At 46.3% G+C, this 126,996-nt stretch overlaps 4 protein-coding genes and 1 non-coding gene across 13 annotated transcripts in view; 2 read left to right on the forward strand and 3 right to left on the reverse strand.

Annotated features, from left to right (window-relative positions):
• Positions 1-8,747: 8,747 nt before the first annotated feature.
• On the forward strand, positions 8,748-10,249 carry H1-10 (H1.10 linker histone). The gene has a single exon (XM_045812381.2). It carries the CDS (start codon positions 9,123-9,125, stop codon positions 9,762-9,764), a length of 642 nt encoding a protein of 213 aa, XP_045668337.2. The 5' UTR covers positions 8,748-9,122; the 3' UTR covers positions 9,765-10,249.
• Positions 10,250-19,606: 9,357 nt separating this feature from the next.
• Positions 19,607-38,328, reverse strand: HMCES (5-hydroxymethylcytosine binding, ES cell specific). Of its 3 annotated transcripts, none has more exons than XM_045812424.2 (7): positions 38,230-38,328; positions 37,451-37,656; positions 31,519-31,662; positions 30,927-31,052; positions 25,601-25,782; positions 21,751-21,943; positions 19,607-20,263 (listed from the first exon to the last, which is right to left on the reverse strand). In XM_045812424.2, exons 2-7 carry the CDS (start codon positions 37,631-37,633, stop codon positions 20,027-20,029), a joined length of 1,065 nt encoding a protein of 354 aa, XP_045668380.2. In that variant the 5' UTR covers positions 37,634-37,656; positions 38,230-38,328; the 3' UTR covers positions 19,607-20,026. The 3 variants fall into 3 exon arrangements, with proteins under 3 accessions (XP_045668380.2, XP_045668379.2, XP_087722857.1); XM_045812423.2 differs by having other exon boundaries at positions 38,210-38,311; XM_087866731.1 differs by lacking the exon at positions 38,230-38,328 and adding an exon at positions 38,116-38,218.
• A 1,041-nt stretch (positions 38,329-39,369) lies between these two features.
• COPG1 (coat protein complex I subunit gamma 1) lies at positions 39,370-64,743 on the reverse strand. 2 transcript variants are annotated; one of them, XM_087866732.1, is made up of 24 exons: positions 64,587-64,743; positions 63,607-63,659; positions 63,078-63,158; positions 62,749-62,820; positions 62,560-62,639; positions 60,702-60,777; positions 60,339-60,431; positions 59,860-59,946; positions 58,172-58,329; positions 57,951-58,084; positions 56,793-56,860; positions 56,359-56,547; positions 55,367-55,462; positions 52,648-52,891; positions 51,351-51,426; positions 49,847-49,950; positions 49,249-49,374; positions 48,871-48,957; positions 45,754-45,896; positions 45,052-45,223; positions 44,239-44,336; positions 42,261-42,399; positions 41,837-41,935; positions 39,370-39,852 (listed from the first exon to the last, which is right to left on the reverse strand). In XM_087866732.1, the coding sequence occupies exons 1-24, from the start codon at positions 64,621-64,623 to the stop codon at positions 39,722-39,724; spliced, it is 2,643 nt and encodes an 880-aa protein (XP_087722858.1). In that variant the 5' UTR covers positions 64,624-64,743; the 3' UTR covers positions 39,370-39,721. The 2 variants fall into 2 exon arrangements, with proteins under 2 accessions (XP_087722858.1, XP_045668305.2); XM_045812349.2 differs by having other exon boundaries at positions 48,871-48,939; positions 64,587-64,742.
• Positions 61,487-61,590, reverse strand: LOC123802076 (U6 spliceosomal RNA). The gene has a single exon (XR_006782425.1). It is a non-coding gene; the product is annotated as a U6 spliceosomal RNA (small nuclear RNA).
• A 42,328-nt stretch (positions 64,744-107,071) lies between the features above and the next one.
• Positions 107,072-126,996, forward strand: part of CNBP (CCHC-type zinc finger nucleic acid binding protein) — a 24,776-nt gene continuing 4,851 nt past the window's right edge. For 4 of the 6 annotated variants that reach the window (XM_045812369.2, XM_087866735.1, XM_045812371.2 and 1 more), the window contains exon 1: positions 120,278-120,438. The gene's annotated coding sequence lies outside the window, so the exon portion shown is untranslated. Of the gene's footprint in view, positions 107,096-120,277; positions 120,439-126,996 lie in introns of those variants that run through there. The other 2 variants (XM_087866736.1, XM_087866738.1) reach the window with 1 other exon arrangement.

Below are 126,996 nucleotides of genomic sequence, written 5' to 3' on the forward strand. Positions count from 1 at the left end.
TGAGGGGCGGGGTGCAGGGCAGATGGGACTACAAGACGTGGGCTAAGGATCCTCCCGTTCAATCCCTTCACGGTCCCAAAGCATTCCTCAAAAGCCACCTCTTTCAAGAAAGATCACTTGATGAGAGGGGAGTAAACGAAAGGAGCCCATTCTCTAAGAGCTATGTCAGGCTCCAGATCAGGCATTGATTTGGCTGGGCTTTTCTTCCCTTCCCCAAATATATTTCCGAAACTGACTAGGGCCAGGAGTTAGATTCGTTTCCAGATTTTCATCATTCGATGCTACGCAAGACAAGGTCTTGGAGGCAGAGCGACAGATAGGAAGCAAGCAAAAGCTCACGTAGCTGGAGGAACCTTATGAGAAAAGGAATCAGAATGACAGGATTGAGGGAGCTAGTGCGGACAAGAGGGGGGTGGTCTGGAAGGGGGGCCGGGCAGCAGCATGCCTGGCAGGGTGTCCGTGCACAGGGTGTGCCCGGTGGAGAGGGGGCCTGCAGGGAGGGCCGGAGCGCTGGGAGATAAAGTCGAAGAGGTCAGCAGGGCCTGAAAGCTGCAGGGCCTGGCGGGGGCTGCTGGCAGGTCCAAGCAGGACAGCAACAAGCTCGGGTTGAACTTGGGGGAAGAGGAGGCCGTGGCAGAGCCAGGTGGCAGGTGGCTGTTGGAAGTGGCCCGGTGAGCCATAATGTCCCCACTCTTCAGGGCCCCCCTCAGATAATGGCAGTTAGGGAGCAGAGTCTAGGTTGAGGTTGCGCCTCATCTCGGGCAGAAACTTCCAGGGCATCTGTTAATTCATTCTTGACCACTTCAGGATCCCCAAATTGGACAAGCAAATAACTATGAAATAAAACTCTGTGAGCCTTGCAAAGATCACGGTAGGCTTTCCACTAGGGTTTTCAAAGGTGTCACAACCCTGTGGAGTCCCTGCCCGCTCTGCCAGGCGGCCTAGCAGGCCCAGTACACACACACTTTTGAGTTGTGACCCGTGTAGGGTTGCTGCTGTGACAGGAAGCACAAGCCTCCCAGCCGGACCTGGGTTTGAATCCCATCTCATTCATTCAACAAATATTTATTGAGGGCCTACTATGTGCCAGGCCCTATGCAGCAGTGAGTTAGACAGGGTCCCTGCTCTTGTGGGGACAACAGGCACAAGACAGGATAATCTCCGAAAGTGATAAGTGGTATAAAAGCAAAGTATGAGACTGTCTGGAGGTGGCAGAGGGGGGCTACTTGCAATGGGGTAAACGGCAAATTCTTTGCCATCTTTCCCTGGCCGTATATCATCAGGGACATTACCTAACCTCTCCGAAGCCTCAGTTTCCTCATCTGGACAGTGGAGGTGGAAATACACCAGCCAGCCACATGCAACCGCCCGGGGAACGTTCGATTCCTGGCAAGCGTGGGACCCGGGCTCCATCTGTTGAGCAGGGGGCCGCAGGCTGCTCTCAGTTCTTCCCCAGGAAGAAAGTTGGTCCACAAACTGAGACTGCTTGTAGGAAAGGGAGATAAAGCTGAGATTCCCTCGCCTGCACCCCCGCCAACAGGGATCTCGCTGCTGCCGAGGCCAAAGCAGCCCCCCCCCCCCGGGCTAATGGCGCAGTAAGACCTAGAAAGGTGGTTTCTCTGTCAGGTTTTGTCCTGGTGGTCCGGAGCCCCCTCCCAGAACGGGTTTTCCATCCTGTCCCAGCTCCGCGGGCCTCAGACAGAGGATTCTGGAGAAGAGCTGTCAAGCTCTACCACAGGTCTGAGGCCAGGAGACCGTTCTGGCACCAACAGCCTCAGGAAGCCAAGCCCTGCGGGGCAGGCTCCCTTCAGAGCCGGCACTTCCCACAGGGGCAGAGGCAAGGCTGCGGGGTCCCAGAGCCCCAGCCTGGCCAGTGCTCCCCCTCGGAGCCTGTCAGCTGGCCTGGGCCAGGGGGAGCCCTAGGACTGTGCCGGGACACCTCTGCCCCCCAAGGAAAGGAATGCCCCTGAAGGCTTCGGGCTGGGAGCTACCCTCCCCTCACCCCGGCCTCGCCTCCCTGCCGCTGGCAGCCCAGCCCCTCTGAGCCGCTGTCCTAGGTCCCCACCCAAGGGTGAGCCCGGTGGGCACAGCTCCTCAGGGGCGCGGCCTGGAGAAGCCGTTTGCCGGCTTCCGCCGCTCATTCCCTCTTTCCAACCCTCAGCCCGCGTCCGAGCTCGGAGCGCCTGAGGCCCTGTGCCCCACACGGGCTGGAGGGCTGGGCAGAGACCCCACTTCCAAGCCCCGGGACCCTCAGGGAGGAGGAGTCGGGGCTCTGGTGAACCACAGAGCCCAGGGCGGCCAGGCAGACAGGCGGGCGGCTGAGGCCTCTGACAGGGATGAAGAATGGGATACGAAGTTAGAAAAGCTGGCAGAAGGCAGACCGCTAGACTCGGCCACAGCCCATAGCAGGGGGCATCGGGGGTGGCCCTAAGGAGTGATGGCAGCCCCTGAGATGGGGGCCCAGGGGAGAGCACACATACACGAGCTGGGGGTTCCAAAACACGAAAAGAAAGAAAAACGAATCCTGAGGTCTGAGTGCTCCCCCCTTGGTTCATGGAAACAGGCCCCAGGCGGGGAACACTGGGCAGCAGAGGAGGAAATGGGGGGCGCGGGGGGAGGGGCAGGCTCTGAGGACAACCTGGCCACAGGTCACCAAAAGTTAACAATTCTCTTTGACAGAGAAATCCCAATTACAGGATGACTCCGTCGATATTTCTGGGCTAGTGACGAGAGTCATGGAAGCACTGGAAGAGCGGGGCACACCCATCAACGGGGCTGGCTAACTAAAGCCGGGCACACGCTGGGGGCCGCTCCGCAGCTGTTCCGGAGAACACGCTACGGCCGGATGTGCTGACCGGCCCTCCGGCTTAACAGAGCAAGAGGCACCCCTGCGCCCGCCCTGCGGGATCGGGGAGCGGGGCTGAGGGGCTGGGGCTTTGTTTTCACTTCGCATCCTTCTGCACTGTTGGGTTTTGGACCACGAATAATTTTACTGATTAAAAACTAATGGGCTTTTAAAGAAATGGGGGGAAACAAGGCCTGGGGAAAGGCAGGTGACTTACAGCAGGGCCCGGGGCCCCCACCTCCCTTTTCTCCTGCACCTGCTGTCTGCTCGGTCCAGCAGCCTTCAGGGCTCTTGGAAAATGGACAGACGGGAGGTGGCTCAATTCTGCAAACAGGTTCAAATCTCCCATCATCCTCAACTCTTATCACCTCTGTGGGCCTTATCTCTAGGTTGGGGATTCTTACTTGACACCCATGGTCCCCAGGTCCCTGGGGTGGAGCCCTCCCTCGAGGCCCATGCAGACATGTGCACGCGGGCCTCCCATCCCTTCTCCTCTAATGCAATTCGGAATGAACACAGCATTTAACGCTGTGAGAGGTCCCACAAGGTCTGGCTTCTTCCCTAATGAGCACCACTTACCTCCATTCTTAAAACAACGCGTATCCTATCAGAACCCTTTGTGGGGCTCCTGTTTTGCTGGTGCCCTAAGCATGGGCCGTCTGCACTTAGGAACCAGCCTCCTGGCCTGTCCCATTCTCCCTGCAGAGCTGGGGCCCAGCTCCTCCTTTGGGACCCTACCGGGTTGGAGGGGCCAGCAGGCTCCCTCCAAGCGAGGCCTCCGGGAACTCCAAGCTCTCTTGGTCCCCACGTATCGCACCCTTTCAGCCTCAGCATCGACAAGTCCACTCCTTTGATCTCTGGCCGCTTCTCCCGGGATCTTCCGACCCACCGGCCCCTCTGAGCCCACTGCCCAGCCACAGGGGGCGAGGGGCCAGGGCCCCCGAACAACGTCCCCATTCAGGGCTTCACAATACACATTTGCATCTTAAAGGCAACCTTCCCCACAGTCTCGCCTGGAGAATTTCCCTTTGTCTCCCCTTAAATGCTGAAAAGTACTTAATGCCTCTCTATTTATGTTTTAAATTCCAAACTGGGCTCTGCCACCCTCCTTCCCAGTCCAGGCCTAGGATGGAGCCAACCTCTCGGTTTAAAACATGTTTTGGGGAGACAGACTCTTTGGCCCTCAACTGTTACCCTCAGCAGGGAACAGCCAACAGGGCCTTTCCTGGGGAGGGGCCGTCAAGTGGCAGGGCCTCTGAATCCTGTCCCTGAGGCTGGGGACTCCCACCCAGGCCTTCTGAAACCCTCCCAGGTGGAGGTGCCCCCCCCCCGCTTGGGCTCTAGAGGGGATACCCCTTTTACAGATGGTAACACTGAGGCTGACAGAAACACAGGAGCCTTCCCAGAGCCCAGGGTTCGGCATCATAGACTGAGACTTGCCACCTTCTGCCTGACACCAGGCAGGATTTCTTTGTTTTGCTTCTCGTTCTCCAGAAAGGCTGTATCCTTGCCGGTCCTCCCTTCTCCTGAGGACATCTCAGTTCAGAAGTCCAGACTCAGGTTGCCAAAGCTGGAGGGTCCTGCACACAGCCGACCCCCTTTCACAAACTGGGGAACTGAGGGCACAGTAGTGTGGGGGCAGCGGTGGGTCACACGCGAAGTTTGTGGGAGTGCCGGGCTCCAAGCCCAACCAGGAACTCCTGACCCCCAGCCCACCTTCCTGGTGCGGCAGCTGCAGGCAAACCAGTGCTGTCTTCAGGGGGCGGACGGCAGTGAGCAAGGGCAGCAACTGGGCAGGGGGTGTGCCCAGCCCTGGGGTCCGGCTGGGAGCAAGGCAGACCCAACTCTGTTCTTACAGACGCCCAGTACACACGTAAATAGACCAGTTAGGGTCAGATGATGATAAGTGCTATGCAGAAAATCAAGCAGGGTGATGTGATACAGGAATTCTCCAGAGGTATTCGGCCTGGCTGGCTAGGCAGCTACCCTGGAGAGGATCTCGAGGATTGAGATAGGAGTAACTGCTGTCAGCCACACAGCAAGTGCAAAGGCCCTGAGGGCCACCCCCCCCCCCAGCCACGTCTGTGTGAGGAACAAAAGGGCCGGTGTGGCTGAGTGCAGACTCATCCTAAGTCTGATGAGAAGCTGCCCGAGGCCCTTTGGCGGGGGGGGGGGGGGGGGGGGGGGGGGGATACAGGAGATCGGACTTCCGTGTTAGCCGCTCCATCTGCTGCTGCGTGGAGAGGCTTGGAGGACCCAGAGGGGAAGGGTGGAGATCTCGGGGCCTTGGGGAGGACCCCGTTTTGGGAATAGATGTGACCAGAATCGATAGGTTCAATGAGAGGGTAGAGGAGAAAAGAAATTGGGGCCAAGTCTGTGCTTCGGGGCTACAACTGTCTATGAACCCTCGGGGAGGACCAGGTTTGCAAGAGAAGACAGAGTTCTGTTTTAGCTGTCACCCGGAGAGAGACGTGCTTGGACATCCCAGTGGAGCTAGCGGCAGGCGGCTGGCGGCCAGTCTGTCCGTCAAGAGAGACAGGAATGAAGGATGACATAAACGGGGTGTCATCGGTGTGTGGATGGTGTTTGGAGCCCCAGGACTGGAGGAGGAGCTCACCTAAGGAGAGAGGACCCACCTACCCACCCTGATTCTGCCCCCAGCGAAACTCCAAGACTGGCCTGGCCTGGGGCTGATGCGGGAGGGGGTCGTCTCTGCTAGGCCCTGGCCACTTCCAGATGTTTCTTTCTCCAAATTCCATCATTTTTCTTCATTACTTGAGGACTTCCCCACCTACATTTCCTTAGAGAAGTGACGGGGGGTGGGGGGCTGTCTGGGAGTGTGGGGTTTGAGAAGCATCCCTGAAGGCTGGCAGGACTCCAGGCCTAGAATCCTGGCTAACTAGACAAAGCCACTATCCTCCGTCCCCCAAGCCTGTGTCCTTATCGGTAAAACGAGGCCAGTGGGATGAAGCCACTTAGTCTCTGCCAGTTCCCAAGGCCCTAGAATTCGTCTCCTGGAGCCCTGCTTCACAGGTCCACAGGCAGCGACCCCCTCCCCCCAACAAAAGCGCCTGCTCCACCAGCAGGCCAAGGAGCCCACCGGGCTGGTGTGGACTCTGAGCCCTGTCTTCTGCGTCCTCCAGCGGCCTGATCACACTGCCCTGCCTCATGTGTCCACTCCCTCCATTGGTCCCTTCTCCTCTCCAATCACAGCTAGGCCTCCCCCGGGGCTGGAGAACCTTCCATCTGCCCCACAGTGGCCACACTCCCCAAACTGACCAGGTGCTGGGAGTCTGGCCCGTTTAGAGGGGTAACAGTTCCCTCAGGCCCTGTTTCTTCTGCCCCCAACCACGGTGAATCTTCAGATTTTTTTCTTAAAGGAAAGCTGAAATCTGGACACATTTTTATCTGAAATCACCTGATTTTTCAATCCTGGACCTAATTTAGTTGTTTTGTTTTTAAAACACTGGGCAAAACAGGCAGATTCCAGCCAGAGGGTCTCGGAAGCTAGAAGCCTGTCAGTCTCTCCAGCTCTGCTGACCCTGTCCACTCTGCGGACGGATCGATCCACTTTCTGAATGGGCCGCATTGTCACAGACCAGCCCTTCTTTCTTGAAACTCTCTCCTCCTTAGCTTCCATGACAGCAGCCACACCTGGTTCCCTCCTTCCTCTCTGACCGTTCTTCCTCTGTCTCGCATGGAGCACCCCTCCCTTTCCTACCATTTCCACATCCTCCTCTTCCCTGCACAATGACCCTGGGAAGACACCCCTGACCCAGCCTGCTGCTGCAACCAGCTCCAGATTCACATTTCCAGCGACCTTCTCTCCGGGATGGCTGGGCAAATACTAGTCTGAGGGTGCCCTTGCTGCCCATGCTGGGGTGCCACCAGGGGCATCACCCTCTGCTCTTGCTCTGACCTTTCAGAGACCAAGCTCAAGCCCCTCCGGGCCAGTCACCTGGCTGCCTCCCCCTCCAGTTGGTCTCCTGGGGCCAGCTCTCTTCCCGGGGTCCTGTTCCCACCCCAGCTCCGCGCACCCTGGTCCACCATGTTAGGGCCGCCATACCCACCTCCCTGGGGTGCCCTCTACTCCGTCTCAGATGGCTTCTGCTCCTGAATAGAAAGTCCTCGGCGGCTGCAGCGACCCCATCTTACTGCTTCTCTCACCGCACTACATCCTCCGCATCGCCCAGGCTGCACATGCTTCCCATTTCCGGGAACTGTGGTTTTTGCTCAAGCCACGCGGTCTCTGCAACACCTTTCTGCTCCCCAGCTGCCCCCGGGGCTCAGCCAGTGGCACTTTCAGAAACCCACCCCAGTCTCCGCTAGGAGATTGCTGATGGTCTCTCCTCACCTTGGCTGAGGTCTTAGGCCAGCAAGGTTTTCCTGGCTTGACACACAGTTCACTGGGGTGGGGGGAAGGGGTCCTCCTTCCTGGGAGACGGCCAAGAAGGCCAAGCCCGTCTTGGCAGGGACCTGGACTTATCTTCCTTCTCCTATAGGCTGTACTCACTGCCCTGAGGGACGAAGCCCTTCTCTGGCTCAATGCCACTGAGCCCCCCCCCCCCCAAAAATCCACCCCGGTCTCACCATTCCCAGCCTCGATTTCCTCCTCTCCTGGGCCTTATTCACTAGTTTGTCTGAGGGGCAAATGGGGTCTTGTGCCTGCTCTGGGAAAAGGATGCAAGCGGACAGGGGCCTCTTGGGGGTAGAAAGCCTAGAACGCCCCCCCACACCCCCTTCCCGGACTTCACGGCCTCCAGCTCTCTCCACCCTGCAACCCGTCCCATCCACCCCACCATGTTCGAGCCTAAAATCACTTACCCCAAAGGGATCAGCTCTCCTCCCGACGTGTCTCCCCATGGTCTCAGCTTCCCCAAGTAGAGGCTTTTTTGGCTTCGAGAAAGACTGTTCAGCGCCTCCTCGGCACCAGTTATGCTGCACCCCGACTAGCTCAGAGCTGCCAGACTCGCACAGGCCGCCGCGGAGGACTTCGCCTGGTACCAGGAGAGAGGGAGCTGGGAGAGCAGTCTCCAGGACCCGCTTTTCACCCCCCTTCCCGCAGGACAGGGGGAGGGGGAGGGCTGCAGCACCTCCCCTCCCCCATCCCGTCTGAGAACTCCTTCGGGGGTCGCTGCCCGACACTCGCTCCACCAGCTGCACCGTGGAACCGCCATTTGGCTTTGGGGCGGACGGTGGCGGCTACTTGCGCACCACAAAATGGGGCACTTGGAGCATCAGCGCCAGTTGGGGGGTGGTAAGGAAATGTCCGCAGAGAGACACCTGCGGTCGTCCCCCACTTCCTCCCGGGCGGTGCCCAGGCCGGTGAGGCAAAACAAGACCCCGGGCGCGCAGCTGGAGGGCGCCTCCAGCCGCCGTCCCCTTGGACTCGGGCGGAGACCCCCCTCGAAGATGTCCTAGCACACTTCACATTGCCCCAGCCGACCACGTGAGGGCGTGCCCTGTGTTAGTTCGGACAAATTAAAGCTCGTCCCGCGGGCAGGCCAGGGGCCCCCTGACCGCTCTCAGGGCTTGGGTGGCCGTGGCGCACTCTTGGCTGCCGGCCGCAAAGCTCCGGGCCGCTCGGCCTCCCCCGGGGCCCGCGCTATTCGCCCCCAAACCGGGTGCCCCCCTCCTCTCGCGCTCCCGCAGCATAGGGTGCACCCCTCCGTTCCCCTTTACCGAGCCCTTCCCGGGCGCAGGCCGCCTCTCTGCTGCGCCGCAGCCTCGGGCCCTGTCCGGGGCGCTCGGCCGTGGTCTCGGTGGCGCCCGGGAGGCGCGGGCCGGGAAGCCAGCGGCCGAGGAAGGGGCTCCAAGAAGCACAAGTTGGCGCTGGCTCCAGACCAGGCTGTTGTTGTTCTCAACGTGGTCCGCCATGGAGCTATAAAAGCGGAGCGGAGCGCCCTCCTCGCCAGAGCGCAGCGCGCACGCCCAGCGAGCTTCGGCGACGGCAGCGGTAGCGACAGCCGCGGCGCTCACTTGGCCGATTTCCCCGCTTTGGCTGGGTCCCGGCTCCGGCTCCCTCCGCCCCGACACCCCCCTCCGCTCCGGTTCCAGCTTCGGCTCCAGCTCCGGCCCCGGCCCGGGACCCCCCGCTCCGGCCGGCCCGGCCCCCGCCCCAGCCCTGCCGCCCGGCCCCAGGCCCGGCCGCGGCCGCTCCCGCCTGGAGCCGCCGCGCGCCCCCAGTCCCCCGGCGCCCCCTCGGCCCCTCGCCTTCCTCTTCCCGGCGCGGCCCCCGGGCTTTCGCGCCCCGCCCGCCACCAACCCGCTCGCCACCATGTCTGTGGAGCTCGAGGAGGCCCTGCCGCTGACGACCGCCGAGGGGGCGGCCAAGAAGGCGGCCAAGGCTGGCGGCTCGGCGGCGCTGTCCCCGTCTAAGAAGAAAAAGAACAACAAGAAGAAGAACCAGCCGGGCAAGTACAGCCAGCTGGTGGTGGAGACCATCCGCAGGCTGGGCGAGCGCAACGGCTCGTCGCTGGCCAAGATCTACACGGAGGCCAAGAAGGTGGCGTGGTTCGATCAGCAGAACGGGCGCACCTACCTCAAGTATTCCATCAAGGCGCTGGTGCAGAACGACACGCTCCTGCAGGTGAAGGGCACCGGCGCCAACGGCTCGTTCAAGCTCAACCGCAAGAAGCTGGAGGGCGGCGGCGAGCGGCGCGGAGCCACGGCGGCCGCCACCGCCCCGGCGCCCACCGCGCACAAGGCCAAGAAGGCGGCCCCGGGCGCGGCGGGCTCCCGGCGCGCGGACAAGAAGCCGGCCAAGGGCCAGAAGCCCGAGAAGCGCTCGCACAAGAAGGGCGCCGCCTCCAAGAAGGACAAAGGCAGCAAGGCTAAGAAGGCGGCGGCCGCCGGGGGCAAGAAGGTGAAGAAGGCGGCCAAGCCCAGCGTCCCCAAGGTGCCCAAGGGCCGCAAGTGAGCGCGCCGGCCTGCCGGGTGTTCCCGGCGTTCGGTTTTTCTACCCCAAGTGTATGTAGGTTTTGTACGGTTGTCCGGCCGGGCCGCCGCCGCCCCTGCTCTGAGCCGCACGGCGGGCCCCGGGCCCGCTCCATCCCCTCACCGTTTCCCCTCCCCCGCCGCCGTAGCTTTTTTTTGTTGTTTTTGCTTTAGATTTTTGAAACGGCCTGGCGACGCCCCTATTGGCTCTCGCCCTTGGCAACGGCCGTCGCCATGGTTACCGGCCCCTAGGCGCCAATGGCCGCGGCCGCGCCTGCCTGCCCGGGCGGGGGCCTCGGGGTGGCCGGGCCCTGGTGCGCGGGGACCCGGCGGCCGCGCCGCCCTTCCCCACTCTCCACCCTCCGCCTTTGGGTGCGCGACAAACAATCGCTCGGGGCGCGGGCCGCGCGGCCTTCCCTTCATCCCGCCGGCCTTTTGGGGGCACAATAAATTGTTTAAACCTTTGAACCGCTCTCGTTTTCTTCCGAGTGGAGTAGGGATGGGCGCTGTCGGCGCGCGGCTTGGGTTGGATGGGGTCCCAAGGGTCCTGGGCTCCCCGGATGTTAGCGAGGTAGGCCTGGAGCCTGGAGTACTCCGCACGGGGCGGTAACTGTGGGGGAGAGGGAGGGGGCGGCTGGCTGATCCCGGAGGGATCCTCAAGGGACGATCTCCTGTGAGCGGGGGTGGAAAGATGCTGGAGATCGGCTGGTCGGGCCCCCGCTAAGGGTGGGGGGGAGGGGACAGCCCTGGCTTTTCGGGGTTTGCTGGTCAGGGCCCCTCAGCAGGTACAAGGTCACACCAGGCTGGGCCTTTGCAGAGTTAGTCTGAATTCACGGAGACTTTGTGTTGATGCGACGAGGATATTGGAAATGTGGAGGCCTTGGGCTCTGGCTCACTGAGCACAGCCCGAGGTGTGGCCTGAGGAAGGCATTGATCCTCAGCTTGTTGGCTGATCTGGAGTGCACACGGGACCAGAGGGTTACTGGACAAGTTGGGAAGAATTATCTCAGCTCTGATGTCCAGTATATGTGATAGTTGTACTTAAGACCAGTTGAGCCCATGACGGGTTGAAGACAACCCTGCAAAAGGAAGGCTCTGGGGCAGGGGGAAGCTAGGGAATATTCTAGAACAGTGGGTATGTACATGTACCAAGCTGGGTAAGCCTGGGCTAGCGGTGGGCGACAGATGCAGATCATCTCTGTGTTAGAGACTGCAGGTGGTGGGGGGAAGGGCAGTGGGGGAGGGGAGGGGAGGGAGCATCACTGGAGAAGCCCCCTCCCCTGGCTTGCTGGTATCCCTGACCCAGGCCTGGCAGGCACTACCCTCCCCCAGCGCACACAGTGGGGTCACAGGGCAAACCCTTCCCCACAGGGTAAGTGGCCACTCCATGTGCTCTTTCAGTTTTTTAAAATCTTGCTGGGTCTCCCTGCTGCCCGCTGCCTCCTGCCTCTGGGAACTGCGGGCCCCAGTGCCAGCATGAGTCTTCCCTACCTTGTCCTGGGCTGGGCTGTGAGGGAGGACGGAGTGGTGGGCAAAACCAGCACAGGCTCCCGCCCTGCCCAAGCGTCCCTGCCAGTGGAGAAGACCAAGTCACAGCCAGGTCCCTCTGCCCATCCTTGCTGTCTAGGCAGAAGGTTTGAGAACAGGATGAACCGCCCCTCCCCCCCAGTATGGAGCCCTGTGACTGATGGCAGTAGGGGGCCCTGTCATTGGGGCAAAAGAGGAAATGGGATGCTAGCCTTGGCTGCTACTTTTCTGGTTCTGGGCAACCATGTGCATCCAGGAGACAGGGGCTGACATGTCCACCCACCCTGCCAGCCCATGTCCTGGCCACTTGCTGGTTAGTAACAGTTTCCTCCATTCTGCAGCATTGGGGGGGAGGGGTGCCCAGTGCCCTGTTGCAGAGCCATGGTGCCAGCCCAGCTCCTGTCCCACACTGCCTGCAGGCCAGCTAATAGGCCATCAGCAGCTAGAAGCCAGGAGAGGCTTCAGCCTACCCGGGATTCTGGGGGATGGTGCTCCTGACCAGCTGAATGTGATCCCTCAGATTCCATCCCCAGCCCCTACATTAGAAACTCAAGCCCAAATGCCACTTAGGCTCACCCCTCACCCCAGTTGTCCAAATCGCAATCTGAGGTACTCAGGTTGTAAGAGGGTTGAGAAGGGCTGCTACTGGGGCCCTGGGCACATGGACACCACACCTTCTGTGCAAAAATCACACGGAGTGTCATCTCTTCCTCTGAGCCCTCCTAACCAGAGGCCCCCATCCCCGACCATCTGTCCCTTGCGGACATCTCGTGAGCACCGTAACCCCAAAGTGCGCTTCAGGTCCCTTGTATTCCACGCTGCCTTTCCCTATTTCCCACCCAAATCCACCCTTTGTCGCTCATACAGTCTGGAGCTTTGATGCTGCTGCCCCCATCTCTCTCCTGTCCCCCTCTCCATTCCTTGCACACTTGGGGCCCTGGCTGGCTGTCTTCTCCATCTTGAGACCTGCCTGTTCCAGGAGCACTGGCGCTCCTGTGGACCAGCCCTCTATGGGGCAGGCCTCTCACTCTTGTGATAATAAAGAACACGGTCATATTTTTTCTGGGGACCCAAGCCACCCTGCTCTCAAGCCACCTGGCCCTGGAGATCTGACTCTCCATTCCCAGGAATGTTCATGTGACTGAAGACCTGGCCAATGAGTGTTCAGTTGTTCACTTTGCCACAACCATTGGATCAGATATAGGTCTTGACCTCAGTGAGTTCAATGAGAGTCAATCCTGGGACTCTTCCTGGAGCTACTGAGAAAGAGGCACCCTCTCCCCCGGTAGGGACAGGGGGCTAGAGTTGTCAGTAGCCATCTTTGTCAATACACCCGGAGAGCCCATCTGAAAAAGGAGCCAAGACAGAAAGTTGGAACCACGAAACGGAGAGACAGACACCTGAGGACATTAACAGGGCCTCTGGATCCAGCCATGCCTGAAGATAGTTTAGACCTGACTGCCACATTGCTTTTTACGCTGGCTCATTTGAATTGGCTTTTGTCACTTGCAATCTGGTCTCTCATTCCTTTGACTCACTTTACCCTCCCGTGCTCACATCCTGGACCTTGTCATTCCTTTAAATTGTTCTTCTGAAAGGGCTTTCCCAGTGTCCCACTGTCTACCCACAGGCCCCTCCCCTCCTCTCTTCTCAGGGTGCTCACTAGACCCTTCAGCTGAGCTGCACTTCTGCATGGGTCCCACGTCACTGACCTCACCCCAAGTTGAAGAATGGATGGCTGTGACTTGCCCCATGTGAACCCTTGGTGTATGCCAGGCACTCTGAGGAAGGCTGCCCAGGCCACATCTCAGCCTTGTGACAGCCCCAGTGGGGAGGATGTTCAAAAGCTGGGCTTGAGGGTTTGGTGCTGAGACTGGGAAGGCTGTATTTTCTGCCCTGACCCCCTACTCTGCTCCTGCACGGGGCTGGGGAGCCCAGGACCCACTGTCAACCTCTTGTGTCTCTTAGACCTTACCGAGGAGCCTCAATTCCAGGTGAACGCTGGAGGCACAGGATTTTGTGAAGTTCTGGAGGAGGATGTCCTGGGGCAGGCGACCCCGGTGCCAGGAGGAAGCAAAGGACCACGTGTATTGGCTTGTCTGTAAAATAGGGGCTTAACAATGGCACCGGCCTGGGCTCCTCTCCACATCCCCTGATAAGGAGGGGAAGGGGGTTTGAGTGGGACCAGGTCTCCAGAGGCTGAGATCAACGTTCCAGGTCTGGTCCACGGTGTCTTTTGGTCCGGGCAAGATTATTCTCCCCGTGCCTCCTCTTCCTTATCTATAAATGGAGCCAAGAAAGATTTCTTTTACTCACCCATCAGCCAACCAGGGGGTGGGAACACACTGCCTCCAGTCAGTCTCCAGGTTTCCCCACACCCCCCTGCCCCCGGGGTGTAGCGTACTTTCCTCCTGCCTCCCTACCTCCCTCCTCTCATGAGGCTGGGATCTGCCTCCCTGCAAACCTCCTCAGGTTCTCAGGTCTACCTCCTGGGTCCCTAGATCTGACTTCTCCCTGGTCCCAGGACAGCCCTGAAGTCACTGGAAAGGCCCATTTCAGGCTGTGCAAGCCTTAGTGACCCGTATGATGGAGTCTCCACCCACTGGACTCCTGTAGACTTACCTAGCTGAACCTGTCCCTCTGCCGGGGCAAGGCTTAGCACCGAGCACAGAACCTGATGGGGATGGGGGCTCGAGCACTCAGCACAAGGGGTGCTGCCATCCCTCTGTCCCAGGAATGGAACCTTGGCTGATAGAGCCAGAGGGCCCTTTAGCCATTTTGGCAGCTCCATTAGTCAAAAGAGGCAGCGAAGAGTCCCTGGGTCTTTCCACAGCAAGTGCTACTGGGGCCACTTGCACTTGCAAATGGGGGCACAGATCCTTGCAGAGATACTGCGAGAACAGGATGAGGTCTCGTATGACCTAGTCCACAGTCATTCATTCAGCACACGCTGGCTGAACAGAGGCAGGGATGGGGGCCAAATGGACCCGCTTCCTGTTCTTGAGGAGGGTGTGCAGGAGGACAGACAAGCCAGTGGCTTGTCCGGGGACAGTCCAGGCTGGAGCACTAGCACAGCCGCAGGGTGGCAGAAACTCCCGAGGCTGGGGAATGGTGGAAGCGGCAAGCCGACTGAGCAGGCACGAGGCAGGAAGGGTCAGCAGGGCTTCAGGTTCCCCTCTCAGTCGGAGTTCAGTGGAGAAGCAGAACCAGAGGGCTACGAGGCACACACACACCTGTACACACGGATTGGATTGCGGGGCTGAGGAACTAGCCTCCATAGGCTGAATTTCTGCGACCGAGGCTGGAGCCTGCGGTGCCCGGACAGCAGCAGCAGATCACCAGCAGGCCGACATCGCACAAGCTGGAACCCCGGGACAGACTGAAACTTGGGTTGGTTCTTGTTTCCTCTGACGTTGGCGATGAGGGCATCCTGCAGAAGCTGAGACCCTTCCTCACAGACTTAACCATGCACACACCCGAGTCAGCAAAACCGAAGGAGAATCCAGGGCAAGTCGAGTTGACTGGGGCTGCTTCACATCAAGGAGGTAAATCACTTGATCAGCAACCAAATGGTGGCTTCCTTCCAAATCTGGCAAGAACCTTGTGGCCCACCCTGTGGGAAACCTATGAGTATGGGAGTTGTGGGAAATAGAGTTCAGCCTGGCCAAGCTGACACACGACCAAGCCGTCGCAGTTCCGCATTATAAAACAGGCAGGTGTGGAAGGGCGAGGAGGAACTGGACTGTCTCGAACACAGATGTGCACAGGCACCAGGCCAGGCCGGGCAGTCTGGCCAGCTGGAGGACACAGACCCCACCTGAAGAGGGGCAGTGACTACCGGTTCTGCCGACGGCTTCCCAGTTCTCAGACCATGTCAGAAGCACCTCCTGAAAATGCATCTAAGTTCCCCTCCAGAGGCAGGGAGTGGCTTGGGCCATCCAGGGTGCCTCTGCCTGCCAGTGGTCCCACATGGGGCTCAGTCATCAGAAGCACCCTTTGAGAATTTTTTATGTAGAAACCATACGCTTTTTTTGGTGAAACCTCCCACTTGTAAAATGTGGGCTTAAAAAAACAAATACTCCACCTCACTACCATCAGGACAACTACTATTAAAAAAAAGTGGTGGCAAGAACGCAGAGAAATTGGGGCCCTTGTGCAATGTCAGTGGGAATGTGAGACGGTGCAGCCGCTGGGGCAACTGTATGGAGGTGCCTCAAAAAATTAAACAGAATTATCATATCACCCAGCAATTTTACTTCTGGGCACGTGCCCAAAGGAATTGAAAGTATCGACTCGGAGATTTGTACACCCATGTTCATAGCAGCATTATTCACAGTAGCCAAGAGGTGGAAGCACCATAACTGTCCATCGATGGGTGAAGCGATACACAAAATGTGGCGTATCCGTGTGATGGAGGGTTACCCAGCCTTAAAAAGGGAAGAAAGTCCGACACATGCTATAACGTGGATGAAGCTTGAGGACATGTTGCTCAATGCAATAAACCAGTCACGAAAAGACAAATACTATATGATCCCACTTACATGAAATATCTAGAACAGTAATAGTCATCAGAGACAGAAAACAGAATGGTTGCCAGGGCCTCTGGGGTAGGAAGAAATGGGACTTGTTTAACGGGGACAGAATTTTAGTTTTGCAGGATGAAAATGTTCCGGAGATGGTTGCACAACAACGTGGATATATGTAATGCTACTGAAGTGTGCACTTACGAATGGTTAAGATGGCACATTTTATGTCATGTGTATTTTACCACAGTTTAAAACAAATAGTACATGGGCCAAACGAAATCATGTGCGAGCTCAGTGTGGCCTGCAGCTCCCCACCTTTTGAGATCCCTCAACTTGATCTCTATCAGGGCCCTTCTGGCTGCTTCACAAGACAAGAGGCCCTGGATGGTGGTGTCCTGATGGAAAGAAACTAAGACAAAGGAAGCTATTAAGTGGTGAAACCAGAGACCCAGCCTGCCGGTACTGGGGGCCTGCACCAGAGGTAACAAGCTCTCCACAGAGGATTGTCATTAAGACTTTTTTTTTTAAGATTTTATTTATTTATTTGACAGAGAGAGACAGCCAGAGAGAGAGGGAACACAAGCAGGGGGAGTGGGAGAGGAAGAAGCAGGCTCCCAGTGGAGAGCCCGATGTGGGGCTCGATCCCAGAACGCTGGGATCACGCCCTGAGCCGAAGGCAGACGCTTAACCGCTGTGCCACCCAGGCGCCCCTGTCGTTAAGAATTCTGAGCCTTGTGCACTGCACGCTGCAGATCCACGCTTCCAGAGGCCGCTTTCCCCCCCACTCTCCTAGCGCCTTTCTTCTGGCTGCCTCCAGAGGGGCCAGGAGTCTGGCATTGGGGCCCTGACCCAGCCTGACTGCCCTTGAAAACTTTTGTGTGGTGTTCAGCTTGATTGTCCAACTCCTTTCACTGATACCCCCAGCTCCTCCAAATCTTCCTCTAGCTTCTGTGGCCCACGGGAGTGTTGCCGGGGAAGTCTGCAGCATGCCTCTCCTCGCTGGAGTCCTTGAGGGACTCTGTCTCCACATGGGGGGCACTAGCCCAGAGGTGGGTAGGTTCTGGTCTCCCAACAATGAGCATCTGTTTCTCTGGGCTCCTAGGAGTTCAACTGTGGATACCCACTCTCCTAATTCACAGATGGGCAAACCAAGTCTCCGAGGTGCCAAAGGACTCGGTCAAGACCTGAGCCCAAACTCTTTTCCCCAAGGAATGATCTTCCACCCTTCCCACCATTTATTTCTGGCTCTGGCTGAGAAGGCGGAGGGAGTTTGCACAGGCCCAGGTGGGAATCTAGGAGTCCAAGGCACTCATTACTCTCTGGTTTCCACCGCCGATCTACCCTCTGAGTGTTTGCAGTAGCGAACAGGAGCTTGTCCAGACTTTAAGCTTAAACACTACTCCCAGGCTAGGTATGTGTCCTTGGCCAAGCCCCTCCCTTGCCTGAGGTCTGTTAGGCCTCTGTACAGAGCAGGTTGGGCTTTAAGAGCTGGGCTTTGCACAGATGGATCTAGATGGATGCAGACAGTAGCGGCAGGGGGAGTGGGGTGGGGGTGGGTGCAGATACCTGTCTATTAGGACCTGGAGTACCGAGGACCCTCTGCTACCTCTAAGGCTCCAGAGGAGGAAAGAATCCCCTAAGGCCTGGACCCAAACCTGCACAGGTAGAGGGGGGGTGGGGGTGGGGGCTGCCATCTGGGAGTGCAGCCAAGGGGCCAGACAGCCACATTTTAGGGCTATCCCACCTGCTCCAGGAACCAGTTGGTGTCCTGGCCTGACTTGGCCACATTGAATGGCAGGTGAAGGCTGCCCTGTTTGTCTCGGAGATTTGTTCTTTAAAAACAAAGGACAGGGGAAAAAATTAAACTAAAAAAAATAATAAAAATAAAAACAAAGGACAGGAGGCGCTCCACTACTCTAGTAAGCAAGCTGCGTATTGGTGAAAGGTGTGATTCATGTGCCCCTGAAATCCGTGAAAATTTGGAGAGCAATTTGGCAATACTTATTACAGCTCATGACCCAGCTAAGAAAAAAAAATTGCAGGAGACGCAGAAGATACCATTTATGTAAACTTGAAAATCACAAAACATGTTCTCAGGTACAAGAATGTGCCCTCAACATTTATGTGCAAGTAAAACCTGAATGAAAAGGATACATGCCCCTGAGGACATCCGGACCTTTCATGTTAAAAATGAAAAGTTCCCACCACAGTGATCTACAACCCTGACAAATGGTGGAGAGATAGTAATGAAAAAGAAAAGAATTTCATTTTCATTTTTGTTGTTTATTGAATTTGAAGCAAATATGACAAAATAGTTATAAGAGTCAACCTTCTGGTAAGTTATCTGTATTTTTAAATCTCTTGGTAATACTAACAACCAAAACCCCACGCAAACCAGCCCAAACAAAACTGGAGGCCGCAGTGGAAACGCCCCCTCCCCCAGGGCGCGGGGAGCTAACCAGCACAGACCAACCCCGCCCATCGGCCGGAAGGGAGGGCGCTCCAAAGAGGAATTTAGGGAGCAGGGGAGGGCGGCCGCCGCCCGCGGTCCACATCCGGGAGATCCTGGACTGGCCCCGCGCCCCGCCCCCACACAGCTCCCCGCCTCCCGAGGCACCAGCTGGGAGGCGTGCCGTGCAGTCCCATTAGCAGGAACAGCGCCGGAGCCCCCCTCTGATTGGTGGAAATTGCGATCCTTGATTTGCATAGGGCTTCGGGCCAGCGCCCCTGCCTACCACGGGCTGCGTCTGCGCGGGGGCCCAATCGCAGTGGGCGGCCTGCCACCCGAGGGGCATTGAGGGGCATTGAGGGCCTGCTCCACCCCGGTTCCCTCGGGCTTGTCGGCCCCCTTCCGTCCAGAACCCAGAGCAGCGTTTTACGGTCCTGGTCTCCCGGACGCCCCAAAGAGGAACTTGCGGAGCGGTTCAGGCGCTTCTGGAGATTCTTCTGTGCCCCACCCCGGGATCCATGGGAAGGCCCCTTCCTGTCTCACCAGCGCCCCGCGTGCTCTCCCCGCGGCCTGTGCACCTCCTCTTCCCCGGAGGCTTGCGGAAACCTTGCTGAAGCAACACCCGCCCCCCCCCCCCCCATCGACGGCGGCCCTGGCTCTTGGTATCCCTTCAGGGCGCGTGCACACACAATTGCCGGGTGTAGTTGTCTGTCTTAATGCCTGTCGCTCCTTGTCCAGTACAGGGCGGGGCATGTAGTAAGCGCTCGCAGTCACCTAACAAGTAGTTACACATCGTTAACACTGGGAGAAAACAATGGTGGAAAAGCGGCCCCTGCCTTCAGAAAGCTAATGAGCTGGGTGGGGGAGAAGACTAGATAACCATTTCAAATAATTATAAAGTGGTTCAGTGCCAAGAAGGAGCCTGCAGAGCAAATCACAGGGGTTCTGAACAGGCTGGGGCTCTGGATGGGGCTTGGTGGGCTATGACTGGGGCTTCTCCTCAACCAGATCTACGATCCCTGTGGTCAGGACAGGGTCTTGGCCTCTGTGTCCCATTCTCCTCCCGTCTCCAGTTTGGCAAGCACTCAGCTTGGTTTTAAGCTAAAGGATTCACAAAACTCCTAAGTATTGAGTGAACAGACTCAACAAAGAAACACCCATCCCCCCCAACCTCCAGCCTTTTTGCGGTTTCCAAAAAAGCAGTTTTGTTCACAGAAAGCTCCAGTGCTCCATGTTTGTGACAAAATCCATTTCTTAGGACCGATGCCAGGAGGAAACAGTAAGATCCAGAACTTCCCCTGCAGCAGCATTTTCTGAAATGTAAACAGTTTATCAAATATAATTTATTCAGGAAAAAAATACAGTGTTTTAAGAACTTAATTCCAAAAGGCTGACAGAACCCAAAAGCTGAGCAGAAAACAGCCTTCTATGAGCAGTACCAGGTCAGGGCTGAGAACTGCCAGCAAGGTCTAGCTTTGAGAGAAGGCTCCACGGGTCAAACCAGGTATAAAGGCCCCTATGAATTATTGATGGTGGTGGTCCCTACTCTACCCAGGCTGCCCATTTGCTCCACTGTGAGTTTCTGGTTGCAGCCAGGACAGCCACTCACTCATGAATCCACAACTCTAAACTAACTGTGCTATCTCATCCCAAAGCAAATCCACACACATATAACACAAGCACCTGTTATCGTAACAATATTTAGTACAGGAAATCGCGGTCGTAGTCTCTGAAAATACAGTGTTACTGGCTGTGAGGCCGCTTGGCTTCGGGCTCCTCTTCCTTCTCCTGCTTTAGCCATCGCTCCAGGAGTCCTGCACCTCCTCTCTTGGTGGGGAGTGGGCTCTTTTGCAGGAACTGGCTGGACCACTGGGGCACATCTGACTCTGCCTTTGAGGGTGTTTTGGGCTCTTCCTTTTTGGGTGACTTTGTGGCCAGCCATTGCATCATCTTCTGGCTACTACCACTTGCCTTGAGCTCCTAGGAGAAAGAAGAAAATGTTCAAACCACCCAGCTCAAGCTATTGGGAATAAGCCAACTTCAAGGGAAGAAACAGGGGAAGAGGCATTAGGTACTGACCCAGGCTTAGAAAATGTTACTGGGAGCCAGATGGGGCCCACTGGTCAGGAGTGGGGAGAAGAGAGGAGCAACCGAGTATGCTCCAAGGGGTGCAAGGGATAGGGAGGAGCTCTTAGAGCAGGCCTCACAGATGAGGTGTGTGGTATCAGTCAGTCAGAAAAGAGAGCTGATGGGCATTCCAAACAGGTGCAGAGAAAAAAGCCTTCTCAGGGAAAAGGATATAATTCAGTGTGACCAGGCTGAGTGCAGGGCCATGAAACTGGAGAAGTACGGCTTCAAACAGTCACCGCGATTAAGGATTCAGCTAAGGCTGAACAGGATGACCTGTTTCCCCACGGTGCAGCCTCTCCTCAACCAGCACTGCTCCCTCCTGCTCTCACACCTGCACCCCAACCCTGAACCAAAGGTTCTGAATTCCTATAATGCCACTTCTCCAGAATGGGAATTCTTCAGGAGTAAAGACTATAGCAGAAATGGGCAGTATCTAGCACAAAATGAATGTGTATCATTACATTTTTATATTTTTGGAGACATCTAATGAATAAAAGGATCAGGATTGCAGGAGTTTGACGAGAACTGAGACAAAAGAAAAAAAGATGACACTGAGTATGGAAAACTTAGAAACCTTCAGAAAAATGAGGGGTAGCTGTTTTGCAATCATTGTCCTTAACAATTCTCAGGCATTCTAAGATGTCTATTCTTGGAACACTCAGAGTCATGTCCTACTTAAGTCCCTTGGTGCCACCTGAAAAACCTGCTGTTCCGAAACCTTTGCTCTGGAACTTCTGTTCCCACTGAAGGTCTTTGGCCTGTTCACCTTCCCTTCAAATTACAACCGGATCCTTGACAATTCTAAAAAGTTAAAGTTCATGGCAGGAATGTTCTCAAATCCTCCTAAAGGAGTATAAGGATTGGAACTCCTCCAACTTGTAGTTGGGAAAGCAGAGTACAGAAAAGAGATAGAAAAAAAACTCCACAGCTGCAGACAAAGATACAATTATGGACAAGGGCTCCTTTGTCTTTCTTGCAATCACCCTCTAGATAGGAGTCCTCAAACTTGGTTTATCAGACTCACTGACACAGCTCTTAATGACACAGAAGCCCAGCCCTGAATACTGACTCAACAGGTCTAGATACAGTCCAACATTTTACATTTTGAAAGAGCTCTCCTGAGGAGTCTGAGTCACAGCCAGTTTTGTGTATAGCGTTCTGCTTGACCTTGCCATACATAAGGAAATGTGAGTCTTAGGTGGTTTAAATTAAAGCTAATTGTGAAAGACCAAATCCTAAAAGACATATATATATATATATATATATATATATTTTTTAAGATATTCTGACAGAAGACAGAAATCTCTGAAAGGACCGTCAGAGTCACAGGCGCCTACCTTTTTGACCAGTAAGTTGAGAGGAGCCAGACATTCAGGAGTGTTGTTTCGGGTGTTGTTCACCACGCAAGAGACTGGATGGAAGGTGATGTTCTCTGTGGGGTGGATTAACTTCAGAGCTTCCCGAGTTGAGACCTCACCAAAGTCAAGCCATTTAGAGACTTCCTCCTCTCCATCTAATATGGCAGGCATCCTAGGCAGTGAGGTAGAGACATTAGTTGGGAGGTAGAGGGAGGGTAGGGACAGAAGGGAGACCTGAGTCAGCACAAATCATTCTAAGGAGAGACTTGTCCTTTCTCTCCACCTCATGCGCTGATTTGCTGCCACATGCTCCCTGACCACAACTTGACAGGACACGAAATTCAACCCTGGAAGAGCTAGCTTACAGTTTTATGGCAAAGACAGTGAATAGTGCTATGACTGGATCCAGTGCACTCCAGTGTACATTCTCATTGGTGAACTTTCTAAGATGACTCAGCCTTGAATTAAAGGGAAATTAAAGGGAAAATCTGTCTATCAGTAATAATCTCTGGATTTACAGTAAGAGCTATTCACATAATTGTGAACTCTAGGAAACTATGCCTCAAAAGCAAGGATGTTGCTACCTAAGATGACTCCTGGTACCCAGGGAGATGTTAGGAAAAGATCCTATGTTTAGCTTCCAGTTTTATGTCCTAGGCCAACGCAAAGCATGCTACACATTTACTGGTGGGTGGTACAGTTGATTTTAGGAGATAAACGCACAAACATCTATTTTAATAACGGAAATGTATAACTTAAACAAATCAAACGTATACTTTAATTAAGCGTCTGCCTTCGGCTCAGGTCATGATCCCAGGGTCCTGGGATTGAGCCCTGCATCGGGCTCCCTCCTCACCGGGAAGCCTGCTTCTCCCTCTCCCACTCCCCCTGCTTATGTTCCCTCTCTTGCTGTGTCTGTCAAATAAATAAAATCTTTAAAAAAAAAATAAATAAAAAATAAAAAATACTTTACAATTGGGGCTCCTGGGTGGCTCAGTGGGTTAAGCATCTAACTCTTGATTTTGGCTCAGGTCATGATTTCAGAGTCATGAGATGGAGCCCCACAGAGGGCTCCATGCTCAGTGGGGAGTGTGCTTGAGATTCTTTCCCTCTGCCTCTCCCCCGCTCACTAGCTCTCTCTCCAATAAATAAATCTTTAAAAAAAAATCTAGTCTCTGAAATCTAGAAGCATTTTCTGATGAATGGCGTCTCTGCATTGTATTATAGTTCAGCTGGAAGTAACTGGGAGCACTTTACTTTTCTTAACAGCGTATAAAATCAATGGTGTCTTAGATTAGATGAAATGGGAACTTAAATTAGCAAAACACAGAACCACTATATCACATGAAAGTATAATTTCACATACAATGCTTAGGATAAGCTAAAATAGATAATCCTATTATGTGCAGCACTGCATTTTTTCAGCAAAACATCAAGCATCACTTCTGAGGGCACTCAGATCTGGCAAAACTTGTTAAAGTGCTATACACATATAGTCAATTCTGCTAACACTTTTTAAAAAAATTTTGTTTATTTATTTGACAGAGAGAGAGCACACAAGCAGAGGGAGTGGCGGGCAGAGGGAGAGGGAGAAGCATGCTACCTGCGAGCAGGGAGCCCTACCTGGGGCTCAATCCCAGAACCCTGAGGTCATGACCAAAGCCGAAGGCACATGCCTAACCAACTGAAACACCCAGGCGCCCCTGCTAATGCTTATTTTTAAAATGTCATCTGTTCCAATGTGATTGCTATATAGAGAGCAATTTCAGCATAATGCAAATTTCATGTTTACTTTACAGTTTCATCTGTGAGAAAACACAACGTGAACACACAGACAACTGCACCCAGCTGAACAGAACCTTCTAGGAACACACAGAATACACATGTACACACACCTAAAACACTGATAGCTACTGTGGCTCACTGCACAGTATCTTCCAAAGTTGTGTTTTGCTCTTTTTTTTTGCATTTGTGAAGTTCTCCCTATATAAAAAAAACCTCTTCATTCAACATCTCACACAGGTCTAAACTTTGTAGCTCAAAACATGTGAAGCAGTGCCTGTAGGTGGAAAACTTTTAAGTACTGAGAAGAAGCTTGAACTATTAGAGCGTCTTCAAAGTAAAATGAGAACATGTGATATCTCCTTAGCAACAGACATAAAGGAATCCTCCGGCAACAACACTGTGAAAATAAAAGGATGTCTATGGCTGCAACAACTTCAAGAAGTATCATGAAGTCAGTATCAATCAGGCCTAAAGAAACAGAAACAATGAAGAGATTCTTTAGCATAAGGACTGAATGTCAAACAATGAAAAAACTGCTTTCTCCAAAAGAGAATGCACTATTTATACATAAAGACCTGAAATACCACAGAAGTGGCTCCTCTGAGAGCTAGTAATGGATGGCTTGGTCGTTTCAAACAGTGATGGAATTTCCAAAGCTTTCAGTGTCAGGAGAAGACATCAGCATGGATGAAAACGCTGCTCAAGAATTTTCAGCAGTTAATACAGAAGTGAATTGCAGGAGGGGGCTATACACTGGATCAAAATGTTTAATTTTGATTAAATACGTATCTATTATAAATGCATGCCTTAAAGGAACATTTCTTTTCTTTATTTTTTAAGATTTTATTTAGGGGCACCTGGGTGGCTCAGTCCGTTGGGCATCTGCCTTTGGCTCAGGTCATGATCCCAGCCTCCTGGGATCAAGCCCTGCATCGGGCTCCCTGCTCAGCTGGGAGCCTGTTTCTCCCCCTCCCTCTGACCCTCACTCATGCTTGTTCTCTCTCTCTAACAAACAAACAAACAAACAAATGAATAAATAAAATCTTTAAAAAAATAAAAAATAAAAATTAAGATTTTATTTATCAGGGCGCCTGGGTGGCTCAGTCGGTTAAATATCTGCCTTCAGCTCAGGTCATGATCTCAGGCTCCTGGGATCGAGCCCCATGTTGGGCTCCCTGCTCGGTGGGGGGTCTCCTTCCCCCTCTCCCTCTGCCATTTCCCCGCTTGTGTTCTCTCACTCTCTCTTTCAAATAAATAAAATCTTAACAAAAAAAAAAAAGAAAAAAGATTATTTGAGAGCAAGAGTGAGAGAGAGCAAGAGCACAGAGGAGATTGAGAGGGAGAAGCAAACTCCCCACTGAGCAGAGAGCCCTACATAGGGCTCAATGCTACAACCCTGAGACCATGACCCGAGCTGAAGGCAGACACCTAACCAACTGAGCCACCCAGGCACCCCCAACATTTTTTTTTTTTACCCCCGAGATCATGACCTGAGCCTAAGGCAGACACTTAACCAACTGAGCCACCCAGCACCCCCTGAAGGAACATTTCAAAAGCAGAAAAACATGCCCCAGGATTTAAGGCCGCAAAAGATCACAAATTTTGCATAATCCTCCCTCCATTTCACAATAACTTATAAGCTACAACTTCTCTGACATTTATTTTCCACAAGCAAATTCTAGAACTTTCTAAAGTAAAGTGCCATATTTAATGTAATATCTACATAGACAACTGTGGTACTGTTTTTAATAGATCCCTATTATTTTTTAACACGTTCCTGATAAATTTTTATGTGTTGTCCCCCTAACCCTGCTTTTCCCATAAGTTCTTGGGTCTTCACTGTACAGTCTGACATAGTGTAGTGACTTTTAGGAATGCATGTCATATTATACCCAAATTGACTGTAACTGTATTTTGCAAAGCAACTGCTACTCTCTAAATCTGTGCATACAGAAACACTGAATCCAAAAGCTACTTCTCTAAAAGCAGAGTACAAACCCTCCTCTGAATCCTTTTGGACCCAGGGATAAGAACTGTGACTTGCCTAGGGTGAATGTCATTCAAGCTTTTACAGGAATCTACTGTGATGATGGTGTAGGAATACAGGAGGTCTCCTCCTTCTGGGGACTCCCAGCAGTCAAAGATCCCCGCCATTGTCAGCAGCCTCCAGTTGTCCCAGACTTTCTCCCAGTGCTCGGGACCATCCACAGCACCAACGCTACCTGACTGGAAGCAAAATACGTGGGCAGATTAGATACTCAGCAGCCCCTCCTGCACACAGGTTGGGCACTACTACAGACTAACATGGCAATAATTTTACAAGTACTTCAGCCCAGGTGTTATTAACTCCTCTTGATCCACTGTTGCCAAAGGAAAGAAGTTTGATGGCAAGTACCCACTGAACCTATGGAGTTATGGCTCCTTAATGCTTTTAGAATACAATCCAACATCATCAACGGGCATTCAGGACTTCCACAATCCAGCCCATCATTCTAGCTTTTACTAATAATTTTAATTTGACCCAAACCCAGCTGTCTGTAAATGAAGCCCTTGTGCAACTTCGTGCCTTTTTATCTTGCCAGAACAACTTCCTCTGCCCAAAATGTCCTGCCATTTCTCATCATGCCAGCTCCTACTTGCCATTTAAGATTCAATTAAGGACCTAGAATATAGAAAGCTGGGAAGAGTACCCCCTCCACCTTAACAATAAGAAAAAAGCTAGATAATCTACAAAAATCAATTTTTCCTTTTCATTTTATTATTTTATTTTTATTTATTTTTTTAGTTTTTACTTTCAAGCCCCACGTGGAGTCCAATGCGAGGCTTGAACTCATGAACCTGAGCTCATATCAAGAGTCGAACGCTTAACGAACTGAACCACCCAGGTGCCCCCAAAATCATAACTTTTCTTAAATTCATCAGAAAACTGAGGTCAGTGGGCAACCAACTGGCGTGAACTTTATGGGAAGACAGGGACCTCCAAGGGAAGACAGAGACATAAGTACTGGCTTACTGGTGGCAACAGGAGGAAGACAAGGCCTCCATTCAGATAAAATTATTACCAAATTGCTAAAAGCAGTGTGTGGGCTAGCCTGAGAGTCAAGAATCGCTGGGAGCTGTAGACGTCAGGGGAGTTTGCATGAGCTTTTGGATTCTTCTCCATGAACTTCCCCAGCTGCTCACAAGAAAGATGGAGGCAGAGCAGGAGACTAGAGAAAGCCTTCCTTGCTGGTGCATGTCTAGAGGAGTGGAGCTCCCGTACATCAGGAAAGGCATGAAGCCTCACCCAATCACTTCTCCTCTAAGGAGCAAAAGCCTTCAGGGCCCAGGGTATGGGTAATAAAGCCTACTGCCCCTAAGATACAGGAAAAGACCCACTGAGTCTGGGGAAGGGTAAAAGAAAAATCCCTCTACTCCCCTGAGGAAGGAGTAGGATCCCCGAGAAAGCCTGAGCCTGACAGCCGGGGCCACAGATCTGCCTGAGACTGAGGCTGTATGAAGACAATAAAGAACACTCTCCTACCCTTTAGGTCAGCAAGCACCACATGGACAGCAACAGCAGCCTAATTCTAGGGAAGCAGCAGGAGCACAGAGAGATCCTTTCCAAAGCACAGGCCTAAAGGGAGGTACTACAGCAGAAGGAAGCAGGACTATTGAGAAAAACCCTCTGGAAAATCACCCTTACCCTGAAAACAAGATGGCACAGAGAAATTTAAAGCCTGTAGTGAATAAAGGTAATTGTAACAACAAAACCAGTTCAACTCCTGATAAGATCGGCTCAACCTCACACATTAATGGCCTATTAGAAGGATAAGTGTATCCATTTCCAGACATAAATATTATATGTATCAGTCTCTATGTCTGGCAATCAATCAAAAATTACAAGACAAAAAAAAATCCAGGAAGCACAATGAACTGCCAAGAGATATAGAAATCAACAGAACCAGACCCAAGATATTTCTTTTCCCAAATACTAAAACTATCAGAAAGGAAATTTAAAGTAAGTTTAATTAATATGTTAGAGGGTCTTGTAGAAAACGTAGACAACATACATTACAGAGAAGAAATCTTGGCAAAATAAGAAGATTTGACAATAAAAACTACCCAAACTAAAGCACAGAGAAAAATAAAATACACAGAAGAGAACATTCAAGAACTATGGGACAATATCAAATTGTCTAACATGTAATTAGAATCCCAGAAAGTGAAGAGCAAGAAATACCTGAATATATGATGGCTGAAACTTTACCAAAAATTATGAAAGAAATCAAATCACAGACCTGAGGGAGCTCAGAAAACATGCCAAACACACACACACGCATAAAAACTACACACATCATATTCAAACTGCTGAAAACCAGAGAAAATCTTGAAGGCATTAGGCAAAGAGGAGCAGTGGAAGCACACATTACAAACAGAAGAAAAAAGACAAGAATTACAGTAGACCTTTCAAAAGAAACTAGTAGAGCCAGAGGCAATGGAGTATTTTTTTTTTAAGTGCTGGAAAAAAACCAAAAAAAACTGCCAACCCAGAATCCTATACAAAGTGAAAACACCATTCAAAAATGCACATAGTGATGCCAGGTGCCGGGGCCAGAACATGATTAAAAAGGGGCATGGGGGAGAAAAACCATGAGAGACTCTTAACTATAGGAAACAAACTGAGGGTTGCCGGAGGGGATGTGGGTGGGGGATGGGGTAATTGGGTGATGGGCATTAAGCAGGGCATGTGATTTGATGAGCACTGGGTGTTATATGCAACTGATGAATTACTGGACCCTGTATCTGAAACTGATGATGAACTATATGTTGGCTAACTGAATTAAAAAATGGGCATGGGGCTTCTTTTTGGGGTGGTAATAATGTTCTGAAATTAGATACTGATGATAGTTACCCAACATTTTGAATACTAAAACCACTATATACTTTAAAAGGGTTAATTTTATTACATGTAAGTTATATCTCATAAAGAGAATAATGATGATTTCAAAAATGAACTAGATAGTTTTCTGGACAAACAAAAACAGAATTCATTACCAGCAGGCCTGCACTACAAGAAGTACTAAAGGAAGTTCTTTAGGCTGAAGGGATAGGATACCAGACAGAAACTTGGATCTACCCAAAAAGTACAGATCCATGGAAATGGCTAAAAATTAAGGTAAGTGTAAAACTTATTTTTTATCACTCTAAAATATAATCGACTCTCTAAAGCAAAACAGTAGCAATGTATTGTGAATTTGTAGCATATGAAAAAGTAAAATGTATGACAATATACCAAAAGATAGGAGGAATCAGGACCATACTGTTACAAAGTTCTTATACTACACAAGAAGCAATTTATTCTTGAATGCAGATTATTAATTTAAAATGTTTCCTACAGAGCCCCTATCAAAAACATTTTTAGGGGTGCCTGGGTGGCTCAGTTGGTTGAGTGTCTGCCTTCAGCTCAGGTCATGATCCCAGGGTCCTGGGATTGAGCCCCACATCAGGCTCTCTGCTTGGTGAGGAGCCTGCTTCTCCCTCTCCCTCTGCTTGCTGCCCCCCCACCCCCGTTTGTGCTCTCTCTCAAATAAACAGAATCTTAAAAAAAAATTTTTTTTAAAAGAAGTAAAAATAATAAGCCAGAAGTGGAGACAAAATAAAAAGTACTCAATTTAAAAGCAGCCAGGAGGGACACCTGGGTGGCTTAGTCAGTTGAGTGTCTGCCTTTGGCTCAGGTCACGATCCCAGGGTCCTGGGATCAAGTCCTGCATCAGGCTCCTTGCTCAGTGGGGAGCCTGCTTCTCCCTCTGCCTACCACTCTTCCTACTTGTGCTCTCTCTCTCTCTCTGGCAAATAAATAAAATCTTTAAAAACAAAAAGATAAAAAAAAAAAAGCAGCCAGGAAAAACATGTTGAATGAATGAAACAGAAAACAATTAGCAAAATAAAGAATTTTTTAACCCCATCAGATTGATAATTACATCAATTGTATCTTCTAAACACTATAAAATTCCTTCCTCTAGGAACCCTTCTATGATGCCCCAATCTGAGTTATATGCTCTCCTCTATGCCCCCATAACTTCACAAGCATGCCTTCCTTGAGCATTCACCATTGGCCTATGACTGTTGACTTGTGTGTTTCAGTAGCCAGGCACCCCCAATAATTCCCAATTTTTTAAAAAATTTAAATTCAATTAGCCAATATATAGTACATCATTAGTTTCAGATGTAGAGCTCAGTAACTTATCAGTTGCATCTAACACCCAGGGCTCATCACATCACATGCCCTCCTTAATGCCTGTCACCCTGTTACCCCATCTCCCCACCCACAATAATTCCCAATTTTAACGAAGCAAACTGTGATGAGAATGCAAACGCTTTAGCAGTATCAAAGAAATAAATGTGATTAAAATGAAAACATGATGTTGGCATGTCTAATTTGTTTTCAATTTCCTTATAATGTTACGCGAACAGGCTAAATTCTTTGCCTTAAAATTAGGTTGATTTTTGTTTTGTTTTTTTAAGATTTTATTTATTTATCGGTGTGTGAGAAAGACAGTGAGTGAGCACAAGCAGGGTGAGTGGCTGGCAGAGAGAGAAGCAGGCCCCCCGGCCAAGCAAGAAGCCCTATGCAGGACTTGATCCCAGGACCCTGGGATCGTGACCTGAGCCGAAGGCAGACACTTAACTGACTAAGCCACCCAAGCGTCCCTTAAAATGAGAGTTCTATGAGGGGAATGTTAAATACAGAGTCACCATGTGACCTAGCAAATCCGCCCCTAGGCATACACCCAAGAGAAATTAAAACAGATATCCATATAAAAACTTGTACATGAATATTCACAGCAGCATTATTTGTAGCAGTCAAAAGTAGAAACAACCCAAGTGTCCATTAACCGGTGAATGAATAAACAAAATGTGGCCTATTCACATAATGGACGAGCCATAAATGAGCAATGAAGTAGTGACACATGATACCACATGGATCAACGCTGAAAACGTTATATTGAGTAAAAGAAGCCACACAAAAAGACCACATATTGTATGATTTTAAATATATTAAATGTCCAATATAGGCAAATCTATAGAGACCAAAAGATTAGTGGTAGGGCAGGGGGGAATAGGGAACGGAGAGTGATGGATAATGGATATTGGGTTTCTTTTCAGGGTGATGAAACTGTAAAATTAGACAGTAGTGATAGCTGCACAACTTTTAATATACTAAAAAAATCACTGACTTGCGTACTTTAAAAAGGTGAATTTCATGAATTATACCTCAATAAAGCAGTTATTTAAAAAAATATTCTATGAAGAAAGAAACAAAATGTCCTTTGGATTAGCTTCTTTATCCCTTTTGAAGTATCTACCATGGGTGCTGTTGACAATACCTTTTCCGTTTTGGCTTGGGGGAAGTAGATGAAGTATGGCTGCCTTTGGCTAGTAACCTGACATCGCTGCCACTCATAGAATCCATCTGCTAAAACGACACAGCGTCTTCCCTTTCCAAGAGGTACCTGAGGGAAAATGTGAACAAGATAGGGTCTTACTGACAGGATGTGTCATGGCCTTGAGTTAAAATCTCAGGTCCACCAATGTATGACCTTAGAACAGTTATTTAATTTCTGTTTCTCCCTTTTCTTATGCATAAAGTCACCACTCACACAACTGTTGAAAATATTAAATAATGCACTCCAGCCCCAGCTGCATCTAATTTTAAGTGCATGAGAACCTCCAAGTGAAAACTGTCCAGTTGAACTCAGTCAACCTACAGAATATGAGAAATAATAATAGTTTTGTTTTAAACCACTAAGTTTTGGGATGACTTATACAGTAATATATTTAACAGTACTCAACGTTATTAGCAACTGGGAACACACTTTCCAGGAGAACCTTATTTTATTTCTCAGGTATATAAGGCACTAACAGCTCTGTTGGAAAAAAGAACAGAGTATGTGCCTTTTCCCTACACCTGCTACCTACCTTGAAGGAACGTTTCTCCATTATGGTATCACTACGACAGTTGGAAGTATTGAACTTCAGCTTGGAAGGATCACTCTCTTTGAACCAAGATGGGACCAACCCCCATCGCATGGGAGCAATGATACGTTCAGATGAGTCTGCACCCTGTCATGGGAAAAGGTTAAGATCCAGTGAGGAGATCATAATGAAATTGAGAAAAGCAAATGTAGCACATGTATTACATTACATTGAAATACCAAAAATACAGAGATTATTAAAAGGGAAAGATTCTACTTAAAAACCATTTTATTTTTTAAGAGTTTTTTCTAAGATTTTATTTATTTGTCAGAGAGAGAGAGAGAGAGTGAGCACAAGCAGGAGGAGCAGCCAGCAGAGGCAGAAGCACGCTCTCCGCTGAGCAAGGAGCCTGATGCGGTACTCAATCCTAGGACTCTGGGATCATGACCTGAGCCAAAGGCAGACGCTCAACTGACTGAGCCACCCAGGCATCCCTTGAAAACAATTTTAATGTTTTCAGCATTTATCAGAACGTAAGACATACTGCTTAGGTAGGGTGGGTGATACAAAGAAGTTTAGTCTCTGTAAACATTTACTTAGTGCCTCCTATGAGAGAGACATAGTGCTAGGCCTAGTAGTTCATGTGGTCCCAGCTCTCAAGAAGCACATGTCACAGACAAGAATAATACAATGAACTACATGCTATGATCAAGGGATGCAGACAGTGTTGTGGGGCACATGCAATGTGCTTCACCTCAAAGGGTGGTGCTTCACCTCACTATAACATGTAAGGCCACAAGGACATAAAAATATTAATAATTTGAGAAACAACAGGCTAATGGCCATATAAGTGGTAATAGGAGTAGCAAAAGAGTTCAGCGGAAAGTGATCTGTAAGAGATGGAATGCAGAAGTATCAACTCCTTAGAAGGGGCAAAAAGGACAGGGGTGGGTGGGGTGGTTCTTAAATTAGATCCCACAAGAGGTAAAGAATTCAGACAAAGAGATGGGAGGGAAGACCAGATATGAAATTAAATGAACAGGGGTGCCTGGCTGGCTCAGTTGGAGGAGCATGTGACTCTCGATCTTAGGGTTGTAAGTTTGAGCCCCTCCCTGGGTGTAGAGATTATTAAAAGCAAATAAACTTAAAAAAAAAAAAAAGAACTTAAACGAACAAAGAGGCAATGTCAAGAATGTGTAGGAAGTGGTTTTGTGCAGAAAAATAATAGCAAGCCTGAGGATGCTATTTTTAGGAGGGCCTGCTTACAAGGTTGGCCCTCAGCATCTGGCACCTTGGATTTTTTTCCTAACTTGGATGTTTTCCCCTTTTCCTAACTGATAGGAATGGTTTGGTTTACTGTGCCTAGTCTGTGCAAAAATGAGGTTTATGCCGAACATCTGCTTTCCTTCTGAGAGTCTGGAATTTCGTTGCTTGCTAGGCAGAGTACCCAATAAAAACCTTAGGCTTTTGGGGGGCTGGTTCAGTTGGTAGAACATGTGACTCTTGATCTCAGGGTCATGAGTTTGATCCCCACATTGGGTGTGGAGCCTCTTTAAAAAAATAAAATAGGGGAGCCTTGGTGGCTCAGTCGGTTAAGCGTCTGCCTTCAGCTCAGGTCATGACCCCAGCGTCTTGGGATGAGCCCTGCATCAGGCTCCCTGCTCACTGGGGAGCCTGCTTCTCCCTCTCCCACTCCCCCTGCTTGTGCTCCCTCCCTCAAATAAATAAAATCTTTAAAAAAATAAAATCTACTTTTAAGTATTTATTTTAGAAAGAGAGTGTGTGCGTGAGTGGGGGGAGAGGCAGAGGGAGAGAATCCTCAAACAGACTCCCCGCTGAGCATGAAGCCCAATGTAGTGCTGAATCCCAGGACTGATATCATGACCTGAGCCACAATCATGAGTTGGCCACTTAACCGACTGAGCCACCCAAGTATCCCTAAAATAAAATCTTTATTTTTTAAATTTTTATTTATTTTTAAAGATTTTATTTTATTTATTTGACAGAGAGGGAGACAGCCATCGAGAGAGGGAACACAAGCAAGGGGAGTGGGAGAGGAAGAAGCAGGCTCCCAGCAGAGGAGCCTGATGCGGGACTCAATCCCAGAACGCCGAGATCACTCCCTGAGCTGAAGGCAGATGCTTAACGACTAAGCCACCCAGGAGCCCGTAAAATAAAATCTTTAAAAGCAAAATGGAACAAAACAAAGCAAAATAAAAAACAATCTTGGATTTTCAGTTTCTAGTGGGTTGCCCCAGGCAGAAACACTGCCCATAATTACGTTTTTCATTTCTGGAGAAGGAACACGCCTGGTGTATCCCCTTACAGGAAGGAGAGAAGAAAAGGAAGCCTGTGTGTGGATTTTTTCCAGATTCCTACTGGTGTCTTTTTCCCTTGCTGATTCTATTATGTATCCTTTCACTGCAATAAACATTAGCCATAAAGTGCCTTAATACGTTGAGTCCTTCCTAATGAACCTCCAAATGTGGGGGAACCCTTGGGGGACTCCTACATACGGTTGTTAAAATTTTGGGGGGGTAACTGGCCCCTTGAGAACTTGATGAAATCTACGGATTAAAATGCCTGCGCACATATGCATGCGCCTGCTCACGCACACACACACTCACTATTCTACATGGTGTAGTACACCATGGGTTGGAAGACATCATGAGCAGAGAGTGCATTCTGGGTGCTACCATGATGGTTTGGGGGTAAGGATATGGTGGGGCTTGTGATGGTAGTAAGAATAAAAGACACCACCAGAAGATAGACTAGAAATAAAATTGTGATGGTAAATGGAAAAAGAAAACAGGACTGATTAATTCTTCAAGCCTAGAAGAATGAGGAAAAGAGAAAAATCTGTTCCCTGAAATCATGACCTGAGCTGAAGGCAGACGCTTAACAACTGAGCCACCCAGGCGCCCTAAGAGTCTGACTCTTGATTTTGTTTTTTGTTATTATTTTTTTTAAGATTTTATTTATTTGACAGAGAGAGAGAGCGCGCACAAGCAGGGAGAGTAGGAAGCAGGAAGAGAGGGAGAACCAGGCTCAAGGAGCAGGGAGCCCGATATGGGGCTCGATCCCAGGACTCTGGGATCATGACCTGAGCCGAAGGCAGACGCTTAATGACTGAGCCACCCAGGTGTCCCAGGACTCTTGATTTTGGCTCAGGTTATAATCTCTGGGTTGTGAGATCAAGTTCTTTGGGCTCTGAAAACAACGGGGAGTCTGCCTGAGATCCTCTCCCTCTGCCCCTCTCCATACTAAAGTGCACACGTGGGTGATCTGTCTCTGAAACAAATCTTGAAAAAAAAACCCAAACAACCCAAAATGAAGAAAGACAGCTTTTGTGAATCCTCTCTTCCAGAACCAAATGTGCCTTCCAAGCAGAAGAGCCCCCAATCCAAAGCATAAATGAGAGAACAGTATACAATGGTCGTCTGAATGATCTTTTATCAGAATTTGCAAAACAATACACTAAATTTGACATTCTCAACATGCAATTTTGACAACCCTTCCCCACCAAGATCTAGCAGGGAGAAAAGGGGGTATGCTACTGGCATCTGGTGGGTAGAGGCCAGTAATGCTGCTAAACATTCTGCAATGCACAGGACAGCACCCCACCCAAAAGTGCCAAGGTTGAGAAATCCTACTTTCCCACCCACTGATCATCACCTTCAATGTTAGTGTGTTCACTGGACAATTCTAAGCCAAACCCAAACATGAGGCTGCCCCCTACTGGGAACAATGAACAGAAAGTGGCTGAGAAGCCAAAATACTGAAAATATTGCTCAGTATTAGTCATCTTTTCCTTCTACCTTTTTGGACTTGTGACCAGAACAGCTGGTACAGCTGGGGTAGATAAATGAAAGAGGAAGTAATTTGCAAATCAGTGGTTTCAAATGCAAATGTTGCAATCTATACACATGTGTTGGCCATTGATGATATGGATTAATGAACAGCTAAAATGATTCTAATTTTGTTTTACAATTTACAGGTTTGAGACAAATGGAACCTCATATTTATCAAAATTAGGAAACCCCAGCAATCTTAACAAAATTAATTAGAGATGTGGAGTCAAAACACTACATTAGTAAATTTGTACCACTGATGGAAAGGGGGAGGGGGTTCTGTTTGCTAGGGGCTCCACCTTCTCCATTCCTAGTTCCAGGAAGCATCTACTGGAGTGGGAGAAAAATGGTCTGGACCTCAGTCTCAGCTCTGTACCCTCACTCACTGGGTAACCTAAGACAAGTCTTAGGTTATCTCTACACTTCTGTCTTCACAGCTGTTAAACAAATTTTTCTTCCAGCTAACATTCATTCTATAATTCTAAAGATGTGATAGAACCAAGGCTAAAAAAGGCACATACATGCAATCTGTCTTTTCACTTCAAATTAGGCTTCCTTTGAAACATGTTTTATTCTTTCCTTTCCTAGCTGAAGTTCCCCATGCTATGTTTTATTTTGATTTCCCTCTCATTAAAAAAAAAAAAAGTTTTTAGTTTCAACAGGGAAGGATGCACCCAGTAAAAATAGCTCAAGAATAAACTATTTCAAGTATATAGCTTCATTCAACCAAAAAGATCAATGTTATTTGGTATGTTTATTTCAAATAATATAGAAATGAACCTCGACTACAATATTATCACAAGAATTCTGACAAGTAGCAGGGGCACAATAGACTCTAAAGTGATTTAAGCATTATGGACCAAACAGAATAAAAATCCAGGATGGAAACAATCATGATTTTTATTTTATTTATTTTTATTTATTTTTAATTTTTTTAAAGATTTTATTCATTTATGTGACAGCCAGCGAGAGAGGGAACACAGCAGGGGAGTGGGAGAGGAAGAAGCAGGCTCCCAGCAGAGAAGCCCGATGTGGGACTCCATCCCGAAACGCCGGGATCACGCCCTGAGCCGAAGGCAGACGCTTAATGACTGCGCTGCCCAGGCGCCCCACAATCATGATTTTTAATAACTTATCAAGGGCATTTAAAACGCTTAAGACAAGGAGGGTCGCCTGGGTGGCGCAGTCAGTTGAGTGTTCAACTCTTGTTTTTGGCTGGGGTCCTGATCTCAGGGTCCTAGGATCAAGCCCCAGCAGGCTCCCCACTCAGTGTGGAGTCTGCTTGGGATTCTCTCTCTCTCTCTGCCTCTCCCACTTGTGCTCTCTAAAATAAATAAATAAAATCTTACGATAAATAAAATAAAATGCTTAAGACATGGAGAAATCATTCATTTCTGGAATTAAGCATTTCATTTACTGCATGCTAGCACTGGTGCCCACGTGCATGCACACACGCCCAAACACACATTCAGGAGATAAAGCAAAGAACCAAAACATGATTATGAATTACTGTTCACTCCAACACCACAGAGGTAAATACTACAGAAACAATGAGTGCAATTAAACTCCTGATAGCCAAACCAACCACATCTGTTCCTAGCTTCGGTAAAAGACAAACATAAACACAAGCAGAAAAAAATAGAAACTTCCATGTTCAAGAAACACCAGAGGTGTTTCAGATTAGCTCGTCTTAATCCTGCTCTAGGCCTAGAGATTCTGGTTCATCTGGCCTGGTAAGGGGCATGGAAATCTTTTTTTTTTTTTAAGATACTCAAATGACCCCGATTATCAGTGAGGTTTGAAAGATGCGGTCTTAAAAAGCGTATTCAAATGGGGGTGGGGGTTCAAACAAATTTGGCACGCATTCCCACGAGCCCTGAAACGAGCCCGAAGAACACGGAATCATGTTCTTAGATGAGAAGATACTGATCAAACTTCTTTTTGCAGCGAGGTCCGGCTTGGTTCTCAACCGGGGGTCAGAAGGCTGACCTGAGCAGGGGCTGAGCGCGCGACAAACCCAAACCAAGTGGATGAGCATCCCCTGCGGGCCCGGAGGCCGGCGCGGCGCAGACACCAGCGGTTACCTTCTCCAAGTGCAGTCGCGACAGAAGCACTGGGCTGCTGGACTGAGGGCTCTTGTTGTACGAGGGGCAGTACTTGTCGGGGTCCTTCCACTCGGGGAGCCGCTGCCGGCCCTGCCGGTCCCGATAGGCGCACGCTCTGGCCAGCACATCCTTAGGCAGGTGACAGGACGTGCGCCCGCACATGCTCGCGCGCGGCCCGGGACAGCCTGGAGACGAGAGCACGGCGGGGCGGTCGCGCTAGCTCACGGTCTCCCATCGCGGGGCCCCCACGGCGGCCGGTGTCCGCCTCGCCGAGGCCGGGCGCACTGCGGGGGGGCGGCCCGCCCCGAGGCGCCGTTCTTCAGCTCCGCCCGGCGGCCGAGAGAGGCACGGGGGCGGTCTGCGGTCACTGCGGGAGCCGCACGGCCTGCCTTCGCCGGACCCCTTCCGGCCTCGGCGTGCCGACCCCGATCCTCCTCCTCCTCCCCTCCCCTCCCCCTCTCCCCTCCGGGCGCCCACTGCGGGCGGGGGGAGGAGCTCCCGCCCGCTAATCTCCAGGACTGCCGCCCGCGCCGCCCAGAGGCCGGCTCTCCCGGCGGAAACTCGACCTGCTCCCCGGGGCCAGGGCCCCCGCGCCGCCGCCTCACCTCAAGTCCCCCTCGGCCCGGCCACCCGCCCCGCCTCACCTCACGTCCACCTGGGCCCGGCCTGGCCCGCCTCGCCTCGCCTCACCTCACGTCCACCTGGGCCCGGCCACCCGCCCGCCTCAGCTCCCCTTACCTCGCTTCACGTCCCCTCACCTCACGTCCACCTCGGCCCTGCCGCCCGCGACGCTCTCTTCCCGCAGGCGCTCAGACTCGGCCGCTCCGCGTTCTGGCGTCAGGCCCCGCCCCCAGCGCGGCCAGCCCCACCCCCAAGGGGCGGGAGGTTCCCGCGGCCTCCCGCGCGCCTCGGAATTTGAATCTTCTGAAAGAACCCCAAGAGAAGACTATGACCGGCTTTGGGGACTCCCCGATCCCCCGTTCTCGGAGCCCCGTTCTCCTCCGTCTTCGCCCGTGCCCCTGCGGGGTTGAGCCCCTCTCCCAGGGCCAGCCGCAGGAACCGGCTCATCTCCGCGGCGCTGGCAGAGACCCTCTGTGGGTTCCAGGAAGCATGAAGCGCCCTCGTCTGTATGGCGGGAGCCAGAACTAGGGCACGGGGTCGTTGTAGGGATAACAGGAAACATTCTCATTACTTTTCAGGGAGGCTAACCGCCTCAGAGTTTTGGGGCAAAAATTGAGAAATCATCAGGAAAACTTCCTTTAATCACGCAAGTCACTCTTATACTTCCGTGGGCACCAGAATGCGACTTTTCAGGGACTTCACCTACCTCCCGACCCCCAAATCTGAATTTCTAAGGGTGAGGCCTAGATTTTTTAAAAAACAGGCTTTGCAGGTGTATTTCACCCATGAAATTAGCAAAGGCACCTGGCTTGAGTTTAATAGCAAACGAGGTGCTGGCTGAGCCTGCTCCCTTGGGACATAAACCAAGGATTTCTCCATCTTCAGCGAACAGAGTGCTCTCTAAGGGCTGTTCTTCCCTTCTGTGCATTCACTGAATTGGGAGCAGGCAAACCCCAGTGTACATGCTAGGGAACGCCCAAATGATCCCCCTCCCCCAAGCCCTCTGAGGGCTCTATTCATCACCTAGAGAAGGAGGGCGATGGTGAGGATGCAAGAACAGGCACATGACCTCAGGACCTGCCGTCATCCCCTCAGCAAACCTGCACCACTCCTGTTCCTGGGGCTTGGATGGAGAGTAGTGGGAGTGGTCTGACCTCAAGTACAGAAGCGAAAAGGCTGTGGGTGGGAATGGATAGAGCAGGTGTTCTTGGTGGGGGCTCAGAAGGGGGAAGTGGAAAGTGGAGCCCTTAAACATGAGTCTGCAGAAGTAGCAGGCATTCAATAAATACATGCTGATTTATTTATATGGATAAGATGGTTTTCTTGGGGATAAATTCAAGAGGAGGTGTGAGCATTTTATTCATTTTCGATGTCCCTACCCTGACACGGCAGCAGGTTCTGCTGGAACAAGCTAAAATCATCCCCTATTTAAAAAAAGAAAAAAAGGTTACCCCCTGGCCATCCTGGGGCAAGGGTTAAATTAAAAAAAAATTTTTTTTTCAGTGATTTCTAATTGTTTTTGATACAGAGGCTTGGGAAGGAGTTTCCACTGGATTCAGGATGAAGGCGTGACTTCTGCGTAGTGTTGAGGGGAATAGGGTAGGAGTAGGGCTCATGCAGCCTGGCCCCTTAGCCCACAGACGCCAAGATGATGTCTACTGGCAGCTCCTCTGAACTTCTGGCTGTCACCTGCATTGTTACAGTGTCCAAAAGCAGCAGTCGGGAGCGCACCAAGATGTCATGACCACCCCGGAACACACCTAGAGGGAAGACAGAAGTACAGGTGTGTAAGGAAGAAGTAAGCGGCAGAGGGTAGGTTGAGGGTGGCATTTACAGCAACTGATCAAGGCAGCTGTGGTGTACTGAAATGGGAATGGGCCTGGAAGCAGGGGAGCTGGTCTGAAATCCCTAAGTGAGATCTTGTGCAAGTCATTTTACTTCTCTGAGCAACAGTATTCTCAACTACAAAGTAGAGAAGATAATTACACTAGCCTTTTTTTTTTTTTTTTAAAGCTTTGCCACGTGCAAATGAATTGATGAACATACAAAGCTTCTACCTGGGAACACAGAGGCTCTCACGCATGTTGGCTAAATCTAAGAGCACAGATGTAGGGACAGCCCCTCCATGATAAAACTGCACTGCAGGTGTCTGCAAGACCCAGGGGACTGCTTCAGTGTGGCCAGAAACATCCGCTTGGGGTCTATCAGCTGTAAGAAGGGCACTGAAGCAGAGCTGCCTCCCAACCGTGTTTATAAACACTCAGGGAAAAAAAAAAAAAAACCCAAAAAACCCTCCCATCTCCTTTTGTTCAATTTTAGGTGTGACAACTGTATTACCCCTACCGGTTTAAAGAAAGCGCTATTATCTTTTAGAGAAACATACAGAGACATTTACATACAAACTGCTATATCTGGAATTTTCTTTAAAATAACCTGGGGTGGGGAGTTAGAGTGAGTGGTGGTATAGATGCTGTTAGTTGTTGCAGCTAGAGGATGAGCACGTGAGGGTTCACTGTACTATTCAATTTTTGTGTAAGTTTGGAAATTTCCATGTTGACTTCTTAAAATCCCATTCCTATTAGAAAAGACCAACCAGTAGAAAATTAGATAAAGGATATGGAAATAATTCAGAGAAAAAGAAATACAAATGGCACACATATCTGGGAAGAAGCTTAACATCATTCAATATATAAGAAATGCAAAATAAAAACTACACTAAGATACCATTTTCCACCCAGGCTGGCAAAGATCATTTGATAATGATTTGATAATATACAGTGTATATTACCGATTACTATATTACACTGATAATACACGATGTTGTCCACAGTGTGGAAGGAAAGGTATACAGTTCCTATGGAAGACAACTGGAAATTTTATCAAAATGAGAAATGCACTTTGACTTAATAATGCCTTGGTTAATTTATCCTATAGATAGCCTTAGGGCATACATGCAAAATAAAGTATGTGTATATATACACATGTAGTGATTATTTACTGTAGCCTTGTTTGTAAGAGCAAAAGCCTAGAACAATCTAAATGTTCATCAATACAGGCTGGTTCTATAAAATATGGTACACCCATACAATGAAATACAAGGAAGCTACAGGAAAGTATGAGGATTCACTCTGGGATGATAAAAAAAGTCCTGGAGAAGGAACAGTGTTGATAACTGCACAATAATGCAAATATACTTAACGCCACTGAGCTGTATACTGGGGCTCAAAATGGTACATTTTACATTATGTACATTTTACCACAATTAGAAAAAGAGGAAACTCTATGTATTCTTCAATTTATTTTTAATGTAATCTCCACCCCCACGTGGGGCTCAAACTCACGACCCTGAGATCAAGAGTCCCATGCTCTACCAACTGAGCCAGCCAGGCATAGGAAAGATTTGTCAAGTGAAGACTGAAGTACAAAACAATGTATATACCATTTACACATAAACATTTGAGTTAAAATAGGGAAATGTGTGCATGTTAGAGTTCATCTCCATAAAATCACTGGAAGGCTATACCAGCATTGTTTGTAATAGCAGTGCCGGTCGCCTGTCAGAACGGAACTAGATGACAGGCAGCAAGTCGGAGGATATTTCACTGCTGGTCTTTTTTTACTTTGTGAATTTTCAATGCTGTGAATTTGAATTCCTGTGTTCCCAGTGGGAGCCCTCAACCCAGGATGCAGTGGCATCCAGGCTGTGAGCGACACCGGCACTTCCCACCTAGAAATGCTGCTTACCAGCCAGGAGCAACGTGTGGGTGTTCTTGTTGTCTGGCACTTTGTCTGACCTCTCACAAGGGTGCATTCCCAGGAATTTCACGATATTGCCCACAGCCTCTGTAGGGAGAAATCCCAGCATCATTAAGCCACATCTCCTTTCCCCTTTGTGTCACCACCACGCCCCCATTCCCTAAGCCTGCCCTAAGGGGCTTTTTTGGCTTATTTATTTTGTAATCTCTACACCCAACGTGGGGCTCAAACTCTTGACCCCAAGATCAAGAGTTGCAGGCTCTTCCACTGAGCCAGCCGGGCGCTCCTCTAGCGAGCTTTTCATGTGGCATCTGAAGTATGTGCTCTTGACAGGGCCCTGGATCTCTGGAGGGCAAAGGCCGGCAGGGGTGAAAGGAGAGGACACATTTCAATAGCAGACAAGGATTTTTACCTTCAAGTGTCTTGATGGTAGACAAGGTGAATGTTTCCTCCTTCTCAAACTCATCCCCTACCTCATCCCAGGCTGCTTCGAAGTTCAGCTTCATGACCTTTTGTATGTGATCAGCAACGGTGACTTCCAGATCTTCCAGCTGGGGAGATGGGGGTGGAAGTTAGGCAAACACCTCCAGGGGAATGAGTTCCTGCTTCGCACACCTCTGCTCTGAACTCACTGCTCATCCCTTTCTGCAACGCATTCAGCAGGTGCTAGCTAGGCTCTGAACACTGTGCTCGGCTCTGGGGACATACAGTAACCTGGATATCTGTCTTTCAAGTGCATACAGCTAAGTGGTGTCCTTTCAATAGAAATGCCCTGACCCAAGTACTCACCTGAGGATGTCAGCTGCAAGATCACATCCCTTCTGAAGCCTGCCTAGACTCAGTGCCTCAAGGATCCAGAAGGTCTGCCTCCTATGGCTCTATCACTCCTGACTCAGCAGATCCCACCCTCTGCCTCAGTTGTATTCTCTGAGCCTGGACATATTCTAGACCCCCACCTCCATCTGTGTCCTCCCTGAACCTGACACACAGTAATACCCCCCACCTTGGACTGAGAGCACATAAAGGTTCCCCATTCATTCACCCACCAGATCTTCACTGAGCCCCTACTCTTGGGGATGTTTAAGGTGTGCCTAAGTAGGACTCAGCTCCCACAGCAGAAGCAATGCCTCAGGGTCAGTTCTCCCAAGGAGCTCACTTGGTCCTAGGGCAATTCCTTTTTTTTTTTTTTTTTTAAGATTTTATTTATTTATTTGGGAGAGAGACAGAGTTCACAAGCTGGGGGAGAGGCAGAGAGAGAGGGAGAAGCAAACTCCTCGCTGAGCAATTCCTTTTTTTTTTTTTTTTTTTTAAAGATTTTATTTATTTGGGAGAGAGAGAGAGTTCACAAGCTGGGGGAGAGGCAGAGAGAGAGGGAGAAGCAAACTCCTCGCTGAGCAGGGAGCCCCATGTGAAGCTCGATCCGAGGACCCGGGGATCATGACCCGAAACGAAGGCAGACACTTAACTGACTGAGCCACCCAGGTGCCCACTAGGGCAATTCCTGATCTTAGGGTCACTGCTGGCTTAGGGAGGTCCCCTCAACAATGGCTCCACTGTGACAATGGTGAATATCAGTTGTATTCCACAGTAACTGTCCCTCTAGTCACGAGGAGCTTGAACAATCTGCATCCCCAGGCTGAGTATAATCGTCTGCCCTCAGATGGCACTGAGCCACTGCCCCTCGGTCAAACCCCAGAGCGATCCCGTACTCAGCTCCTTCCAAGCTCAGAAAAGTGGAATTAGAAGTCCTTTGAGTGCGTGCAAGGACCACTCAACACATGCAAACCGATCCAACTTCTCTAGAAAGCAATCTGACAACAGGAATCCGTCTTAATGTCATGCTTATCCTTCGATTCAGTTTTTCTACTTCCAGGAATCTATCCTAAGGAAATAATCTGAAATGCAGACAAAAATTTGTACCCGAAGGGATACTTAATGCAGCCTTCACAGTGAAATTTGGAAGCCCAAATGCCCAACATTGAGGGGATAAAGGTCAAGTGAGTTATCTCTATATGCCAGAGTATTTTAAAGTCCTTAAAAACTTTGTTTATGAAGTATTTATAATCACGCAGGAAAATACACTATGGTTGTAAGTGGAAACAGCAAGATATATAATGTCCAGAATGACCTCAATTATATAACTCCTCCCCACCCCCCCCCACATAACTCCCAAGGATTATGAGTAATGTTTTCCTGTTTGTTCATACTTGGTTTTTGTATTTCCCAAGTTTTCTTTTTTAAAGCATATATTCTTGTTAAGTTTAAAAAAAACTTTCTTTCAAAGACCCAAAAACAGCAAAAAGCAGCTTCAAGTCTAGTTGTTAGCTTCTGAAGGGGGTTGCTCTGCAGCCTCAGGCACAAAATTGAGCCTCCTGACACTAGCTTCTTACCACATATTCATCTTCGTAGCCTTCGTCATCGGTCTCCCCAGTGGTGGGGTCACAGTCCTTGACAGTGAACTTCATCATGCAGCTGAATGTGCAGGCCACTGCAGGGAAGAGAGCCTGCGTGGTCAGGATGTCCCTAGCCACTGCAGGGGATGAGCTCCTCCACAGGGCAGGTGGCCACGGTCTGCTCCGCAGGCCTCTGTTATATTATCAGTAGCAGCAATCCCACAAGTAGCCACCCAACCCCACAGATCTGAACAGAAGATACCACCTCGTGGAAGGGCAAAAGAGTCAAGACATGGGTCTGAGGAGCCCCCTCAGAGTGAAGAAGAACCAGGAAGAGCAGAGGTGCTACAGGATGGCTAAGCCTGTACCACAGTCAAATGTCCACTGTCCACAGCCTGGAAAAAGACGCTGGTGGATCCCTTGGAAGGAGTGGAGTTGGGGTGTTTTCAGTCTTTGTGCCTGTCTTTGTACTCTCATGGTGAATTGAAAGAGCCTCTGGTTGAGGACCAGAGAGACCTGGGTTCTGCCTCTTACCAGCCACATGAACTTAGGTGACTCATTTACCCTAAGTCTCAGTTTTCTCATCTAGGAATAGAAAGAGCAGTGCTCATCCCCCTAGGTCTTCTATGAGGGTGAAATGGGACGATGTATGACAAGTTTCCAGGACTCAGCCTTTCTTCTTCTTCTCAAGACTGAAATCAAGGAGTTGAAGCTCTCATAGGAGACAAACGGCTGGTACACAACCAGCCCACCCCATCTGGATCCCAAGGGCTCCCACAAGGCCAGGGTTGTTCCTGGAGAGGGACTCACCGGCTGTAGGGTCTTCCTTGGGCAATGCCACCAATGTGTAGCAGGTCCCAGGCTGGTTGTAGGGTAGGCTTCGGGCAGGCACGTAACACAGCACCTCGTAGGCTTCAGTGGGCTCCATCTGCACTGTGACATTCTCCAAGGTCTGGTCGTTCAGTGTGTTTGTGCAGTCAAACTGGACCAGGGAGGAGAGGGGTTGCTTAGACGCTACTCTAGGTCCAAGCCCTACTGTAGAGGAAGAGCCCGGAGGTCCTAACTCACCCCATGACTCCTCTCCCAGTACCCTTACACAGGCTCCCTGTTGCCATGCTGACACACAGGAGCCAGAGAAGTCCTGGGTCAAGGCTGCAAGATACAGGGGCGCCTGGGTGGCTCAGTCATTAGGTGTCTGCCTTCGGCTCAGGTCATGATCCGGAGGTCCCGGGATCGAGCTCCGCAATGGGCTCCCTGCTCAGCGAGAAACCTGCTTCTCCCTCTCCAACTCCCCCTGCTTGGGTTCCCCCTCTCACTCTGTCACATAAATAAATGAAATATTAAAGCAAACAAACAAACAAAAAATGCTGCAAGATACATACCAGCTGGTGACAGAACCTATCATCACGTTGGGCTCCTGACCAACTCGGTGTGGGACCCTACAGGACCCATCACACTTGGGACCACTCCCTAGTCCCGAGCCCCAGCAGGGCCTCAGCCTTCCTTGCTCACCTGGAACACCATGTGGTCAGTGAAGGTGTGTTTGGTGCAGCGGATGACATACTCGGTCTCTGATTCAGTGAGGGCCACAGGCTCAGGCGAGGACTTGAAGAGGGGCCCCAGCCCATGAAACTCTGGCACCGCCGCCAACTGCTCTGAAAGCCATAGGCCACAAATTCACTCAGCCTTTCAGTTCCCAGACCAACCGCGATGGTTTCTAATAAACACCCATGGCCAATTTTCCAGGTCTTTCACCTTACTGAGATGAATGAATATGTATATACAACAACAAGGTACTCGCTATTTCCCAAATATACCAATGCGTTTTCTCCTCTTGCTAACTTTCCTCAAGTTGTACCACCCACCATGAATATATTCTCTTCCCCTCTGTCTCACAAAAGACCTCGGCCACAGAAAACTGACTGGGAGACCCCAATGGCCTAGGCCTAATACACTTGGAAACTCCTACAGCTTTAGAAGCTCAGCAAAGATTTTTAAAAGGAAAACTCTAAAGATGAGATGAGTGATGTTACAGCCACAGAAACAGGAAAAGAACAAACTGGTCCTATACATTTGTCAGTTAAGATAAATGGCCAGTAAGGAGAGGTTTCAGATTCAGACTTGCAGAAAACCCTACTTCAAGTGGTCTGTGGGGACCTGGTAAGGCCTATTCCTACACCCCAAAGCCAGGTTCCAGCACTGGGCTGCGTGCTCTGGCCCACAGGCCCCCACCCTGGCCCATCCAGGTGAAGGAGACCTCTGGCAGCAGTCTGCACACAATGTCCACCTATGATGGCTATGCCTACTGCCCTCTTCCCTATTCGATGGCAGGGGCTGCGTTTCTCAAACTACGGTCATAGATCACCGGTCTCAGAATTACCTGCGGGCGGGGGATTGTTAAAAACTCAGATTCCCGGCCCATCCTAAATAAGCTCTATCAGAATCTCTGGATTTGGGACTCGGGAATCTACATTTCTAAGAAATTTTCTCAGATGATTCTGATGTACACTGATTTGAAGACCACTGCTCTAAGATTTTTAACTTGTCTTCCCAATTAAACTGAACTCTGTAAGGACAGGAACGTGCCCTGGGGGCAGGGAGCTGATATTTTGTCCTGAACTTAGTAGGTACTCAATTCATGTTTCATGGATAGAGACAGAAAGTACACATCATCATCATTATTATTACTATTATTATTATTATTATTATTTTGCTTTCTGTGACTGCTTCAGCCCTCTGCCACCCAAAGGACCGTATCTGACGAACGTGTAGGCAGTAAAAAGCCCAGAAAGAGCCAGCTTAGATACCAGTGGGCACTTCTGGGCCATCATGATCATCAGGCACCATTGTGCTTCTCTATGGGAATTTATTTCACCGGGCACCAGGTTTCTAGACCTGACACTTAACTACCCTGGGGGATTCTGCTAGAAGCTATCAGTTAATGCCTCTGAGTTTCCAATTCTTCACCAATAAAATAGATACAATAATCTCGTTTACAGGACTGTTGTGAAGCTAAATGCAATAAATGTCAGGCTTTGGAAGATCGTTTAAAGATGAAATTGATACCCTTTAAGAGACTTAGGAAGAGTCTTCCTTCAAAGGTGTGGCAGAATGGTGGCCCCAAGATGTGCACAAACTAACTCCCAGGACCTGCGAATACGTTGTATCACATGGTAAAAGCGACTCTGCAGATACGATTAAGCTGGATCTTGAGATGGGGAGATTATCCTGGATTATCTGGTGGGCCCAATGTAATCTTAAGGATCCTTAAAAGGAGGCGGCAGAAGGCTCAGAGTCAGATTTGAAGAGGCCACACTGCTGGCTGTGAAGGCGGAGGAAGGGGTCACCAGGAGAGGAATAGAGGAGGCCTCTAGAAACTAGAAAAAGCAAAGACACGATTCTCCCCTAGAGCCTCCAGAGGGAGCTCAGCACTGCCAATGCAGTGAAACCCATTCTGGACTTCTGCCCTCAGATTGTAAGATAATAAATTGGTGTTGTGCTAAGCCACTTAAGTTTACGGTGATTTGTGGTAACAGCAAGGACAAGGTAATACAGAAGGAAAAGTTTTGTGTTACAGTGATCCCAGTTAGCTCCAGATCCTAGTGTTGCTGAATTTGAAAGATGACAGAAGACAGGATTCTCGAATGGAATGGAATGGAATGGGGGGGAGATTTAATTTAATTCAACAATAATTGGGAACTCACCATGAGAAAGAAAGGCACTGTGCTAAAAGCTATAATGGAGCATATAAAAGGACACGACTAGTTAAGAGAAGACAGAAGAGCTGGAGTAGAAGTGATGAGCACAGCAGATCCTTCAAGAAGGAAGAGGGGCATGTGTTAGTCCTTGAATGCGGGAATTTAGTAGATACTATGGTCTGACAGTTAGACACACAGCCTCTGCCCTTAAAAAGATACAAGATCAGAGGGACAGATAAATACCTAAACAAAATCTTTCCAGACAATGTGGACTGAACGCCTCTGGAACCCAAGAAAAAGTACTAGGGTCTTTGGACCCCAACTGTACTGAATCTGACACTGACACCAGCCTGAGCTCCAGGGACCCGAACCCTCAGAACCAAGGCTGAGTGGCAGCTCTGAGCCAGTTTAATGTGAATCTTAATTCCAGCCCCTCTACTTTCTTGCTGTGCAACCTTACACACATCACTTTCTCTCTCTGAACTTCTAATTCCTCCAATACTAAATGGACCGAATAACTTCCACCTGAGGGTCAAAGGTGCTGTCTAAAGTACTCTCCGGTCAAATGTGCTGTCTAAAGTACTCTCATTCAAGAGTAAGAACTGTCACTGAGGGGCACGTGAGTGGCTCAGCTGGTTAAGCGTCTGCCTTAGGCTCAGGTCATGATCCCAGGGGTCCTGGGATCAAGTCCCATATCAGGCTTCCTGCTCAGCAGGGAGTCTGCTTCTCCCTCTCCCTCTGCCCTTCCCCACTGCTCACTCTCTCTCAAATGAATGAATAAAATCTTAAAACAAAAAACAAAACAAAACAAAACAAAACAAAAAACTGTGGTTGATCGAGTCTTTACTAATTCCCCTGAGGAGAGCAACTACCCTAAAGCTGAGGAGACCAAGCCCAGGTCCTGAGAGCTCCACCAAGCACTGCTACTCACCCTGGAAGATCTCTTGCCGGGTGGCTGCCACTTTCTCAGGCTGCTTGGCAACTGTGATGGGGGTGCTTTCTGCAGGAGCAAACATACCTGGTGACCAACAATGCCAGTAATGGGGCAGTGTGGTATTGACCACAGAGCTGTTACTTAGGGATTATTACTTCCAACCCCTCTGAGAGTGTAAGCATGCAAGAGTACAGAACACGTGAGAAACAGAGTGTGAATGTGTCTCCATTTCCTGGAGCCAGATACAGAAAGGATTATTCCATCCTCTTGGTATAAGCCCCCCATTGTGGCTAGGTTTAGTGGCTTCACGGCCCATGCAGACCTTCCAACAGAGGCCTGGATCTGAAGGCCTCCAAAACCACAGGTATTACTTACCTGTTCTCTGCTCTGCCATTGGCGTGGTGGCCAGGGGCACAGACTTGAGGTCAAAAGGTTTTTCTGATGGTTCTAGAGTGTACTGTTGCAGAGCTCTCTCCAGACCAGGGATGGAAACGGTCAGACCTAGAAGCCAGTGGGAGAGAGATACTGCCTGAACACATGACAGAACGAGCACCCGGAATCCCCCACAAAAGACTGAGGCCCTGGGGTCTAGGTTGTATGACCCTAGACCACTGAGAAAACCACTTAACCCTCTGGGGCTCCACTCTCTCATCTACATCCTCCTTCACAGGGCTGGTATGGGGTTAAATGTATATAAGAAAGTGATTTATAGAGAGCAGAGTACTATGCAAAGAGAGGCTTTTATTAATGACTAGTGTTTCAATTCACTGAGCTGTTTCTACCCACATTGGTGTGAACCGCAAGATTCTAGGTCTCCTGAGGTTACAGTGATGCCATGAAGTTGCCATGAAAGTCAAGCTGAAAATGTCTTGCCTCAGACTTCCTCTACCCAGGGAGGGTGCGCCTGCTCTGGAGTGGTGAGAAGGGCCACAGCCCTGGCGGGACCAAGTCAAAGACACCCAGGGAGACTCACCATTTAGGATATAGCCTGCATTGAGGGCCTTCTGCTTCTGCTCCAGGACATTGAGATAGAATGTGGCTCGGTCCCTTACTTCATTGTCATCATCCATCACACACCTGCAGCCAGAACACACAGTACTCCTGACGGGGGCCCCCCAGGGATGGCAGGAGGGATGCTGCAGGGCTTCAGCAGAAGGTAGTCAAAGGAAGCAAGTCTCTTAAAGCGCAGTCCCCAGATGTGCGATCCAGGCATCAAATGCACAGAAGAGCCTGTAATAGTCTACCTAGGGGTGGCCATATTCATAGTCCCCGGGCGCTCTCCCTAAAGTCCACCCAGTGAAGGAGGCAATTTCCTATATCCAGTGGCATATGTCAAAAATAATTTAATATGACCCCAAAATTCCCCTCCTGGACGTATCCTCATGAGAACTGACGACATAGGCCCACAAAAACTTGTACATGAATGTCCACAACAGCATTACTTGCAAGAGCCAAAAAGTAGAAACAACCCAAATGTCTGTCAATTGGTGAATAGCTAAAATGTGGTCTACCCGTACAATGAATTCTTTGGCTATAAAAAGGAATGAAGTACTGGGACATGTTACAGCCTGGATGAGCCTTGAAAAAAACATCATGAGGAAGCCAAACACATGAGAGACCACAGATTATATGATTGCATTTCTATGAAAGGACCCAAACCGGCAAATCCATAGAGACAGAAAGTAGATTAGTGGTTATCTAGGGCTGGGTGGGGGAGTTTGGGGGAAGGGAAAGTGACCAGTAATGGATATAGGGTTTTTTTTCTTTCTCTCTCCACCCTCACCAGCTAACCAGCACAAGAGCCAAGTAGGCACAGCTGAAAACAGCCTCATCAAACTTCACACATGGCAAGAAAACCACAGGAACCAAAGGGTCTTAATGATGGGAACACACACCCACACTGCGAAGACTGCCCCAACCCAACAGACATTTACTCTGCCCTGTAAGCACCATGGATATAGGGTTTCTATTAGGGATGATAAAAATTTTTTAAACTGGGGTGCCTGGGTGGCTCAGTCAGTTAAGCAGCTGCCTTTGGCTTGGGTCATGATCTCGGGGTCCTGGGATTGAACCCTGCATGGAACCCTGGTTCTCCTTCTCCTCCCCACTTGTGCTCTGTCTCACTCTCTCTCTCTCTAATAAATAAATAAAATCTTTAAAAAAAAATGTTTTAAACTCAGATTATGGTTATGGTTACAACAGCTCTGTGAATATACTAAAAACCACCACATTATACATTTTAATTGATGAACTTTATGGCTTGTGAAATATATGTCAGTAAAGCTGTTTTAAAAGAAAATAACTCAAAAAAAAAAAAAAGAACTCAACAATGGTCACGGGATTTTTGCATGATACTGTTTTTCATGCTTTTCTATGCTTTCTATTTTTGTTTTTTTTTTTGCTACAATCCATACTTGTATAACTTCTCTCCCCCAGAGAACACTGTCATCCCTCAGGGACCTCTGGCTTAGACTCACCTCTTCAGCAACACCAAGATACTGGGTAACATCTCTTCATTCTGGGCTCCAAACTTGGCCAGAGCACTCACAGCACCTGTATTTATGAAGCAAACATGATTTACCCAATGTACGTGACAGCTCATAGCTTGGACACTTACAGTGCTTAGAATGGGTCTCTGAGCAGAAGAGCCCCAGAGCCAAGCAGTCCCGAGCATGGAGGCCCAAACCTGCCACTAATGCAATGAGTGGCCCTGGGTGGACCTCCATTGGGCCTCAGCTCCCTCATCCATGTCAGGGAAAAGGCAGCCCCATTCTTAGGTTCCAGGAGCCATTTCAGCATTGACTACGAAGAGGCCACAGAAGCCAGCCACATATAGGCTGCTCAGCTTCTGTATCCAAATGGCCTCAACTCACAGTTATTAGCCTTTGGATTAATATAAATGAGAAAATGAACTATTCTTAATGAATATCAATTGCTGAAACAAGAAAAATCTGTCCAGTGGGGGCATGAGAAGAAAAGAAGATTTAAAATAAAATTAAGAATATGACAGTTACACATTGAGTTGTACACTCATTTAAGAGTGTGGTTTTGGGGCACTTGGGTGGTTCAGTTGGTTAAGCATCCAACTCTTGATTTTGGCTCAGGTCATGATCTCAGGGCTGTGAGATCGAGCCTTGCATAAGGCTCTGCACTGGGTACGGAGCCTGCTTAAGTTTCTCTCTCTCCCTCTGCTCCCCTCCCTTTTTAAAAATTTTTAATAAGATTTTATTTATTTGTCAGAGAAAGAGAGCAAGTGAGTGAGAGAGCACAAGCAGGAAGATGGCAGGCCGAGGGGGAAGCAGGCTCCTTGCTCAGCAGGGAGCCCGATGAGGGACTCAATCCTGGGACCCTGGGATCATGATCTGAGCCGAAGGCAGATGCTTAGCCGACTAAGCCACCCAGGTGTCCCATGCTCCCTCTCTTAAAAAAAAAAGTGAATTTTCCAGTATGTGAATTGTATCTCGATAAAGCTACCATTAAAAAAAAAAGCTAACCAAAACAAGACAAACAAAAAAAACAAGAAAGAAAAGAAAGTTAAACACTAACAAGTAGTGAACATTAAAAACCAAAAGTCAGCAACACAAATCAGACAGCTAAAGAACCATTCAACTGGGTGACACCCGCTCATCTAAGGTCCTTCCCACAATGTTACACACCACCGAGCTTGTGAGGCAAGAACACAAGAGTACCCGTGGGCTGGGCTCAGCTCCCTTTGGCAGGTCATCCGCTCAAGAAGCAGTTAAGAGCCCCCATTCAGCACTGGCTCAGACCCACCTGCCCGGACCTCCTCATGCTCCAAGACCACGCGGTTATATATGAAGCGGATGTACTTGGAGGGGTTGTTGGTCTTGGGCCCCTCCTGGCCTAGAAGATGCAGGATGCGGGTGGCCAGCACGGTGAACTCGCAGTCCTCAATGAACTCGCACAGGTGCGACAGCCCGGTCTCCTTGCTCTCCGTGTTCTCCTCAATGATGCTGATGATGCAGTCCACGATGGCCCGCTTGTACTCAAAGCCGCCCTGCAGCCGGGGTGGGGGGGGGGTGAGTTCAGCAAGGAGGCTGCTCTGTGAGGCCCAGCACCTAACCAGGACCAGGGACTCTATCTTATTTTTTGTGTAAAACATAAGGCGTGGACTGAATGTTCACTGGTGCCCTTCCAGTTCTAATAGTAGGTAGTTTAACAGAAACATTTTGGGTCTCACTTTCCTTCCCAACTTTGAAGTAAAAGGCAGACTGGTACAGATGCTATGGAAAACAGTACAGGGGTTCCTCAGAAAATTTTAGAAAACAGAATTACCATATGATCTGGCACTTCTGCTTCAGGGTATATACTCGAAAGAACAGAAAGCAGGGTCTCGAAAAGACAGCTGTACACCCACATTCATAGCAGCATTATTCATAATCACCGAAAGGTGGAAGCAACCAGTGTCCATCAATGGACGAATGGATGAATAAAATGTGGTCTTATCCATAACATGGATTATTCAGCCATAAAGGGAAGGAAATTCTCAGATGTCCTACAACACGGGTGAAACTCAATGACATTTATGCCAAGTGAAATAAGCCACTCACAAAAAAACAAATAATGCAGGATTCTACTTAAGTGAAATATGTAGAGTAATCAAATTTATAGAGACAGAAAGAAGGGCGGTTTCTGGGGACTGCAGAGGGAAATAGAAAGTTATTGTTTATTAGGCACAGAGTTTCAGTTTTATAAGATGAAAACGTTATGGAAATGAGCTCTGCAACAATATCAATATATTTAACTCTATTGAACTAGACACTTTACAGGTTAAGATGGTAAATTTTGTCATGTGTATTTTACCACAATGGAAAAAAAAAAACAACAACCCAAAACAGAACAGGGCAGGAGAGAACCAGAAGACCCCAGACCAAATCTGTGCTCTGCGACTTACAGACTCTAATGACAGAGGTGGTGAGATGCCCGTGGGTGCCAGGCATGTAATGTGGCAACAGAAGTGGAGTGGATGGGAGGGGTGAGGCACTGGACGGTGCCCATCGCACCTAAAGAGGGAAATCGCCACTCAACCCGGTGTGGCCAGATCTTCCGAATTTTGTAGGAGAAACCAGAAATCCGTTGCGCCGGTGTTGGTGGCTGTTTTCCTGATTTGCAAATAATGGCCACTAACTTGAAATGTTTAAAACTTTGTACAATGCAAGTAAAAACTTGGTTGCGGGTCAAATCTGGCCCCTGTTCTCAGATTAGTTTGTTTTATGGCTGTGAGTCACTTTCCTTGTCCGAACCTCAGGCACCTTCATAATAAGGACCTCAGTGTACTTACTTCACAGGTCATTGTGAAGAGTAAGTAAGATGCTATTTGTACTTCAGTGAGGCTGTTATGTGAGCAGGCGCACTGTAAACCTTCAAACACTATTTTCAGGATCAGTTTTACAGCCAGCCAAGCAGCATGGGGGGCAGCAAGAAGCTCAGAGTAACTTCAGTGAGGCTTTGCAGGAAGCTGCTCTGACCAGAGAATGACACACCCCTGGGCACGAGCAACAGACCCATTTCTAGAAGACAAGGTCTCAGCATCTGACAGCTGCACTCTAATGAGTGAAGGTCTTACACTTAACTGTTATTTGAAACCATGAATTTTTCTGGGAGGAAAGGAAGTCTGGGAGAAAACCACAGAGTCTGGAGCCAGATACATCTCAGTTCAGATCTTGGCTCAGATACTTACTGGGCAGGTGACCACAGGCAGGTCACTTCACCTCTCTGAGTCTCAGATCCCTGATTTTTAAAGGGAGAAAATGACGTCTGGTGACAAGGCCTGTTATGTGGATTACAAGATTGTGTACGCTGTGTAGTGTCTCTAAAGTCCTGGACCCATTAGCTGAGGGATCCCTAGGTATTAGCACCCGCCTCCCCTCTAATATCTCAGGAGCCCAAAGACACCCCAGGCAAGGGATCCTCACCTGCCTTGGTCCAAGGGCCACTCTGGGCTGGGGCAAAGGGGCACCAGATATCTGGGGACCAAATCTACTCTAAAACCCTTCACTTCTGCTCCTCTGAATTAATTGGTTTTGTTGAGACACCAAGGAAGGCAGTGTAAGTCAATCACTAAAACACATCAGAAACAAAACCATAACCTAATGTCACATTATGAGCATCAATTTCAGAAGGAACCAACCCTGGAGCCCCTGGAATGGCCCAGAAAATTTCTATACTAGACGCCAGTGAAGAACACAGGTTTTCTGACTCTGGCACAAGCATCGCCACAGGGCATCTGCTGCGTCTTTAAAGCTAGGTTGGTGAGTCACTGGTTATTACTTTAATGACTAGGAATTGGTGAATGTTTATACTGCGGTCCGTGAGGAGTATAAATGGCCGCAGGCACCAGGAAATCCACCTGGTTAATGGGTTGATCTGGGTACCCCCCAAGAAGAGGATCTTGGCTCCAAACTGAGCATGGAGCTAGCAGCCAGATCACTCCCTGAATGAGACCTGTCACGCCCCAAATGCCTGCTCTTACCTCTTCCCGCAGCATGGTGAACAGGAAGTTCATGAGCACAGCGTGTTTGCGAGGGTACTTCTGACACAGGGCACTGATGGCCTGGACCACCACCACCTGAGTCAAACAGACATGCGTGAGCAGCAGCCCCTGCTACGAGGGTCAAGTTACTTAGTTCACTAAGTGCCAACGGAGTCTTTTCTTAGGCCCGGCCAGGCCGTGGACCTAGACGGCAAGGAGAGAGGAACTCCATCTCTACCCTCAGGGAGCACATGATCCCCAGCCCATCCAACTAGGGTGGCATGCACACCAGTCCCAACAGCCCCAAATCCAGACTCTGGGTCCCCTAAACTCTGCTTTTCTCAGACCTCAAGCTAAGTCCACAGGCCCCTCTCCATCCCACCTGTCCTGCTTCTCCTCCCACCTCCACCCCCACGATCTCACCCATCAGCTGTTCTCACTCCTCCCTGGGTACTCTGGCCTTGGCCCTCTTCCCTTTGCAAACTATCGCTTAAGCAGTCTGACCCCCTCGTGTGGTTTTACCTACCTCTTCTATGCCACTCACTCCCAAACCTTTGTCTGAGCTCAAGACCAGTGTTTCCAAATGTCCACCAGGCACCTCAAACTCAGCATGTCTGCAATCACCATCATTACCTTCTCGCTCTCCTCACCCAGGACCTAACTGTCCCTCCTTCCCCAAACTGATCAACAGCACCACCATCAGCTCACACCAGAAAATGAGAAATCTCTGACATTTGCTCCCTCCGTCTTCACTCTGTGCCCTGCCAACTGGCCTCACAAAGGAACAATATGGACAAAGACCCCAAGCAGGATGTGCACATCTCCCAAGGCTGAGCCCTGTGAAGGGTGACGTGCCACCCCCTCTCCACCACGTCCTCAAGCCTGACCAGCCCCCAGGTCGATCCTGGCCTGGGCTGGGGAACGTGGGGGAGCAGGCACAGAGTATCTTCCTCACTCTGGGGACGGTGGGTGTTCCAGGCACGCCCAGGTACCTTAAACTCATCCGAGATCTCCGACATGAAGGACGAGATCTGCTTCATCAGGCGGTCGATGCTGCTCTCGCTGCCAGTCTTGAGGAGCGTGGTGATGGCCAGTGTGGCGATGCTGCGGTTTGAGTCCGTCACCAGGTTCTCCAGGTCCAGATTGCAGGCCGTCACTGCGGACGGGTGCTTCATGGCCACCTGTTTGGGAGGACAGAGAGAAAAGAGATAAAAAGGAATTTCAGTTATTCCCCTGGATGGCTCGGGCCTGGTCAGAGGTCCTTTGCATGAGCCCATCTCACTATCTGGTAGCAAGCAACTGTGACCAGCACCACACCTGCTGCAACTCAGGTCAGGGGGCACGACATACCTCCAGCTGGATCAGGCCACCTCCCTGACCCTCTCAAAAGGCCAGTCCCCCATTCTGCCCACCCCTAAACCCTTACCTTATTGAGGGTGCGGACAGCAGCGTAGCGGAGAGCGGCCTTGGGTGAGCTGCAGAAAAGCTGGAGCACTGTGGGGAGACAGATGCCACGTGCCAGGCTGCCCTCGCTGTTCAGCAGCTGGGACAGCCCAGGCCTCCAGGAGAAGGGCAGGACAGGGCACGGAGGGCACGCCAGGGCTAGGACGCTGTTCAGACCCAAACCCTGTGCTCATTGCCCTGCTGGCAGCCTCACCACGACCAAGGAAGAGAGCTCACGAGCAGACAGACTTTAATAGGCTCGTGAGAGCCAGCGGGTGTCGTGAGTGACGGCTGCTGCTTACTGAGCACCTGCCGCGTAGCAGGCATTGTGCGAAGGAGCCGCTGTGCCTCGTCTCATTGAGTTCTCCCCACCTCACGAAGCAGCTCTTACTATGATCCCCGTTTAACAGATACAGAGATTGAGGCACGCAGCGGTAAAGCTGCGAACGTAACTCTAGACTAGCTGTAGTAAATGGCAGAACCAGGATTGAAATCCAGGACTGCCTGCACCTGAAGCCTGAGCCCTTTACCCCTGTGAAGGAGAACTGCACTCCTCTCTCCTGGGCATGAACGGAAACCAGCAGAATTACCTCAGTCCTGGCTTCACCAACTGCCCTGGTTCCTAGCCTACGTGGTGGCACGTCAGGCAGCATATCCCTCCCTGTGCCTTGGCTGTCAGGAAGCCAGGCCTCCAACCCAGGCCATCGGGCTCCAGTGTCTGAGTGACACTGAGTGACCCCTCTGAATTGCTTTCTCCTTTGTCTGAGACAGCTTGGCCCCTGCGGAGCATGTACTGGTTTTCTAAATCTCGGGTTCTTCTGCCAGGCCCTCTTGCCATGGCTGGCCAGCCCGACAGGCAGCAGAGTGGATCTGAACCCCACCTCTGCCTCTTACCAGAGCCCCAGGCTCTTTAATGAACAGTACAATGGAACTGAAAGTACCCTATCCCAGAAATAATGCTTGAGAGAGAGCCTGGTACAGTGCCTGGCACCGACACGTACTCACTAGATCCCGAATCCTTTTCTTAACACTACACTGTGGCCGCCGGAGGGCTTTTTCTTTCTTTTCCCCAACCCTCAGCCCTGGGCCTAGCTCCCAGTGGGCATGAACGTGTGGGGCTGGGGCGAAGGATGTCGGTAACCTGACACAGCCGGCGCCAGCTCTTTGGCGCTGCAGCCTGGCAGATTGACGATGGCCGAGGCGGCTTCGTACACCACCATCTCGTGCTTGTTGCGCAAACAGCTCTCAATGAAGTCGAACAGTGGGCTGTCACGGCTACAAAAGAACACGGGTGGCAAGAAGTTGGGGCTGGCCCAGCACTGAACGAGGCATCAGCTGGCCAGGGGAGACAAGAGTCATTACCTGCCGTCCTCCTCCTCCAGCTGCTTGCTGGCCACCCGGATCATCATGCAGTAGGCAAAGGGAGACTTGAGGCCATGCCGGGTGAACTTGCTGATCATCTTATTGACAGCCAGGCGGTCGTTTTTACGCACGTGGTACAGGAGCCCCAGAGCATGGTACTAGAGGACAGGGGACCATGGCAGAGCACAGGCGTGTGAAGCTCAGGTCTCCTGGCTGAGTGGCCCTAGGCAGGCCACTCCATCCCTCTGGGCTTCAGCCTTCTCGTTTCTAAGGTGGGCATCACAGTAGCTACCTCAGAGTGGCTGTGACAATCTCCCCAGATGCTCTGTACGGGTCGCCTCTGGCACAATGTTCAATAAACCACGTGAGTGTATCTGTAATCTAGCTCCTGCCCCCGATTTTGGCAAGGGTCCTAACAGGCAGCATGAGGACAGATGTGGAGGGGACAACAGACGCCACAGAGATGAAAGAATGGGACGCGGTGACTTTCAACAAGAAAGATAAAGTGCGAGCCAGGCCCCAAGCATGGACATGTGTGGTAAGGGTGGCGTGCGGCACACTTCCCATGAGACCTTACAGTGTTAAACCTTACAACGCCCCTGAAGGTAGGTGTCTGTAGTCCCACTGACTTGTCCAAGGACTCATGGCCGGTGCTGGCAAAGCTAGGTCTGGAGTGCCCAAAGTCAAGGGACTCCCCTTCTGGAGATGTAGGGTGCACAGAGTTACTTCCTATCCCCCTGCTCTGTTTCTTTACCAGAATGGCATTCAAAGGCTAAGTCATGCAACCGTGGGAGTCTCTGACCCTGGGAAGTATTTTGAGGGGCCACAGCTGGCCCTAGAGAGGAGAGGAGAGGAGAGGAGAGGAGAGGAGAGGAGAGGAGAGGAGAGGAGAGGAGAGGAGAGGAGAGGAGAGGAGAGGTAAGGTCAGCACAAGGGGTGAGAAGAAAGAAAAGAGATAAACACACAGGAAGCACCTACAGGTACCCAATAGATCAGATGGGTTTTTTTGTTGTTGTTGTTTTGTTTTTTGTTTAAAGATTTTATTTATTTATTTATTTATTTATTTATTTATTTATTTATTTATTTGAGAGAGAGGGAGAGGGAGCATGACCGGGGGAAGGGCAGAGGAAGAAGCAGAGTGGGGAGCCTGATGTGAGGCTTGATCACCTGGGATCATAACCTGAGCAGAAGGCAGATATTCGGATGTTCTAGATGCTGTCTCATATTATCCTCACAGCTTTTTGAGGCAGAAACTTTCGTTCCCATTTTACATACAAGGAAGCTGAGACTCACAAAGGTAAAGGGAAATCCTGGCTTAGGTCACTGAAAAAGAGTTAAGTAGCTGAAAGCCCCACCGAAGTATTTATATGCATCACTAACAAAGGCAGCTTGGCAAAGGCCCTCTGCCTGCCTGGGACACGTTTGCTACCTCCCATACCCCAAAATGCTGGTTATCAAATACTTGGATATTACCAGCTGGTAAGCAGCCTCTAACTTAAACCTTCCCAAGTGTTACCCTGGACTCTTTTCCCAGACGCCCAAGTCTCCCCACAATCCAATGACAAAAGAGTAAAACCTGCTCCTGCTAGGGACCACCAGGATCTCCATGGTGAGTGCCCATTCTGACTGGCTAGTGCCATGTCATCTGCCTAAGAATTGTAAATATCATTGCTCTGCTCACACCTCACCTGGACCATGATGTTATCACTGGATGCCGCCTCCTGGGCCTCATTCACCCAGCGCTTGACCACGTCAAAGCTGCACTTCAGCAGGTGCTATGGGCAACAGAGCACATTAAGACGCGGCAGGCAGGATGCTCTGCCATCATACCTCCTGGCCCCAGCTCACAGGTCAGTCCAGCTCTGGGTCCTCCCTCAAGCACAGCCCAGAGCCTCTCCGTTGTGCTGCTTTTGTGAGACACTGCACAAGGATAGCTCCTACCCTCACTCTCTGCCCTGGTGGCAGATCTCCCACCAGACCCAAATTCCAACAATCTGTCACCCCAAAGGATGGATCAAGAGTTCCCCAGCACGCTTCACTAAGAAAGCAGGTGGGACTCTCAGATCTGGGGATACAGAAACACTTTTTTTCCTACTGAAAAGCAACTCTGATTTTTCCTCAGTTTCCCAATCTGCTGCTCAGCCCCCCAGGGTCCCTAGCTACACACCAGGGAAGACACCAGGGCAGAGCTGGAGACACTGGGCACCTTGTCCACGATGGCCTGTTTCATGTAGCGCTCGATAGCCTGCAGCATGGTGCTCTGTGGGGACAATGAGTGGGGGCAGGAGGGGACCCAATCAATCCTTGGTGACCGTCAGGAGCGCAGGTGATGGGTGGGAAGAGCGAGGGCAAGAAGGAAGCAAACCTGTTTCTGGTGTTCCTGCACCCCACCCGCACCCCCGCATCGCCTGGCTCAGTGCTTTGCCCAGGAGACACAGGACAACCAAATGCATGTGAAGGAGGATCATGACTGAGCCTTGGCAAGAAGCAGGGAAGGAGAATGGCTGCTTGATGGGGGCAGGAGACTCACGTCAGTAATCTGGCAGAGGGCACGCACAGCCGGGCCCCGGTAGTTGTCTTCTTTCCCAGTCATGTCCTTTGTCAGGCTGTGGAAGGGGAAGGCATCGTCCACACACAGGAGATCAGCTGGCCCTTCCCAGGCACATGTCCCCATCCACTCTTCCCCAGCTCTGGTCACCACGCTGCCTGAACTACTATACGAGTCTCCTAACCAGTGCTCTCACTGTATTCTTACTCCTTCCTGGGCACAAGCCACACTGCAAGAGAGAGTTTTATAAAACTCGAAACGACCAGGTCACTCTCTGGCTTGGATTAAAACATTCCCAAGGCTTCCTACTGCCCATTACCATCAAGTATAAACTTCTTAACAGAGAAGTCCCCAAATAGGCCATGATCTCTCCTCTCCAGGTCTTTGTATATGTTATTCCCTCAGCCTGGAGCATTCCTGGCCCCCTCCACCTCTGTCCTGCTATCTATCTATCTAAATTTCTATCTCTTTCCTTTTTTTTTTTTTTTTAAAGATTTTATTTGTTTATTTGAGAGAGAGAGTACAAGTGTGAGAGAAAGCACAGGTGGGGGGGCAGATGGAGAGGGAGAAGGAGACTCTCCACTGAGCAGAGAGCCTGATGTGGGGCTCGATCCCAGACCTGAGCTGAAGGTAGACACTTAACCGACTGAGCCACCCAGGCGCCCTTATCTCTCTCTTCCTTCCTCCCACCCCCCCTCCCTTCCTGTCTTTTTTAATAAGAGTTTTTGGAAGAGATTTGTTCTCAGTGGGTTCTTTCTTTCTTTTGGAAAAGTATGGAACGCTTCACAAATTTGCCAGTCATCCTTGAGCAGGGGCCATGCTAATCTTCTTTGTATTCCAATTTTAGTATATGTTCTGCCAAAGCAAGCACTGTCCTATTTCTTACTCATCCTTCAGGACTTTACTCAGACAGGTCTAGGAGACCTTTCCTAATCCAAATTCAAGTTGTATATCCTTCTGGTCTGTTCTCACAGTCTATCATACTTCCCATGATAAACTCTATTATATCTTTTTTTTTTTTTTAAAGATTTTATTTATTTATTTGACAGAGACAGCCAGCGAGAGAGGGAACCCAAGCAGGGGCAGTGGGAGAGGAAGAAGCAGACTCCTAGCAGAGGAGCCTGATGTGGGGCTTGATCCCAGTACGCTGGGATCAAGCCCTGAGCCAAAGGCAGCACCACTCAGGTGCCCCAAACTCTATTATATCTTAACGCCTGTGTGCCTGGCTATTTCACCATCAATTCTGGGGCTGCAGAGCTCATGTTGGTCTTATTTGGTGATATATTCCCAGAGCTATACACAGGGATGGGTGGACATTCAATAAATATTTTCTGAACGAAACTACAATGGAATGTACGACATCCCCCTCCACCCCCAAAGTGTGGCAAGAATAAGAGAACTGAGCCGTAGTTCTTAAGGACAGGGATTATATTTTAGTCACATCTGTCCCCTGAGTAATTCATTCTAAAGCAGAAACCAGTACTTGGTAAGTGAGCCTGTCTGTATACCCCCTGCACCCTCCATGTCTATTTTTCTTGTGTTCTCTCCTGGTACTCACTAAAGTCTTTGTGAAAGTTCCAGGCTGGTTCAGTTGACTGAGAGGAATCGAGGCAAGGAGAGCTTTGTGCCTACAGTAAGGCCAGAGAATTAAAAGCTAAAGTGTACACTCTAGAGTCTGCCATGTGGTGGGCAGCAATAACTGAAAGATGAGGGAGACAAAAGAGGAAAGGGTGCCTGGCATTATGTCAAACAAAATCTCACTGCCTGATACACATGAGAAAAAACGGCCTCTGTGGCAATGGCATCCATCAAAGGAGCCATCCGTAGACCCAAGACTCACCTGCTGGTAACGATAATAACATCCTCAGCGATAGAAGACATCTCCTTGATGGTCAAGTAGCACATTCGACGGAGTGTGGGCTGGGAAAGAAATAGGAAAAGCACTATCACCCTCGGCTCAGCATGAGGGCCAAGACTAGGAAAACTCCAATCCACATAGAGGTAGACCATACTGACTGAGGGCACTTACATCATTGGACTGAAAGAGTTTGGTCATGGCAAAGAAGGCCTCGGTTGCTTCGGTGGTCCCTAGGTGCTCCCCCTGTTTTAATCAAAAAAGAAATCACAGCCTGGGACAGAGAAGCCAGAAGGCTCTTCCTGCCACATCAGCCCAGGCCAGATCCCCAGACCCTGTAGAGGCTCCATCGAGGGCAACACATCAGAGTTAGACACTGAGGGGACCCAGAGCTGGATGACAACCACACAGGAGCTGTCAAAACCCTAAGGGCTATCTGACTTAGCAACCCTCCCAATAACCCCCAGCACCATTTTCCCCACCCCCAAGCTCCATCCTCTTACCTGGTTTATGAGGTAAAGGATCTTGGTGAGGATGTGGGCACATTTTCGAGGGTTGATGGGAGTTTCATTAAATACACGGGCCTAAAAAGAAGCAACCAAGAACACTGCCTTCTTGCCTAGTTTATTTCCCTCCCACTGACTGCCCTCAAGCACATTCAAGGTCTGAGAAGTCCCAGGGTAAATAAATACATTTGCCTGAATAAGCTTATTTTCACAAGGGAACAGTTTTTAGTTTGCTTTTTCCTTAATTCATCTATTAACAACTCCTCAAATCTTCCCTAAATATCAGTTAGGGATGTACTGACTTACTAACAGATGCTTAGTGAACACTTGTTACCTAGAAACAGAGACAGAGAACAACAACAACAAATGCAAGCATAATGAAGTCTCTCCAGGAACGAAGTTTTCCTGTCTTTCCATGAACAGGTTTTCTCCCTTACTGTTCTTTAAACCACCGCTTTGAATGTGTTAGTATTTTGCACACATTGATTGTGAACACTTAGGATGAAAGATGGCAAATGACACTTGCCTCCTGGAGTACTGCACTCTTCTCAAGATGCTGGAATGGGTTGGAGCCTCCACCTAGAGAACAGAGAAGACTGAGTCTAGGTTGTAAGCCTAAACTGCAAACCTTCCAGACACAGAGAAGGAAAAGATATCACTACTGTCTACCTAGTCGAGTTCAAATTACTCCAGAATGGCAATCAAAGCTCTACAACCTGCATATAGATCCTACCACTCTCCTGCAGGGAGCTCCCTCTACCCCAAACCACTTTGTCACCCAGCAGCCCTAGCACAGTCCTTCTGTGCCTCTCATAGCGTCTTGCCTTGCATTCATTTATGCAACTTGTACTTAACTGAGTCCCTACAATGTGTGGGGACCACCATCTCCTAGTGACTAGGATTTCTTTACAGCAAATGTCACATGTGTAATTAAATACATATGTCATTATCCGGCTGGTGTCTATCTTCTCCACTGTGCCTGTGACGTATTATTTCCAGCTCAGGCACTGAGTGTCTCATTGATTCTACTGCAGTCTCAGAGCGCAATGCAGTGCCTGGCATACCATAAGCGCTCAATAAATGTTTGCTTTATAAAGGAAAGGAAGAGGGTTCTCAGTCACAGAACACCGGCTCCACAGATTACGCCCATCTGGCCAGCAGCAGCGCAGCCTCGGCGAATCCCAAGATGTCTCACGGATAAAGTCACAATGATGCATCTGGCCGGGCCCCTCCCCCTGACAGCTGGGGAAACTGAGACCCACAGAGGCGCATGACCCGCCCAAGGTCACTCCGCGAATCGTGGTCCGAGCTCACGAGATGGGGTAGTGGAGCATGCTCGGGCTCTCCGAGGCCTGCCACTAACCAGCTGCGGACCTTGGCACAACCCCTGTCCCTCACTGGGTCTCGGCTTCAGGTCTAGGCAGAGGCCCGGAAGGAGGGCTCCGAGGAGGGTGTGCAGAGAGCCTGCGCTAGGGTCCAACCTTCTCCAAGCCTACGCCCCCTCACCCGATTCCTCGTCTTTCTTGTCGAATTTCTTCAGCATGGTGATGCCAGCGGGGCGCAACTCAGCAGCCCTGCGAGAGACCCGTGCGGTAAGCAGCGGCGATCCGGCGGCGGTTCCGCACAGGCAACTTCCGGCCGGCCACGTCGCCCTGCGCTCTGCGCAAGCGCAATCTGCGCTCTGCGCAAGCGCACAACCCGGCGCTGCTCCCGGCTTTAACCCTCTCCCTGCAGGGGAGGGACCGGGCGCAGGTCCCGGGGTTCACGGGGAAGGGTGGAGGCCTTAGACTCGGGGCTGATGTGCATCCCAGCTCTGCGCCTTACGTCCTCCTTCTGTGCAATGGGAACAGTGGTTCCTCTCTTACTGCATTGTGGCGTTAGTTTAAACGGGCTTTCGAAGGTGAGGCCCCTAGCACACTGGCCCGCAGTAGACACCCGATTGGTACCTGTTATTTTTGTCAGCTTCTCGGGGGTCCTCACTGTCAGTCTCCTTCCCTTGCCTGACTTTTCTCCCCAGCTCGAATCATCATCTAACACACTGTATTTTTATTTTATTGATTTTATTGTCTTTTATTCACTGCCGTGGATAATGTTGGCCTATAGTAGGTGGTCAGTCAATTCTTGTTGAACGAACTTCCATGCATGAAATGCATGATCTGTCTTTTAATAATTCATATCTGCCCACCCCACCCCCAATCACATCTAATTCTGGTGCAAAATATTTTGTACTTTATAAACTTTCAGGGATCTAAAGTAAAAAACCGGCATAGAAACTTCAATGTGCTTTTAAAATATTTAGATATTTATCGAGAGCCTACTAGATGCGCCGCCCTAGCACTTGGAGGCGGGAATGGACTGAAAGGGGAAAAAGAAACGTCACCCACTGTTTGTCTTCCTGGGCACCTGCGCGGGACACCCTGGGGCTAAGGTAAGGATGGTGCGTGCCAGCGTGCCAGACTGCATTTGGCTACGGCAAACCTGAGTCAGGATAGCCGAGCGGTGCAATGCGTGTCAGGCACCAGCTTGCCTGGGGAGGGGGCTGCCCTAAGCCAGGCGAGGAGAAGGAGCCCTAGTGAGCCAGTGGTGGAGAGGAGGGGCAGGGGGTGGGGCAGAGGCCCATAAGTGAAAGAGGGTGTAACAGCATAGCGGAAGGAGTGGAATTAGGGGGAAGGGCCAGACTCTAGGGTTAGGCTTTGCGGAGGCTGAGGCTGGGGGCTAGAGGGAAGCAGGGGAGGGGGATATTGCGCCAAGGTGAAATTGTCAAGAGCCAGAAAGATATTCAAAATCCTTAACCAGTAACCCCACCCCTTATCCGGTGGAAATCATCCAAAAGAAAATGAAACTTGCCCACTGCAGCGGTTTGCAGTAAGGTAATTGGAAACACCCTAATTGTCCAGCTATAATTGGTTGGTTAAAGAAATTATGGTAGATCTATCAGATGAAATATTCCTCACCCTTTATGAAGGGACATTTCTGATGACTTGGGAGGCAATATGCAAATTTCTTATAAATGAGACAGATGAGAAAGCAGGGTGTAAAAGTGTTCACAATTAAGGTGAAACAAATATGCCTCGTGGTTAAAAAGCAGAAAAGAACCTCAGAAATTTGGATTGTTATGTTAAGAGGGTGAAATACAGATGAATTGGGCTAAATACAGATGAATTGTATTGGGCTAAAATATCCTCTGTGTCTTAATACTAATTCTATAAAACTATATTCCAAGGCCAAAATGTACAATCTTTACAATACCTTTCCTCATGAGAATGGGAATTGTGGGTGGTGACTCCAACTCTAACTATGGGCCCATATATATATAAAATATTATATATTAATATGTTAATATATATTATATAATTGTAGAGCTTTTATTATTTTTATGTTGTTTTTAATATTGTTGTTTTATGTTTATGTTTTACGCTTCAGGATAACTGCTAAGTCCTTTGTAGAAACACAGAATACTGAAAGTATAAGAGAAACTAGGAAAATCTGAATGTGTTCGGTAGATTGTATCAATATCAGTATACTGATTGTGTTATTACTTTTAATTAATTTTACTAGTTTAAAAATTGTTTAAAATATTGAGGTATAATACCACATAAAATTCACCATTTTAAATATACAGTTCAGTGGTTTTTAGTGTATTGAAAGAGTTATGTACCCATCACCACTAATTCCAGAACATTTCATCACTCCCGGAAGAACCTACTATCCGTTAGCATTCTTCACTCCCCTCCCTTCCCCAACCATTCATCTACTTTCTGTTTCAGTGGATTTGCCGCTTCTGGATATTTCGTGTAAATGGAATTATGCAGTATGTGCCTTTTGTGTGTCCGGCTTCTTTCACTTAGCGTAATGTTTTCAGAGTTCGACCGTGTCACGGCATGAGTCAGTACTTCATTTCTTTTTATTGCTGAATATTATTCCATTTTATGGATATGCCACATTTCGTTTATCATGGACATTTGGGTTGTTTCTACTTTTTGGCTCTCATGAGTAATGCTGTTATGAACATTCGTATCCAAGTTTTCATGTGACATATGTTTTCGTTTTTCTTGGGTGTATACCTAGGAGTAGAAATGCCGGGTTATATGATAACTGTTTAACTTTTTGAGAAACTATTTTCCAAAGCATCGGCACCACTTCGTATTCCCACTAGCAATTTCAATTCACCACCAATTTCTCCACATCTCACTAATGCTTATTATTATCTTTTTGATTATAGCCATCCTAGTAGGTGTGAAGTGGTATTTCTTTGTGGTTTTGATTTGTACTTCCTTGACGGTTAATGATGTTTTGGGTGCTTACAGGCCATTTGTCTATTTTCTTTGAAGAATCGTCTATTCAAATCCTTTGCTCATTTTAAAGTTGGGGCTTTTTAAAATTGTAAAATTGTAAGATTTCTTTATATATTCTGGATTCTATAGCCTTATCAGACATATGATCTGCAAATATTTTCTTCCATTCTGTGGGTTGTTTTTTCACTTTTTTTACAGTGTCCTTTGAAGAAGAAAAGCTTTTTTTTTTTTTGATGAGGTCCAATTTATCTATTTTTTCTTTCACTGCTTGTTTTTTTGGTGTCCATATATAAGAAATTAGTCCTTAAGCCAAGGTCATGAATATTTATCCTTGTGTTTTTTTCCTAAGAGTTTTATAGTTTTACCTCTTACATTTTAGGTCTTTCACCCATTTTAGTTTTTGTATATGGTGTGAGGTAGGGGTCCAACTTCATTTTTTTGCTTGTGGATATCCAGTTGTCTCAGCACCATTTGTCAAAAAGACTATTCTTGGGATGCCTGGGTGGTTCAGTTGGTTGGGCGTCTGCCTTCCGCTTGGGGCATGATCCCCAGGTTCTGGGATCGAGTCTCACATCGGGCTCCTTGCTTGGCGGGGGGCCTGCTTCTCCCTCTGCCTGCTGTTCCCCCTCCTTGTGCTCATTCTCTCTCTCTGTCTCTGTCTCTCTGACAAATGAATGAATAAAATCTTTAAAAAAAAAAAAAAGACTGGGGCGCCTGGGTGGCACAGCAGTTAAGCATCTGCCTTCGGCTCAGGGCGTGATCCCGGCGTTATGGGATCAAGCCCCACATCAGGCTCTTCCGCTATGAGCCTGCTTCTTCCTCTCCCACTCCCCCTGCTGTGTTCCCTCTCTCGCTGGCTGTCTCTATCTCTGTCGAATAAATAAATAAAATCTTTTTTAAAAAAAAGACTATTCTTTCGCCCATTGAATTGTCTAGATTCTGTTCAACTGATCTACATACTATAGTTTTTTTTTTTTAAGATTTATTTGTTTATTTGAGAGAGAGCTAGAATGAATGGGAGGGGTAGAGGAAGAGAGAATCTCAGGCAGACTCTGCGCTGAGCGCAGAGCCCAACCTGGGGGCTCAGTCGCATGACCCCGAGACCACAACCTGAGCCGAAACCCAGAGTCAGATGCTTAACCAACTGCGCCACCCAGGCGCCCTATGTACTAGTTTTACAGGATGTTACCATTGGGGGAAACTGGGTAAAGGATACATGGCATTTCTCTGTATTATTTCTTACAACTGCTCATGAATCTATAATTATCTCAATAATAATTCAATTTTTAAAAAGCAGAGATTATTTTTATTTTTATTTTTTTAAAGATTTATTTATTTATTTATTTGTCAGAGAGAGCGAGAGACGGAGTACAAGTAGGGAGGTGCAGCAGGCAGAGGGAGAAGCAGGCTCCCCGCCGAGCAGGGAGCCTGTGTGGAACTTGATTCCAGGACCTTGGGATCACGACCTGAGCCGAAGGCAGATGTTCAACTGACCGAGCCCCCAGGCATCCCAGAGATTATTTTTAGGGTGCATTCTTACCACTACCACCCCGCCTGTTCCTCTGAATTAAAAGAGCTGTTTTGTTGTAAGAATTTTTCTAGCCTTCCTCTGAGGTGCCTACTCTCACCCTCCAGGTGGCACCAACTCTCTCTTTTTACCTCTAGTTTCTCACAAGTCAGAGCAGGAAAAAACCCTGCCAGGGTATTTTGACAAGAGCAGGACGCCACACTCTGGCGTCCAGCAGAATGACTCAGGGCAGTTTCAGAGCCCTGGCCTGCCCTGAAAGTCCTCTCAATATAACGGAGATTCACGGCTACCTTTGCTTTAGAGGCAGCTTCTAGTCTCATAGAATGAATTCCCCAGTCAAAGAAGCAGTCCACTATTTTTTCTCTGCTTTGAAAGTATTCATTCATTCAGTCAGTCAGTCAGCACTTACTGAGCACCCACTATCATAGTTCTTATAAACATGGCAAGTACTCTATACACGTAAGGTATTATCTTAATAAAAATTAGCCTTTTTTTCAAGATCAGATAATGGACATAACTCCCCATACACTTTTGCAAACTGTAAAGGGCTATACTATAATAAGGTACGATCCATATTGGGGCTGGAGAATCACAATATAAGAGCTGACATTTATCAAGGACTCACCAGAAGACAGACACTTCGTGTATTTTATCCTTAACCTAGCCAAAGAAAGGTCAAAGTAAACATCACTGCTTCTACAGTCACAAAAACAGAATCTCAGAGAAGTTATGTATGTTGCCAAAGGATACTCAGCTACTGAATGACAGAACTGGCATTTGAAACTAGGTTCCCAGGTTGCTGAAGACTGCTGCTGCTTCTCCTGAACCCCAAGCCATCAACTGAAATCTCAGGAAGAAGCCACATCCAGGAAGGTTTGTGCTGAACACATAGTTATTAGAGGACCTGGGGAGTCAGTCAGCCTCCTAGATATGCTTTCCTTACACCATTTCTTCCAAGAATCCTAACACGGTTCTGTTTATAAAGGATTCCTGAATTTAGCATGATGCATTTCCCAGGTAATGTAATATATTTCTTTTTTTTTCCAATTAGAAAAAAAAAGCATATATATTTGGGGGAGGAAACCTTAGGACAATACAGCAAAGTAAAATGAAAAGCAGAAAATAAACTATTCCTTTTTTCTTTTTTTTAAAGATTATTTATTTATATGTCAGAGAGAGAGAGTGTGCAGAAGCAGGGGGAGCAGCAGGCAGAGGAAGAAGCAGGCTCCCCACTGGGCAAGGAGCCTGATGCAGGACTCGATCCCAGGACCCCAGGATCATGACCCTTGCTGAAGGCAGACGTTTAACTGACTGAGCCACCCAGGCATCCCTCCCTTTTCTTAATTACATCTTTATTTCTATTTGGAGCATACGAAAGAATTTATGTCACATATGTATAAGTTTGGGGGCATAATAATGCAATGACACTCCTGAACTCACCTCCCAAATGCAGATCTAGAACCTTACCAATAACCAGAGTCCTACATTGTCATGCTCTGCCCACCCCCAGAAGTCACTACCACCCTTAGTTTATTGTCTCCCTGCCTTTCGGAAGAAAATCATCTACGTATGCATGCTTCAACAATGAACTTTGTAGGTTGTTTGAGGGCCTTATAAAAATAGTATCACACCAAAGGTAGTATTCCAGGACTTTCTGTACTAGCATTATCAAAGGTTTATCTTAAGGTTGTGTAGCTGTGGTTCATCCTTTTCATTGCTGTGTAATACACCATTGTGAATATACCACAACATACTTATCTGTTTTCCTGTTGCTGGGCATTTGATTTGTTGCTATTTTTTTATTACCACAAAAATTCTTCTGTGAACATTCTTGTGCCTGTTTTCTGTTGCATATATGCAGGAATGCCTTTTGGGTATATATAAGAAGACTTGCCTAGGATATTAAACCATGCAAAATAATTGCGAAATGTTCCCCAAAGTTTTTGTAGCAGTTTATATTCACACCATAAATCCCCATCCTCTCCAACTCAGTATTGTTAAAATTATTTTTTGTCAATCTAGTGGCCATAAATGGAATTTCACTGGAGTCTAATTTGCTTTTCCCTGAAGCTGAAAACCTGGACAGCTATGAAATTTCTCTAAAATGCCCATTCATGTCTTTTGTTGTTTTTGGTAATCCATAGGTAAGAGTTCTCTGTATCTTATGAGTGCTGATCTTTGTCAGTTGTGTTTATTGCAAATATCTTTTCTCAGCTCATGACTTGTCTTTTCATTTTCTTTTTTTTTTATTTTATTTATTTGTCAGAGAGAGAGAGCGCGCACACACAAGCAGGGGGAGCAGCAGGCAGAGGGAGAAGCAGGCCTCCCGCTGAGCAGGGAGCCCAATGCAAGACTCGATCCCAGGACCCTGGGATCATGACCTGAGCTGAAGGCAGACGCTTAACTGACTGAGCCACCCAGGCGCCCACAAAAGTGTCTTTAAACCACCCCTTACCCCAGACATTTAGTTGTTTCCAGTTTTCCCATGTGTAAATGACTTTGTGACAAACATCTTTGGTATACATTTTGTCTCTGTTTCTCTTTGTTTCCCTAGGCCACAAGGGAGGTAGCCCCTTGTCAAAGGATGTGCTGATACTGCCTTCCAGCAAATTCATGTCAGTTCCACTTCTCCAGTTTGTTTTAGTGTCAGCATTTACCAGTCATTGCCCCTAGTGAACAACCAGAAAAAGAAACTGACATTTCTATAGCTACTTCTTTGGGCCAGGCACAGTACTAACTCATTCTCTTATATGATCTCATTTGGTCCTCACAACAATGTCAGGAAACTAAAGTTCAGAGAGGTACATTCATTTGCCCAAGATCATACAGCAAGCGAGGAATGCCAGCAGCCAGAGTGTTACACTCCTCCTTAAAACCGTCCAAATGATTCTCCTTAGCCTTGGAATAAAATCCAAACTCCACGCTATGGCCTATGAATCCCTAATGCCCTGCATCCTGCCTCCCTTTCCCACCATGCTCCCCTCCAGCCACACTGGTTTTCTCTCTGTCCCTTCAGCTCTCCACGATCCTGCCCACCACAGGGCCTTTGCCCAACCATCTCCCTGTGTCTTTTACATAGCTGTTGCTCTCCCACTCTGGGTCAGCTGAAAGGCCACCTCCTCAGAGAGGGGGTCCTGACCTCCACAGCTAAAGTACCACCCCTCTCTTTTCCGTGATCTTGTTTTATGTTCATCGTGGCAGTTTATCACTGTCAGATTGGTCATTGATTTGCTTGCTATATTTGTCAGGATCTTCCAGAGAAACAGAAAAAACAGGTGTGTGTGTGTGTGTGTGTGTGTGTGTGTGTGTGTGTAGAGAGAGAGAGAGAGAGAGAAATTGATTTACTCTAAGGAATTCACTCATGCAGTTATAGAAGTGGGCAAGTCTCATGATCTGCAGGGTGAGTCGACAATCTGAAGACTCAAGAGACCTGATGATTTGGTTATGGTCCAGGTCCAAAGGTCTGAGAACCAGGAGAGCTGATTGTGTAGTTTCTGTCCAAAGACTGACAGGTTTAAGACTCAGGAAGTGTCAATGTTTCGATTCGAGTCTAAAGGCAGAAGAAAAGCTGATATCTCAGTTTGAAGGCAATCAAATGTAGTTCTCTCTTGTCAGCAATTCTGTTTTATTCAGGCCTTCAACTGATTGTATGAGGCCCACCCACATTGAGGAGCACAATCTGCTTTATTTGGTCTACTGATTTAAATGTTAATCTCATCTAGGGGCACCTGGGTGGCACAGCGGTTAAGCATCTGCCTTCGGCTCAGGGCGTGATCCCGGCGTTATGGGATCGAGCCCCACATCAGGCTCCTCCGCTATGAGCCTGCTTCTTCCTCTCCCACTCCCCCTGCTTGTGTTCCCTCTCTCGCTGGCTGTCTCTATCTCTGTCGAATAAATAAATAAAATCTTAAGAAAAAATAAATGTTAATCTCATTCAAACACACTCTCATAGACAAATGTTTGACCAGATATCTGGGCACCCCATGACCCAGTCAAGTTGACACATAAAATTAGCCATCACACTTGTTTATTGTCATCTCTCCAACTTTAGCTGCTAAGGCAGCTCCCTGAGTGCTTGTCCCTGGCACCTGGCACATAGTAGGTGTGCAGTAATAGCAGCTGAATGAATGAATGACAGAGACTAGATCCCAGCCTTGATCTGAGCAATTTCCCATTTATTCCCTTTTTTCACATTTATCCGTTTTCTGTAATAAATTACTTCACGTTGATCACTGATGGTTTAGTGAAAAGAAAATGATGTAACATCTAAAGTCAAATCAGTGTCCGTGTACAAATGAGTGATTTTTGTGTGTGTGATGACAGAGCCCTGTATTGGGATTCCGAGGGCAGTACTCAGCTTCTTGGGGACACTCGGTTCCCAAGCAACAAGTTAACACCCATGCTGCTGTTCTCAAAGCGTGTGACTGTGAGCCGACTGAAAGTCCAGTAGGCCTGCAGCAAAGCTTCAAGGTTACTGAGAGATGATTTCCTGTCACTGCAAAGTAGGAGGAGAAGCAGTATCTGCAGAAGGGGTGGAGTAGCTGAATACTTATTAGTGATTCATCAGGAGCTGATGACAATGAATAGAAAGGGTTAGAACATTCCACCCATCAGACTGAAGAATAATGACCTTCCAATATAACCAAAGGGAGTATCTGTGATAAGCTCTGAGGCCTGCATCCACCCCTCAGTGACTGCTTTATACAACCCAAAACGCCCTGTGCCAGGGTCTGAGGATTCTATACTCAGAAGTTCCCCAGAACAAGTCTGCCTTTACGTAAACAGCTAAAAGACACATGCATGATGTGGTGGAGTATACACAAGTCGTACTTGTGTGAATAAAGTAGGAACACATTTCATGTGAAGGACTTGGTTCTGACATTGCCCTGGAGGGTGTTTATGGTGCAGTTTGTGGAGGACTTTTGACTCAGGAGCCCCCAGGAAGTTCAGCCATAGGGGTGATTTCATTTTCTCTTTCAAAAAATGTCATTGGGGACCTACTATACATTATGCTTTGCTTGGAAGAGACTTGAACAAGAGTTGGTTTGTTGGGGAACAAAAGGCATGGAGCTGGATTGCCCAAGAGACAGATTAAGCATGTATTTGCACCCCAGCCAAACAGGAGCACCAAGAGGAGAGAGAGAGAGAGAGAGAGAGAGAGAGAATCCTTGAAATAATTAAATATTTGATATTTACCACCCAAAAACCAGTCAGAATAGCCATCAGGGAGAAAAAAAAATTAGAACATTGCTGGTTTATATTGTCTTGTTTTTTTTTTTTTTTATTTTGCTTCAGACTTGGGCAATTGAGCAAAACATTTTGATAAGTGTACAAGTTCAGGAGCCATTCAGGTTGAGTTCCAGTCCCACCTGCCATATATGCCATAAGTATTTAAACATAATCAATTCTTTCCTATCATAAAAAGGAAAAGAGAATAAAACCCTCTTTCTGACTACCACCCCCTTCCATTTATGATGCACTCTCAGGAAAATCATAGACAATCCATAAAAATTATATAGACGACTCCTGGAGCCCCTGGGTGGCTCAGTCAGTTAAGTGGCCAACTCTTAATTTTAGCTCAGGTCATGATCTCAGAGTCGTGAGATCAAGCCCTGCGTCTGGCTGTCTGGCTGTCTGCTCTGTGCTCAGTGCAGAGTCAATTTGTCCCTCTCCCTCTGCTCCTCACCCTGCGCTCTCTCTCTCTCTCTCTCTCAAATAAATAAATAAATAAAATCTTTTTCAAAAATTACGAAAACTACTCCTTAAAAAGTTGCCCTTATTCTTCTTCGCTTGCCACTGCCAACCCCCTTCTCCCCTCCTCCACCCAGGGAGTCTGCTCTGTCCAAGGTCTCCACCTTTGTTCTGTGATGACTGCAGGAGCTTTTGTTTCAGTTCTCCTCTTGCTCAAACTTTAAGCCACATTCGAAACCAATAACTACTTCCTTCTTGGAACTCACAAAATGAAGTGGTATATTACTTTTCTCTTGCTATGTAAGAATCACCCCAAACTTAGCTGCTTAAAACAACACACATTTAGTGAGATACCACTTCATGTGCTTTGGGGCAGCCACTATCAAAAAATTCAAAAAACCCAAAAACAGAAAGACAAGTGTTGGCAAGGGTGTGGAGGAATTGAAACCCTTATGCTAGTGGGAATGTAAAATGATGCAGCTGCTGTAGAAAACGGTATGGCGGTTCCTGAAAAAATTAAACAGAATTACCATTTGATCCAGTAATCCCACTTCTGAGTGTACATCTGAAAGAACAGAAAATAGGATCTTGAAGAGATATTTATACACAATGTTTATAGCAGCATTATTCATAATATCCAAAAGGTGGAAACAGGGGCGCCTGGGTGGCACAGTGGTTTAGCCTCTGCCTTCGGCTCAGGGCGTGATCCCGGCGTTATGGGATCGAGCCCCACATCAGGCTCCTCCGCTGTGAGCCTGCTTCTTCCTCTCCCACTCCCCCTGCTTGTGTTCCCTCTCTCGCTGGCTGTCTCTATCTCTGTCGAATAAATAAATAAAAAATCTTCAAAAAAAAAAAAGGTGGAAACAACTCAAGTATCCATTTATGGATGATAGACAAAATGTAGTCTATACATAGAATGGAATATGACTCAGGCTTAAGGAGGAAGGAAATGCTGATGTGCAATGCAACACAGATGAACCTTGAGGACATTACGCTATGCGAAGTAAGCCAGTCACAAAAAGACAAATGCTGTATGAATCCCCTTCTGTAAGTCATCTAAAGTAGTCAAATTTATAAAGACAGAAGGTAGAGTGGTGGTTACCAGAGTCTGGGATGAAGGAGAAATGGGAAGTTGTTGTTTCGTGGATACAGAGTTTCAGTTTACAAAACAAAGAGGTACTAGCAATGGGTTGCACAACAACGTGAATATAGCCAACACAACTGAACTGTACGCTTAAAAATGGTTAAGATAGTAAAATTTATGTTATGTACTTTTATCACAATTAAAATTTAAAAAGTACCTTTATTATCTCACAGTTCCTGTGGGTAGGAATTTGGGCATAGTTATCCGGGTCCTCTACTTCAGGTCTCTGATAAGGTTGCACAAAGGCTGGGGTCTCATTTGAAGGCCCGACTGGGGCAAGATCCTCTTCCAGCATGATTGTAGGCAGGATTCAGTTCCCTGTGTGCTGTTGGCTTGAGACCGCCACCAGTCCCTTGACACGTGAGCCTTTCCAGAGTGGCAGCTTACTTCTTCAAAGTGTGCAAACTAAGAAGGCAATATAGAGTCTGCTAGCAAGGTAAAAGTCATAATTTTTATAATCTAATTGCAGAAGTGAGGGTTCCTGGGTGGCTCAGTTGGTTAACTGTCTGCCTTCGGCTCAGGTCATGATCCCAGGGTGCTGGGATGGAGCCTTGATTCGGGCTCCCTGCTCAGCAGGGAGACTGCATCTCTCTCCCCCTGCCACTCCCCCTGCTGGTGCCCACTTGCTTTCTCGCTCTGTCAAATAAATAAATAAATAAATAAAATCTTAAAAAAAAATCTAAGGCAGATATGAAAGACTATAATTACAAAAGTGACATCTTTTGTTATACTCTACTGAGTAGAATCAAGTAAAGGTCCAGCCCACATTCAAAGGGAGGGGATGACACAAGGGCATGACCACCAGCAGGCAGGAATCCTTGGGGACCATCTTCGAAATCTCATAGGCAGAGAAGGCATTTCAGTGAGAAATATGCTCCTCCCATTTTTCAAAAATGCCTGTCTCAGTCTATATTTTGTTTTCCTACTCTCAGTAGAAACATACATTTAAGAAATCTTCTCCTTTCTTTTGATTCTATTAGAAGAAAAGCAATAATGCTATTGAGATGGTGTCATAGGCTGAGTGTTTGTGGGGCCCCCCCATCCAAGATTCATAATTTGGAGCCTTAACCCTAAATGTGATGATATTAGGAGATTTAGATTAGGTCATGAGGCTGGGATCCTCATAATGGGATTAGTGCCCTATAAGAAGAGGAAGAGAGAGATATCTCTGTATGCATAAGAACCAAGGAAGGAGGCACCTGGGTGGCTCAGTCAGTTAAGCGTCTGCCTTTGGCTCAGGTCATGATCCCAGAGTCCTGGGATCGAGCCCCATACTGGACTCTCTGCTCAGCAGGGAGTCTGCATCTTCCTCTGCCCTTCACCCTGCTCGTGTTCTCTCGCTTGCTCTCTCACAAATAAATAAAATCTTAAAAAAAGAAAAGAACCAAGGAAAGACCATGTGAGCACCCAGCAGAAGGTGGCTATATACAAGCCAGGAGGCAGGCTTCCACTACGAACTGAGTCTGCCAGCATCTTCGTCCTGGGCTTCTCAGCCTCCAGAAGGTCTATTGTGTAAGCCGCCTGGTCTGTGGTATTTTGTTACAGCAGCCCATGCTGACTAAGATGGCGAATGACATTTGCCTCCAGTGGCAGGGACGTGGCAGGGATAGGTGAGACTGAGACAGAGAGGAGAGCACAACTCAACTAATGGGGGCAGCCATGACTCATGGCGTCTGGCTCTTGGCAAACAGGAGTTCAGGCCCAGAATGGCCCATATTATGATTTTTCCAGGGAAACTAGAATAGAGATTTCTTTTCTTTTTTTAAAGATTTATTTATTTGAGGTGCCTAGGTGATGCAGTTGTTTAAGTATCTGCCTTCAGCTCAGGTTGTGATCTTGGGGTGTGGGATCAAGCCCCACATGGGGCTCCCTGCTCAGCAGGCAGCCTGCTCCCTCTCCCTCTGCCCTTCCCCTGCCCATGCACGTGCTCTCTCGCTCTCAAATAAATAGAGAGAGGGAGAGAGAATCTCAAGCAGACTCTGCACTGAGTGCAGTGTGGGGCTCAGTCTCACAACCCAGAGTTCACGACCTGAGCTGAAACCAAGAGTCGGACACCCAATCAACTGCGCCACCCAGGCTCCCCTGGAATAGAGATTTCAAAAGAAATACTCTTATTTTTAAATTGTAGCAACTCAAAGTGTTTTAACATATTGTGCAGGCTGAGAAGACAGACCAAAAAAAAGTGTACTCCAGCCCAATAATGCCTGTAGATACCACATTGCACCCCTCTTCTCTTTTTCCTTGGCTTCTGTGGTGGGGGGGATCACACTGCCTTGGTTTCCCACTTAACTTTTTAGCTGCTGTTTTGCTAGATGCTTTCTTCTCACAACATTAGATGCTGACATTGCTTAAGGTTCTGCCCTAGGTCTTCTCATCTCACTCAACATACTTCCTTGGGTGATCTTAATTACCTCCAGACTCCATTTACTACCTACGTGCTGACCACTCCTAAATCCACATTCACCACCCAAAACTAGGCTCCAGACCCAGGGAAACATAATAACTAACTTCTCAGTGCCACATTCCCTAACCCAACCAATACCCATGTCTCCAGTCTCTCCGTTGGCTGTCTCTGCATGGCTCCTCACCTGGTTAATGGCACCACCCAGTTGCATAATCCAGAAACCTGGAACCATCCTGACATCTTCTTTCCCCTCATTCTCCACATCCAATCCATCTACATTCTTCACTGTGTCTTCAGCAAATATGTGTAGAGTTCCTCCTTAGGGAGCAGGCTGTATGCTTGGCTTTGGGGATCAGCAACAAACAGGATAGGCAAGATCTCTGCCCTTTTGATGCCCACACTCTAGCTGACACAGTAGTTTAGAACTTGTTTCCTTAACTTGAAGATTAATGTAAAATAGGATTTATCTGGCACGTCGTAAGTAGGCTCGACAAATGGTACTTGTTAGATTAAGTAAGAAACCTTGAGAATGAAGCCAAAAAGAGGATTCTATAGAAGAGAACAGGAGCATGGGGCTCCTCTCACTGGGATGGGCAGGGGAGACTTCTTTGAGAAGCCCATATTTTGGATGAAACCAGAGGGATGAGAAGGGACCAGCAAGGCAAGCACGGGGGCAGGGGGGAGGGAACAGCCAGTGCAAAGGCGAGAGGCGGGGCTGGGCTGGGCTGAGTGGAGGGTGTGGAGAGAGAGAAAGGGACCCACACTGGTAATGTTTTGGAAGCAGAATCAACATGATCTGCTGTGGGTGAGTGAGGCAAAGGAAAGGGAGCAAAGAGGATGCCTGTGTCTGGCTTTAATTAGCCAATGTCATTTTTTGAAAGGGGGTCTCCTAGGACACCACCAGTGTGGGGGAGGGACAGAAAACAATGCTCCCAGCCAAGAGGTCCAGTAGACCATTTACTGCATGGTCACTTGAATCCACCCTGTCCCTCCGTCTCCACTGCTACCCCCTAGTCCTGGCTGCCCACCTGTCTCCTGGACTTCTGTAGTAGCTTCCACCCTGTTTCATTCCTGTCCAGCCCTCCTTCTCTCTGCAGCTCCAGCCACCTTGCCCACACAAACCTTCTGTAGTCGCTCCCTGGCAAGCAAATAATTGCTTTGTCTAAGAGTTCAATAGGTGTTTATTAACTTACAGATTTATAAACCGTTGGGGTCAGAAGGGGCCTTAACAGCATCTTTACCTCAAATTTCCAATCAAGTGGTCTTTCTGCATCCACATTTCTCACTCAGGAGAGGCAGGTGGCACGGTAACAGGAGGTAGACCTTAGCAGTCAGGTAGAACCTGCATTCAGTTCGGGTAAGTTGCTTAAATTCTGGGGACCCCCCTAGACATTTTGTGAACAAAAAAGTTTCCTTTGTAATTGGTATGTTGGGGGTCCCCAGGACCACCCTCAGGTTTTTTATTTGCTAGAAAGACTTATGTAACTCAGAAAAGCTTGTGGTTACAGTTCATTACAGCAAAAGAATAAAACTTAAGATCAGCAAAGGAAAAAGTGCATCAGGCAGAGTCCAGGAGAGACCAGGTGTGTGGTTACATTGTCCCCACCCAGGGGAGCCTTACACACAGAGCTGACTTCTCCTAGAGATGACGTGTGACAATACACACAAATGTTGCTAACCATCTGAGCCTCAGTGTCCAGGGTTTTAACTGAGGGTCAGTTGTGTGGGCATGGAGTGCCAGCATGACTGACCACGGGTGTTCAGTGTCCACAACTACTCCCCAGCCCCAGTCAAGCCAGACTGAAACAGCGTGGCCAAGGTCCCAAGCAAATGAAAACAGGCATTCACCCTAAGTCACGTTGTTAGCATAAGCTATCTGGTGTGATCCAATGCCCCAAGTATAGAAAGATACTCTTATCAGGCAGAATATTCCAAGGGTTTATAGGTTATCTCCCAGAGCCAACCAAGGGCCAGTCCTTTCTGTGGCTTGTGCAGGGTTCGAGCACCCCAAGCCTGCTGAGTTAATCCTTTACTGCATGGTTAGTTTAAAAAATTACCACGTTTATCAGCCAGACTCCAGCCAGGAAAATCGAAACCACTCTAGCTATTTAAAATAGACAGGATTTAATAGAAGGAGTTGGTTACACAGGTGATGGCAGAGCTGAGAAGCTAAGCAGGAGGCACTGAGAGAACCCAGAAATTAGCAGCAGCAGCCAGAAGCCTCTCCTGTCCTTAGGACTGGAGGTGGTTTTCCCAGAGCCCAGAGGCTGGGGTCCTCTGTGGGAACTGATGGGTGGGGACACCTGGGGGCCACTGGGGCCACAGAGGGAGGGGCTTTACGGAGGAAGCGTCAGCTCCCATCCCTACCCTCAAGCAGAGGGGGACAGGCAGATGAATCTGGGTTCTCTCTCCCTCCTACCTGTCAGTCTCCTAATAACATCTCCCATTGGCTGACCCAACCATGAGCCAACTGATAAGGGAGCTTGGGAAATGTAGTTTCCACAAGGATGGGAGCACTCCAGGAAATGATTCAGACACCACTTACTTAGGGCCTGTTCTGTTGTGCCTGACATTGCCAGACATCATTGCCTACACCACCCCACGTAGCCTGCCTGAAAACTGCCCTGCCAGCAGATGTCACCGGTCCATTATATGGATGAGGACATTTAGGGACTTGGATGAAGAAAAATAGTCTGTAGGGAGTAGAGAGGGAGCATTTGGGGTGGAGGAAAAGAGGAAGAAATGTAGGCTTCATCCCGTCATAAATGCATACAAGGTTTCTCCAAAAGCCTTCCAGGGCAGAAATTATCCCCTGTAGCCAGAGCTGGCAGAGGTGGGAAGAGTGAGGTATTAGTTCAGCACATTCTTTATTAATTTAACACAGTGAAGAATTTCCTCCTGCCTGGAGCCTCATTTCCTTCCTCAGTCAAACTGCCCCACCTATATCTCCCCTGGGAAGACCTGGGCTCATTCACAGCAGAAATTGCACTGAATCCTTTCTTTCTTTTTCTCTCTCATGTGTGCAAAGATGACTTGTGTCTACAGTTTGTTTCTTCTCTCAAGGACTTACTCACTTCCGTGTTTCATGTCATTTTCATGCTGTCCATCAATGAAGTCTGCTTGGGCTTGCTAATACACAGTGTATTACATGTATTACATGCTCAGAATCTACAAACTGAGGAGCTCCTTTTTTTAAAAGATTGATTGATTGATTGATTTTCAAGAGAGAGTGCAAGTGAGGGTAGGGATAGAGAGAGAGGGAGAGAATCTCAAACAGACTCCCTGCTGAGTGTGGAGCCCAATGAGGGGCTCTGATCTCATGACCCATGAGATCAAGATCTGAGCCAAAATCAAGAGTCAGATGCTTAACCGACTGAGCCACCCAGGCACCCTCACCCCATGTGGTTTTAAATACCCCTTTGAATGATGCCAACTTCACACATTTGTCCAGGTCTCTGAGGATTAGAAAGCCCTTTTGTTCACACCCCCTACGTTTGGCCCAGCACCCTGGCTGACCTTCCTGTGCTCCCAGATAAGAGATGGAGATAAAGGTCTTATCTCCTTCCTCCAAGGCCTGTGTTCAAAGATCCTGTCTAGGGGCGCCTGGGTGGCACAGCGGTTAAGCGTCTGCCTTCGGCTCTAGGGCGTGATCCTGGCGTTATGGGATCGAGCCCCACATCAGGTTCCTCCGCTATGAGCCTGCTTCTTCCTCTCCCACTCCCCCTGCTTGTGTTCCCTCTCCCGCTGGCTGTCTCTATCTCTGTTGAATAAATAAATAAAATCTTAAAAAAAAAAGATCCTGTCTAATTATAGTTAATTTTCTTAGGTACAACAATGCTATGGTGGTTATGTAGAAGAATTGGACTTGCCTCCAAAACTTTCAGGAAAACACACACACACACACACACACACACACACACACACACACACACGGTGAATATGACCACTTATTAATTGTTGGATCTTTTGTTTTATTTATTTATTTTTAAGATTTTATTTATTTGAGAGAGAGAGGGAGAGTAGGAGGAAGAGTGAGAAGCCGACTGCCCGCTGAGCAGAGAGCCCATTGTAGGGCTCCATCCCAGGACCCTGAGATCATGATCCAAGCCGAAGGCAGCCACTTGACCAACTGAGCCACCCAGGCACCTCTGTTGGATCTTTTAACTCTCCTGTATATTTGACTTTTTTTTTAAAAGATTTTATTTATTTATTTGAGAGAGAGAGAACACAAGCAGGAGGAGGAGCAGAGGGAGAAACAGACTCCCCACTGAGCAGGGGGCCCAATATGGGACTTGATCCCAGGACCCTGGGATCATGACCTGAGCCGAAGGCAGACATTTAACTGACTGAGTCACTCAGGTGCCCCTAGACTTCTTTGCAATAAAAATTTTAGGGATAAAAGAATCCCTACTCCCTCCCATTTAAAAATTTTTAATGTATTTATTTGTAACTGTAAAGTTAATTATTTTTTTACTCTTAAATAACCAATCATCACTTTTAATCTCCTTGAGATAAATTGTGTCATCACTTTGAATTTACTTAATTCCATCCAAGAGGGGAAAAAAGAGGACAAAGAGGAGTGCCTGGGTGGTACAATTGGTTAAGCATCTGACTCTTGGTTTTGGTTCATGTCGTGATGTCACGGTTGTGAGATCGAGCCCCAAGTTTGGCTCTGAGCTCAGCACAGACTCTGCTGAAGACTGTCTCCCTCTCCCTCTGCCCCTTCCCCCTGTGCTCATGCTCTCTCTCTCTCTAAAATAAATAGCTCTTTTTTAAAAAAGAGGAAAAAGAAATACTTAAACTTAGGTTTGGAGGCATATAGAGTAGAATTGCGTTTGATTTGGTTTTTAAAAACATGAATGATCTTCAAGGTGAGGCAGACCCCCCCCCCCAAAGAGCAGCTGGGGCTGTGGAAAAGGGGGCCAGGAGATAGGATGGGTGTGTGCCTGCCCAGGGCACGGCGGGGAGGGGGGGGATGTGATGCCCAAACCTCCAGAGTCAGGGACAGGGCAGAGTGGCTCGAAGGTCTGCAGGGAGCTCACTCATTGTAGGCCAGGTATGGCTGTAACGAACCTATTACACCTGGTGGCCTTAAAGATCACATGTGCAAATGACTGCACTCATCTTGCCAACTTCCCTGCTTTCAGACAGTGGCTGGAACACTGATGCTCAGCTCAAAAGCTGCTCCCGAGGTGGGTAAAGTCTTCCCCCCAAGTCTTGGGTGGCAGTTGGCCATGCCCTCTCTGGGCCCCCACAGACCTTTCTTTTGACTTCTCTGGACATGATGTTCAACCTCCCGGACTTGGGCTGCCATGTTGGGAGTTGGGTATCATCTTTGCCCTCAAGAGCAGCCTTGTGAAGTGTTTGGGGAGTGAAACTTCACTACTTCTTTTGGCTCCTTCTCCATCCCCGACATACACAAACACACAACTATCTGCACACAGGTGGTGCAGAGACTAGCGTGTAGAGGAGCTCAACAAATCTTTGAATGAAGACTCTTAGATTGACTTAGCTTGTGCAGGATGCCAGGCAAAGTGGGGAAAGCAAAGGTAATTACGTTGCATCCCTTTGCCTTGGCCTCACAGTCTAGGAATAGATTCATACACAACTATTTACAATGGAAGGTAAACTGGTATTTCAGCTGCCTGTTGCTGTGTAAAAAGCTATACCAAACTTATAAAAAATAATGATTTATTTTTTCTCGTGGTTCTGCAATCTGGGCTGGGCTCCGCTAGGTGGTTCTACCTGGTATCTCCCAGGCTGGAATGTCCAGCAGAATTCTTCACTCACATTAACAGTACTTCAGCTGGAATGGCTGGAATAGTGGGGGCTGGCTGGGCTCACCTGTCTCTCTATGTGGTCTCTTCATCAGGGTAGCTCTTTACAAGGTAATTCAGGACCTCAAGAGACAGCGTCCCAAGAGGACAAACCAGCATTCAAGTACTTATCAAGCCTCTGCTTGCGTCACACTTGCTAACGTCCTATTGACAAAAGCGAGTCATGTGGTCAAACCTGGAGTTCATATGTGAGGGACTAAAGAGCATGTATGAATACTGGATGCTGTGTTTCATGGAGACCGCCAATGTACCTGTCTAGCACAATTGAAATATGCACCACATGCAGGAATAGATATACTGCCATGGGTCACCCAGGAGGAGGCTATTCATTCTGCTGTTGAAGCTGTTATAGAGGCTTTCACTCATTCATTCACTTAACAGACATTTCTTGAGTGTGGAAGTGCTGGAAATTCAGTATGGACAAGACAGATGTGCTCCTGCATCTGTGGGGTATCAAATATTAAATACTATGCAAATAAGGCAATCTCAGATAATGATAAGTGCTAAGAAGGATGTCAAATAGTATAATAGGGTAAAAAGTAACTAGGGGTTGAGGGATGGCTACTTTAGTTAAAGAGGTCAGGAGAGGCCTTCCTTGGAGGGGTAGCTTCATGGAGACCTAAATGGTGAGAGGGGCCTGTCCATGTGATGATCTGGAGAAGAATGTTCTAGGAAGAGGGAGCAAGGGCAAAGGAAGGAGGCAGGAACACGCCTTGACTAAAACTCAACCTGATATGTTTTAGGGACAGGAAGAGGGCCAAGTGTGAGAAGAGCTTGGAGAGAATAGGAGGTAAGGTCAGAGGAAGCAGGCAGGTGCCTTGCTGGACCTTTGGATGCAGCCTTGAAGTATTTATTGAATGTCAGGAGCTGTGACCCATATTTCCTTGCCTACAAGCTTGGCCTTGTGCCTTTCCAGAACCCTTCTGAGAAGCTAGCTAGATCTGGCAACCGCCCAAAAGGGAGGGGCTCAAAAGGAAGTTAAAACTGAGGGCCTCAGAGGGGAGGGGGGTGGGGGAATGGGATAGACAGGTGATGGGTAGTAAGGAGGGCACGTACTGCATGGTGCACTGGGTGTTATACGCAACTAATGAATCATCGAGCCTTACATCGGAAACCGGGGGTATACTGTATGGTGACTAACATAATATAATAAAAAATCATTAAAAAAAAAAAGGAAGTTACAATATATGGTAGCATTTGAAGCCTAACATCCCTGTTCTGGGAGTTGGGAGGCAGCACAGTCAAAGACCTCCACCACTACCATCTACAATACAAACAGATATGCTGTCTTGACATAGATTCAGGGCCCCTGTTACCCATTTCTAATTATAACCACCATTTGTTTTCACATACATCATCCAAGGTAATCCTCGTGTCCAGCAGGGAGAGACAGTCCAAGGAAGCAAACATTTGAGAAACCCTGGTGCTGGGCACTAGCCTATGTATTACCTCAGTTATTCTTCCCCACAACCCTGTGAAGAAGGTTTGATTACTATCTCCATCTTGCTGTGGAGGACACAGGTAGGCTCAGAGTCAACACAAGAAATGGCAGAACTGCAATACCAACATGAGTCCTTTGATTTTGTGCCATAGGTTCGTCCACTGCCTGCAGCTCTTGCTGTCTCATAGCAGGGCCTGCCATGGGCTGGTGGCCAGGTTGCGCATTCTCCAAGAGCCTCATCTCCATATAAGGGTGTGCATGAGTCAGAGACACTCTGGCAGGATTAAAAGAAGACGCTTACCATATTACATTGAATTTGTCTTCCTTTATCGAACCAGAACCCCTGGAGTACACTATGAGTAGTTAGATAGATAGATAGATAGATAGATAGATAGATAGATAGATAGATAGATTATTCATATGTATGTAAAAATTTCATAATATATGTACTTTTTCAAAAGAACAATCAGATCTTTTGCTTTAAGTTTAGATTTTCTTTTTACCTGAAAAAGTTGCTAGGAGTTAAATAAACAAATATTGAACATATGATTTGAAAAGGTAACTAATATACTATTTTAAAACAAACGTATCCTGTTTCTTGACTTTCAAAAATACCTATACGTTCTAAAAAGGAAATATATGTATCTGCATACATGCATACAAAATTCTGTAGTCATCTTTAGAATAGCACTATTATAAATGCAGTGCTTGTGTGTTCAAAGTGTTAATCGTTTAAAGTAAGCCTTTAAAGTATACCACAGATTTTAAACCTGATATGATATTTCTTCATATCAGAAAAACAAATTAGAAGTGGCCTGAGCCTCACTCAACCCCTTAAGAGGCCCTCTGCTCCAGCTGACTTGAACCATATCAAATGTAGGATTGACTTTGTTTTTTAAATTGCAGGGAAAAATAACCTGGTTGGATTATGTTCAATTGCACCCCATGTTCAGATATAGCAAAAACACTTGCTGGCCAATCACAGTCCCCTCACTTGGCAGAGATTGCCAAGGAAGTCCTGTGCCTGAAAACCAGCCTGTTTCAGATCCTTGCCGCTTGTGTCCCTTACACGGTGGCTGTCATATATTCCAGTGACCCCGCCAGCCCCCCAGGGTTCAGTTGTAACTGAGCGTGAGCCTCTGTCCTAAATACCTTTCACTGTGGCCGGGCCTGATTACAGTTCTTTCTGGTTACGGTCTCTGATTTGCTTTCCAAAGGTCAGCAGCTCGAGTTAATGTGTTTCAGGGATGACCCAATCAGCTTGTATTTAGGAGAGACTTTGTATAACTTGAAAAAGAAGATTGAGCTTCTGGGAACTGGAAAAGCACAAGTTAAAAGTCTTTTCCCTCTACTCTCACTTTGTATTTTTGCAACATTACAATAAAGGGAATAAAAATTAGAAAATCCTCCACAATCTCAGCATTCTTCCTGTCTAGCCCTTATCCATATAGGGGTATATTGTGACAAAGCTCTAGTTGTAGCATGATACAAATTTGTGTTCTAATGTTGTTAATTCCAAAAAAGGAGAACCTAGCTTTTCAGAGGGGAGGAGTTACTTTTTATCCTAAGATGGTGTAATATTACATAAAGACGGGGAAATTAAAAAAAAAAATGTATTCATAGGCCTACCAGCCTTACTAAAGAATTTTAATTTTTGCATTTCTATCTATACTTTGTTCACTGTATCCATATTTTGCATATTTTACATAATAGAACTATTCTGGTTATTGCCCACAAGCATTCACAGGTTTAAAAAAAAGAATGCATACTCCCACACTCCAAAAAACTCAAAAACCTGTTTGAGTTCTCCTTACCAGCCCTTATCCACATGCATATTTCATTTTTACAGTTGTAATCCAAGCATGAAGTCAATTTAATATTTTAATTCTGTTATATTACAAAATATTTACTATTATAGTCTTTGTCATTCTTAAGTTTTAAGACTTGAAAGAACTACAAAGGCAATACATGCTTATCGGTTACAAGAGAAATAACAAAGAATTTTTTTTAAAGATTTTATTTATTTATTTGACAGAGACAGCCAGCGAGAGAGGGAACACAAGCAGGGGGAGTGGGAGAGGAAGAAGGAGGCTCCCAGCAGAGCAGGGAACCCGATGCAGGGCTCCATCCCAGGACCCTGGGATCACGCCCTGAGGCAAAGGCAGACACTTAATGACTGAGCCACCCAGGTGCCCCAATAATAAATAATTTTGTGAAAGAAAAATTATATCTGCCTTACACTAATTCCATTCCCCAAAGTAAAAAATATTAACAGCCTGGATGCATATTTTTCTATCTTTCAGATATAAAAAATATATAAAATATGTATTTTTTGTTTTTAGAAGAATAGGGTATTATTCACATTTCTTGACAAATCACTTTTTAAAAAAATATGACATGCATATTTCTCCAGGTCAATAGATACCAATTTAACTTATTCTTTCATTTATTTATTTATTTTAAAGATTTTTTTTAAAGATTTATTTATTTATTTATTTATTAGAGAGAGACAGCCAGCGAGAGAGGGAACACAAGCAGGGGGAGTGGGAGAGGAAGAAGTAGGCTTCTAGTGGAGGAGCCTGATGTGGGGCTCGATCTCGGAACGCAGGGATCACGCCCTGAGCCGAAGGCAGCCGCTTAACGACTGCACCACCCAGGTGCCCCTAAAGATTTTATTTTTAAGTAATCTCTACACCCAATATGGGGCTCGAACCCACAACCCAGAGATCAAGAGTTACGTACTCCACTGACTGAGCCAACCCAGGTGCCCCACCAATTTAATTTATTCTTTTAAATGGGTTCATAATAGGGGCATCTGGGTGGTTCAGTTGGTTAAGTGTCCAACTCTAGATTTCGGCTCAGGTCATGGTCTCAGGGTTGTGAGATTGAGCCCCAAGTTGGGCTTTGCCCTGGGTGTGGAGCCTACTTAAGATTCTTTCTCTCTCTCCCCTTCCGCCCCTCCCCCTCCCTCTCTAAATGAATAAATTAATAGGTTCATAATACTCTACAGGAAGGATCTACCTTAATTTGTTCAGCTACTTTCCTAATGATAGATATTCCTATCATTTCCAGGTTTTGGGCTCTAAAAACTGTGCTGCAATAAAACATCCACTTACGTATATTCTTCTGTACTGGTACTTTTTTTTTTTTTAAGATTTTATTTCTTTATTTGAGAGAGAGAGCAGAAGCAGCAGGAAGGGCAGAGGGAGAAGCCGACTCCCCACTGAGTGGGGAGCCCACACAGGGCTCGATCCCAGGGCCCTGGGGTCATGACCTGAGCCAAAGGCGGACGCTCAACCAACTGAGCCACCCAGGCGCCCCTCTGGCTTAGATTTTTAAACCAGGTTTTTTTAAAAAAAGATTTTTATTTATCTATTTGACAGAGAGAGAAAGAGAGGGAAAGAGAGCACAAGTGGGGGGAGCAGCAGGCAGCAGAGGGAGATGGACAAGCAGGCCCCCCGCAGAGCAGGGGGCCTGATGTGGGCCTCGGTCCCAGAACCCTGGGATCATGACCTGAGCTGAAGGCGGACACTTAACCGACTGAGCCACCCAGGCGTCCCTGTATTTTTAGTTTTGGAAACCCAACTTTATTGAGATATAATTTGCCTATAGTAAAATGCTCCCATTTTAAGTGTCTCATTCAATGAATTTTGACAAATGTATTAACCAACAAAACCACCAATGCAGTCCAGATCCGAAACTTTTCATCACCCCCTAAAGGTCTCTCGTGCTCCTTCACTGAAGGACCTTGCTCCCACTGTCCATACAGGTTTCAATTTCCTAGGATTCTACATAAATAGAATCATCGTTGTGTAGACACTTATGTCCAGCTTTTTTTACTTGGTAAAGTGCCTTTGAGATCCATCCATCTTGCTCATATCAGTAGTTTCTCCTTTTCTTCCTGCTGAGTGTAATTTTGCGAATACCACATTATCTTCCAAAAAGGTTATGGTCGTTCACACTCCTACCATCAACGAGCAGGAATGTCTTTTCCCCTGAATCTTTACAAGGACTGAATGTTCTCATTCTTTTCAGTTTTTGCCAATCTCACAAATGAATATTAGTATCTCATTGTTGCCAGAATTTGCATTCTGTAGTGCAGAGGTTGTGTTTCTTGGATTTCCTCTTATAAATTGTTCATTCGTATCATTTACCCATTTTTCTACTGAATTTTAATTTGTAGAAACTGTTTACTAAGGTTGCTTACCTTCGTTGTACGTATTAGTTTTTTCCTGCTCTATTCTTTGTCCTCTGACTTTTCAATAGTGTTTTTTTGGTCATAAAACTTAAAATATTTTAAGTAGCGAAATATAAATATCTTTGCTTTTATAGTTTCTGGATTCCCCGATAAGCATAATGCATATATACTTTTGTGTTCTCTTTTTTCCCTTAAGATACAAGTATTTCTCATTTGTTATAGCCCTCACAATGGTTAATGGCTGCATAATACTCCATCTGGAGATGATCCATAAATTTTTTTTTAAAGATTTTATTTATTTATTCGACAGAGATAGAGACAGCCAGCGAGAGAGGGAACACAAGCAGGGGGAGTGGAAGAGGAAGAAGCAGGCTCCTAGCGGAGGAGCCTGATGTGGGGCTCGATCCCAGAACGCCGGGATCACGCCCTGAGCCGAAGGCAGACGCTTAACCGCTGTGCCACCCAGGCGTCCCCTGATCCATAAATTTTTTAAAAAGATTTATTTAGGGGCACCTGGGTGGCTCAGTCGTTAAGCTTCTGCCTTCAACTCAGGTCATGATCCCACAGTTCTGGGATCAAGCCCTGCATCAGGCTCCCTGCTCAGCGGGGACCCTGTTTCTCCCTCTGCCTGCTGCTCCCCCTGCTTGTGCTCTCTTTCTCTGTCAAATAGATAAATAAAATATTTTATCTATTGGAGAGAGAGAGAGCATGAGCGGGAGGGGAGAAGGGGGGGAGAGAATCTCAGGCGGACTCTGAGCTAAGTGGGGAGCCTGATGCTGGGCTCGATCCCACAATCCTGGGATCACAACCCAAGCCGAAGTCAAGAGTCCAACACCTAACCGTGTCACCCAGGTGCCCCAAAATGATCCATAAATTAATTAAAATTATTCTTCTTTTGGATACTTAAGTTGTTTGGATTTTTCATTTTTTATTGAAACATCTTTGTGCGTATGCCCTTTTCTACTTATTCAATTAATTAGTTTCAATAATTTCCCAGGAGTAACACCGTAGGTTTTGAATATATTGTGTAATTTAAAAAATATCTCCCTCTACCTCTCTCGTTCCCCCGTCCGTACTCTTGCTCGCTTTGTCTCTTTCAAATAAATAAATAAAATCTTAAAAAAACATACTAGCACAAGATCGTTAATGATTTCATAGTTGAGTGTAAAACAGGGCTGATAGTAAACTTACAGGTTCAAGGCATGACACATCAACTCCAAATGTGCCTAGAGCTCACGGTTGCCTGGTTTGCAGTGGAGAAGAAATGGACACTTGATGATGCTCTAGGCTTTCCTATATCTTATTTAAATGTCCTATCTCTCCCCACCCCCATCTCCTTTTTACTGCTTGGTAAACAAGCTCAGAGCCGAGTGGGTAGGGCCAGGATTGGATCACAACCCTGACTCTGACTCCAAAGCCTGGTCTTCACACTGTAACTGTGAATAAAGTAACATTTGTACAGCACAGAGCACATCACAATTTACAAAAGCCCTTTTACATCTTTTTACACTGGGACTCCCTTTCTGCTTTTCTCAGCCCAGTGAATGCCTTCTCTTTCTCGGGATGGTCTCTCCATTTACTGCACTGTATTTGAGTCTGTCATTTATGTCAGTCTCCCTAACGACAGCTAGCTCCTGTGCCCACTTTGGGTCTATCAGAAGGGCAGCAGGTGCCTTTGCAGGCTGAGCATGGTGAGGGTTCTAGTGTGGTGGGATCCATGTGAGGGCAGGATGGAGCTGGTAAGGTTGGCTGAGTCTGGGTCATCAAGAACCTTGCTTGCCACGCAAGTAACTGGACTCCATCCCATGGTTTAGTGTGGAGCTGATGGAGGGGCTTAAATCATGTGCAGGTTGCTGACAGTGAGGGCACAGCAGAGGCAGCTGGGACGAAAGAAAAGGAAGGGTCCGGATTCCAGGGAAAAATTGGATTTTTAAAAATTTTTTTGAAGATTTTATGTATGTATGTATGTATGTATGTATGTATTTGGCAGAGAGAGCAAGAGAGCACAAACAGGGAGGACAAGAGAGGCAGAAGCAGACTTCCTGCTAAGCGGGGAGCCCGATGTGGGGCTTGATCCCAGGACCCTGGGATCGTGACCTGAGCCCAAGGCAGATGCTTAACCGACTGAACCACCCAGGTGCCCCCAAAACTTGGATTTGGAAACAATATGTCTTGACCACTGTAGTGTCTGCTGCCATTCAGGAACACGTAGGTTGATTTCTGCCTTCAGAACTTGGCAAGCCAGCCAGATTGGGTGCAGGCATTGGGGGTGGATATGGCAAAGCAAAGTTAAGTGGTTAAGAGTGTATGCAGACTCTCGGGCTGGTATGCCTGGGTTCAAACCCTGGTGAGTAACTGCCTGTAAGTTACCTGACCTCTCCATGCATCCATTATTTTCAGCTTTAAGGTAAGAGTACATATCTCATTGTGTTGTGGGGAGGAATAAGAGTAGGGATAAAACATGCTTGGCATACAATAAGCACTCAATAAATATAAACTGTTATGGTTATAAGAACATTACAGATTGGGGCGCTTGGGTGGTTCAGTCCTTAAGCGTCTGCCTTTGGCTCGGGGCGTGATCCCAGAGTCCTGGGATCAAGCCCCACATCGGGCTCCCTGCTCTGCTGGAAGCCTGCTTCTTCCTCTTCCACTCCCCTTGCTTGTGTTCCCTCTCTCACTGGCTCTCTCTCTCTCTGTCAAATAAATAAATAAAATCTTAAAAAAAAAAAAAAAAGGACACTACAGATTAGCCCAGAGAAAGGAGCGCTCCCATAGGCCTGGAACAGCCATAAGTCTTTGTAAGAGTGGCTTGCGGGAGGAGCCTGCCAGGAGGGCAGGGGGCCCATACCCCAAAGGCACAGACACAGAGAACCTAGGGTCTTCCTTGTTGGTGGTGGGGGGGAGTGGAGGAAAATGGGTTTTTCCATGTGCATACTGTAAACTCGTGACTTATAAATCTTGTCTCATTCTTTCTCTTGGTGGTCTGGCTCATGGTCACCTCCCAAGTATTTGTTAAATGAATGAAATTCTTCCAAAATATTTGTTTTAATTTAAAAACATTTTAAAAAAATATTTATTTATTTGAGAGAAAGAGAGTGCACAAGCAAGGGAGAGAAGCAGAGCGAGAGGGAGAAGCAGGCTCCCCACCAAGCGGGGAACCCAATGCGGAGCTCGATCCCAGGATCCCGGGATCATGACCTGAGCCAAAGTCAGATGCTTAACCGACTGAGCCACCCAGGCATCTCTAATTTTTCAAAATTTTGTTTTAAAGATTTTTTATCAATAAACACTCATAGCAAAAATTTTACCCATTCATTAAAGAAACTTTAGAGAACAGACCTTGTCAAAGCTACTTAATTGAGTCCACTGGCTTTGATAGAATGAAGTAGAAGCTTAGGCGGCCTTTTCAAATTACTCATATTTATTATAAAATTCTCTTTTTAATAATATCTTATTTATTTATTTTATTTATTTGAGAGAGAGAGAGAAAAAGAGAGAGCATGAGCATGGGGCGGGGCAGAGGGAAAAGAAGAGAATCTCAAGCAGATTCCACATTGAGCGTGGAGCCTGACTCGGGCCTCAATCTCATGACCCTGAGATTAAACCAAATATTTCTTTCTTTTTTCTTTTTTTAAAGTAAGCTTTACACCCAACATGGGGCTTGAACTCACGACCCTGAGATCAAGAGTCACATGCTCTATGGACTGAGCCAGCCAACCAGGCATGAATTTATTATAAAATTCTTAAACATAACAAAAGATTGTCCAATATAAAATATCTAATTTACCCCAGCTTCCTATTAAGCAGCAGCACACAGAGGCAAATTCTGTGGGGTAGGAGCAGAGGCCATATATAGTACCTTAACTTCTAGGTGGATATCGTGTTAGGGATGCCCCCTCCTCACAGCTACTAGGTGCTTGCTCACTGTGGATTGGATGCAGGACAAAGGCATCCCCATCAGAGAGAAGGCCAGAGCCTTCAACTGGAGACTCCCTCCACCTTCAAGAGTTGGAGAATGGGAAAACAGCATGCCACTCTTGCTGCAGTGGCACTAATGCTGACAAGCTCTGCAGGCTCAGGCTCTTGAACGCTGGAGTGGGGAGTGGCTTTCTGCGATGGATTTCCTCAGTGAAATCATTGCCCATTGCCTTCCATACTCTGATCTGATGGGCTACATGCAAATAGGCAAACCCTATATTTTGCTTCTAGGTATGACTGGTGCACATTTGTTTCTGCTGTAGGTCTTATGAATATGCAAATGGACAACCCCAATATGTTGATACTGGTATGATGTGTTGACCCTCCCTAGCATAGGGCAGTCCCCATATGTTGGTAATTGATAATCTTATCAAGTCCTAGTGCCCAGAACTAGGACTTTGAGTTATAGCTCATATGCACACGCACTCAATACATATAAACAAAAAGAAGAAAGTCATAATTTCTCATAATCCCGTCACTGATAACATTTTGTTGAGGTTGTGTGTGTTGTATATGTATGTTATGTTGCTATGTTTTACCTATCTGTACAGACACATGTTTTGAAAAAATTAAAACAAAAACTACAGCAATTAAAATGAGGTAATACTATACATACAGTTGCATACCTTATTTTTCACTTAAACAAAATGAATGTGTTTTGGGCTTGCCACTTAGTAACTAGGTGGCTTGAACAAGTTACTTAACCCTCATGCTTCAGTGCTCTCAGCTATAAAAATAAAAAATGGAAGTATTTTATCATAAGGAGTTGTAGTATAAAGATTAAATGAGATAATACATGTGGAGTACTTAATTAGGTCTAGTGTATGTTAGTTACTATTATTAAGTGATTAAATACGCTCATCCTAAATTTTAAATGGCTATATAGCATTCCATTGTACTGATACACTGGCATGTGAAGTAAATACAGATTTATAGAATTCGTAGAATATAAATATATATCCATGTCATTTAATTGTATGCGTATATGATATATATCTGGCATATATATTGATCGACTGATTACGGTGGCATATGTATACTAGTGTATGTTTATTTATACGTACGCCATCATATCTGTCTATATAATATATACAAAACCAATTCGTAATCTTTAGACATTTAGGTTGTTTCTTCTTTTTCAGTTTTATAAACAATTATCTTAGTCCATTTGGCTGCTATAACAAACTATTTTAGACTGGGGGGCTTATGCCACAAGCATTTATTTCTCATAGTTCTGGAGGCTGGAAAGTCCAAGATCAAGGTACTGGCAGACCTGGTGTCTGGTGAGAGCCCAGTTCCTGGTTTGCAGATGGCCGTGGACTTGTGGTGTTCTCACGTGGCGGAAAAGGAGCAAGCTAGCTCTTTAGCCCTTCTTATAAGGGCACCGATCCGTTTCATGAGAGCTCCGTCCTTATGAGCTAATACCTCCTAAAGGCCTCACCTCCAGACACCATCACATTGGAAATTAGGGTTTCAACATATGAATTTGGGGGGGTGGAAACACAAATATTCAGTCCATAACAACAGTCCTTCAGCGAACATCCTTACAACTAAATATTTGTGCACATCGTCAAACATTTCATGAAGATAAATTTCCAGAAGTGAAAATGATGAGTTAAAATGTCTTAAACATTTTTCCCTAATTGTTCCATATTTTATTTTAAATACCTAAGTGTTAACTCAAGCTGGCATGTGGTGGAATCGGAGAATCACCGCCCATTAGTTTCAGCCACTTCCCAACATTGATAAAGGGGAGTCCTTTATCAATGGACACACCGCGTGTGGTTGTGAGACTCATCCGTGTGGTGGCAGGGAGTCCCGCTCCGTTCCTTGTCGATGCTGTCGAGTATTCCACGGCCACACCCGCTTCACTGCCTCCTTTGACTTCTACGTTAAGCTGTTCATTACTAACATCCAGGTTCTGCTCAACATCTTAGGCTGACATTTGTGGGCTCAGCACAGAGAAAATAACTAAATATTTTCTTTGGATCATTTCTTTTGTGAAAATCCTAATACCATCATGAGCCCTCAGATTATCGGATAAGTCAGCTCCAAAACCCTCCAGTGTGTTTTGTTGTTGTTTTTTTTTTTTCATTTGTTTCTCAAGAAACTTTAGAGACTGCCGAGGTGCCCTGATGAGGATAAAATCAACAATTGAAAACTGTAGGAAAGAAGCTTATCTTGCTGTACTGTGTACCTACGTTTGGTCCCCAGGCCCTGGAATTAGAACCATTCTTGGAGATACCAGTCCAGCCCTCTCATTTTACAGAAGAGAAAGCAGACCCAGAGAGGGGGCTTGTCCATGCTTACTCTTTTAGGTGGTGGCAGAGGTGGACCTCTGTCTTCTGACAGCACGTCTGGTAGCCTTTCTGCTTGAGCGTGCTGTTCCCTGAAGCATGACCTTGGCCAGCCCCTGCCTCTACCTGAACTGCTTTCTCTCTTGGTTTATGCAATTGCTGAGCAGACAGCCCTATGTGAGCCCAGATGACTCAGAGCTGAGGCCTAGGAGGGGTCAGGGTGGGGCGGTAGGCGGTACAGGAGTGGCTGGTTACTCACGGGAGGGAGCCAGACTCTCAGACTGGGAGTTGGAGAGGGCCTCGTGGAGCTGGGCCAGCAGGATCTGGGCATAGGCCAAGAGCAGCCTAGAAGAGGTAGAAGAAGGACTGGTGGAAAAGAAGTCTGGAAAGGCAGAATGGAGGGTCCTGCCTGCCAGCCATAGAGGTGTAGATTTTTTAGTTCTGCAAGGCTGTGGAGCCACCGAAGGGTTTTTTGGTTTGTTTTTGTTTCTTCGTCTGCTTTGGTGGGGAAATATATATAAAATTGACCATTTCCACTACTTTCAAGTGCACAATTCAGTGGCATTAATTTCAGTGTTGTGCAACCATCACCAGTACCTAGTTCCAAAACTTTTCCATCACCCCAAAGAGAAACTCTGTACTCATTAAGCAACGACTCCCCATTCCCCACTGCTCCCAGCCCTTGGTAACCTCTAATCTACTTTCTGCTTCTATGAATTTGCTTATTATAGCTATTTCATCTAAGTGGCCTCATGCAGTACTTGTCCTTTTGCATCCAGCTTATTCATTTAGAAACGTTTTTAAGATTCCACCATGTTGTAGAATGTATCAGAAGTTCACTCCCTTTTTTTGAGGGGGGGGGTCCTAAATATGCCATGTTTTCATTTGCTTTTACTTTATTCTGGTAAAATACACATAACATAAAATTTGCCAGTTTAACCATTTTTAAGCAAACAGTTTAGTGGCATTAATATGTTCACACTGTTGCACAGCCATCCCGCCATCTGTTTCCAGAATGTTTTCATCTTCCCAAACCTGTCTCCATTAAACACTAACTACCATTCCCTTTCTCCTAGCCCCTGGCAACCACCATCCTTATTTTCTGTCTCTAGGAATTTGACTATTCTAGAGACCTCAAATAAATGGAATCATATAATATTTGTCCTTGTGCAACTGGCTTATTTCACTTAGCATGTTTTCATGGCTCACCCATGTTGTAGCATATGTCAGAATTTTATTATTCTTTTAGGACTTATAAAAAGATTTAAAAAATTTTTAAGTCATCTCTCCACCCAACGTGGGGCTTGAACTCACAACCCCAAGATCGAGAGTCGCATGCTCTACTGACTAAGCCAGCCAGGTGCCCCAGAATTTCATTATTTTTTTAAGCCTGAATATTTGTTTATCCACTCATTTTGTTTATCCATTCATCCATTTTTGGACATTTGGGTCATTTCTACCTTTCAGCTATTGTGAATACTGCTGATGTGAACATTGGTGTACAAATATCTGTTCAACTCCTTGCTTTCAGTTCTTTGGGGTTTATGGCTAGGAGAGGAACTGTTGGATCATATAGTAATTTTATGTTTAGTTTTTTGAGGAACCCAAACTGTTTTCCACAGCAACTGAACCATTTTACATTTCCGCCAGCAAAGCATGAGGATTCCAATTCCTCCACATTCTCCCCCACACTTGTTATTTTCTGTGTTCGCTCTGTTTAATGGCAGAATAATATTCCATTGAATGTATGTATCACATTTGGTTTATCCGTTCATCTGTTGATGGACACTTGGCTTGTTTCCACCTTGTGGCTAGTGTGAATCATGCTTCAATGGACATTGGCATACAAGTATCTGTTTCAAGTCTCTATTTTCAGTTCTTTTGGATCTGTACCTAGGAGTGGAATTGCTGGGTCATATGGTAATTCTATGTTTAACTTTTTGAGGAACCACCAGACTGTTTTCCACTCTGGCCACACCATTTTATATTCCCATCAGTAATGCACAAGGGCCACAGGAGGGTTTCAAGCAAGGCTGAAATAAGAGAACCTTCCCCAAGCCACCTCCCTCCTGGCCTGCTGCAGTGTTGTTGGGGGATTAGGAAATCACTTCTGTGTAAACTGCCTGCTTCTGGGCTATTGCAGTGCCTAAGGCTTTCTTTTCTTTTTGTTGGCAGTACTTAATTCTGTAGTGATTACCTTTCTCCTTAATCATAATAGATCCCACTCTACGGAGATTCTGAGCAAAGCTATTAGATCTCCCTTATTCTGGCATATTTCTGCTTTGTTATATATTTTTGGACCTCCTTGAAAACTTTCTTGGGGCACCTAGGTGGCTCAGCTGGTTAAGCGTCTGCCTTTGGCTCAGGTCATGATCCCAGGGTCCTGGGATTGAGCCCCACGTCGGGCTCCCTGCTCAGGGGGGAGCCTGCTTCTCCCTGCCCTCTGCTACTCCCCCTGCTTGTGCTCTCTCTCTCTGTCAAATGAATGAATGAATGAATGAATGAATGAATAAATAAATAAATAAATAAATAAATAAATAAATAAATAAATAAAATCTTTTAAAAGAAAAGAGAGAAAACTTTCTTAATAGAGCCTGGTGGATTTGGGAAAGGGTTGGTGTCCTGGCTCTGTGACCAGCAGCAAGTCACTGAAATTTTCTGGGCTTATTGCCTCATGGAGGAAGTTGGGAGATGTGATGTCTGAATTAGTTTTTCAGAAGGTTGTCTGTCTTGCTACTTGGAAAAAAAGAACCCAGTCATGTATCTTCATAATACTTCTAATATGCCCAAGCTTGATGTTGAGATTTTAAAAAGTAAGATCCTAATTATATTTAAACTTTCATATCCAGGAGTGGGATCACAAGAGTGGATTATGCCTTAAAAATTGTTTTAACTGAAATTCATACGGAATAACTCAAGTTTACATTCCACATGCATTTGAAATATTGTTATTATTATGTTTTATGTATTTTTAAATAAAAACATTTATCTTGTCTTGAATTTTCCTCCTATGGTGGATACTGATAAGACCATCAAGGCAGCTTTTCTTTTCTTTCTTTTTTTTAAAAAAGATTTTATTTATTTGTCAGAGAGAGAGAGACAGAGCACAAGTAGGGGGAGCGGCAGGCAGAGGGAGAAGAAGACTCCCCACTGAGCAAGGAGCCTAACATGGGACTCTATCCCAGGACCTGGGATCACAACCCAAGCCGAAGGCAGATGCTTAACCAGCTGAACCACCCAGAAATCCCTCAAGGCAGCTTTTATTTGTCATAATTTATATTTTAGGGGGTAATCTTTTAAACCAGTAAATACCATTAATTTTGCATATACAAAAATATATATTTACATTCTTTATAGTAATATAAATATGCTACATTAATGCATATTCTTATAAATATGGAATAAAACTACATTCTTTATGGTAATACAGTGTAAGAAAGCAGAATTTCCTGGTTGGATTGTTCTCTAGATGCACCAGCAGTTATTGCTTTGACTTCAGTTTGATAAGTTTATGATAGGAAGAGGTGGTAAAAATTACTGTACTTAGAAAATATTGTATGAAAAAGTATATAGTAGAATATTAAAGTATGAGAATAAGGCAATTATTAAATGTTTTATCCACTGCCATTTTCCTATAGACTAAAAATTTCCTTGCACCAATTAATGCACACTTTTTGTAAAGATTTGTATAATGCAATACAATCCATGATTTATATTAATTGGTTTGTCCTAGATTAGAAAGTCCTAAGATACTCTGTTTATGGACTCTGCAGACTCATCTGTATCTATTTCTCAGAAACAGAGCTCCAGAACACAGGCTGATTATCTCAGAGCCTGCGGGATAAAGTGAAATATCTAAAAGCAAACAATGTTTATAGTTGCTCTGATTCAGCACAATTTAGATTCTCTTTGGCAAAGAAAACTAAATAATGCTCTGCTACTTCTCAGCCTCGGTCAATAGAGAGAACTTTGAGCTCCTTGTCCTAATGATCATCATTGCAAAGGCAGCCTATGGAGAGGGCTGGGAAGCCATTGCGGACATGTCACACTGGATGCTTTCTCTTGGACAGCCGTGTCTTTAGGTCGCTTCGGCTCAGTACATTTGTTTGCAAAATCAGGACTGATTTTGATTGTTGTAGTTTTAATGTGAAACAAAATGAAGAAATAAAAATTCAGGTAGAGGGGCGCCTGGGTGGCACAGCGGTTGGGCGTCTGCCTTCGGCTCAGGGCATGATCCCGGCATTATGGGATCGAGCCCCATGTCAGGCTCCTCCGCTATGAGCCTGCTTCTTCCTCTCCCACTCCCCCTGCTTGTGTTCCCTCTCTCCCTGGCTGTCTCTATCTCTGTCAAATAAATAAATAAAATCTTTTAAAAAAATTCGGGTAGAGATTTAAAAAGGGAGCAAATTCTGGCACATGCTACAACATAAGTGAACCTTGAGGACATCATACTAAGTGAAATAAGCCAGTCACGAAAGGGCAAATATGGTATGATTCCACTTATGTGAGGAATCCTCTATTCTACTACTAGAATCTTCAAACTGATAGAGACAGAAAGTAGAATGGTTGTTTCCAGGGGCTGGGGAGGGGAAGTAGGGAGTTGCTGTTTCATGGGTACAGAGTTTCATTTTAGGAAGACGCAAAAGTTGGGGCGCCTGGGTGGCTCAGTCGGTTAAACGTCTTTCTGCCTTCAGCTCAGATCATGATCTTGGAGTCCCAGGATGGATCCCCATATTAGGCTCTCTGCTCAGCGGGGAGTCTGCTTCTCCCGCTCCCTCTGCCTCCCTCAGCCTGCCACTCTGCCTGCTTGTGCTCTCCCTCTCTCTCTCTGTCAAATAAATAAATAAAATCTTTAAAAAAAAAAAGAAAGAAAAAAGGAAGATGCAAAAGTTCTGGGGGTGGATGGTCGTGATGGTTGTACAACATGAATGTACTTAATGCCACTGAACTGTACAATAGAAAATGGTTGAGATGGTAACTTTTATGTTAGATATATTTTACTAAAATAAAAAAGAAAATTCAGTTAGAGCGTCTACCTCAAATCCACATAGTTCTGTACATTTAGGCTTTGGCTTGTTAAACAGAAATCTGCTTAGTCTTCCTTTACTGAACACTGAGCCTTTTTTTCTTTTTTTTTTAACTTTCATAAATTGGCTTAAAACATAGAGAGGTAGAGATTTGGGAGCTTTTTTTTTTAAAGACAATTAATCCCTTCAGGTTCAAATTACAGTCAGACTTGGCTCAGATCTAGCAGATTGAGTGGTGCCGATACCGAGGGCCTTAACTCTGTCATGTACTGAGAGGTAGCTGCGTGGTCCCAGCCTGCTCCCAGAATACATGGAATTGAACTAGATATCAACAACAGAGAGCTGGAAAGCCCCCCAAATACGTGGAGTTTGAACAACACACTTCTAAATAAGAGATGGATCAAAGAAGAAGTCTCAAGAGAAATTTTTAAATATTTGGAATATACAGGGGTGCCTGGGTGGCTCTTAAGCATCTGACTCTGGCTTTCAGCTCAGGTCATGATCTCGGGGTTGTGAGATCAAGCCCTGCATCAGGCTCTGTGCTCAGTGTGGAGTCTGCTTGAAATTCTCTCCCTCTGCCTCTCTGTCTCTCAAATAAATAACAAATAAATAAATAAAACCTTAAAAAATATATTTTGAACATAAAAGAACTCTTAAAATTCAAAATTAAGAAAAGGAACAACCATTAAAAAATGAGCAAAACACCTGAACAGACATCTCACCACAAAAGATACAGAGTTGGCAAATAAGCATCTGAAAAGATGCTTAACATCATATGTCATTAGAGAAATGCAAATTAAAACAACAGTGAGACACCACTACACACCTATGGGAATGGCCAGAGTCCAAAACACTGACAACACAAAATGCTGACAAAGATGTGGAGAAACAGGAACTCTCATTCATTGTTGGTGTGAAGGCAAAAATGGTACAGCCACTTTGAAGGACAGTTTGACAGTTTCTTCCAAAACTAAACATACTCAGGGCCCTGGATGGCGTAGTCAGTTAATGTCCGACTCCTGGTTTTGGCTCAGGTCATGATCTCAGGGTTGTGAGATCAGTGAGGAGTCTGCTAAAGTTTCTCTCTCCCTCTCCCTCTTCCCTTACACTCACTCGCGTGCTCTCTCTCTAACATCAATAAATAAAAAAGAGGAGTTTTTTTAAAGATTAATTTATTGATGTTAGAGAGAGAGCAAGAATCTAAGCAGACTCCAGAGCCCAACGTGGGGCTGATCTCATGAACCTGAGGTCATGACCTGAGCCGAAACCAAGAGTTGAACACTTAACCAACTGCACCACCCAGGTACCCCCAAATATACTCTTACCATAGGATCCAGCAGTCATACTCCTTGATGTGTACCGAAGGATTTGAAAACTTTTGTGCACAAAAACCTTCACACATGTTTACAGGCAGCTTTCTTCATAGTTGCCAACACTTGGAAGCAATCAAGATGTCCCTCAGTAGGTGAATGGATAGGTAACCTGGGACATCAAGGTAATGGGATGTTACTTAGCACTAAAAAGGAGTGAACTATGAAGCCACAAAAAGACATGGAGGAAATTTAAGTGAATATTAGTAAGTGAAAGAAGCCAATCTGAAAAGGCCACATACTATAAGATTCCAACTATATGACATTCTGGAAATGGCAAAACTGGAGACAGTAAAATGAGCAGTCTTGCCAGGGTTTCTGGAGGAGGGATGTGGGAACTTTCTGTACTCTCTGTTCAATTTTGCTGTGAATCTAAAACTGCTCTTAAAAAAAAAGTCTGGAATTAGATAGTGGTGATATGAATGTACTAAAAATCCACTGAGATATACACTATAAAAGGGTGAGTTTTATGGCATATCCATTATATCCCAATAAAGCTGTTATAAAAAAAAAAGATACCTACTTCATAAGATTGTGCAGATTAAAGAAGTTCATGAGGGGGAGCTCCCCTCTACTTGCTGGATAGGATGCTCCCTAATTCATGAATCACTTAATAAAACCAATTAGACCTTCAAGTTAAAAAAAAAAAGGTCACGCATCATTTTATACATGTGTATTATAACACTTAGTAAATATTGTTTTGTAAATACTTGTCCCTTGCCACCTTTCCCCTCCAGAGTCTGGAGTGCATCTTTTATATTTGTATCCTCAGTGCTTAGCACAGTACCTAGCAATTAGGGAATGCTCAGTGAAGGTTTAATGAAGGAATTGGAGATGGAAGATAAAGTAGAGATAAGGCCACAGATGACGCCAGGGCTTCTAATCTGGTCAAGGAGATGGACTGTGACCAACAGGGACTTCAAGATGGGAGGCAAGTTTCATTCTGTTTGTTGTTGACTAAGGTGTATTCTAGTTTAAACAGATTGTATTTGAGTAGTCTGTGGAATGCCTCGGTTAATTTATCCAACTTTTCATTAAAGATACAGGTCTCAAGTTCAAGTAAGAAGTGTAGGGTAAAGCCAGAAAATGTACAGTCAATCACAGGTTGCTAACCACAGTCTATGGGTCAAATCCGTACTACAAATGGGTTTCATTTGGGCACAGTAATTTTTTTTAATAGACACTATTTTTTACAGTAGTTTTAGGTTCCTGGAAAAATTGAGCAGAAGGTACAGAATTCCCCTATACCCTCTGGACACAAGCATACTGTCCCCCACTATCAACATCCCCCACCAGAATGGTGTATCTGTTAGAGTCAATGAACCTACACTGACACATCATAATCACCCAAAGCCCATAGTTTCCATTAGGATTCACTCTTGGCATTGTACATTCTTTGGGTTTGGAGAAATTTACAGTGATATGTATCCACCATTATAGTATCATATAGAGTAGTTTCACTCCCATAAAAATCCTCCGCAATTTTAAAAATAAATTGCCAGCAGTTGAAACTGGGAGAATTGTCATAAAAACCAAGAATTTCAACTTCTGTCAAAATATGAGGGGAAAAAAACAAGAAACAAAATAAAACAAAAAAAAATGAGACCCCTGGTAACTCTAATCCCATATTCTCCAAAGACAAGCAAGTAGATCTGAATAAGGGCTGTCCTCTTTGGGCAGGTGGGCTTGCATGCTCAAGTTTGTTTTGATCATTTTCATTCTACTCCATCCCTAAGTTATCTTAGGTAACTTTCCCCTTGCCTCCTTTACTCTTAGGTGAATCGTAGTTGAAACAGGGAAATTAGGGAGTTAGGACAGAAAGCAGCCAAAGATACACCCTTCAGGAACACCAATGATTAAAGATTGGTAGGTCTTATGTTCAATGGTCTTTCCTCTTCTGACCCTTTTTCTGGGTTTCCCTAATCCTTATCTTGGCTTCTTGTTGCTTCATCAAGAATCTAATCACTAGGGCATGTGGGTGGCTCAGTCCACTAAGCGTCCAACTCTTTTTTTTTTTTAAAGATTTTATTTATTTATTCAACAGAGATAGAGACAGCCAGCGAGAGAGGGAACACAAGCAGGGGGAGTGGGAGAGGAAGAAGCAGGCTCATAGCGGAGGAGCCTGATGTGGGGCTCGATCCCATAACGCCGGGATCACGCCCTGAGCCGAAGGCAGACGCCCAACCCTGTGCCACCCAGGCGCCCCAAGCGTCCAACTCTTGATCTCAGCTCAGGTCTTGATCACAGGGTCTTGGGGTCAAGCCCTGTGCTGGGGCTCCATGCTGAGTGTGGAGCCTACTTAAAAAAAAAAACTATAGTTGATATTGGAGGAGTTGTTGAAGAATCTAATCGTAGCTGATCCTGTTCTTGGAACTCCTTTCCACAATTCTTTTATTCCTTTTTTTCTTTCCTAAACAGAAGGTTATTGGAAACTGGAAATTAAAAGTAGTCTTTTTCTTCCCAGTCGTTGGAGTAAAACACTTGCATTAGATAAGAGTGAATGAGATGGCAAATCTTGAGGTATTTTGCCAGAATGATTAACTGACCAGAAATATTGGAGAACCACTGCTTTGTCATGTTGAGTAAAAATGTACTGGCATACTCTTTGTAAGGTCCTATGGGTAGTTTTCTGATATTCTAATAATAATAGTAGCTAAATATGGATAGCACTTTACAGTGTAAAAAGTGCCTCGTACATACATCATTCTAAACTCTCAACCCGCTTGTTAGGTAAGCATCCAACCTTCCCTTTCTATGGTAGTTCCGTTTTAAAACTATTTGTGTTAACATCAATTCTGGAGATTCCAGATTCTGTCACTGCATCATTGCAAAGGCCAGCATAAAACACAAGCCAACTGATGTTGTCATCAGCAAATCGAGGTTGGCCAGTACTGAAAAAACAGGACAAGCCTGTGGAAAATGTCTTGTCTTAGCGACTTTCGAGTGAGATGTAATAAATACTGGCTCTGAGGATAATGAACAATCTGAGCAATCTCAGGCGTGATGCCGAGAGGGAAAGTGAAATCTTCATTCACTCAATAATAATTCACTAAGGCCTATGTTCAAGATACTCTGTTAGGTACTGGTACTATAAAAATTAGTCAGACCTTGCCTACACTTGGCCTCAGACAGTCTAGAGTTTAGAATCATATAATGACATTAAGAGATTTGTTTTCTTCTCTTTTCTTTTTTAAAGATTTTATTTATTTATTTGAGAGAGAGAGAGTGCTCATGACGAAGGGGAGGGGAGGAGGGAGAGGGAAAAGCAGACTCCCCACTGAGCAGGGCTGATGTGGGACTGGATCCCAGGACCCTGGGATCGTGACCTGAGCTGAAGGCAAACGCTTAACCAACTGAGCCACCCAGGCGCCCAGAGATTTGTTTTCAAAGTCTTCCTCTGATTTTACTTTTCAGAGTTCTCTTTTTTTCCCTATTGTGGATCTTAAACTACAGTTTCACCTTTTATGTCTCCAAATGATAACCCAATGTACCGTCCTTTATATGGGAATACATAAAAGTCTTAAAAGTGGGTAGAATAAAAAAGTAGGTAAGGGTCTGTGCCTATGATGTGAGGGACCTTGAGGAGCCCATCCTTTTTTTTTTTTTTAAGATTTTATGTGTGTATGTATGTATTTACTTGAGAAAGGACGAGAGTGAGAGAGTGTGCACGAGCTGGGGGAGGGGCAGAGAGAAAGGGAGTATCAGACTCCCCACTGAGCAGGGAGCCCGATGAGGGACTCCATCCCAGGACCCCAGGATCATGACAGCCCACCTGCTTGCCCAAAGGGGACAGCCCTTATTCAGATGCTTAACCTACTGAGCCACCCAGGTGCCCCAAGCCTGTCCTTTATTAATCTCTCTATGAAATCTACCACAAAGAATTTAATGGGCTCTTCAAGAAGCACGCATGGAAGAAACCCAGGAGAAGATAAGACCCTTGGCTAATGTCTCCTAACTAATAGGAAGCTGTTTGTTGGCTCTTTTACTCAGCTGAGATCACTACCTAATAGTATGGGCAAGACAATGGCAAGGAGTGGAAGAAGGGAGTTGGAAAGGAAGAGGGATAGTAATCAAAGACAGTTGTCACCCTCCGGTTGGGTCTTAGGCCCGGTCAGTATCCTTGGAGTTGCTGAACTGCAGAGGAGGGTGTACCCTCCCGTGTTATTCTTCCAATCTTCCAGTAATCAAGGGCGTGTAAGGTGGTTTGGGTAGGTGTGTGCAACACACACACACACACACACACACACACAGAATCAGATTGCTGCTCTGAGCTTGGAATGCTGCCTGCAGCTAGAAACCTCCACCTCCACTGAATTTTTCAGACATAACACACCGTTCAGGGGCTGAAGCTCTCAAACATCCCTTCTATTAGCCCTTCACTCCCCTCCTCACCCCCACCGAACAGCCCGGTAGACAGTTTCCTGGGAATAGCAAGCCAACAGGAGCTGGTTGAACAGCAGTCAGACATTCACATGTCCCAGTACCAGCCCTGGGGTCCAGGTTCTTCCGCCCTGAAAGCTCTGCACACAGAAGGAAGAGGAAACAGGAAATTGTTGCTGCACTTTTTTTTTCCTCCCTCGATTTAAAAGCATGGTTAATGCTCAAGGACAGCTGGCCAACGTGCTGATTACTCAACAGCGTCCTTGCCATATTCAAGGGCGAAAATGATCTTGTGTTTTATTTTTAACAGCAATAGTGTATTTCTTGAGGATCTTTTCTTCCACCATAATTACCACACAAATTACTCCGGCAGCGGACCCTCAAGGCCTGTCAGGGTTCAAAGGCAGATACTAAGATTGGATTAGGTGAGAGGCTCTGGAAATGCCACCCCCTTGTACTTCTCCGCTTCCACTGTTCAGTAGTCCTTTAAATTTCATCTGCTTTCCTACTTGCTCCTCTTGCATACCCTCCATTCTGTCTTTGCCGAATCTACCCATCCTTCATGCTATCTTTGGGATTGTTTACATTTTGTTGTACTTCCTCTGCTCTTGTTTACTTCGTATTTATTCTTTTTTTAAAAGATTTATTTATTTATGTTGCTCCTGGGTGGCTCAGTTGGTTAAGCCTTTGCCTTCGGCTCAGGTCATGATCCTGGGGTCCTGGGATGGAGCCCCGTGTCAGGCTCCCTGCTCAGTAGGGAGTCTGCTTCTCCCTCTGCCCCTCCCCACCACTTGTGCTCTCTCTCTTGCTCTCTCTCTCTGTGTCAATTGAAAAAAAAGATGTATTTATTTATTTTGGGGTGGAGGAGGGACAGAAGAAAATATTCTCGAGCAAACTCGCTGCTCACAACCTTGAGATCACGACCTGAGCCTAAATCAAGAGCAGCACGCTTAACTGACTGAGCCACCCAGGCACCCCATATTTACTCTTACATTAACTCATGTTTTACTCTTACTTGAAGAGGAAACTTGAAAAAACCTTTTTATGTAAATATAGTTGACACAATGTTCCACTAGCTTCAGGTGTACAACATATGGATTTGGACAAATTTCTACATTATTCTCTGCTCACCACAAGTGTAGCTGCCATCTGTTACCATACAACATTGTTAAAATACCATTGACTATATTCCCTATGCTGTGCCTTTTAGTCCCGTGATTTACTCATTCCGTAACTGGCAGCCTGTATCGCCTACTCCCCTTCACCTGTTTTGTCCATCCCCTCCCCCCCTCCCCTCTGGTAACCATCAGTGTGTTCTTTGTATTTATGGATCTGTTTCTGCATTTTGTTTGTTGTTGATTTGTTTTTGTTTTTAGATTCAACGTATGATTGAAAGCATGTGGTATTTGTCTTCTCAGTCTGACTTTTATCACTTAGTATAAAACCCTCTAGGTCTGTCCCTGTTGTCACAAGTGGCACAATCTCATCCTTTTTTATGGCTGCATAATGTTATATATATTGCATATATAGGCATAATATTTTATATATGTAAATATTATATGTGTATATATAAATATCTCACATCTTCTTTATCCATTCATCTATCAATGGACACTTAGGTTGCTTCCATATCTTGGGTATTGTAAACAATGCTGCAGTAAACATAGGGGTGCATAGATCTTTCAAATAAGTGTTTTCTTTTTCTTTGGTATATACCCAGTAGTGGAATTATTGGATCATATGGTATTTTTATTTTTAATTTTTTGAAGAAACTCCATACTGTTTTCCACAGTGGCTGTACCAATTTACATTCCTACCAACAGTGCAAGAGAGGGTTCCCTTTTCTCCACATCCTCACCAAGACTTGTTATTTGTTGTCTTTTTGTTTTTAGCCATTCTGACAGGTGTAAGGTGATGTCTCATTGTGGTTTTGATTTGCACCTCCCTGATGATGAGTGATGTTGAGCATCTTTTCATGTGTCTCTTGGTCTTTCTTAGAAAAAAATGTCTATTCAGGTCCTCTGCCTATTTTTTATTTTTTTTAAAGACTTTATTTGAGAGAGAGAGGACAAGTGGTGGGGAGGGGCAGAGGGAGAGAGAGAGAGACAGAAAGAAGCAGACTCCCTGCTAAGCAGGAAGCCTGATGGGGGGCTCAATCCCAGGATCCAGAGATCATGACCTGAGATGAACGCAGATGCTTAACCGATGGTCACCCAGGCGCCCCCCCCCCCCCGCCTGTTTTTTAATTGGATCATTTGTTTTTTTGGTGTTGAGTTGTATAAGTTCTTTAAATATTTTGAATGTTAACCCTTTATCAGATATGTCATTTGCAAATATCTTCTCCCATTCGGTAGGTTGTCTTTTAGTTTTGTTGATTGTTTCCTTTGCTGTGTAAAACCTTTAAATTTTGATGTAGTCCCAATAGTTTATTTTCCTTTTTTTCCCCTTGCCTCGGGAGACCTATCTAGAAAAATGTTGCTATGGCTGATGTCAGAGAAATTACTGGCTGTGCTCTCTTCTAGGGTATTTTTTCAGGACTCACGTGTAGGTTTTTAATCCATTTTGAACTTATTTTTGTGTATGGTGTTAGAAAATGGTCCAGCTTCATTCTTTTACCTATAGCTGTCCAGTTTTTCCAGCACCATTTATTGAAGAGACTGTTTTTCCTCATTGTACATTCTTGCCTCCTTTGTCCTAGATTAATTGACCATATAATCGTAAGCTTATTTCTGGGCTCTCTATTCTGTTGGATTGATCTATGTGTCTATTTTTGTGCCAGTACCATACTGTTTTGATTACAGTTTTGTAGTGTATCTTGAAATCTGGAATGTGATACCTCTAGCTTTGTTCTTCTTTCTCAAGATTGCTTTGGCTATTTGGGGTCTTTTGTGCTTCCATACAAATTTTAGTATTATTTGTTCTAGTTCTGTGAAAAATGCTGTTGGTATTTGGGTAGGAATTGCATTGAATCTGTAGATTGTTTTGGGTAATATGGACATTTTAACAGTATTAATTCTTCCAGCCCATGAGCATGGAATGTCTTTCCATTTGTTTGTGTCATCTTCAATTTCTTTCATTGATGTTTTATAGTTTTTGGTGTACAAGTCTTTCATCTTTGGTTAAGTTTATTCCTAGATATTTTATTCTTTCTAGTGCAATTGTAAATGGTATTGTTTTCTTAATTTCTTTTTTTAAAAGATTTTATTTTTAAGCAATCTCTGCACCCGCAACCCTGAGGTCAAGAGTCACATACTCGGGGTACCTGGGTGGCACAGCGGTTGGGCGTCTGCCTTTGGCTCAGGGCGTGATCCCGGCATTGTGGGATCGAGCCCCATGTCAGGCTCCTCCGCTGTGAGCCTGCTTCTTCCTCTCCCACTCCCCCTGCTTGTGTTCCCTCTCTCGCTGGCTGTCTCTATCTCTGTCAAATAAATAAATAAAATCTTAAAAAAAAAAGTCACATACTCCACCAACTCAGCCATATCTTTTTTAAAAAATATTTTATTTATTTATTTATTTGAGAGAGCGAGCGCGTGCGCATGCAGGAGTGGGGGAGGGTGGAGGGCAGAGGGAGAGGGAGAAGCAGACTCCCCACTGAGCAGGGAGCCTGACACCGGGCTTGATCCCAGGACCCTGAGATCATGACCTGAGCTGAAGGCAGACGCTTAACCAACTAAGCCACCCAGGCACCCTTTTATCAATTTTATCTTGATTAAAAATGCCCCAAATCTGCAACTTACTCTCAGCTGCCTCAGCAATAAAATAAAATATGTATGTGTGTATGTGAACAAAAGGGGAAATTTGATTACACAAATGAGAAAGCAGTGTCTATTATGTTTTCATAATAAAATGATAATGTTCTAGATGGTTACTTGGACCTATGCTCTCCTCACTAAGAAAGATTAAATACGGTGTTGTAGAGTTAAAGACTGGTAAGCACCAAACTGGGACTTTTCCCTTGAGGCAGAAGGCTTGAAAGAACTTGAAATGAGACTTTATTACCATATGATGTAACTTTAGTTGATGCCCTGCCATATACCACCTGAAGACATTGCATGCGTCCCACCCGTGAACAACACTAGATTAGGAGGCTGATGCCTCCCACTTAAATATATAGATCTCACCTACAGAAGTTATGCTTGAACCTATGAGGTTTCTTTCTTTTTTTTTTTTTAAGATTTTATTTATTTATTTGAGAGAGAGTGAGCATGAGCAGGGCGAGGGGCAGAGGGAGAGGGAGAAGCAAACTCCCCGCTGAGCAGGGAGCCCTAAGTGGGGCTTTATCCCAGGACCCTGGGATCATGACCTGATCTGAAGGCAGGTGCCTAACCAACTGAGCCACCCAGGCGTCCCATGAGGTTTCTGTAAGAACTAAATGAGGTGAAAATACCCTGGATAGTGTAGCACATAATAATCTCTTAATAAATGCTGGTTGAATGTTTGTGCAAACTATAAGGTGCTATGTAAATGAAGTTATTATGAACTTAGCATGCGTTGGTTGATAAAATTACAGTCCCTGATAGAGCAGGGCACGTCAGTGTTGACGAGAGGAGGAAGCTGGCCCTGGTTGACTCAGGAAGTCACTAGGAAACTAGATGTGTATTTGAAGTGTCAGAAAGGAAAAAAATAGGAAACACAGGAAAGATCCCATTGACCGCCCCCTTTAGTTTAGTCCAGGGCTGTCTTTGAATTCTGTGCCACCCAAAGCAAACTCCCCACCCAAGTTGTGGGGAAGCCAACATCTAAATAAAGGAAAAAAATTACTTCCAGTCATTCTTCAGGTGCAATGGAAATATTATCATTACTTATTCACGTGTCCAAGATCTTGTCTTTATATGTTTTAAATCAGCATGGAAAAGGAATTTCATGCCTCAGATGTGTGAGCAACTGATCTTGATAGTATCTTACCTTGGTAAACACTTGGGAATTTGCGAAGCATTTTCCATCTAAATACCGTATTTAACCTTCCACACTGCCCTTTGAGAATATCCAAAGCCTCTTTTCTTTAACATTTATTTGTTGTTTTTTTTTTTTTTAGAGACAGGATTGGGTGCGGGGAGAGAGAGGGATAGAGAGAATCTCAAGCAGCCTCCCCACCTGGGTGGGGCCTGATCTCACGATCCTGAGATCACAACCTGAACTGAAATCAAGAGTCGGATGCTTAACCCACTGAGCCACCCAGACACCCCTAACATTTATTTGTTTAGCATAGGTATAAATTTCATGCTCCTAGAAATCCTGGTAGTCGCCTTTATGGGTTTTTTTTTTTTCCCCTGTGGTTTGAGGGGAAATTATAAGAAACTTTGCATATCAGTTTCTTCATAGACAATCCACATGAACCAATTGCAATGTTCTTATAAATAAACTAGTCAAGATAATTTGGGGCAGTGAATGTTTTATAAGGTAATTTATTGAAATGAGAGCTAAATTTGGAATTGTTAATTCAGCTATGCAGACTGTTTCACTGTAAGCACCACGCCCCAGCGAGGACTCTGCAGATGGGAAAGACAACTCACTGAGCTCAGAAGGACGGGACTGGCCGTGCCAGCTCGTACAACCCCCAGCTTTATGGCCGGGATTGCAGAAGTGTGGCTTCCCCTTCAGTCAAAGGAGAAAGGATAGCAGCTGAGCAGAAGAGAAAGCTAGAAAAGAAAAGCCTCACTATTACCTGAAATTGCACTGGTTTTGGTTTGTCCAAAAGCTGTTTCCCCTTTCAAAGTCACTTTGTGAGCATTGACCATACCAGAACAATCAGCATTCTCTGTGGCTGGCTGAAGGGTGAGTCAGGATTCTAAATTCTGGCTGCAGTGCTAGGGAAAATGGAAACACCAGTGGAGGAGTGCATCATGATGTCAGCAGTTTCTGAGGGCTGATTAAAATGCTGAAAATCATGGTTTGGTGATGCAATAAATGCATCTGAATGCCCTCCCCCAAAATGAGGCACAGGGTTTGCTAAAGCAAATCTAAGGATTGTGGCGTTTGCTCTCAAACAGGCAGAAATTTCGATATGCTCTGCCCAGCATTCAACGTGACGCCGTTAAAATGTATTGTTGGCATTTAACAGATGCAGAGGAGGTGCTACAAAGTTTGGGGGTGCAGTAGTCTCCCCAGACTCTTGGGGGGGGAGCCCTGAGTGACATTCCCTGAATGAAATCACTCTGCCTCTTCATCAACGATCCAAATCCAATTTTCAGGAATTCTTTATCCATTTCTAAACTTCACATCACATTGAGAAACAATGATCACCGAAATGTCAACACATACAATTTCATATAACTGACAAAGTTACCCCGAACATAGAAAGAATGCTTTCATATCAGTAAGAAAAAGGCCAACGACAAAATAGACAAAATGAGCAAAATTGGCCCTTCTCAAAAGAGGCAGCTTGGAGAGCCTACAAATATATGAAAAGATGATCAACCTCACCGGTAACGTGGGAAATGTTAATTGAAAAATGAAATGCCAAATGAAATCGTGCTTACACGAAAACCTGCTCGTGAATGTTCATAGCAACTTTATTTGTAATGGCCCCAAATTAGAAACAGTAGTCCTTCCATGGGTGTTGTTTAAACCGTGGATTACCCGTACGGTGGAATGCCACTCAGTAATAAAGGAACAAACTATCTGATGCACACAACTCCCATGAATCTCCAGGCAATTATGCGCAGTGGAACAAACGCCAGTCCGCAAGGGTTACATACTGCACAATTCCATTTATATACCTTTTAAAAAATTGTATATATAACATTTTTGGAGCACCTGGGTGGCTCAGTCAGTTAAAGCAGCCGAGTCCCGATTTCAGCTCAGGTCATGACGTCAGGGTCCTGGGATCGAGCCTTATGGAGCTCCGCGCTTAGCAGGGAGTCTACTTGAGGATTCTCTCTCTCTCCCTCTCCCTCGGCCCCCTCCCTGCTCACACACACTCTCTCTCTCTCAAATAAATAAATAAATCTTTAAAAATTTTATATGTAACATTTTAAAATGTTTATTTATTTTTTAAATAATCTCTACACCCAATCTGGGACATGCTCCTCCAACGGACCAGCCAGGCACCCTTATATATAACATTTTTGAAAGGACATTTTGGAAATGAAGAACAGGAATTAGGGAGGAGGGGAATAGTGGGGAGGAAGTAGGTGTGGGTATAAAGGGGCAACAGGAGCGAATCTTGTGATGTCGAAGGTGTTATGCATCTCAAGTACGTAGGTGGTTACACAGACCTACATGTTAGATTCAATTGTATAGAACTACACACACACACACACACACACACACAGAGTACAAGTAAAATGGGGAAAATTTAAACAAAATCAGTGGACTGTATCGATTTCACTACCCTCGTAACATTATACTATATTTTTGTTAGATGTTACCATTGGGGGAAATTGGGTGAAGGATATACAGGATCTCTCTGTATTGCTTCTTTCAACTACACGTAAATCTACAATTATCTCAGTAAAAACAAACAAAACAGAGACAACATGTTTCATCCATCAGATTGACAGAAAATAATTTCACAGTGTGAAGTGTGTTGGCAAAGATTTGAGAAATATGGCATCATTACTCCCTGCTGCGGGGAGTATAATTCGGTATGACCACTTTGGAGAGCAATATGGCAGACAGCCAGTGAAATTTAAAATACTACCCTTCCTTGCCCAACCGTTCTCCTTCTGGGTTTGTATACCCTAAAGAATCTCCCACATGTGCCTGAGGAGACTTGTATACAAGGGTGCTTATTACAACATTTGTTTAGAATAGCAAAAGAGTGGATGTAATATAAATATCTTCCAAATTGGGAAAGGATAAATAAAAAATATATATATTTATAATACATAGCAGTAAAAATGATGAACCAGATAAGATTATATATATAATATACATTATATTTACATATTATATATGTCAGAAACATCAAATTTAAAAAGCAAGATACAAATTGATTTTTATTTATTCAGCAAGTTATTTGAGTGCCTGCCATATACAAGGAGCTGTTCTAGGACCTGGAAGTATAGCAGAAAACAGACAAAGCCAAAGTTCTTGCTTTGTGGATTTTTTGTTCTTGGAAGGGAACACAAACAAATAAGCAAATATATATGATAGTATTTATGTACAATTTTAAATTGTTCATGTGTATATATACACACATATATATGTAATTATATGTATACATATGTATGTAATATATTAAGAATATTCTATGTAATTACTGCATACTGTATATACATATAGAATTGTTGTATATTATATACATAGTAATTTTATTATATATTATAAAAAATAGACCAGAAGGTTATACACCATTTTTGTGATATTAGGAGGAAGGAAAAGAAGTGGGACTCAGGGTAAGGAAGGATAAAGGGAACATTAGTTGTATCTGTGATATTCTAATTGCTTAAAAGCCATTCTTTTGCCAGGTATAATTTCAGATGTTGTCTTTTGTAGTTACAATTCACAATCGAAAGACATTTTCCTACTATAAACATTTAGAATTTAAAGTTGATGTTTCTTATATTGAAGTCTGAGTACATGTCACAAGATTTAGAAATTGATTATTCATCCTCGTCAAATTCATAAGTTTATGACTACTTTATAAACGAGAATGACCGTTTGTGTTAATTTCCAAAGAAAAAGGCTGGTGACACAAGGCGTAAGGGTACAGTGTTAGATTTGGGCCCCTTTCTCACCCCCACTGCAGGTGACACAGGCGTAAGTGTACAGTGTTAGATTTGGGCCCCTTTCTCACCCCCACTGCAGGTGGCACAGGCGTAAGTGTACAGTGTTAGATTTGGGCCCCCTTTCTCGCCCCCACTGCAGGTGACACAGGCGTAAGTGTACAGTGTTAGATTTGGGCCCCTTTCTCGCCCCCACTGCAGGTGACACAGGCGTAAGTGTACAGTGTTAGATTTGGGCCCCTTTCTCGCCCCCACTGCAGGTGACACAGGCGTAAGTGTACAGTGTTAGATTTGGGCCCCTTTCTCGCCCCCACTGCAGGTGACACAGGCTAAGTGTACAGTGTTAGATTTGGGCCCCTTTCTCGCCCCCACTGCAGGTGACACAGGCGTAAGTGTACAGTGTTAGATTTGGGCCCCCTTTCTCGCCCCCACTGCAGGTGGCACAGGCGTAAGTGTACAGTGTTAGATTTGGGCCCCCTTTCTCACCCCCACTGCAGGTGACACAGGCGTAAGTGTACAGTGTTAGATTTGGGCCCCCTTTCTCGCCCCCACTGCAGGTGACACAGGCTAAGTGTACAGTGTTAGATTTGGGCCCCCTTTCTCGCCCCCACTGCAGGTGACACAGGCGTAAGTGTACAGTGTTAGATTTGGGCCCCCTTTCTCGCCCCCACTGCAGTTACTTGGATTAAGCAGGCCACAAGCACAGCTAACGACTCCTTCCTTATGAGATGCGAGTGGCACCCTGGATTGCTCATGCTAAAACATCAGTTCTTTTGGGGATTTGTAGGAATTCTAAGCAACTCTATAGGTATCTTTGTCTCATTTAAAAATGAGAGGATTAGATGAAATATTCTGAGATTAGGCTAAATACTCTTTTAGATGTTAGATTCTAATTCACCCCATTGTATAATACTTATTTTTCAATTTAATCTTGAAAAGTCAGTTACATTATTTTTGTAGATTATGAGAGCCAGATGATCAAAGTTTTAATGCTCCCTCAAAAAACAACTTAAGACATTTTGTAATTTGCCATTAGCTACCTATTTTAAAGTTTAAATAATGAAGATAATCCATATGAAGTTACTTTTTTTTTTTAGATTTTTAATTATTTATTTGACAGAGAGAGATAGAGACAGCCAGCGAGAGAGGGAACACAAGCAGGGGGAGTGGGAGAGGAAGAAGCAGGCTCCCAGCGGTGCAGGGAGCCCGATGCGGGGCTCGATCCCAGGATCGATCCTAGGACCCTGGGATCACGCCCTGAGCCAAAGGCAGATGCTTAATGACTGAGCCACCCAGGCGCCCCTGAAGTTACTTTTTTAAATGAATGCATCTGCATCTGCTTTTCTTTTAAGAAAAAAATGGGTGGCTTTACTTTGAACCTTCAAAAACTATTTGCAAATGATGTTCTTCTCTTGCCAGTTATTTTGGGGAAGTAGAGCTAGTTTCAATTTGAGGTCATAGAGGAGAAAGCCAACTGATGGAATGCTCACTAAATCATTGGTGTTTCATAGTTCCCTTATCATCCGTCAGTACTCCCTACACTGTCACTTGAAGGAGTCAATGGGATTGTAGGATTAGGTTTCAACAACTACTGGGAGGTCGGAAGCTTTGTGTTTAAGCACTTAGGCTGCCTCTGTAGCCTGCGCTGTCATTTATTCACTGTCTGACCTTTGGCAGAATACTTGAATTCTCTGGAATTTTATTTCCTTATGGGGATAATAAAAGTATATATCTCATAGAGGTTTCATGTACACTTATAAAGAGGTTATGAACAATGACTGGCATATAATAAGCACTCCATAATAATAACAACAAAAACAATAGATAACACTTTAATAGTAATTATGCCAGGCCCTGTTAAGGAACTTTATATATACTATTAGCTATTATTAGTATACCTGATTCCTATTTCAGGATTCAGTTTAGCAAACTATGTTTTAGCTTCAGAAGCAGACAGGAGAGGTGAAAACAATTTATGCTCCTTAACCTTATTTGCATGTTTTCCAAGTCAAGTCACAGAGACTCTTTCCCTGTAGGCAGAGAAAACAAGACCTGGAAGGGTTTAGAAAGATATATAAGATATCATCTTAACTGGACAGCAGAATTGAAGGCATGTACTATGCAGTTGGGCATTTTAGCGGAAATTAAGAGTTGGCAGGTACTGTTGCTCAATTGGTACTCATTTTAAGGAATCCTGAATCATGCTGAATCATAGCATTTTAGCTGGTCCTACCTCAGGACACTTAATTCATTCTTTCTTTCTTTCTTTTTTAAGATTTATTTATTTATTTGAGAGAGTGAGAGAGAACACAAGCAGGGAGAAGCAGACCCCCTACTGAGCGAGGAGATCAATGCAGGGCTCCATCCCAGGACCCTGGGATCATGACCTGAGCAGAATGCAGACACTTAACCAACTGAGCCACCCAGACTCCCCCACTTAATACTTTCTTATGGCCCATTTCATCTTGCAGGATCTTCAGGGGCAATGTCTACATCTGAACTAGTCACCTTTGTAATAGTTAACATTGCTGTGCACAAAAAGTGTGGGTAAGACTGGGTGAGACTAAACACTGGAAGGCAGGAGGGGGAGAAAACACATTTCTAGGGGAGGGACTCTTCATATGTGGTTGGCAGTTCATCTTTTGAGTGGGCTGGCTTTTTCCTTTCTTATTTTCAAACATCTCTAGTGAAATAGGTGTACACAAGGGCATAGTTAAACACAAACAGGTGTAGTTAAATTCCATCATAAACCTCTGGAGACAGAATGCCTCATGATCAGTCTGGCTCTGTTAATAATAACAGTCATTACAGAAAGCTGGATGCCAGGTAGAGAAGAGCCACTACTTGTTACTCCCAGAACCAAGCAGCAAAGACCACATTATCTTTCCATTCTTTCCATCTAAGTCTTTTGATACCTATAGAACATGATGTCCACTATCTATTTCACACCCACCCTCTTTTTAAACAAATTTTTTTTTTTAACATTAGGAACCTTCTGTCCCTGGATCTATAATAAATATCAAACATTCTATGTAGTATTATGGTTGGAATGATAAACAAAAATGAACTCAAAAATAGGAATTGATGGTTACTATGACATTTTAACTAGTCCTCCCGGCATGGCTTGGATGCACCCAAGGTGGACTTCCTCCATTTAGCCTCTTGCGTTATACTGACTCACGGCTGGGGCTTAGGAAATAACTACTTAAGTGTCTGCAATTGCCACACTACTACTTACCTGGAGATATTATAAAGATTAATCAGTTAGGGAGGGGAAATCTATAAAGCTGTGTAAGCTTCTTGGTAATCAAACTATATAAGCATAAACCAGTTTTATTATCGGTAACTCTGGTGTTATATATAACAACACATAAACTGCTAGGCAATTCAACCTTATCGGAAGTGGGACCTTTTAAATACTGAATTTTAAAATATTTTTACTTTAATTTTCTTGGTTAAAAAAAGCTTTAAAAAAATAATTGGCCCTTGAAATAATTCATTCACTCTTTGATAATCGCTAGCCTTCACTGAGCGCTATGTTGAGCACAACCTGCTAAATGCACTACAATGATTAAGTAAGCACTAGTGATTTGAATCCAGGTTTAACGCCTGACTCTCAACACCTGTGCTCTTAACCACTGTGCCTTCCCATGAACATGATTTCAAAAGTCATACAGCCTGGGGACTGGGAGGATTCAATGAGATGAGACCAAGGGCGCAGGACAGCTGAAGTCTTCACAGCTACCCACCGAATTAATGCTACAAACAAGGGCTGTTTATCACAGTTTTAACATCTTAATAGATCTGTGCAATTAATTTAAAATAAGATGATCATTAAAGGAACGAAAAGGAGATTTCTCGGGTATACCAGCCAACAACTTGGATTGCATACTCACCTTGCGGAGCGTATTAAGCTTAGTAGGAGACTCCAATAATTTCAGGGCTTTTAGAGCTCAAGACACTGGGGGTGGTTCTATTTTTTTTCCGTTTCTAACAAAAGCCGTTTCAAGATGGTACACCCAATTATCGAAAATTTTGGTTCACATTCAACAATGTAAATGATTTTCGTCCTGAAATTGTATCTATGACTACATATCCAATCTTTTTTGGAGAAGATAGCGAATCTCAACTAAAGGCCATTCCTGAACATGATAGCCCAGGCCAGATGGCTCTCCTGGCACGCCGTATTACCCCCTTGAAGTCGCAGGGAATGTGACTCATCAATGTGCTAAACGGTCACAAGCCGTGTTGTGAGGCGAAGTCTCCGGGCCGTTCCTTCGCTATCTTCACACCCTCTGCAGGGCAGGTCCCTTTCCCTCACCGGGTACACTTTGTGAGGGGGGTGATGGCGGGTTGGTGGTGGTGGTTTATCTGTTAAGAGGTGTAAACAGCAGGGAGTTCCAGGCTCTGCCTAGGCTCACACAAAAACAAAACAAAACTTAGGGCCTGTGACCTACAGCCACAGTAACTTCTGTCACTTGGCAGCCGCGACTTTTCCCTAAACTGAGATGTGTGTTTTAGGAAACGGGTCCTAGCTCGGAAAGTCAGTCCGAACCAGAGGTCTTGGAGCAGACGCTTTTTTCTGAGCCCCAAAAGGTACAGGAATTTTCCCCGACCCCACGCTAATCACAGCCATTTCGCTGAGACCCGCCCTCTGGCATCCCTCGTCGCCGGCAGCCGCGAGGTATCACCAAAGCCGGGACACCCAAATTTCCTCCGGGTGGGGAGGGGCCTGGAATAAGCGGAAAAGGCCCGAGAAGGGTCGGGGCCTGGGGTTCCGGGCGGGAAAGGCCGCGCGCGGGGCACGCTGGGAAAGGCCGCGGCGCGCGGAGGTAGAGGCCCGCCCCGCCCCGCGCCGCGCTCAAGCTGGGCGGCCCTCCTCGGGGGCGGCTCTGATTGGACGGCGGAGCTCCGCGTGCTGATTGGCCGCGTGGGCGAGGCGGAGGAGAGCCGTGCGCAGCGGCGTGTGTGGGGCCGTGTGCAGACCCGCGTGTGGCGCAGGCAAGGACCCTGAAAATAAACAGCCGCTATCTTGTGAGCCGCCTTCCCCGGGCCTGCGTCCGAGTCTCCGCCGCTGCGGGCCCGCTCAGACGCCGAAGGTGAGGGCCTAGAGTGGGGCCTGGGGTTGGGGGGAAGCCGCGTTGCGGGCCCTGGCCGAGGCGGACGGAGAGGTTGGGAGCGGTGAGTCGGCGATGGCGGCCGCACTCTGGCCTGCTGCTGCGTCAGGCGGGAAACTCGGCTGCCACCGCCGCCTCAAGTCCAGGTTTCCGGCCTGCCGCAGTCGGGCGACCCCGCTGCCCTTCCTTCCGTCGTGGGAAGCTGGGTCGCCGCGCCTCGGGGCCTCTTCCAGGGCCAAGGCCGCACCCCAGGCCGCAGCCTTACAGCAAAGGAGGCCCGGGCGCCCTTGGGACTGAGGCCCTGAGACTTCGAGGGTCGCGGAGTGCGGGACGGAGGGTCGGTTTGGCGGGAACTTACTGGAAGGAGGCTGTGTGGTGGGGAAAGGACCCCAGTGGTGGTGGTGGGGTGGATGGGTTTGGGTATTTATGCAGGCCATGTGCTGGGGTAGTGGGCCTGGCGGGCCATGTGCCAAGGGTTCTGATGGGCTTAGAAAAGGGTCACTGAACACGCGCTGGGGTTTAGAGTGGTGGGATACTCTGCCAGAAGGTCTGAGAATCTTCGAAATTCGTACTCTCCATACTTGATAGCTTCCCGATTCTTGAATTTTTATCGTGGTTCAAATGCTAAGTTACTTCTCTAAACGTTGCAGTTCTAAAAGAGGCGGATAGGTCTCGCCTTCCGTGAATCGACGAAATCCAGTCGTTTCGTGGATTAACCAAACATAATTTAATTTGAAAATGAGACGTGAAAGTTAATGAGCCAGCCCCCGTCTAGATATTCCAGATGTGAAAAACCTATTTCAGGACGACATAATTGCCCACATTTGGGTTTGGGTGTTGATTTTATTATGGGTAAGGCGTATGCTTGTTGCCACATGTTAACCACATGGCCTCAGCCACAGGGCACTTCCAAAGGAAGTGACTACATCTGGTTTTGGAGGTCTTCGAAAAAGAAAATATTGCTCAGTAGTCATCTGTGACTTGGGATAGTGTGTTTCAGTCATTACCCAGAAAGACCCAGGAGAGGGTAAGAAGCCAAGACTCCAGGTTAATTTACATCCTCATCATACCCCAAATTATACAACTTGTTTTTCAGAAAAGGTTTTCCTATTTTCCTGTTGTTTGACCCAGTTTTTGAGAGAAACATAACCAGTTAATTTCCGCATGGACAAGTTACCTTAAATTAAGATAGCGACTTTGTTACTCTTGCTCAAGCACTATAAATTGCATATATGATTTTGAGGGTTTTTAAAAGATGTATGAGATGAGATTCCTCTTAGGCTTCCCCCCACTTCTGCAAAGCAGTCATTTTCAAATACTTTAAAATTACTCTGATCATGGTTTAATCAAACCTCTACAAATGCCACATACGTAGGTACATGCTGTTTTTAGCTTGTTGAACCTGATTCTTGTCTACAAGGAGCTCTCTGTACTGGAATATAAAAAGAATAAGTTATTAAATTCCCAGGGGCTGAATTAAGGATTTAAAATTTTTTCCAAATCACAACTCTTGGCAACAGGTTTTTTTAAGCTAACAGTATATGTTTGGGTAGTTATCTGCAGATGTCACATTAGAAAACTTGGGTAAGGGGCGCCTGGGTGGCTCAGTCGGTTGGGCGGCTGCCTTCCACTCAGGTCATGACCCAGAGTCCTGGGATCAAGCCCTGCTCAGCGGGGAGCCTGCTTCTCCTTCTACCCCCTTCCCTGCTTGTGCACGCTCTCTCTCAAATAAATAAAATCTTAAAAAAAGAAAACTTGGGTATGTCTTAGCAACCTAAAGGTCCACATTTTCATACTGATGAGAGGTAATGTGTTTCAAACAAATGTGGAGTCAAATATTTGGAGCCAAATCAATGGAAGCCCAAAGGGCATTTATTACACTAGCATTTGAACAACTGGAACAGGCAGAGTGATCTCTTCTTTAAGGTATTATAAGTGGGTTTTGTAGATGGTTATGTGACTTAGTGGATTATTTTTGCCTTTTAAAAAAAAATGTAATAAAAATATGTGGTACATACATGGGAAGTTACCAGATTAGTGCTTAAGAGCAGTAGAACCACAATTTGACTAATTGGAATGGTCTGTTGGCTAAGCACTTGACCACAAGAGAGATTTTTGCCTTTTTTTTCCCCCTTGCGGGAGTGAGAGTTTAAAAAAAATTGTTGGCTTCTTTCCTCTTCCTAGCCTTCTGACAGTAAGTGGAGAGCCAGAAGACGGATGCCAAGGCATCCTGGCCTGCTATGTGGAGAATGCTCTTTTCCTACTGTCTCACTTAATAGAACTCCTATTCTGGCAGTGTTAGTTGCTGCTGCAGTAAGGGCATGCTATTGAGAATTCCAGTAAACTGTGCACCATTTTCATGTTATAAAAAACTGCTGGAATAATAAAGTGAGAGCTCATGGCCGCCAAAATGCGAGTTGTAAGTAGATAGAATCTATTAATCAGTATGAGAGTGTATTACAGTGATCACCTGGAGTGGCTCCATGATTACAAATGAGGCTATTAACTAGTGAAATCAGGTTGCCAGTCTTCGGATCTGTAGTGACACTCCTCTAAGTTCGACCACAAAGGTTAAGAAAATCTATCTTAGCTTAAAATTCAGGAGGGCCGTGTGATGGTATACTGTGAATAAACTTATAAATGGCTGTGGATTTTTAAAAGGTTGATCAGTTCTAGTTTCGATTTATCTAAAGAGAACAAATACTTTCGGCATTACAAATTAACGTGTTTTACACGGTCTTAGATCTTCAGTCTCCTTATCAGTAAAATGGGAACAAGAATACATAATTTGCAGGGTTGTAAGGATTACAGATAATATGTTTATTAACCTTTGAGTCATAGTAGATATTTAGTTATTAGAACCTTAAAACCCTTTGGGGTAGCCAGGGTAGGAACCAGGATAAGAACCCCGAATCACTCCCAGTATTAACACTCTGGTCTCCTTTATTCTGGCCAGAATGCAGGTAATTTACAGAGTAACTTGCTTCCTTCCCTTCTGTCTGTAGTTTGTCTATCTTATAATAGTCTGAAGTGTTTCAGTACCATGTTGGAACACTAAACTGATTTATTTGAACATAATGATGAGGGAGTACATTCAGGGGGGGCAAAAGCTCCACTATGGTCTGGATATAGTTAGGTCAGGAGTGTGAATGAGTCAGGGATAACCCTAAACTTCAAGGAAATAGAGATACAGTAAGTGTGAATACACACAAACACAGAGCTATGTTAGGAAAACCATATAAAACAGTAAAGATAGCCAGATCCACATCATACTTTGTTGCTCCTTCCTTGCCTGTCACTACTTATTTTAAATATATTTATAGCCAGAGTTAGGGTCTTATTCATTGGAACTCACATTGTTAGTCTTGATGGTATCCTGTTAAGATTTAAGTTTACTGGCTTTGTTCTTAGTATCAAAAATGTGGAACAGTTAACACTGATGAAGACAGGTTAGTATAACCAATAATCTTTTAGTATCAATTCCAGAATTTAAGCATAGATGAGTGTAAAGTAGTTGGACCTCTTAATTATATATGGCCTCTCCGTGAATTTTCAGTCTTTCAAGTGGTATCTTGACTGCCTTACTGCTGCCTGGCATGCCTTGTGCTCCTTTTAAGTGTGGTTTATGTCGTGAAAATTTGATACACAAAAAATGAAGTGGAAACAGATAACTGATTTCGGTTCTTGGAAATGTGAAGTCGTTTGGAATTTACCCATTTTTCTTACCTTTTCATTCCATTCAGGAAGTAGACTTTGAGATGGGAAACTTGAGTATAAGCAGAGTTTGCCCTATAATAATCCTACTCTGAGGCATTGCACTGGGTTCTAATCCACCTGTAAGTAATCTAACTTAACTGTGGGAAGAGTAGAAAGACTAAGTAGAAGACATAACCCTTAGAGTTTAAGTTGAGCACCTGTTAAGGACAAGACACGTGACAATTCTCATCGCCGATCAGTTTTATCATCCTTTCCTGATAAGGACAGATCTTGTGTCTGAGGTAACACAGCAGGTGGATAAGTGGTTAACCCAGGCTTACCTGTTGGAGTCCCCAAATCTTCACTGTGTGACATTGGTGTAGATACAAGCAATGATTTTTAGCAGCAAAAGGAAGGAAATATATGCTCACCTTCTGCTTAGCAACAGTGAAAATAAAGCATTTTGTCTTTTATCTTCATTAGCAGATACGTTTTGTAGCATTCCATGAAATATTAGAGGTCTAATTGATTGTGAATTCTTGGAATAGGGTTTTATTAGATAATCCGAAATAAGCATTCTTGAATTTAGAGTGGTTGTACGTCCTCAATGAGTATGTAATTTAAAAATACATTGTTAACTTTTTTTTTAAGATTTTATGACAGCACACAAACTGTCAGGAAGGGAGAGAGAGAAGCGGACTCCCCACTGAGCAGGAAGCCCAACTTGGAGTTCAGTCCCAGGGACCTGGGATCATGACCTGAGCTAAAGGCAGATACCCAGTGACTGAACCACCCAGGCGCCCCTACATTGTTAAATTAATGGTGCAGTAACTCTTGTGATAGCAAGAATTTAGGTGTTAGTACTTGGTTAGATTGGGTTGGGTCTGTATAAGAAACAGAATTTGTTTCATTCAGCAAATGATTATTGTCCCCTTCCCCCAAGCAGTTAAAATACTGAGTATAACTGCTACTAAAAGGATAATTATATGGGGTGTTGTGATGATTGAAAGGTGAATTACTTGGTCTCTGCCCTCAAGGAATATGATAAAGATCAATATGGTAGTGTCATCAGACAGATAATAATAAAGTACTGTGGGTTTTACTAGGAAGGAGAGTTCCAGGCTGGGAGATGTGATCAGATTCTTTTATAAGAGTTGGCATTTGAGTTGGCCGTTGAAGGTTGGAAAAGGTTGTGACAGGTGGAGGGGGTGGAGGCAGGACAGTGCAGCAAAATTCCAGCCAGAAGTAGTCATAGTGAGAATCACAGAACCGTAATTCTCAGCTGTCTTACTTTACTGCCTCTCCTTTTCATAGGGAATAGCATATAATTCTCTAACGACCTTTTAACTAAATACATTTGCCTATAAGATAAATATTAGGATGGGGACCTGCTTCTAGGATAAGTGGCAGGTCTCGAAAACATGGTGGGAACCGGTTGGTTTAGTGTTACTGACAGACAAATCTATCACAGGGGACTCAGTGAAAATGTAGAACAGCTGGTTGTGATTGGCTTGGCCAAAGGGGGAGAAGGCAGATTGCGTACACAGTACCTAAGCTCAGTGGGAAGAACTTTTAAAAAGCCTGTGGCCTACTGATGATGGATCTTTGGGATGTTAATGAAATGTTTCTTTTCCTTTTAAGATGTAGTATTTTTTTAACCTTAATTTACTCCTGTAAACAAAATTATGTCAGACTGAAGTTTGTTGATGGCAAAGCAGATATCTAAAACTAGTTACCATGTATAAAGTTGCATATCTGTTTTGTAGAATAGTTTAATTACTGTCTAAATGGAGAAATACTGCTTTCCCTAAATAAGTTGTGGTTTATATAGAAATGATCACATTTCAACCAAATTTCAATTAGGAATTAGGGTGGGAAGAAGTAGAGTGTAGTGTTTTTTAGTGTTATTTTAACTAATTGTCTTCTTTCCAGAAGTACTTTTCCTATCATTTCTTTTTCTTCTGTTCATTTTGGATCTGGATCCCATGAATAGAGAGAAGGCAGAATGGAAAAACAGTTCATGAAAAATGTTGTCCACGTAGATTATTCAGTTTTTGAATATTTATTTAAGATTTATTTGACAGAGACAGCCAGTGAGAGAGGGAACACAAGAAAGGGGAGTGGGAGAGGAAGAAGCAGGCTCCCAGCGGAGGAGCTTGATACGGGGCTTGATCCCAGAACTCTGGGATCATGCCCTGAGCTGAACGCAGACGCTTAACAACTGAGCCACCCAGGCGCCCCTTGAGTAGTTTTTTAAACTCGTATTTCTATGCTGAAAGTAAACCTAAAATTTTACTTGCTGACTTTAGTCCACTGATAAACATGATGATTCATTAAATGCATGTCCTTTGTACTTATTATGAAATAAACAGTGTCCTTTTAAAGCATCAGTCTAAGGGAGTGATTGTCCGAAACTAGCTTTAGGAATGCATATTGAATATGTGATCGTGATATTTTCTAAAAGAAAAGTTATCTTGTTTATACATATATATCACTTTTTAAAAGATTTTATTTATTAGAGGAGAAGCAGGGTACCCGCTGAGCAGTGGTGCTTTGTCCCAGGACCCTGAGATCATGACCTGAGTGGAAGGCAAACACTTAACTGACTGAGCCACCTAGGCGCCCTGTGAGTGTGTGTGTGTGTGTGTGTGTGTGTGTGTGTAATTTTAAGATTTATTTGAGAGTGTATCAGTGAGTGGGGGGAGGGGGTGAGAGGGAGAGAGAACCTCCAGCAGATTCCCTGATGAACATGGAGCCTGACACAGAGCTCAGTCTCACAACCCTGAGATCATGACCTGAGCCAAAATTGAGAGTCAGACACTCAACCAACTTAGGCACCCAGGG

This window comes from Ursus americanus, chromosome 14, assembly GCF_024610735.1.
Source record: "Ursus americanus isolate L20-20 chromosome 14, mUrsAme1.1.p, whole genome shotgun sequence".
Taxonomy (NCBI): Eukaryota; Metazoa; Chordata; class Mammalia; order Carnivora; family Ursidae; genus Ursus; species Ursus americanus.

Coding starts and splice junctions, on each gene's coding strand:
- H1-10 (XM_045812381.2), top strand. CDS start 9,123: ATGTCTGTGGAGCTCGAGGAGGCCCTGCCGCTGACGACCGCCGAGGGG.
- HMCES (XM_045812424.2), bottom strand. CDS start 37,633: ATGTGCGGGCGCACGTCCTGTCACCTGCCTAAGGATGTGCTGGCCAGA. Junction 31,053..31,518: donor TGGAGAAACGTTCCTTCAAG/GTAGGTAGCAGG, acceptor ATTTTCCCTCAG/GTACCTCTTGGAAAGGGAAG. Junction 21,944..25,600: donor TTGAATGACATTCACCCTAG/GCAAGTCACAGT, acceptor CTCACTGCCTAG/GATGCCTGCCATATTAGATG.
- COPG1 (XM_087866732.1), bottom strand. CDS start 64,623: ATGCTGAAGAAATTCGACAAGAAAGACGAGGAATCGG. Junction 62,640..62,748: donor AACTCTTTCAGTCCAATGAT/GTAAGTGCCCTC, acceptor TTTCTTTCCCAG/CCCACACTCCGTCGAATGTG. Junction 48,958..49,248: donor AATGGCAGAGCAGAGAACAG/GTAAGTAATACC, acceptor GTTGGTCACCAG/GTATGTTTGCTCCTGCAGAA.